General features: G+C 39.4%; 1 protein-coding gene across 1 annotated transcript; it reads left to right on the top strand.

The window, feature by feature from the left end:
- Window positions 1-32,108: 32,108 nt before the first annotated feature.
- On the top strand, window positions 32,109-98,532 carry cdh8 (cadherin 8; the record flags this gene model as incomplete). The annotated part of the gene is made up of 11 exons (XM_083665120.1): window positions 32,109-32,363; window positions 60,118-60,412; window positions 77,199-77,318; window positions 79,400-79,567; window positions 80,407-80,594; window positions 84,889-85,136; window positions 91,571-91,707; window positions 94,460-94,581; window positions 95,232-95,349; window positions 97,604-97,855; window positions 98,039-98,532. The coding sequence occupies 11 exons, from the start codon at window positions 32,109-32,111 to the stop codon at window positions 98,530-98,532; spliced, it is 2,397 nt and encodes a 798-aa protein (XP_083521246.1).
- Between the last annotated feature and the right edge of the window lie 45,647 nt (window positions 98,533-144,179).

Genomic DNA, 144,179 nt, shown 5'->3' with positions numbered 1-144,179 from the left:
ATAAGTATTCCTGGTTTTTGATCTCCAAGTGTGTTTTTGACTTTGCCTTTTTGCCTACCCCTTTTCGGATTATATGCCTGCCTTTTTGAACTGCCTACCTGTGTACCAAACCCTGCTTTGCCTACCCCCTTCCCTTTACCAGATGTTAACGTATGGTTAAAACTTATAGTCATATGTTGCTTTGAAACTGTTAAATTCATTAATGTGTTGATACTCTATTTTCATTCTTAAAGGTTCTGTTAAAACAGCACAACGTAATCGTGACCAGGTTATCACAGAGTTTAACATTAATGTCTAATGTTCACATGCATGGTTTGCAACACGTAGACTTGAGTCATCACATCAGGTATTTTACCATGTGTAAACTCCTCACGATTTCTTTCTTTCTTAAACTTATAAGCTTGGTCATAGCATATTGGGTATTCTTAATAGAATCTAGGATCCGATATGATCGATTGTCTGTCACACAGGGATGAGCAATGCATTGTCAATCGTTATTAACCATGAAATATCCTTTGGAGTCAGATATAACGTAATGTTAACTTGTGTTAGTTGGTCATGTGTTGAGTTCGCTTCATCATGTCCATAACTGTTAGAAGTAATTATTGGGAATAAATGTATGTCTTATGTTTGACCTGTCATCTATTCTTCAGTGTTTTATTTTCATATTCTTCACAAGTTTAATTTTCTATGTAACTACTTTACTTAACTAACCTAATTCTATCAACCTTCATGAACAACTAATTTGCAGGTTGATGGTACCTGTATAGCTTACAGTGATGCAACAGGTTGTACATTCACTTTGTAGTATTCATGTCAGGATAGCATGGGGTTGTATCCTACAGTACATTTTTTTACACCATCTTTTCCTACTCTTGATTAAGTTTAGGTTCAAGGTTACGTAGTTATAGGTTAACTACAGAGTTAGGTATAGGCTAACTATTGGTTTAAGTTAGAATTAAGGTTAAGGATAGCATCTAACTGGACAAGCAGCCTATAACAATTCCGATACACATGTTACCTATAGCCACTGCCTTTTCATTTATCATAGCTATATACTATCTACTATATACAGACCTTAATGTGGTTCTGGTGCCTGTGGAACTTTTCAAATCCATATTGTATGAGTATATTGACTTTAACCACCCTCCCTAGAATTACTAATATAGGCTTATGCTGTATTACAGATTCCATGGATGTACAGTAGCCCCACTGGTAATACCAATGATTGAAAATGAATAAATAAAAAGATTAAGAAGGATGCATTTCATCTGATTTTGACCCCATGATTCAGACTGAACTGCGTTGAAGTAAGGAGGCTAAGTAGCACTCAGGCGTTATGATAGTAATAATCTCTATCATCATGGGTATGCTAATGTGCCCAAATCTGCTGTGTTAGGGCAGGGCTACTACACACCCTCCGCAGGACAGGAGGCATTAATTATTGACACCCAAATGCTTACTGTAAGCCCAGGTGTGTTGCAGGAAATAAACCACTGACCCAATTACCATACACATCCAGCTTTCTTGGTTAATTTTTGTAAAAGCCGTAATTGCTCTTAGGTTTATAATTCATGAACACTAGGGTGTAGGCTCTGGCTCTGCACCAGCATCTATTACTCAATCACCATCTTCTTGTACCCTCTCTCACAAGCGCACACACACACCCACTCACACACAAAACAAAATAAGATTCCTATATGTTGTACAGTATATGGAACTTGTAAGCAGGGATGGAAATGTAGTTAGCACGTTAGTCTGGCTAGCAAGATTTTGCCAGGCCAGTGAGATTTGGCATCATGGCATCGCAAAAATAATGGTTAAATCACTTTCACAAAGTTATGTCAGTGTACATTTATGGGAGATAATAATTATATAGATCAGATATGATGATTCCAACATTCTTTATGTTTCACACACCATATATACACACATACTGTGCTGTACACATAACAAAATACAAACTGTTTTTACATTTCCACCCCTGCTTACAAGTTATATATACAACATATAGGAACCTTATTGCAATTTCACAAAAATATATGTTGCATAAGTTTTTTATACAAAAGGGGATACATTTTCTGCATGTCTACAAATTGCTTGATGCATATACAGTGCCCTGCATAAGTAATGGGACAGTGAATAATTGTTTTTATTGACAGATAGAAAACGCAAGGATGAACAGTTCCTGGTATTGAAATCATAGTTATAAACATATGTCCAAACTATACGTTTACAAAACAATGAGGTGACACAACCTCATATTTTGGGTTCTGATAAGACGAGACAGCTGTACCACACATTTTATGCATTTATTGAAACAATCATCAAAATATCTTTTTAAGCTGGTATAGACTTGGGTGAGGCCAGTCACTTATAGGATACATATGTGCACATGAGGGCATAGGTCTCACATTCATAGACCGAGCTATGGATGCAATGAATGACCATTCATGAGATCAGCATTATAGTTTTAACCATGTTTTGAAGCCATACAGTGTTTGTTTACAATTACATGGGGGTGCTGCCTAAAATATTGTGACCCAGAGAAAATGTTGCATATCACCTGTTAAACAAGATATTATGTTGACTTTTGATGGGAGAATAACGTAGTGGTTAGTGCGAGTGAAAAGCATGAAATGATCGGGTCTCAGGTTAATGACACTAGGCCTGCAGTTGATTTACCCAAGTGTACCCGTCCGGACCTGATAAACAGCTCTGATCATGAGAGCGTTGCATATATTTGTCAGTATATCAACTCTAACTCATAATCCAACAGCAGTCACACAAGTCACACAAAGCCTAGATGACGCACACAGACTTCCACATACTGTCACACACACGATCACAAGAACATGAGATCTATATAAATGTAAAAAATGTAGCGCAATCACAAAGCAAAGAGTGTTTAACACTTTAACACTTAACACTAACATTTAACATTAACACTCACTCCCACTCTGCTCAAATCCATTTCAATAGAATTATTGTAACGTAGCAAGTATATTTCGCGAGAAGATAAACAAATCTCACTTTTGACACGTCTCTATTCAGACTTCAGTCTGAATCTTTTCCATTACAATGAATGTGAGAACAGGAGGAGAATGCAAGAGTGTGCAGGATGTCATTGAATGTGTCACTGTCACCTTGATTACTTCAATGTTACTCTCCTCCTGTGCACTTGCATTATAAACTAAAAAAAATATTGGCTAGGTTGTAGCAACCTCAAGATGGGTATAGGGTCGGTAAATTTGAGTATCATGATTAAAGTGCCTTTGCCTTTCTACTGCATTCCCTCATCTCGTCTCTTCTCTGCGCCTGGGTTCTACACCACACACCCTTACAGCAAGCTACCACACCAAAACATGGACCCAGCGCAGGTCGACCAGAGGAGGGGACCCGAGTCACTAATCACAAACGCCACATCGACGCCATCCCAGACTTCGATTTCCCAATCATCCCCAAGATTCCCGAGCCTAAGCCTGAGGAACCCATGCAGCTGGGCCGTGCCCACCTGAACCCCAGAGAAGGAGATGGGCGAAGGTTGCTGCCACTACTGCAGAGACCTCTGGCATTTCCGTTCTACCTGTCCGGAGCTGACAGGAAATGCAGAAGCTTGCCAGGACATGGGGAGGCCTTGACAAGCTGCGCACTGACTCCCTGACCACCTGGGCACCATCTACTACTACCCGTGAACTCTGAGCACCAACACCAACTCTGAGCTTTCGTGGACTCTGGGGCCGCTGACAACTTCATCGACCAGGACCTCGCCAAGGAGCTACAGATCCCCTACATGAACGGGGCAGTTCATCTATAAAATACTAGCCCTCAACAGAACCACTACCTCTGCAAAGCCTTCAGTGAGAGGCGACTCCCCATACGACTGTGCCATAGACCTCCTGCCTGGTTTCCCACATCCCCGGGGCCACCTGTATTCTCTCTCGGGCCCAGAAGCAGTGGCCATGGAGGACTATATCTGAGAGTCTCTGGAGGCAGGCTTCATTCGCCCCTCAACCTCCCCCATTGGCATGGGTTTCTTCTTACTGGGAAAAAAGGATAGGGCCTGGATTGATTACCATGGACTGAATAAATTCAGTCAAGAACCGCTACCCTCTGCCTCTGATGTCCTCTGCCTTGGAGTTAGCTCAGAGGGCCCAGTTCTTCACCAAACTGGATCTCCGCAACGCAATAATTTTAATCTTTCTATACCTCCCCTCTCTCATCTATCCATCCTCTCTTTCATCTATCCATGCATCCATCCAATCAACCAACCTAACCAACCTATCTCACCTTCTTTCAACTTTCCCAGTCAATCTTATCAACCCTGATAAAAGCTTTCTGATACCTGTTGATCTGTTTGTAACGTCAAAAACTCTCATCCGGTTACCCAACCAACTCTCTACCCATTCCACTGAACTACCCCCAGCTCATCCAATCTATCTTCTAACATACTATGTATCTAACGTTTGATCTTTCCAACCTTATATCTGACCTTTCAACTACCTAGCCATCATCCTTTTCATCGTCTATCATCCAAACCATCTTTAAACTTTTTCTACTACCAAAATAAGACTTTGCAAGCTCACAAAGTTTCTCCCGGAACTTATTTTTCTAGTTTATATTACAATCTTGCACTGAACGCGCTCATTCCATGGTTTTTAATTGTTGCTCGGATCAGTCCGCGTTGAGTGGTTTTGCTCTGAGATTGCCCATACTTTGATGACTGGACGCCAGGATGGCCCGTGCTGAAATGTATTTTGTGGTTATGGGGTGGAACCCCGCTGGTGTCCAAAACACTGTGATAGTGTTTCTTGCACAGTTGGACTGGGCTTCATATCAACTTGGAGAGGTATGATGACTGTTGACATGCCTAATTACCCCAGGTTAAGGAGAACAGAGGCTGATCATCTATCAAGCTCTCCTTCTCAGCCTCATTTGGTATCCTACTTTAGGGGATTCCTACCCCCTAGTAGTTGTGAAAATGGGGGGGGGGGGCGGAGGAGGAGAAAAAAAATGTATAAGAAAGTTGAAGACTAATTTGTCTGGCCTTGTTAATGAGAGGAAGCGGAACAAAGACCCAGGCTAATATTCCGAGGGGCCTAATTAAAATTAGGTGTGATCCAAACGGAGGAAGGAGCCACAGAGGTGATTTTAGTCACAGCCCAAAAGAGAGGACCTAATTAAGGAGAGTGATGGCCTTTACATGGAATCCACCAGAGACATGTGGGGGCACACATTGGCACACATTGTTCTGGTCCCACTGGCCTGGCATAGGGATTAACACCCGTCCGTTCAAGCAGGCTTGCGAAAACAGGACATCGAAAAAGACAAAAGCCACCCCTTAGGGATCATCACAGAGGAATTTTTGGACACACAGAACGTTGATTTCTTAAACATGAGGAGAAGATGATTGGACCAATCCAAATAACTGATGCTGATACTAATTTGATGGCGCTGTTTTTGTTAGATCCATCTCTGTAATGTATACTGTGTCACAGTGATCAAGCTTGCAGTGGGTTGAGGGTTCTTTATCAATGCAATGCAATGTATGAGTTGTTTGGTTTGTTTGAGTTTCGAACAGACCGTACATGTTCTTACCTTTGACATTGAAGAAGCACCATCTTCTTGTTCTTTATGACACTGTGATAGCACTTGCCCTAATCTTAATTGATGGCTCTGTGACTCATCTGCTAAAAGCCGCCTATATTTATCCACCAGCACTCTATATGTGCACTAATAGCAATTGCTTTCTGCCTCCCGTCCTTGGGAGAATGCCGGGAATACTGTGAGAGGGCAGGAAGTATCATCTTAATACCTCAACGCCATACTATATCACTCTGGTCATAACAAACACACACAGCCATAGACCTAGACACATGCACGCATGCACGTGACCATGTAAGTACACCCGTACTACCACACACACACACACACACACACACCCCACACACACACTGTTATATGTATCCATGCATTGTAGGACGAGGGAGGATGGGGGCTTAAACAAACCCATGCACATTTTTACTAACACAAATAAAGAGACTTTGCAATTGCTTATACTTTTTTTTATTAATACTGATTACTTTTTCTCAGCTCAGAGACGTATGTATGTATTTAACCAGGAAGTCCCTTGAGAGGAAAGTTTTTTTTCCCAAAAAAACTTTCTTTACAAGAGCAAGTTCCTATTTCTACACATAGCTATATTGTTGACCGAGATAACTAATGTAACTAGTGTAAATTTACTTTAGTACTGGACAAGATCTATATTTCTTAGATTCATCAACATGAAGTTTATCCATCTCATCTTGGATTACCTGTTGTTCCTGTTGTTTCATGTATCAAGTTATTTAGATGATATGATTACCCTGTGCTTCTGTGTGTCTTTTTGCATCCACAAATCAAGAGAGTATGCACAGTTCTAAATGAGTAGAACGCCCCCAGAACACTCCCTTGAAGGAGGCAGCGCAGTTCCTCCCTTGAGGGGATACTTTGCTCTAATGTGGCCAATCCCATTTTATACAATGTGCATGGAAATACCAAATTAGGGTGCTGCTTAGAAGACATAATTGTGTCTTACATGTATTTGTTCCATATTGGAACCTTTCAGAAATTAGAATGGCTACTGAAGTCCAGTCGGTTGACAGCAGCAGTTATTGTTCTTAAGTTTGATTGATATCAGTAACGTTATGCTCTAAAGGCACTCATGTGTGACTTATTGTACTCAATGTCTATGATATGTCAACCTGCGAGGGGCTACAACATTTTACAAATACCTTGAATGAGAAATTGATCTGACAACCGTTCAAGGGTAAATAATTTCCACAAGTTAATTACATTGAGAAATTAACATGTATGAAACTCTGAGGCATCTGTGCAGTGTGGTTGGAGCCAGGTTTTAAAACATCAAAGAGGTTGGTGAGAGTGAGATTGTGTCTCTATGTTTGCTTCTGGTAGAGTATTCAGTCACGTCTCAAACAATCCTCTCTTGAGCACCAGAAGTAGAAGCTAATATGTGTATTATTGATGTCACCTCTTGACTGATAGAGAGCCAAACAAACATACAAAAATATGTTTTTCCCCCCAACTGCACTGTTTTCATAGAGAAGCAATTTACATGTCATATTTTATTGGGTTTGTGTGGGGTAATAAGATAAAGACTGAAATCTCCTGTAAATGGCTTTAATCTGGTCAGATTAGTCAATTTGTGCCACACTTGAGAATAATACAGCGAGGGATATGAGATTTTATGGATAGGTAGTCAATAACATCAGCATGTCTCCTTCTTCTTGGCTGGAATCCAACCTGTTAATGCCATTAAAACAATATTGGTAAAAGGCTCTGGGGTTGGCGGTGGAGAAAATCTATCAGCCAAGTGTGATCAGATTGGATCTCCCCCTGTATATGGGTACATGTGTTTCTACACTCCCTAGAGGAGCTGTCAGTTTTTTTTTTTTTCTTTTCATGATGGTTCTCCCATGACGTAGAGCACCCACGGCTGTTTACAAAAACATTTATTGTTTTTTGAGAGGAAGTAAGTTAGAAACCCTCCCATCTATCCTCCAACCCCCCATTAATCAGTGACAAAGCCTTATTTAAGTGCTTGTTGTTGTGACCTATTCATGACTGACATTGGCATTTAAGAAATACCAGCGATGTGCGCACAGTATCGGCAGGGTGGAGTGGAGAAGGACTGGCATCTAGCATTTTAGTCGGAGGAGTGCCATTAATATTTTCTCCCCGAACATGCTGTCACCTGCTTGCCAACCCCCTGTCAAGGTATCATCAGTGGTGGGTGAAATAGTTCATTCATGGTTGATGAGCACAATGGGTGATCACCTGGGCCAATGAGAGAGAGTGATAATGAGAGCCCAGGATCCTAGATGCACATTAGACTGGGTGATGAAATGGGAGACCAGAGGAGCAATGCAGTGGCTTAAGATCAGCTATTCACGAGTTGCTCTTATGACACCTATATTACTGCACATCAGTCAGTGTGGGACTATCATTAACACATCTCTGCCAGGCATTTATCAAGGGGTCAAGACCAATGGTTCCCCAGCAAACAAAAAAGCTCTTCATAACTCACCAGCAGAGGTGATTGACAGCAAAAGCATTGACTTAAACGGGGAGGGGGGGGAGAGAGAGAGAGAGAGAGAGAGAGAGATGGCTATACAAGATGTATTGACAGGACACTGCTTGCGAGTGAATAATGGAGTGGCAGGGTGGACAATGACAGAGGTGCTAGCTGCAATGCTCAGATATCAGGGTATGTGGTTCCATCACACTGATACCTTTATGACTTACCTATGAACTTCAATTCGAGTTCCACCAAGAATCAATAGGATTACTAAATCTTATCTTATTCCACTGCAGTATTTGTGTCTCAACAATGACTGTTTCAGAATAGATTCACAGACCCAAGTGACGTGCAGGTGTACAGCATACAGCAACCATATTAACATTAACTTTTGTGTATTTCTTCTGTAAAACTATGAATAGGAGCGTTAAAATAAACAGTTTAAGCGTTAAAACAAAAAATACTGTTATTTTTCCCTTATTCTTGAACCATTCAGATGGTATCATAGTAAATAATCCTTTCTTCTAAATAATGGTTGAAGAGTATTAGCCTACAGACAGTTTCAGGTCTGCTTATCCTACCGACATCCTATACTCCCCTCCTAAACCCCCTATTTTTGCCCTAAACCAATAATCCTGCCCTCTCCCGCTGGCTTCGCTTCCCGCACTTTCCCACGGATCACTACATCCCCACGTGTTGGTATTTAGAAACCCTTGTTGTCATCCAAGACCTATCCGAGCAAGACAAGTCAAGTCTTCCAGCGAGAAAATGAATATTAAAAAGACATACGCAGGGGAGTACGGGGGAAGAAGAAGAACAGTCGCTCTGCAATGAGAAAAGAAGACGGGGGGGGGGGGGGGGGGGGGGGGTTAGTGAGGGCTGGGAATCTGGATTCAAAGGGGATTTTCACATTATGATTCTGCAACAGTGTGTTGCATACTTCAAAGACCTTATTACAACGGAATATTAACATTCATGTGCCATTGAAAATGTAAGTCCGGCACCTGCATGGGTAACAGGACAGAATTGGCAAAGAGGATCAAAATGCAAAGGCAGACAACTTTGGAAAATGATCCCCTCAGAGGATAAAATTTGGATTAATTGCAACCACTGTCTAAGCTTTCAATTCCTATTTACTGTCAGTTAAGGTTATGGTTCAAATACTTCAATCCATTTTGGGGTTGGTTAACTGATCCTAAACAGTGACACTTTACCTGTTCCTATGTGAGCATCTCTAACTGGAGCCCTTTTCATGGCTTCTTTTCTGCTTAATGTACGTAGCTTTTGCTATTGCTACTCTTTGACTCATATTCCTAGCAAAGGATTTGTCTATTTTCCATCACCCTCAGGATACAGTTTGTTCACTTAAGCATGCGGCATCGTCCGATGGAGGGCTTTGATGCAACTGTGTTTGCCTGGTACGCCCCACAAGCTGTTTGTGGTGCTTCATTAGTTTTCTGTTGAGTTCACTGTTAACAGTTGATATTGTTGCAGGCTGTGTATTCCTCCTATCTCCATGTGCTGCCGATGGCTGAGCACTGTGAAAGGGGAAGCAGCGTTTGCTATTGCGACAAGGCAAACTCTTTGTTCTCAAGAATTTGCATAATGTAGAGCACAGAGGTTGGAGGGCACCACTCAATTCTGTGGATTGTAATACCAGCAGGTCTGAGACATTTGTGTAACACAAGCCTCCCCTGTGTGTGTGTGTGTGTGTGTGTGTGTGTGTGTGAGAGAGAGAGAGAATCAACTTTTACAGTATCAATAGTATCAGTCAACAATTACAGTATCATATGATCAATATACAGTAAATTAGGCTGACAGCCTATCTTTGGAAATAATGATACATGCCTACTTGCGCTACATGCCAAATACAAAATACATTAAAAAAGCTACCCTTTGGGTGTGTAGCCACAGTCCTAGATTTCCATATCCAACTAGAGCCATCCACCAGTAACAGATATGTAGCCTGGCACCAGAGACAAACAGGGGGAGGTTGCTGACACTTGGCTGGATCAATAAGGCGGATAGGAATAAGAAGTAGTGGGTCTAGTACAGATTGCATTCCTAAACGGATGTGAGCACCTGCTCAAATCCCATTCAGTGATAGTCAGGTTGGGGCAAGAATCTCATTATCTCTTTCATATTGAATCCCACCACTAACTCCGTGGGGGCAAATCATATGTATGTAATACAGAGAAAATTGGACTGTTTAGCAACAGTTTACTGTATTAATTAACACACTCGTCGAGAGGATGGCCTTTCATCGGGCTCACTAATTGTTTAACTAATTGTATTACCCTGTAGTATCAACAATCACATTGTATAAGTCTTGTATTTACAGATGTTTATGTTTATACACTTACTGTCTTTGCTTGAGCAATATCATAAATGTCTCTCTAAGTGAATACATACTATTGGCATACTACTTGCATGCTATTAATTTATTGTAATATGTAGCAATTGTCTTATGTGTGACATCATCATTAAACGGGAGTCGTGTCTTCATGGAGCTTTAGGTTCTTAAAGCTTTAACCACCATGGGAGGTTGAACAAGAGTCCTTGTTGTTGAACATGATCAGAGAATATGAGAGGACTCGATACGGAGAGAGAGAAAAGCAAAATAAACAACCATCAAAGTGAGAAGAAGGAAAACAACCTGAAAGTTAACGCAGGATGTATTGCAAATGTTTTAATGAGTGTACTCTTAATTAGTGCCAGAGGAAATCGATGGTTACCCCAAATGGTTGTCATTAACAAATGAGCAGATAGACAGCCCGTGGGACCTGTGCTGAATAACTGTTTTCTGCAGCCTAAGTAAGAGACCACTGAGATGTGTGTGTGCGTGTGTGCGTGCATGTGTGTGTTTGACTCTAGTGCCTATTGAACACAGCATTCAACCATCATGTCTGGGGGAAGAAAGAGAAAATTGCTCATGCATTGGAGATGTAACACCTCGACATGGAAAAGAGCTGTGATGAAGAGTGCTAGACCATCCAGCAAAAGCATACCTTTAAGCTATTTACATGACTCATTTGAATGAATGTCTCAAAATTAGAAACTTACCATACGGGGCAGGGGGGGGCGTACTCTGATATTTTTACAGTGAAACAGATTAATCTATACTACACCTTGCATGTAAGATTTGCTGTTTTATACTGTGTCATGCATCAAGGTTTTGAATTGGGAATGGACGAGTGAGAAACCAGCAAGCGTTTAAAGCCTTTAAACTCACTGTAACAATTTCATGTTCTTATTTTTGGTATAGTGGTAAATCGGACATCAAATTCCATTTCATTAGAACAGACTTTCAATCACAGAAGAAAGTGCACATGCTCCAGTGGAGATATACTGTGCGCATATATATATATATATATATATATATATTGAACAGAGACCTTATTTTAGCCTGCAAGGATCTGTCCTTAGCTACTGTAGAGGGGACGTCTCTTTGGGTGATCATTTTGGCCGGTGGTTGATGCAACATGAGAGTTTCAGAGAGGACAAGCCCTCTGACTTTGATGGACTTATGGGTAATATTACCCAGAGAGCATGTATACTTGTAAGCTGTGGTGGAACTGATCGAGGTTGACCAAATAATCTGCCAATTTCCTCCACAGAAGTGCAGAGCTGACAAAAAAAACTAAGTCTCCCAACCTCTCATCCCCAAGAGTTGGATCAGCAGTTGTGCAAAATAAACTCCATGAGAGAGGCAGATGAGAACTTTAAAGGGAGTCTAGTGAGGAGTGACTGGCCTGGACTGGTACCATGCTTCTCTAAATTTGTGTTCAATCAACCATATACAAATTATATCCAGTGTTCTCTTTGATATGATTAGCTGTAACTCGTTTATTGGATATTAGGTTACTGTAGTAAACTGAACCAACCAAAAAAAACAAAAAACACATTGGAGTTGCTATATGTTTCCAGTACAGCTCTATCAATGGGTTGCTCTTCTACTATCAGAGCTGTCACAATAACAAATGTGGTTTGTCTCTTAGGAAACGACATAACGACATATAGTCAAACATAAATGAGCTGCCTAGGTCACCGATGTGCAGGACTTGAAAACGAAAACTTGTAACCAACACATTTGGCCTCTATTTCACACAAGCCCAGCACATGCTGGCGACTTGAAACATTTAGGAGGATAGGAGACTCGATAGATAGGCACGGCCCGAACATAAGAGACTATTCTCATTTCCTTGCGCACCACCTTATGCGCACGGATCCGTCCTTTACGTGCCAAATGCTCTAACGCGTAAAGTCAGCCCAGTACACCATTTTACATAACTATTATTATTACATAATAATAATAATAATAATGATAATACAAATTTCACTGAAATCAATGTGATTTATTCAAATGATAGAGAAGACACAAACATGTTGTACTGCTTTGAAGACCCCCTTCTCCCCACAGGAGAAGTTTCACATGATAAACTTGGTGCATTATTCTCCACAAATCCAAAGCAGTTGGGCTATGGCAAATAACAGGCTATTTAGTTGTTATTTAAAGCCTAATGATAATGATGAGATTCCAATTTGTACAGTATATACAAGTAAGGGCTGCCTTCAAAATAAAGTTTTTATAGCCATAGGACAGGAATTCCTCAGACAAATCTATCTTGAATTGTCTTGGTCACCAGAGGGGTGTGATTTTCCAAGTGCGTAAACCCTAAACACCTATTTAGCAGGATACATGCATACCTTTCAAAATGCAAAATGCAAACCAAATCTTGAATGTGTGGAGCCAAAGGGCGTAAAAGACGCTGAGCGCAAGGAAATCAGCATAGACCCCATCGACAGCAAAGCTTGTTCATTTGGGACCACTGTTAACACTACTTCTATTTTAACCAGTTTTTTTGTGCAGCAGAATCAAGCAGATTTACTTCCTGCTTTTACACCCAAACACCATGATTAGCACAAGCTTTTTCTCTTCTCCCATCTGGCAGCAATAGGACCCCAGTCACAGCCAGTGTGGTATTCTGGACACTAACAGCACATGGAAGAACATGAGCAACCTGAGACTAGGATTCAGATTTTTCTTTTAATTTTGTATTTATCTTTTATTTTATTTTTCTCTCTCGGCTTTGCTCGTTCCTACAACTCCAGTGAGACATCACCCATCTGACTTCATTTGAATAAAAGGTGGGGTGCTCAGGCTGATCTCTCAACAAGACGGAGCGTTGGTGAGCGAGGTGTGTGTGTGTGTGTGTGTGTGTTCATGTGCATACAAGCATGCACAATTCCTTTATTCCCCCTATTCTAACCCTCCCCTAATCATGCTGCCAATTTGACTGGGACACCAAGTGCAGGCAGGGAAGCATTCCAGGAACCTCTCTAAAGCAGCTGAATATTCATCTTCATTAGGGCGTCATCACCTCTGCACACTCCAGTGCCGAATCCTTTTAACAAGAAGCAAGTGCTGGAAATTTAGGGGGTCAAGCTCAGAGAGGACAGAGAGGTGAGGACACTGGCTTAAAGAGGGCATCATGGAACTAAGGAGTGAGGGAGTATACAGTATTTACATTGATAAGAATAGTGTCTACCATATTCTACTTTGATCAAAAACAACAACGACCATAACAACCTGATCTAGTCATTGAAAGGGAATTAAGGCTAGAGGGTTGAGATAACTTAGGCAGGGGAGGTGAGGCTTTGAGGTCAATGTGAACATAAATGTTGTCTCAGAATCATTATCAACCTGGTTTTCTCCTGTTTAATACAATGCACTACAGTATATAATGATATGAATATCAATATTTGGGTATTCAGTACAGAGTATATGGATATTGTGTATGCTTCCTAATATAGTAATGAAGATATCTACGGGACTTTAACGAGGTCCAGCCAACCTTTTGATAAAGTATACAATGATGAGTCTTAAAACTATCACCTGTGATAAAGCAAAGGGTGCTATGGTAGATGCCATCCAAAGGTTTAAGAGTAGTGACTGCTGTACTTCAGTAGATGACATCACCATAATCAAGCACTGGCATGAAGGGTGATTGCGCAATCCGCTGTCTGCTGTTCAGGGAAAGGCAAGATCTATTCATATAAAAGAAGCCCACCTTAAATCTTAGCTTTTTAACAAGCACCTTCATATGTTTTTGTCAAACCAAATACCCAGGTATTTCTAAGCGGGGAAACGCTCAATGGGGGCACCACCTAAAGTACATATGCACAAATCAGATAAATGTTTCTGTTATATGGTAAATAACATATATTTTGTTTAAGCAACAGCTTCAGCCCAATAAATGCTCTCTGCAGGACAGCAAATGCAGACTGTATCTCAGAAAGAGCCTGGTCAATCGTGGGGCCAATAGCATATACAGCAGTGTCATCAGCATATACAGTAGTAGGTTACAATCATTTACAGATAATCCAATATTGTTGATGTATACAGTAAAAAGAACCGTATCAAGAATCCATCCTTGCGGAACACCCTTGTTCAGAAAACCTGATTTAATACCATCAGTTAAGACACACTGTGTTCTGCCCATTATATTATTTTCAAACCATCTCTATGAAGCCTGATCCAGGCCTATTTCAGACAACCTCTGAATGAGTAGGTAATGGTCAACCATATTGAATGCTATAAATAAAGCAGCACAATGTTTTTTTTCTGATCTAGGCAATTTAACACATCATCTAAGACAAGTGTAGCAGCTGAGACTGTGCAATGCCCAGATTGGTGCTCATTCAGAATAAAATGGGAAGATAAAAAGGTTCTTAGCTGGTAGTTCACCAGTGACAGATACTTTGGAAAGGCAAGATAGCTTGGATACTGGGCGGCAGCTATCTAGGTAGGAGGGTTCACTACCTTTATGGAGAGGGAGCACATGGACTGCCTTCCAAACCTTGGGGATAGCACCTGACATAAATCAGATTAAAAATATGTGTCAATGACATGGCAATCAGCTGCAATAGGCCTGGATCAAGCAGATCAGCCCCACTGAATTTGAGCTTTGATAACACTTTATGATAACGTTAATTTATATATCTCTATAATTTATAAGCCCTTTATAAACCATTAATACAAAATGAACTCAGTATTAACAGATTATTATTCCAACATGTTTAAACATGATTCAATTATTAGTAAGAATATTCAGAAATATTTACTAAGTATTTGTTTGTTTGACAAATCCAAACACATTGCAACAACTCACTCTTTACAAACATTTATAAGGGTTTGTAAGCCATTTGTAGACCTTGATACATACATTGTGCTCTTCACTGAATGTTGTTCATTATGTGATCTAATTTCTTGATCGCTACCAATTAATCATGGCCATTCAGCATTATTTTAAAGGTCAAATCTACATACTGGACATTTAAGATTGTGTATGTGGGTATACAAAGTTTCAAATCCCGACCTGAAATTGGAACAGTGACAATTTATTTTTAGGAATATCACGTGGAATTGTGCAACATTTTCACTTAGTGCACTTAGAAGAATGATGGATTATACATGATTATGGATTTCAATTGATAGTCCCACTCTTCCTCCTGAAGCATTGTCTCCTCACGTAGTTCTCTCTATTGCCTTCTTAAAAAAGAAAGAAGAATGATATAAATTTCCTGTGACAACCGCCACTCAAACTGAGCATGCTATAAACTCAGACAAAGAGAAGAGCCAAATTCAGGCTTAAAACTATTTATAAATCTCAGAAATGCCAAGGTTTGCAGTAAAGTGTGAAGGAATAAGAGAGAGTGGATTTTCCCCCCAAAGCCTCTTATGACCTTAGTGTCCATCCAGTCTAAACATAGCCTGACTTTAAAAACAACAAAATCCTACATATCCTAAACAAGCATGTCTTCCAACCATTGTCACATCAAAAGCACATGAAACATCTTGATGGTAGTGTTCTCAAATTATATCAAATTATTTAATCATTAACTGTATATGAGGAATCCAATTAAATGCCAAGATCGCAAAGCCCATGTCACCCCTCTATCTTTGGACAAGAATGATATGAAAAGCAAATATTTTGCTTATCTGATACAGCATCTTTCAGAGGGAGGAGCTGGTGGAGCTGTTAAGAAATCAAACTATGCTTACAGTACTTATGTAACAATCCCTTATTGTCTCATGGAGTTGAGCTGTGCTAAAACAAAGTCTGTATCCTATTCATATTCTATTTGACAAATCACTCAACTCCATTACTACAAAATGACATACTGTAGCAATTACAATTACATAACAATATTATTACTTCAGTAATTATAGCATTACTCAGGTATAAGGGCATACCGTACATTCACTTGCCAAATTACTACATTAGATACAGGGGAGGGGGAAGTTGCCACACTAGCTAAAGTTGACAGCTACAGACTTTTGTGTATCTGACATTTCTTTCTTACTCACCTTGTACGGGCAGCTCATTTAGAGCTGAGTCCTGACAGCCCTAAAACATTGCACAATCCAAACTTTGAAGATATTGGTTTACTCCTGAATATCTCCTTATCCAAGCCGGAAAATAAAAACTGTTTGGAAAAATATATGTATTTTGTATTAAACCTGACAGCAGCTATGAATCGAGGCAATGACTTCCTAAACATTAGCCGCCTAGCCTACAGACGGAATAATGCATTTTATAAATGTTATTTCTGATAATTTTCTGGTAGGTACTAGGAGACATACAGGAGTACACCAACACCTTCAAAGTCTGGATGAGCAACATTTTATGGCTGTCGGACTCTAGTTTCTAGAAGAGCTGCCTGGGTGAGTGGCGTACTTCAATGCCTACAGAGAAAACATTTTCAGATACACAAAAGCCTGTAGCCGTCAACTTGGGTGATTGACACACAAGCTTTCAGAGGATACTAGCTGGTAAGGCAGTGAAGCAGTGTTTTTACAGTTTCATAAATTTGGGCCAAAAAACAATTTTTAACATTTTATTAGTAGCTTACATTATGATTTCCAGATAAAAAGGGGAATAGGATGGAAAATGTTCTAGTGGGAATAATTTAAATTCCAAAACAGCCTTGCACTATACAGTATATTGTTAGAGTAAACTCATAGTCATTAAATGTATGGCACCATATTACTGTTTATGTTAACAAATGTGATCTATTACCTCTCATCCATTATCATATTGGACCAATATACCTGGGTTGTTCCTAGATACAAAAGTGTATATATGTATCTAGAAAGATAGAAAAAAAAAGTACTAATGAAGGATAATGTATGGCTGTTAGATATGTTATGCTCAATCAGTGAGAGGCCTCCAGAGCATGTCCCCTCAGCATCACACTCCCCCTGACAACCTGCCACTACCTCAATTACTTTATGCGGTTACAATAAAAGATTAATGGATGAAGTAGATTTTGGTTCACATGGATTAATTGTGTCTCATTTTACTGCACTCCCCAACAGATAAGATATTCACAACTGTAAACCTGGTGGCGATTTTTGTCAACAAAAGCGAAGGGAAATTAATAGACTTTCAACAAGCCACTGTATCAAGAGAAAGGATGTCTAGAGGATGTCACACAGAGGAAGTAGATGGTCAGAATCAGGGCTATTTTAGCTCTGAGATATTCATTGTTTTTTCTTTCCCATGTTGGTGACAGTGTGTCAGTGTGCATACATAGATGCTAGTTGTCTGACACTGCCCTAAAGCAATACATGCCCTCTGATGCCTAAGGCATAGTTTACTGTTTATGAAGGAGTTTGCAACAGCTTCCCTAGATGATTAGCCATAGATTGAATGCAAATTCATGCTGTATATTGTGGTTACAATTCAAAAATGACAAATGGATACAAACGCGGCCATGTAAATCTGTAAATTGTATCATTTTGGGAAGATGAGTCTCTCATTTGTATACAACAGTTTTGTGATAAAATGGTTTAGTATCAAATGCTCACACTGCAAGGTTGAATGTCCAATGACATTGTCCTTGGCATAACTCAATCTTACTACTCAGAAGTATACCATATTGTGCTGGTTATAGCCCATGGGTGTACATTTGTCTCTGCCAGTAGCTTAGACAATCTTGCTTACACCTCTTTACATGGCCAGTACTTGCTCTGTAGTGTGGTGGAATGTCAAGGGCCATTCGGAGCATTTTGAATTTCCAGTGATGGATATTGGCAAACAGCTTGCCTCTCTGTGAGTAAGGATAACCTTCTATCTGATCAATCTTGCACCCGTCACTAAGACTATACCCCCCCAATAAATCAATACGGTATTTGTCCTAGCGCTTTCTATTCTTCTGAAGCTCTCTCGACGTGTTCACATTATAAACTACCCTCTATCTCCCTCCTATTTCTATCTCTTTGTGGATAATCTTTGGTCGCTATATCAGTTTGGATATCATGTTGTAAAGACAGGTATGTTTTGTCCCCCTTTCTCCCCCTTTTGTTTACTAAAGATAATTTCACCAAAATTGTTCTATTATGTCATCAACATGTCTATGTGGCTCCTCAATAAAATGAGTTGTGTCTATGAGGGGTACTTTTTGAATCAGATGGTTTCTCACCTAGTTTCTTGAGGACCTTGACTTTTCAGGTGACCACTGTCTCCTGGCTCACACAAGGCAACACATGCAAGATAAGACACAGAACCTGGCAGATATAGCAGCAAAGACAGGTCTCAAAATGAACTCAGACAAGACCAAAGAAATGTGGATAAACATATAAAAGTGAAGAACATATTTTGTGTGCACATATTATCTAGCTTTACTAGCATCGACCACATGTGGTGGTGTATGATCCCTCAAAAACTGAAGATACATTGTGTGAGAATTATGTGAATTACAAGATACGTTACTGAGAGTTACATCAATTATGACTTGCATGGCAGCGTTAGGCATGAACTTTGAGTGGTTAAGCCTTTAGACCCCAATAGAATTCTAGAACATACTGTACCTGCAACTTACTGGGTGCTTAAAATGATTATATTTCTCTAATGTCTAATAATGTCTGTAAAGGGATAAATGTCAATTATAAGTTAATTTGTTTTTAAAAATAAACTTTATAATATTAGATTATCTTTCACAATTTGTCATAAATCCTAACCACACTATCAGATTGTATGGCTATTAATCCTCTAGACCCTATAGCGGCCATCGACGGCTGTTCTATATTTTACTTGAGAGCCTGCGGACGGCCTCACTTTCACTCATACAAAAAAGTAATTTAAAATCACTTCAACAAAAACATATGGCTCTCTATTTTAACATTTGAGAGGAAAAACATAGGTTGTCATAGGAAAAATTTATATAGCTACAGTATGGCTCTCTCACCTAAATTACCTCCCTACATCTCTGGATTATGCACCACACCTATGCTAGGACCATGAGCCATTGGTAGTCACAATACTAGGAGAAGGAAGAATTACTTCTTTTTTTTTTACAGTAGAGATACTGTACAGGGGGGTATTGGGAATGAAGAGGTCTTTAGGAAGGACAGTCAAGATGTAGCCTGAAGAGATGGGTCTTCAGTCTACGGCGGAAGATAGGTAGTGATAGGTTATTAAAGGCAAAAATTTGCATTACCAACAACGATTAGCAAAAAAGTCCCAAGTGCGAATCAAACCAGTGACGTTCGCGTTGCAATGTTATTACGACTTGTGTGATGGTTAAGCAGTATTAGGCATGAAATTCAAGTGGTTAACGTAAGGTTAAGTTGTCAGGGAAAGGCATTAGCCAGCATTAGCATTAAAGTACCAACAAAAATACACTATAACCAGGCAGGCACAATACACTATAACCCAAGGAAGGTTGGCTGCTAAAATAAGACATGGAGAAGGACAAACAAGGAGATGAAGAAGGCAGGAACAACCTGGAACTGCCCAGAACAGAGTTCGCTGGATGCACTGTTGAGGCCCTTTGCTCAACTAGGACCTTAAAGAAATATGTTAAGTCAGTAAAGGGGTACTATTTTTTTTTTTTTTTTTACAGGTCTACCACATAGAGAACAGTTGAGAAGGAGGCATTGAAGGATGTAATTTCAAAAGTGAATGCTGGGAGAACAGAAAAGTGAAGCACTGAGGGTATTTGAGGGAATGTCAGGACTAGTGGCATTTTATCATCAAACAATAGATATAAGGCTCAAAAGTAAAGCAGGACTTGGAGCTTAACTATAATATTGTTCCATTAACATTATCTCAGTCCCAAGAAAAGCGTTTTTCCTTTTAATTTCATGTAAGAACAGAGTCATTATATTGTAATACTCAAAGGAACAAGTTTGTAGATGGTGCAATTAAATTTCCAGAACAAAACACTTTTGTGCAGCATTGCAATCCCACTGGACCCTTGGGCTCCTTCATAGTTCCTCTAGATGAGATGGAGGGGGGTATTTTGTAATGAGTTTTCAAATAATCTTATGGGGTGTCAGCCACATACACCAATTATTAATTAGAGGCATGAAATTCCATTGACATTACTTATTGGTAAAAATGTAAGATATGGAATCCTCTAGTTAACGTGCAAACGATGATTTAAACCCATCTTCAAATGCAGGATTTGGTTAATGTACCAGTATGAGCAGCATGATCACTTTGGTTGCTGCATTCTTTGACGTCTGTCCTAGTTGACCTTATACATACTGTACAATTTTGACTTCAGCAGAACATATTAAATAATGACTTCGGCTGACCTTACACATCAAATTATGACTTCAGCAGAAAACATCCAATTATGACTTGGGTAACACATTATAATAACATTCAGTAATAAAGAATATTAACTGTTTGCAAATCATTTACTCACCATTTAATAATTATTGTCCATACATTAGTAAATGTCAGTTAGCAATCTACAAATTGTGATTTATGCATTTATAAACACAATTTTAAATGATTGATTAATGATATAAAGGTATTATTATGACCCATGAGACAATTGATAAGGCATGTGTTAATAATGTGCTCCCCATGTATCTATATCTTTATGAATGTATTTATATATATCATGAATTTATATAAATGTTAGTACATGCACTTACTAATACCATTTACTAATTATTTATTACTTAATGCTAGTTTGCCACATCAACTTGTGCGTGGTGAATAGCAAACGACAACATTTTTTATTGGCACTCATGGTACTGTAAAGAAAAACTCCATGCCACACTGTTTATTTGCAAATCACTGCGTGTAATAATCATTGACGTTTTGGTCAAGAGACCTTCTTCAAAGTGTAAATGGTCATAGTGTGTACACACATACAGTATAATAAACATATAAAGTATGTATAAAATACTGTACCATTAGTATTCATGGAACCTCATACATTTCAACCTTTTGTCCACAAAGATGTGGAAACACTCCATTTTGCCTTAAAAACAGTCTTCTCTCACATCCCTCACAACCAAGTGACTATCTCTCTTAATGAGTACTATTCAAGGGACCTCAAGCCATTATTACCACATTTATTCTATTTATGACAATCATCAATGTCTACTTTTAGAGCAGGCCTCAACACTCAGCTCCAGATGAAACCCATTTACATCGATTAATGTCCAATTACTTCCTTTGAAAATCTCACTTCTGCTACCGTATCCTGCACTCATCAAGCATCATAATCAGGCTAAAGTTCAATCATAACAAATCTAAAACTTTACATCACACTACAAGTCGAACTTAGTAGTACTTACTGTAACTACAAAAATTCTAGTTAAAACAAGACAATTCAACTATGGCCCCAGTTCAATCAATTGCCGATAACAGATTTCCAGGATAATGCAAAAAATGGGTTGCAGAAAAGAATGAATAGTGTGTAGATTTGTGTCATCATCAAAACACTGTTTACAGTGTGAAACCTTTATTATTTATTTTTTAAGGTATGAACCAAAATAAAACTAGACAGCGTGTTTACACATATTGTACATATGAGAACAGTATGTTATATGAAGTTGAACAAACGTTAAAACTGCAGAAGATATACAAGTTATACTGTATATATATATATATATATATATATATATTACCCTTAAGGTATAATAAACTATTTATTAATGAATTAATTCATTAGAATTCATTTGTGGGCAATTATACCAGAATGTATTTTATTCAAAGCTACATTTGTTAGTAAATATCCTGACCATGGGTGCTCACAATTTCATGTCATTGCCATATTAGTGCTCACTTGCAAATGAGACAGAGCCTTTTACTCCTATTAGTGTGGACTGAACTGCATAATTGGGAAATAAGTGAATAGATATGTGAATATGGGTAAATAAGGAACATGTAATTAATGAGGACCAAAGATGAAGCCCAATGATAATTAAATCTGCTATGTTTTCAATTTGCATGATTAAGATGTTAGTTATGTAGTTCATTTACGTTACAGGTTGTTCATTCTCAAAATGTCAACATATCAAAATTCTCAACACTGCAGTTAATTATCTTTGGGGCTTTAAAACCATCAACACAAAAGCATATTAACTTTAATTTGCTACCAATTAAAATGTGACTTTTGAGAATGTTAATAGCTAAACATTATGCTATACCTATGACTATGCAGCTTTTTTAAACACATATATCAGCTACAGCTCCTCAGTGTACTGTATGTATGTGTGTAGGAGGGGGGCACTTAAACTTGCATAAATATGACTCTTGTCCTGTGTTACCTTGCCACATAATGCTGGGATTGCATCTATTTTGGGTTAGATGTTAGATGAGGAGGAAAGTATTATGTCAGTGGTTTATATGTTTTTTGATGTTTTGACATTGCCACAAAGAGAAGTTCAAAAGCAGTTTCAATTGTGATTCTTAATATGTTAAAGGCCGGGACTACAGGTATGGACACGTATCTGCTCATCTGCTTGTCCTTAAAGAGAGTGAGGCACCTATTTCTCAATGTCTGAAAAACATATAATAGTAACACCCAAAGAAAACATTCCCAAATAACAATCTCTTCAACACATTTTTATAATGTTGTAATGTTCTAAAAGTTGGGTTTGAGGTTTTCTCCAGCCTTAACTTCAGAAAGAATCCCAGAGCAGCAGAGTACATCCCTGAGAAGTTCCATGGCTATCAACAATGAAGGGCTTCAGCAAGAAGTTGGTCCTCAAAGTGAATGCTGTCCCTACCATCAATGTGGCTTATAAAGCCTCTTAAGCAGCCAGCAGCACCAGCAGAGGCTGAGCATTATCAAGGGTGACAGTGAGCATAGAAGTTAAGTGAAAGAGCTATCTTACCTATATGCTAATGTTAGCTATCTATAGCTAACACATTTAGCTTCCTTACCTCTATGCTACCGTTAGCTGTCTATAGCTACCACATTTAGCTTATGTCTTCCATCTAAATATCTATATGGACAGTCTGCAAGCAAAACAGCTATACCATCAGCTAGCTAGACCATGTTTTGTGTCTTGTCAGCCCCTCTATATGACAGCAAATTAGCCAGAACTGTAATCTAGTGTTTTGCTAGAAATGGTCACTGTTGGTGACCGACCAAGTACTGTTGATATGATTTTATTATACAGTTTGTTGATGACTTCACAAACTTTAACCAATTAGAAATGACGGTAACACTTTACATTAAGGTCACATTTTGTACTTTATGTAAAGATGTGTTGAATTGGTTTGGTGCCAGCCGAATCATCCCCACAGTTCAGGAAATAACTTTACCAACTGTGCAACCACTGCAAATAATTGCATGATTTCACATAAGGGTTATGTTTTAAAGCATTTATAAAGCATTAAGAACTGGCTCCTGATTGCAAGCTCCCTATTTGGCAAGCACCAAGTGGATATTGAACAATCTAAAGATAAAACCAATGAGGTAAATCTGTTTGTAAATGGTTTATAATTGTATAATAAACTGGTTATAAGTGATTTATTAACTAATTATAAACCCTTTACAAATGTGACCTTAATGTAAAGTGTTACCGAAATGATGTAAACATTTTAAATATCTACATGATCCAAAGAAGATTGCCACAAACAAGTTGTGTCACTTTTCCCTCTCATTAGACCCTGCACCTGCAAATCTTCACACCATCCAGCCTGCACATCTACATAAGCAAATCGCCAGCAACTGCAAGTTGCACCACTGACATCTGCATACCAAGTCCATAGAATGGTTGTAACCAGTCAAAATAAGTTAGTATCCACACACACTTTGTGCCTATCTCTAATTTCAGATGTTCTATTATGCTAAGCTTTCATTTGCAATGTGTTTCTAGTGGAGGCATAGCACAATAAAACTTCTGACATTTGCATTGATCCTAACTGTGAGGAGACTTCATTATTTGGTTTTACCTCCCTGCACCTTAGTTTTTGTTTCTGTTTTTTTGTTTCAAGATGCAACCAATGCTGCTCAATGCACATTAGTGCAAATTATTTTAATTGTATTATTATCTCTCTCACCCTGACTGCCAGAATCACTTTGGACCACTGGTTCTACCAGAGACCAATGTCTTCCTTCACTCATTAAACCACAGTGCCAGATGTATAAATCATTTTCCAAGACCTTTCTTACATCTCATGTCCATGAGCCATCAGAATATTTTTGCTTTATTTTCATTGTGTCTTGGATACATTGTGTTTGTGATCTATAGATAGACAAGTACAACGTTGATGTCAAATGCAATAGGCAAATATAGTTAGAGGTGCTGTTCTATACATCCAAGCACTTATGGCACTTTTCCTCTGTCACTTTTGGCACCAGTGCTTGGCTCAAAACCTCAGACTTTTGTGTTTCCATCTCAGGGACATGGCCCCAAGTTCCTATCCTGACTTGGGACATAGGGGCGATTTTGGGGACTTTGGAGGTAGGCGTGCGATGTGTACTGTGCGCCATTGTTGCATAGTTTGGCTAGGCTAGTCTATGGGACTGCTACTTGTTATGTTACAACAGCATGAAAATGCAAATATAAACCTTTTAGTTACTTTGGTTTGGAGTCACATTTAGAAGCATTTATATGCACTATTAAGTTTGCACAGATGCGGGTTAAGTATCCATTTAATTTCATAGGAAATCTCGCTGGCTAACTGAACAATCTATGCTAGTTTTCGTGTACATTTCCTAACTAAATAAATGTCTGATATTCAACCACACAACTCATTTGCTAGTTTCATGTCATGAAGTCATGTTACTAAGAAATTTGCTGGGGAAAATTTTACAGATGTATTCTTTCAGTTTGCTCCTCCATGCTCTCCGCAAGTAGTCAGAATTAGCCTGTGTGGGGGAAACACAAAACAGCAACAAAAAAAAAACAGTGCTTGGGCCCCAAAAAAGTCTGAAGTGGTACCTGGTCTCTAGTGGAACGGCACCATAAATGTTTCATGTAGACTAGACCCAAGCACACCTGATGAACACATGGAACAACTAGTATATACTCAACATCCATGTACCATGTGAATTGCAAATAATTAAGACTTCTTAGAAACACTAGACATTAATTTATTTATGTATTTAAATGCAACAATTTTTGTAAATATCCCCTTGTTACTCTGAGCTACATGTCAGCAAGCAGCATAATTATGTGCTATAAAAATGATTTGTTATAAAAAAGAAACTTGCTAACAAGCTAGAATTGATCACGAAATGGATATCATTTTCAACTGTTTTAATGTTTTAACAATTTTTGGTACCAGTGCTGATAGTATAATACATAAGCCTATGAGTAGGCTACCTAAGCCCTGAACAGGATAGCACAGGACTCGGATAGCACCAGCTAAATAAAGCCCTGACCCTGTACACCTGTAGAAGTTTGTTAACAAGCTACAGTATATAAAGCTGATAATTACATAGTTCCACATGATTTATTTTGATTAATCCCTGGTATATTCGACATACTTTAGCTATAAGTGTGCTTGTTTTTTATTTCACAATTAATTTCATAACATTTTGATTTTAGGACCACTGTGGTCACAGCCGTTTTCCGTACTGAAAGTGAAGTGCTACTCGGAGCGCACAAGCTTACCATGTAAAGTAAGTACAGTAGCTGGCAATATTTCTTCACTGTGTGAAATGACGATCTTGCATTCAGACCTTTCCCGCAGTCTTCGTGGTTTTTATATGCAGGGAGCATAAATCACAAACTAACCAAGCAAAATGTAAATTGGAAACCATGTATATTACTTTATATACAGCACCAACTACATAGGTATTGGATAGAGTCCATTATCTGCTACCTGGGCTTTAATTCTAACCTTAACTCTATTCTTTAAAGGTCTGATATGTAACATTCAAGCTTTAAAACCTAGCTAATCATTGTAATGACTATGTTTAACCGGTAGTGATCAGGGAATGAGATCCCTTGAAGGAAATCTTTCATTTACCCACACTGTTTTGGTCCTGAAAAGCACTTTGTAAAATAGAGTGTTTAGGGGCGACACTCAGTTTGTATACAAACATGGCGTTACTGGCCAGGATTGTTCTAGGGGAGTATTCTCACTGATTTTCGCCTTTCTGTCTCTGGTGGCTGCATCTTCGAATTGTGCATACATGAAAATCCATTTGGGGTGGTTATATTATTATTTGGGAGGATGTGTAAACAAACAAAAGGTACACATGGTACGTAAAGGCCAGTGCTCGACATCAACAACACATTTTAGAAAGCACACTCTCCATTGAACGTTCTTCATCATGTAATCTCATTCCTTAATTAGAGTGTGCTGTCTGTTGCACCACTGGAGACCACACCAGCTCTGAAAATGAGTTGGTAATTGCAATGGTAATTCGTAGAATAAGGAAGTAGCAATACAGTAACTGCTGGAAGAAAAGTGAACCATATCAGAATATGCGTCCATATCTGTGGCCACTATATATTTGAAAACATTTCTCTCAAACATTTCTCTCAAACATTTTATGCTTTGACATGGCCAACTGTTGAGCTACAGAAAATGTATTTACTTATGATGCTAACATACAGTTTATGGTTTAGCAACAAAGTGCAAGCAACAGGTTGGGGCAGCAAATTACTCTATTTCAACCAGATGAATAATCAAATGACTGTTTGTCATCTATCAGCCTATGGATACTCCCAATTAGGCCAAGTGGTGACATGTTTAAGTCTGAGGCAAGGATGCCAGTAGTACACACTGCAATGGCTCTGTGATTAATTTCACTGACAAAGCAGTAACTAATGATCGATTGAGGATGCCTGGGCTCTAAAGACCATTTCCCCTTCACTTACTCTGCCTTTTTCAAAGCCATCTGATATTTTGACCACCGACAAGGGCCATGTCATTGGAATTAATCACAGATTGAAAGCTAAGCAGCCTGTCCTCATTTAGACAACATTGTGCAATAGTACAGTATATGGTATTTTACGTTGTTTTTCTGTTTAGGAAGATTTTCATCTCTCATTATATTTCATGTGATCTTTAAAAAAGGCGAAAAATAGGCTGATTCTAGTCTTCTTTAATGCCACCATCATGACCTTTACTCGACCCAATTATACAGTATTGGTTGAACGTTTTATATAAGGGGTTTGCATGCAGCTTCTAATTATCGTAATTGTATATACTGTAAATAGGAGAGTACAGTATTATTTTAGTGTTTTTGGTGATACTTTGGGATTATAGATAAACAGTCTGACAAACGATATGAACTAATGGAATTGTGTCAAGGCAGTAGACCTCTGTTGCTCATAAGAGAGGCAGACTCTTTTGATAACTCACTGAGGTATTTCTAATAAGAATGCTTTAAAAGCTTGAGTTTAAGTACAGTATGTCAACTCTTCTCATTGTATCCAATAAATATCAGTCACTTTATCAGTTTATTAAAGCTGTGACACAGAGGCAATACTTTTAAGAAATAACGATATAATCATAGATACATTTAACCCATGATATTCAATGTAGAAATGTAGTGTCAGCAAATGCACATTTTGAATAAGAACAAGAACATTCACAGATTCACATCAAAGAGTGAGTGGGTGGAAAATTAAATGCTTCTGAAAAAATAATGGTAGAGTTGATATCTTTGTTAACTGGGATCTCTGGCATCTTGGTCAAAGGACTTAAGTAACAAGTATACAGAAACACAAATGCACTTTTCAATAGATATGGGGAAAATGTTGGATATATCGAGAACAAATGTCGGATTAACCTCTTGTACAACTACTGCTACTATTACTACTGTACCTATTATAAAACAAATAATATAGATACATTATCTTAAATTATCCTTAAAAAAATAGTCTTAATGTGTCACAAGTCATGACACTAATATCAGAAGAACAGAAGGCCTGTGCAGCATTATTGCACTATATGGGCAGTACTGATTTTTCATAAGGAGGTCTCACAACTGAAAAACACCCATGTGTGCCTGAGAGTTTATTGAACCTGACCACGCTCTCTGACTAATAAAGTCCATTCCCTGAAGGCCTGTCTGGTCAGTGTGTGAGTGTCTTTGTGAAGTGCTGCAGCCAAATAGGTTGCTGAACACTAGAGGGCTCTCACCCTACTGCTGCAGTCACTAGCCCTGTTTCACTGATACACCACACTGCAGACACAGAACCTATTATTGTATACACACACCTACTATACATCTCAAATACCTAAAATCCATGATTGTCATAATCAGCAGTAACACTACAGTGCATGGTTATCGTGGAAGTTGTGATTGAGTTAGTAGTAGAAGCAGAAGTTATATTTTATGTGTTGATGTTTTATACATGGAATTTAGTTAAGACAAAGCAATTGTAATATTCCCTGTTTATTGCAATATGTGAGTACAGAGCACCTACTCTATATTGCTCTACATTACAAACAAGGCATTTCTCTTTTCATTACATGTCAAGCAAATATTGACAGCTACTATTGTGACACCCTGATTTCATGTATTACCTTCTTGTGTTAAATTAAGGTTAGGCGTGTTTAAAGTGCTTAAAGTGTGTTTAAAGAGGAGGAAGGTTGTTTTTTGTTTTCTTAAAATACATAATCATTCTTTATTTTATTTTCATGAATATGACTTTGAACGGTTCTTGTTCCCTATCAATCATTTGATATGTGGCTACAATGAGTAGCCTACCTTTGTCCAGCAATATTCTTTAACGAGGGCAAATTATGCTTATCTTACAATTTAAGAGGTGAATAGGCCATACTTGTGTATTTTCACTGCAGTGCGGATTCGATTGAATTAATTCTGCAGTATGTCCATTCAACCGTCTGGGTATCAAATGACAGTGTTAACGAGTAGCCAGTTTTATTGTTACTTCATTCCACTAATGATATGGACGCGTGGAGGAAAAACCCACAGCGATGTGGCACTGATTTCATTAGAGTAGACGAATTAATTAAAGTCAACTTGTTTCTAATTCCTCTATTCAACTAAGATTTGATATAGCCTATGCTGCAGATATATTTGAGACAATTGTTCGCCCATTAAAGTTGTGTAGTCTTCTCAGTGCGCACAATAATTTCCGAGGCTGTTGACCTGCCTCTTCATCAGCCCAATGAGCGCAGCAAAGGGGAGGCTCTTCCCACCGCACATTTCTCCTCCATCTCCTCACTTTTCTAGTAAGCAAGCAAGACTGTCGGAGCTCCTATAAGCAGTGCCACTTCGAGGTTGCTAAGCTGTAAGGATTTCTATTTTATCACGTGTTTACACGTTTTGTTCTTTTGTCTATTTGAAAGAATCTGTCCTCGAATGAAATGCAATGCAATATTTCCAAAGCGTAAAATGGTGCAAGCACTAGGATGCAATATATTGTAGTAAGTACCACGGAATTGTATTAACAGGTGCATGCGGATGTTTTAGAAAGAATGGGACTATTGTTTGATCCCATTTGCATGGTTACATTTTTTACTGCATATCCAAACGATTCAGATGATGTTGTGTAAGGCAATTGAACAATAATCTAAAGAAAGCTTGCCAACTGCAGCGTCTAGTTCTGTAGAAACTGTTAGAAAGTGTCGTTCAAATCGTCGTTCGGTATATTTCGTCTCGTTTGAATGGGTTGAAGGGTAAACTAGATAGACGAATTGCATTATACTATGAAGTTGAATATTTGTATTCAACTTCGGAGCGAGGAATGCAATCGAGGCGATTCGCTGTCCCTTTTAGGGAAGCCATAGTTCAAGCTACGTGATCCAACTTAGCAAGTAGATTTTTGGTTAGTAATCTAAAGAAATTGATATCTAAAAAACCTAAATAGTCTTTAGACGGCATTGCTTCTGCTATGTTGGCCATCAATTTTACATTGCTCATATCCTTCTTGAATACAATGTAGTGTAGGCTACTCCTTGCAGGGAGCTATCCACTACGAGTGGTACTGAAACCAGCCGGCGAGTCACGCGCTGTGTTGAGTTGACACGGCACCTGTCTTCCAGCAATGCAGTTTTTAGTCATCGTTGTGTAAAATGATAATGCATGGGCAGCTGGCTATCTACTTGACGCTGATTAGTTATTCCAGTCATAGATGTTTTCGGGTGAATATTTCAAATATGTTTACATTTTCTCAACGATGTCAACTTCGTTTAAGCAGCTTAAAGCCTGTATGCTACAGTATAGACTATTCGATTGTAATAACACGGTAACATTGGCTTGTTTTTGATAGTCAGTATGTTTTAATGTCTTAATTGGCTACAGATTTACATATATATGAAATATGTCCATCAAGTTCATAGAGCGATTCTGTCTTTTGTCTTTGCTTAAAGTCGCAAAAGCGGCATTTTGCATACATTCAAAGCTGCTATATTCAATAATATACATTTTGTAAATACTGTATGACAGCACCTATTGGCTGCGGTGTTCTACGATGACAGTGCTGCCTCAATACTATACTTACTTACTTAAATACAGAGACCATTTAAGCGATACGCATTTGCGCGTTTTATCCTAGTTATGTATTAGTTGGTTAAATTATGAAAACATGCTCTTCGATGAGGGGGAATGATATTGTTGAATTCTAATTGTGCTGCAAGAATGTAGGCCTACATGTATGGTACAATATTGTAGCTCGAATATTCTCTTGTTGGATTGGAGTGGTTGGTATTCATAATCAAAAAGTATGTATTCCACATAACTGCTGCATGACTCCCAGCGTCTGACGCTCATTTTTACATTCCGCAAACTATCACAATAGTGATATTATGTTGTCAGACAAGAGGTAAAACAAATGTTTCTAGTGTTAATTTTACACTCCAAGTAACTGACTTTCTTTCATACTTCATTTGTTCAGTCAAGAATAGACTAGTCATTATGACTCTGACTCAATGACTGTACAATAAGCCTACATTTTGGAACAATTATGACATTTCAAACTTTCAGCTTCAATCATGATCACATCAGTCATAGAGCAATACTTGTAGCGTTGTTGAAAGTGTATAGGCTACCCAATCTGAGATATTTGCTGAAAAGCATATCAGTAAATACATGATTTATATATATATATATATATATATATATATATATATATATATATAAACAAATATGAAAACAACAATCATTACCAACATGTAATTACTCCAAATCTTTCTAGGATAATCTCCAGAACATCAGATTAAAGATAGGCAATCTCATGTTGCAGACTGGCTTGTACTGTATTAGACCAGAGGCATACTCATTTACTGCACAGTTGTAACAGCCCGATATGAACACAGGATCAAAGTAAGGTTATGCTCATTGCTGTTCTGTATCACTTGTAATAAAAAGGACTGACAGTATTTGTGTAGTCAAAATCCGTCCATGACCATGCATCTTTTTTTATTGATTGATAAAGGGTTGAGATCATCATTATCACTCATCATCTATCTGATTGTTTATGCTCATGAGTTGTCTTCTATGATATCCTCTGAAGTGAAGTTAACTACTGATTTGACATCTTGACCTTGGCTTGTTTTTTTCATGTCTCTCTAGTTTTCTCATGATTGACATGATTAAGACTAGATAACATCTGTTTGCTTCATTTTAGATCTCTCATGCACACGGAACATCAAATGGATGGTGTATTGAGTAGCACCCCCCCACAAAATCCACTATGGAGGCAAACCAAGCCATGTGAGTGACCTTTTATTGCACAATGAATGTAAGCTCTGACACTCAAAGAAGGAAGAAGTAACCTTTGTTCGTTATCTAAAGAGAAAGCTGTTGTTCTTGGGGAAAACAAAGTGTCATAATAATGCCAAAACGGTCTGAGGAGATGCTGACAGATTTTTGGACTTCCTTGTTGCTCGTGTGGATTACGTGTGTTCCTTATACATCTATGACTCCCATCATCAGCCAGTCTAAAAGTTTACAAACTGGCTCCACTGCGATCGTACGTGGTCTCGCCGAAGGACAAAGAATACTGAGTCGAGCCAAGAGAGGATGGGTTTGGAATCAAATGTTTGTGTTGGAGGAATTCTCTGGACCAGATCCAATTCTAGTTGGCAGGGTGAGTACTGTAATTATCAACTGTATATTAAGCTTGCTTATCATGTGGAAACATTAATTTAGCTATTTGAATGCTCTTTCATTCTTACATTTTTGGGGGGATGGAGAGAGAGAGAGAGACAGAGAGAGAGAGTGAGAGAGAGACTGGTGTGATAACAGTGTTTTGGAAAATAAATCCACAGTTAGCAAGTCTACTGTGGGAATTTAATAGTTGTGTCCCTCAAATATGAAATATCAAACTGCAAAAGAATAACTAGTGGGATACACTGCAATTGAATGACCTACAGTATGACGATTGATTCACAATAGAAATGTGCATGCATAGTTTTATTGTACCATTTTATCTTATTCTATGCATCATCTTACTTTGGGGATACAGGGTTGTGGTTTGCCTTTGAAGTATTTGTCACTGTCAATGGAACACATGGAGTAAAGAAGGTATTTTTTTCATGGTTGAATTGTTTGAAAGAGGTCTATTTTGGATTGTATAATCCAAAGGATGAAGGGCCACCTGGTACCTGGTCTGTGTGGACGTAGCAGGGCCCAGGGAGGATAATTGGCGGAGCTGGCCAAAGCAGCTTGTTCACAGCTCGTTGCTAGGACGCACCTGGGGAGTCTCAACCTGCCAGCTACACCACCTCTGACCATTACCAAACCACTCTAGCACATGCCAGATAATACACCGTCAAGAATAATATTTGACCCCTCAGAAATGTGATTCACAAACATTGTACAGTGGTTGCCTATAGACTCATTGATGAAATTATTATTTTCTGTGTATGTTGTAGCTCAATGTACTCCACATATTTACTGCAAACCATTGTCAGACAAGATAATGTGACAAAGTCACTACAGTATTCTCTATTTTGAACGATTGTTGCCACCTACAACGATCTACTGCAATTGACCTTATCTAACAATCTACCGACTGTACAACTCATCCCATCTTTGCAATGCAACATTACATTTGTATTTATTATCAAACTTAAAACCAATAGATAAAATCGATAATTTTATCACAACGCAAGGGTGTCATTGTGTGATACAGTAGAACTCGATATTCATGAGGTGGAAAACCCTGCTCTAGAACAAACATGGCAGTATATCACTTAACTAAGCACTCCAACTTGATTTCTCCTGTTTTGTTATGCACCCCATCCCTGTCATATGGGCAGATCAATTAAACATGTGCTCTCAGGCGGCATTTACACCTGTGTTTTCTTAATGCCATACCAACACAAAAATGCAGTTAAGTGTAGCATTAATATTTCAAGAGTCTCAATTAAACAGCCTCTGTTGGATCGCCACAATGGCTCTTCATCAGAGAAAAGAAACAAACAAACACATCGACTGGATCCCTGTGATGATCTCGAAGGTACAGCTTTGAATTAGAGTGATGCAGCTCTTGGCTTGCATATACTTTATAGTGTGCTACATCGGTCTCACTGTGGGAAGGAGATTGCCAGAAAACCTCAGCAAACAAGAACCGCACTCAAATGTGTCTCTCTTTATTCAATAACAAAGAAATATGTGCATAAAGCCTAAGTTCTAGTTGGGAATTGTTTTGAAGCATGTTTTAACGTTTGTTAGTGAAAAAAACAGAAAGGACATGGGAAGGATTGTGAGAGCGAGTTATAAGTTTGAAGATGAACGTTGCTCGCCTTTGAGAGACATAACCATGCTGATGAGTTGCATTTTCTCCAAGGTTAAGTACCTGTGAGTATGCCTTGCAGAGCAAAGATAAGTTCTATGTTAAAGTGAGATATGATGGTACGGTATAGGTTGAGGACCATCTCTCTCTCTCTCTCTCTCTCTCTCTCTCTCTCTCTCTCTCTCTCTCTCTCTCTCTCTCTCTCTCTCTCTCTCTCTCTCTATCTTTCTCACGCTTAATTAAAAAATGAATCAAATGAGAGTGGGAGGTGTGATTCAAATGGGTCATACAGTCATACAGATCTCAGTCAGTTTTTTTTTTCCCCTTTTTTTTTCGGGGAGGCTGTGTGCTGGTGGGTTGATTATCGAGGAACCTCAGGCCAAGATTAGACTCATTCCATCCTTAACATTTTATTGCTCGGCACTCTGATGTTTAATTATACATAGATCTCCTGTCTTGTCAGCGACTGAGTTCCCCTTGAGTTTCTCCTGGCACTGGAAGGAGACCATTAGCATAAGATGGAAAAAAAAGTGAGCGTGGCGGTGTGGGAGTGGGAGGTGGTCACAATGCCTGACAGCATTCTCCTTGCTGTTCTTTACAGGGCCGCCATTCTGACATTGTGATTCACTGAGCTGAATCTGCGGTGCCCCTGTATCACTCCCATTTGAAGGGCACTCAGCACCTGTAAAACTGGAGCTGACGAGACAGCTACAAAACCTTGTTGCATGGATGTATATGTAGTATGAGTAGTGTGTGTGTGTGAGTGTGAGAGAGAGAGAGAGAGAGAGAGTGTTTAGGATAACCTATGAGCTATAGTAAAAAAATAACAAATCTAATTTTGTACAGAATTTGTGCAGGTGTGGGGTTGGATTTAATAATAATAATAATAATAATGCATTTTATTTGGAGGCGCCTTTCAGGTCACCCAAGGTCACCTTACAGAAGAGAAGTAAAAGCAAAAGCATGACATCAATCATTAAAAACAAAACAAACAACACATTAAGATAAAAACAAGGGAAGTGCAGAGTGTCCAATTTATAGATAGTATGCCAATTTAGACTTCTTATTCATTTTACTGTAACATCTTATTCATTTGGACAAACATCCTCTTTGGCAAGAAGTTTTTAATGAGTTTGCCATCTTTTTCAAAATTAGATTTTCTTCTAAATTATTGAAATATTCATAAAGTCTGTAGTTTTACTATTGATATGTCACTTACTGTAACTAATCAAATATTGTCTGTTATGTATGTCTCATTAAACCAGCGATTCTGAGTTGTTGAGTTCAAGTGCTTCATTCATTGTAAAACCTATTATTAGTCAGGGTAATCAAGCGTTGCTTTTCATGATTCGTTTTTATACTTTCTACCACCTTTTAACTCTGTTATTTTAATAATTCAATGTTACAAAGTACCTTCTTGTTTGAAAAGCAAAGACAAACATAGAACAAATCACTGTTCTCCTAGCAAAGGGAAATTACAGTCTGTTTACTTTGTAGTGTCAGATTGATTATAGTCTGTTTCACAGTGTACAGTATCTCACATGCTCTAATGTAACTTTTGTTTCATTCTCCTTTGGATATCATTTGCTGTTATATGTTTGAGAATGGCTAATGATGGACTCCATTACTTTCATTGTAGTGCAGATGTACACAAATGAAACAAGAAAAGACTGATCCCTTTTCTTATCGTCCACGCTTTTATCCGGCATGCAATTGTATGTGTTTTGCACAAAGAGAATTGATAATAAGCTATTAATATTCAACAATTCACACTGAACTGCAAGATTGTGAGGACTGTCAGTAATACACAGAGAAAATGGCTTTGATTATTAATTCAGCTAAGAAAATTGATGTGTCTAGAGGAATATCTTTATTTTTTTGTGGGAAGACAACAGTTTCCTTGCTGTTCCAAACAAGCTACAGTATCTGGCAGCATGAGATGGATAGTGTGGCAAGGATTGAAATAGCGTGGGCCAGGTTATAGATTTCCTTCCCCTTATATCAGAGCTACCTTTTCCTTCGATAAGGACAGCTGATAAGGCACATATTTCATCTATGTTGATGCTACAGTACAGTAAATGTATTATCAACTCATTCTCAGCATGACTATCATTTAAAGCTCTAGACCAGTTCTAGCCTTGGTGTTTGTTTATTCCATAGAAGCACCAGGAGCCTGGCTAAAGTGTGTCTTAACCTGAATTTTCAACCTTTTTGGAAAGTATGGAAGAGGTTGACTAAAACCTTTTCTGATGCTGTATTAGAGGTGGATTTCCCAAAATTGTAAGTTACGCGATTGCGGTGGATTTTTGTCGTGTTTGGACTGGCAGTACAAGATGTGAGCCGCTAGTCCACCACTACTAACCATAGTTACTCCCAGCTGGTGGACAGGGTCTCTCTCCTCTCTATTATGGTTTGATTAAAGTAAGTGGGACTCTTGAGTCTGGTAAGCTTGCCCTCAGGGCGGTGGGAGTGAGTGCGGGGTGACGGTGGTAAAGTTTTGCTGTATCCGTGTTTGACTTGGGTAATGTGTGGTGGCGAGACAGACAGCTTCATCCTTGGAGCCTCCTGAGGAGGGGAGTCTTAGCAGATCAAAGGTGCTCCCACTGATCCCACCACGATTTAGCCCTGCCAATGTGCACTCTGATCTGGGAAGATCTTGCGTTAATCTGCATTTGCTTAGGTTAGGACCACATCAGTGTGCAGGTTCTACTGGATATCGAGCCTCTCTCGGTTGATTGACAGTTCGGGAGTGGGAGTTAACTAGAGTATTAGTAGACTTATCGCTAATGATTGATAGTGATGATGAGACAGAAATTATATACAGTAATCATTGTTTAGGACTACGTCAGTGTGCAGGTTCCAGTGGATATTGAGCCTCTCTTGGTTGATTGATGGATCAGGAGTGGGAGTTAACTAGAGTATTAGTAGACTTATCGCTAATGATTGATAGCGATGATGAGACAGAAATGATACAAGCATTGGCTGTGAAGTCCGTCTTGAAATAACCCACTTTTCGAATCTAGGATATAATGATGTACTGTGAGATGTAATGTTCTTCAGTTCAAGTGTCAAAACTTATGAAACTTTCATGAAGTCTTATAAACATTATAATGACTGTAGACCAAGGCAGAGGACTCAATCGCATGACTCGGGACAACAGTTTAATCCAACAGAATAACCTTTTAATTCAAGAAAAAGTGTTCAGTACACAGGTAGACAATTCGTAGAGAGGCAGATCTCCAAAAAGGGGTAGGCAAGGCAGGGTCTGGTACATGGGTAGTCAGACAAACAGGAGGCGGATAATCCAACAGGGAAAAGGCAACGGGCAAACTCGGAAAAACTAAGAAAGATCAAAAAACCAGGAAGACAAGAAATCACTATGAAAATCGCTGGGACGTTTTGACACTAAGGCACAAAGACGAACTGGCAACGAGACAGGGGAAACACACAGACTAAATACACAGGGAATGATGATGAGGAACAGGTGAATCCAATTAGGGCGGGATAGACGATCACACAGACGGGAAACACACAAGGGCAGGTAGTGAAGTGTCTGGAACGAGAGATAAGGTGAGAGACACAAAAATAAACAGGGAACAATAAATGAATAACATGAAACACAGACAAACAAACTAACGAAGATGAGACGTAACAAACATGCTTCACAAAATGATTCTTCATTTATAAGATAATGCCATACTATATAAAGTGTAATATACTGTATGGGGCTTTGCCGAATATGACACAACTCTACACTCACCGGCCACTTTATTAGGTACACCTGTTCAACTGCTTGTTAACACAAATATCTAATGGTGTGGGGGATATTTTCTTGGCACACTTTGGGCCCCTTAGTACCAATTGAGCATTGTTTAAACGCCACAGCCTACCTGAGTATTGTTGCTGACCATGTCCATCCCTTTATGACCACAGTGTACCCATCTTCTGATGACTACTTCCAGCAGGATAACACGACATGTCACAAAGCTCAAATCATCTCAAACTGGTTTCTTGAACATGACAATGAGTTCACTGTACTCCAATGGCCTCCAGTCACCAGATCTCAATCCAATAGAGCACCTTTGGGATGTGGTGCAACGGGAGATTTGCATCATGGATGTGCAGCCGACAAATCTGCAGCAACTGCGTGATGCTATCATGTCAATATGGATCAAAATCTCTGAGGAATGTTTCCAGCACCTTGTTGAATCTATGCCACAAAAAATTAAGGCAGTTCTGAAGGCAAAAGGGGGTCCAACCCAGTACTAGCAAGGTGTACCTAATAAAGTGGCTGGTGAGTGTATAGTGATACATATTCATAATGCCCTTAGAAGTTATACTTAGTATGGCCAAGTCTTTTCCTTCCTCACCCCCTCTCCTTGGCTCTCCCCCTTCTTTTTTACCTCTATCTCTTCTTTACCTCTATCTCTTCTATTACCTTCCTCTGGTAGTGTATATCACCAAGGCCCTTATATCATTGGACCACGGACCCAGTCCCCCTCTCCCTCTCTCTACAGTGACTGTAATAAAACACTAGGCCCCAGCAGTGAGTCTGATTGAGCTGTGGGATCACATTAGTGCTTCCCTGGAAGAGCCTGACAGGTTGTCTATTGCTTCATGTTGTTGTCTTGTGCCCCATTAACAAGGTGTATCTGTATGGTGTGATGTGGTGTGGTTCGGAGGGGCACAGGGACAAAGACAAAAATGAGTAGGAAGCAGATCTAGCAATTCAACACCAAGGTCATGATATACAGTAAGTGTTCTGTAAAGTAAAATTACAGAATCCTCCGGCAAATGCTTTTCACCAGGTGTTGTACTGTATCATTAAAAATGTATGCAAGCCAGCATTTAAATAAATAAATGTGGGCTTTTCATTTCCCTTTGTGATCCCTCATTGTTCTCTCTCTCTCTCTCTCTCTCCCACACATACATATAGCACCAATACACACACGCATCCACAAACAACCTTCCTATGTCTGTATACCATGCATGCAAAAACATTGCATCAGTTTGACCAGCAAATCTGCATCCAATTCTGTCTACAAATTGTTACCTTTTGGACAACTGTGGGGCTGCCCAATGAAAGGTTTTTAAATGTTATCATGCAACACATAGGGGGCACTAGATGGCAGAGACCATGAGATGCTTCTGATAAACCCTTTAAGACCATAGGTCACATAGAATTAAGCAAATATTTGCTATGCATCCATAAAGCCGACAGTACTCAGATTAAAATACCTTTGTACCACGTCGGCATAGAGACTTTATGTAGCAAGACTCGTGTTGCCACAAAAACCCCAAGCAAATTGCTAGGTTGCCATTGTTCACATCAAGGTGTTCGGTTAGTGAGTGCTTGATCGGATTCACGCAGTTCCTCCTGGGATGCTTTGCTTTGCTTGTGCAATGCTTTGGCTTTTGGTTGGGGGTGGGGGGGTAACAAAGCCATCCACTTAATCTTAACAGGCTTAATGTTTTCAGTCTCACAGTCTTTTATTGACCTTTCAGGCATTGATTAGCTTCCATATTTGCCAGTATTCAACCCCATTTATACTGGTAATATTATACATGTGCCTTATTTGTACCACAATAGACGGCTCATTATGGAAACATTTCAGGACATGAATAGCCCCCTCTATGGGTGAATGTCGATGAATGCAGGCCATGCACTAAACACTGGGCAGACAGGATCCCATTACCGTAATGGAGGTTACAATTATTCAAATCAGATTATTCGAATCTAAGATTATAATTATCTAAACCTACTAATTGGCCTCTCTAGCAGTTTTTCGTGGGCAGCTAAGATACCCGTGGAGCCAGTTGCTGTAGATGTTTGGCTCAGCTCTGAATCTCTCTCCTATGGATGGCATCCATTGCATGAGTAGCTGCAGGCAGCTGCAGAGCTTATCCCTGTGCCTCTGCTCCCTGGTACACATCCCAGGAGCCAAACTGGGACTACAAAGTAATCTTGTTAAGAATGGATGTTGTTATTGTGCGACTTGATGTGCATTTGGCTTCACGGGTAAGCGAGGAGCACACGTGGGCTGGCGGAAGAAGACAATGGAGAAAGGGGTGGGAGGAAAAGCCTATTTCTGGAATTTAAAAAGATGACAGTCCTTAGCCCCCCCCCCCCTCCCCCCCCCCCCCCCCCCCCCCCCACACACACACACACACACACACACACACACACACAACCTCCGCCTTCTCCAACCACACCCCCCCGCCCTCATACACCAAAATAACAACAAAGGGAGAGAAATCAATAATGGCGTTGACATTTGAAGAGCCATGTCTATACCCTTCATCACTATTAAAGGTGATGATAATCATAGTGAGAGGAAAAAGGGGTGCTAACCTTTATCTCTGTTATGCAGCTATTACGGTAAGTTGGGCAGGGAAAAGAGAGAGAAAGTGTCCATGAAGAATCAATGGCCAAGGCTGTTTCTCTCTCTCTCTCTCTCTCTCTCTCTCTTTCTCAGTGACACTGCCTCAGTAAAAATCTGGGAGCCAACCGACTGTGGTGCCGCTGACCTTTCTCACAAATGAATTATTTCTGTTTAATGATCCTTTCTGCAAAAATAAGGAAAGAAATTGCTGAAATAATAGCTGGAAAGAATAAAAGAACCTGAAAGAGTACCAGTGCACGCACAAACTCATATTCTGTGAAAATGTGTTTCTGCTGTATTTGCCTCTCTGTTGTTCTCCATGATGCATACATTCAACAGCAAAGCACTCAGAAATGAAGATTAACTTGAACAAATAGAAAGGATGTAACTGGCAGGTATACTGGGAGAAACACAAGGCCCTTTGTGTGATAGATACAGTATGTGCAGATATTTTTTTATTTGTTTTGGCTCTGTTTTAGACGCATATACATTCCCGTTTACAGCGTCTCCCCACTAGAATGTACCCTTGACTGATACTAAATGAATGGGATGAGGAGAATAAGAATACGCAGAAACGTGTGAAAAAGCTTTCAGGGAAAATATGATGCTCTCAGGGCATGTGTCTAATTCCATGTCATCATGTTTGTTATGCCGCTGAAGTAGACATGTACTGTATGATGGTGTTCATAGATTTTATTTTATTTATTTTAATCTAAAAAAGATTGTATCTTTCTTGTCCTGCCGACTATGATTTTTTTTATATTATGAAGTTGAATGAAATTGAGAATAGCCAATGAATCAGTATGATCAAAGGCTGGAATTATATGAGTTTTCAGGAATATGTTATTACATTCAGTTCTGTATCTTGTGAAGTCATGTTTAGAGAATAAGGCCCCATATGCCTGACCTCATTTGGCTACATTTCAACTGAGTACAACCATCAAGAAGTTCACCTGATTCACTCGTGATTATATGGCTTATTACAGTCAAATAATTTGTCCATGTCAGTAACATTGTTGCAGTGTAAGAAACATTTCCCTAACCATACAGTACATAGGTGAATCATATGTGTTTGTCATAAGGTGAGGATAGCTATATTTGCAGTGGCCATACTAGTAGTGTTATGACTCAATCTTCATAGATCATAGAATGCGCTACACTTACTCATAGGGGACGACCTACCAAACCACAAAGCCCATTGTAACGCCTGGATCGAGCCCCATACTTCTATTTTTATATTATGTGGTGATGTTTGCAAAATCCCAGTAATATGTTGTATCTTCAGTGCTAATGTGGCATGTTTATCAATGTTTTCCTGCACAAAAAAAAGATAATGTCATGTTTTCTTATCTTCCATTCATGGAGATACAACAGCGTGCGCTTCGAAAATGCTAATGTCAGAGTCGTATCCGTCTTGATGACCTTTTCCTTTTGTTGATGCACAGTGTTTTCATAAATACCGTACTGATATCCCAGGCTGCATAATTACTGCACTACAGCACATGGAAGCTCTTTATTAGTTTTCTGACAAAGGCCTAGCCTCGTCACAGCATTGCCGGGGGGGAGGAAACTCACTCCTGTTGTCTTGTGTATACAAAGCTCATTCTTGTTTACCGTCCTCGCACTCATATCCATGCGTTTTGATAAAGTAATTACTTAAAAGATGTGTATATTCAGTGAAACCAGCTCAAATACCTTATTGCATTTGATTTGAGTTTTTCCTTTAGCCAGATTGCTGCATTTTCTCATCAGGTTATTCATCAACGGTGGAACACAATAGAACACGTGGGCAATGTAATAACAAGGCTCAGTGACAACGTCTGATTTGATATCAGGTAGGAGGGAGAGCAGAGGCAATTAACACAGAGGTTATGACTCTCACATTGCCCGCTATATTATTCATGATGATTACTGTTCTTTTGACTTAATGTTGGCAATGATGTTCAGTCATTTCAGTGTGAGACTATGGACTAGATCTCAAATTTTCTAAACATACTTGGGAACACATATCTAAATACACCTAAATGTATACTCATAATTGGATTATATTCAACTCAACACATTGATAATAATAGATCTGAAAATGATTTTATTGAGAACATTGCTACAAGTGTATTATTTATATTTATGTCGCTGCTGATATAGTAAGACATGGCATGAGTCGTTTTTGGAGTTGGATTATCATACGATGTGCTAACATTTACAATGCAAGAGGAGAGGGATTCCATCCTTTGTTGCATCACTGGCAGCGAGGATGCTGCATGCCAAAAAGGTCTGTGCATACATAATTGAATCCCCACTCTCTCTCTGCACTAGCTTTGCACTTGTCGATAAGGATCACGCTCTGCAGGTTGGGCTCCTGGGATTAGGGCAGAGGCGTTTGATCTGAGAGAGGAAAGGAGAGGGAAATGCTTTGCATAAAATCACAACTCCACTGAATCCAATTGAAAAGGGCTGTGTCAGCTGATTGGGGATATTGTCATATGCCTTCTGTGTCGTCAGGATGCCTTTGTTTTTCAAAATCAGCATGCAAAAATTGTGATACCGTAACACCTCTTGATTTCTGTTCTTTATGCAATCCAATACACACACGTATCCCAACACACACACACACAAAACAGTGAACATGTGGCTCAAATAACTTTGTCCACAATGTACAAAGCAGTGCAGCTCTTCACACAGGAAAGTTAACTTGTCTTTTATCGTAACAAAAGCCGTGGTTGGCCCGATAGCCAGATAACAGCGTGCCCAAAAGTGAAGTGCATCAGAGCAGCTATCTGGTCTTGGTCCCCTGTGCATGAGCTGGGATCTATGCGCCCAGTGAACACAGTAAAGGGGCTGGATGTGCCAGTTACGGAACATAATTACTACTAATGACCATTAGGAGTTCAGATTTCACCCTCCAGGAGTTGGAGAAAGGGCTTTCGCCTTATCAGTTGATTAGAGCAAATAGAGGGGCCGGATCCTGCATGTTAAGTAAATGGGGGGCTAAAATGTGTTGCATTATCAGGGGAGGACTAATGGAGCTGCTAGGACTAGGAGTCCATCTCCCCACTAATGTTCACCACACACTGTATGGAACGGCTTCCAAGAGTCATTCAATCTGGACAAATTTGTTTCTGCTGAAATTACTCCACCAAAAAACGTCCGCTTCATGCCTTCAGGCATTTCTCCAAATCACAATGTTGTCCTTTGTTCCTCCTCTGTTGCAGTAACTTATATTTCTAGCACTCTCATCCAAATGTCGATGGCACTGATGTTGGTTTTTACTCTCGCTAGATTCATTTGCATATGTAAATGAACAATTGATATGGATCTTCCCTTCTCCGATAAACATTTTGCACAGCAAATTGCCAAGCACGTAATTACTTATTGACAGAATAATGTTATGGGGAAATTATTATATGATGTGGAAACTGTACCATGGTTGAAAACTTCTGCTGAATCAATAAGTGGACATGACTTTTAGAAAGAGCACCATTATTCACGTCACACAATACGCACCATCATCTAACGTTTTCAGGAAGTATTTATAAGCTTGTCATAAGGATATCTATGATGCTTTTAAGCACAAAATAATTATATTTTGGGACCTTACTTATAGTTGACTGATGAGAAATATACTTGAGAATTATTTTTTTTGTAAAGTACTCTAATGTGCACTCTCAGATTCACTTCGTCGACTCGGCACTGTTACAATACATCATCCTGAAACCAAATATTTTGGTCAATGCAAATGTTATTATTAATTCTACATGTTACTTAATTACAAACATCATTCTGATATATAGAATTTTAGTCCCCTCTTTATACACATATGATCTTTAAGTATAGTCAATAATAACTGAATAATTGATGCTACTCTTACAAGCTGACACACGTTTGTATTGTCAACAACAAAGCAATATCACTGTCATTCACCTGTGCACTGTGACATGAGAATTCTATTTGTGAGTCCCACGTACAGTATCCAGAATAGAAATGGCTGGACTCCAAGGAAACCCTATAACCGACCAAATGTACCCTGCCCTCAAACACTGTGGCCCTTGTAACCTTGAAAACTACAAGTCACGAAAGTCAATAAGCAATTAATATCACTCGTTCACTTTGCTGTGTGACTGTGAACATTCAGCCCTTTGTAATTATCTCATTCATAATCCTCTATCACACTTAATAGTTCCCTTTTTCTTTTTCTGCCTTAATTGCTAAATGTTTTCAATGTGTACACGTCAGCTCTATTCCCCCTTTAATATCCCCAGAGGGTGGCAGAGAGAGAAAGAGAGAGAGAGAGAGGGGCAAAAAAGAGGAGGAAAACCTGTGCAGCTGCATTTTTCTACCCAGTAATCGAATCCCTCAAAAGGGGTTTCATTTTTCTTCATCTCACTGGGACTACAGGACCTTTAAACAGACCTCGACACCAAAAGAAGGAACCATAGAACACAATTATAATTCCAATATAGTCTTGTAGAGAAAATGTAAACAGATAGCTGGCTACAAAGCTGCCCTCCCTATTTTCCCAAAAGACTGGTAATAAAGTAGAATAGATGTAATAGTCGAAGGAGCTTTTTAGCCCCCTGTCCTTTCCTCGCTCCAGAAATTGAAAACTGTGGGGCCAGTTAGATGCTGGGAGAAGAAGGGATATGGCTAGATTTATAGGAGTGGGGATTTTGTCCTGGGTGTTAATGTGTTTTGTAAATAGAATATAATGTAGGAGTATTGATAAGTTTAAATGGTGTGGTACAAAGCTGACAAGCCTCCTTTCCCATACAATAAATCTCAGTGTTTTGTCACAAGCTTAATTTCAGAGCGCTTAACTGCCAGACTCGGAGGGGCCAGATATATCTGAACAAGTGAAAATTGGTGGCAAACTTTGATTTGTATGAGCGCGTGTTGTATATCGGCAAATTATGAATTCTCCAGGCAGATTTTTATCCCCCCCACTGCCACACCGATTGGTTTTCCTGTACTCCAATCCTTATAATGCACACGCACACACACACACACACACACACACACACACACACACATGCATCTGTCGTATAATGATTGGTAGTGGTAGTTAGACACACAATTATAGCCCAAGGGCATGTGTACTGTAGATTGGCACATGTTAATTTTTTGGTTTGTTTAATGATCAGAAATTGATAGTTGCATGTCAGCAAGTACTATTGATTACAGTGTTTATGTGAAGTCTCACTGTGCCTGCCCTTTGTCATGATGTCAGAGCAAACACAAGCTTATGGTTGTTTTATGGATGTCTTTGTCACTCCCGAAAACATACAGTACAATCTTCTTGAGTGGCTCAGTTGGTAGAGCATGATGTGAGTAACACTGAGATTGTGGGTTCTATTTCGGCTGGGATCATATGCAGTATGCTAGAAATCAATGCACTCATTGCGTTGTGTATCTAGTCAGACAGTATTGTGTTCTGAGCCATAAAATCTCACAAACAAAAATGTTGCTTAAAAAGTATGTAACACCAATTAGCAAAAACAAGCACCACCACCACCAAACACATGAATAAATAAAAAGTTTTATTGATTTATTCATGTATTTAGTCATATATTTTCATATGTAGTTTTATGCTAAAAATTAAGCAGTTGTGTTGGGAAAGTATATCTCAATGGAGTTTAATTTACCCTCTTACTGCATAACGATGCCTTGGAATTAATATCCTGCTCAGACCATATGAGCTACTATTTCGACCTTTAGCATATGAATCCAATCTCGTGGAGTTAGTCACTTAGCCTGGAAGGAGGCTTTTGCATGCCGTTAAAGTGATGATCCCAACTGGCCCAGCTCTCCACTGTATGTAAATCAGAGAGCTGCATGGCTCGGGCCAGCCACTGGGGCCAGGCACTCTGGGAAGCAGCTCAAGGAATGCCAGGCAGTCTGACTACCCTACTTGTCTGAGAGGACTAGGAAGCGACTGAAGAACAACTCATCCGTCTGCTTTGACACTGACGCTGTAAAAGGTGTCCTCAGGCAAGGACTCTCTCTGCACAGCATTGTGGAGTAAGTGTTAGTGGGGAGGTGTCATGCTCTCTGTCTGTCTGTCTGTCTGTCTCTCGTGCAAGCAAATGCGTGTGCGTGCACATACACACACACACACATTCCATAAGTAGTGAATGGATTTGTTGTCCTGTCAGAAGAATGTATTCCTGGATTTCTGCACTTCAGATAAATATCTGTGTAGTAGGCTTCAATATTCCTTGAAGAGTAAAGGTAACATCAATCTCTTTTAACCAAATTATCCTTGTGTTTTTTAATTTATTTTCTCAGCTTGTACCTCTGAAAGTAGAAGTTGTTATTTTGTGTTCCCTCCAATAACAACTTGTTTTGAGGTCTCGCTGGTGACCCAGTTGGGGGAGGTGGATGAAGTTCCTATAAGTTTTAATGGGGCCTGCCTGGTAACTGTGGTCACAAACAGGCTGTGTTAGACAAGGGCTAATCAAAAGCGCCACAGTGTGAGTGACAGTATCAAAGTGGATCTGCATACTGGGGGAATTCTCCCGACTTTCTGATTCTCTGCAATTAAGTCTGTGTGGCAAGAAATGCACGCTGTGATGATTTCTTTCAACAGGCGCAAACAACACGAGTACTTCTCAATTCTGCTGTTGTGTTTGTGTACATTATTCTGAACCCCATGGGAGCCCTAGAAGTAGAGAGAATTAAAAAGGAAGAGAGGGAACTGAAGGGTGGAGCGGAGAGGGAGATATAGTTTCACACCGTTATTGTTGTGGCAGAGACTTTTACAGCAGTAACAATGTCTGGCAAATGAAGTACCATATAAGCAAACACTTTTTTATGAATTATGAACATATGATACTCCAAACAAAAGCTAGTTAATGACTGACACTTAATGACACTTTCTACAAACATAAACTTTTGTTGCTGACTATAAAACATCTATGGAAAGATATCTGTGACATTAATTCATCTGCTCTACATTTTATACAATTAATTGAATAAAATATGACTCCTGCTATCATTACCCCTGTACACAAGCCCATATTTCATTTTCTATCTCAGGTCAATAGATTTTGCCACCCTGTTTCTGTTTACGTAAGCATTTTTTGGAACCATCTGGAGTGACTAAATGGATATTGGAACATGTTCTTGGAGCCAGAGGTAGCGTTGGCCAATGGTGAGATTGATGAGTGTTTGGGTGCTTTCCTCGTGACCCCTTTGCATCTGGCAGGAACAAAGTCAGGCAGGTGTGACAGCCAGCATCCATCTCCCAGTCAGGGGTAATAGGGAGGGGGCACTAATACAGGGACAGCCCCCAACCCCTCACCCTCCCTCCTCCCCCCCTGTGTGCTACAGCTAGCCACCATTCCGGGAAGAACTGTATTTACTTGAGTGTCTCCCAGTCCAGTGTTGGTCTGCTCTCTCTTCTCTGATTAAGAAGACTGGCACACGTTTTTAGACACATGTTTACACAATCCATGGCTTGCAGAGTAGCAGTGCTGCATTGATATAGTTTCACTAGTATGAACACACCTTTTTCCGATAAACATATAGGCCTATGGGTAATGTTGTGTAATTTTCTGAAATGTCCACAGGCTCTGTTTCATGGTTAATTTCTCAGTATATCATACCGAAGTTATTTATAAGTACCTAGCATGATGGCATCTAAGGGAGAGAGACCAAATGCAGTCATGCAGAGTCTTCCATAGTAGTTGAGGCAGCTCTTTGCAGTGTGGCCGAGCATGCATTGTTTGAGTGCGTTACTGTGTGGTCGGAGCCCTGTAGTGCAGTCCTGTCACTGGCATGGAAAATCCCCTATAGTGCCTCAGCTCTGATGTAAATCACAGGTAGGGGAAAATGTGAGTCTGGCTGATGCACCTGCACTGTGCCGTGAAATCTCTGTTGACATTACCAACGGGCAATTCCATAAAAAGATAGAAAGACCACAAAAGAAATGAGGGACAAGACATGAACAATTCAAAAAGTCATTTTTGACTTCTGTCTCCTCTCCTACATGGCTGACTACAATCAGAGAGTTCTACTGTTTTTTAATGTTTTTTTCTCCCTCTTTCATCCCCAAATTTCCCGCACAGTGGAGTACCTGGTTTTGCACGGTTAAAAAAAGAACTCCTAATTCACCTGCTCGTTCTTACATTTACAATACCCCAAAGGCCTAACCTGTTTTCTTACTTTTTCTTAGGTAACCTTTTAACAGACTAAGATTTTTTTCTGCTTCAGATTTGATGGGGAGAAGTGCAATGCAAGTAACTTAAAATGAAGTAAGGTAACAAGGGAGATGGGTTATTTGAAGCAATTTCCATGTTGCTACGCACTGTAGGGGAGAATAAATGACTTTCATTAGCATATGACAATATTTAGTTGAACTTATCTAGAGTGTAGCAAAATCGAAGCAGTTTGTAGTTATCTATAGTGGTACAGTCTGATGTAAAAGTTCATCCGTTCTGCCATGGGATAATATTATGTAATACAAATACTAATTTGTCTCATACAGCAGAGCACTATGAACTGTTTCTAAGAGCTATGATGATAACACACATAGATGGCTGTGCATGTGAAGGGGAAGAAAGAAAAGCACATCACTGCTGTCTGGGTAAGACTGTGGTGATGACTCTTTCTCCCTCCTTGGTTCTCTGTTCCCAGCCATGTGAGTGTGAAACACATACACAGGCGTGACTCACAGAGGCAGTGCTTCTGCTTGTAGCTGCCGTCCACTCTGAGGTGATGTGACATCTTAAAACACAGCTTTGTGTAATTCCACATTGGACTCGACATCTGCATTGACGTCTCTGCCTAAGTGAGGGACCTTTTCTGTCCCCTAACCATTTGAAGGGAGCTGCCAAGTGACACTGTGAAGAACCATGCTTAATTGTTTCTGCTACAGCATGTCTTTTTTTCCTAGGAACATAAGACAGAGTTGTTATTTGCATGTCTAATTAACAGAAAATGTAAAGAAAGATCAACATTACTGTATATCTGATTATGTCTGCAGCCACATTTCCCTAGCATTCTAACACATACCAAACACTTTGTTGTTAAATTTTACCTCAGATTTTTGTTAGATTTGAAATTTTATGGATGAACAGCATAATACTATATGTATATAACAGGAATCAAATTTCTTACATCATTAAATCTTTATTTTCACGGTACCAAGTCTTTTAATGTTACTAAAGAGTACCAAACATACCAGTTTAAGTTTTCTCCTCATTTGAAATTTCACAGTAGTTGATCATGGGTACAAATTATTCAGTGGACACTAGCTTACTAGTTTACAGATATTTGTTGAACTAGCTAACTAGTCCACTTTGGCCATGTTCCTCTAGGAGAACTGAAATGCCTGGTCACCCAGTTAAACGTACAGTAACCCAAAATGTGATTCTTATCAGTAGTTTGTAGTTTAGTTGTTTTTACTTATTTTTCAATTTGATAAGACTAGTTTTGAGCTTTAAAATAGTACTACATGTGGTAACACTTTAAATTGAGGTCACATTTGGAAAGGGTTTATAAATGGTTTATAATTTGTTAATAAATCACTTATAACCAGTTTATTATTCAATTATAAACCATGTTTGCTAACAGTTATAACTCATTATGTTCGATATTCACTTGGTGCATGCCAAATAGGGAGATTGCAATCAGCAGCCAGTTATTAATTATTTATAAATGCACTTATAAATGCTTAAAGATTAACCATGTGAAATCATGCAAAATTATTTGTAATGGTTGCACAGTTGGTAAAGTTATTTCCTGAATTGTTGGGATGATTCGGCTGGCACCAAACCGATTCAACACATATTTACATACAGTACAATGTGAAGATCTCCCAAAGTACAGTACAGCTGTCACCATGTTTTTTTAACCATGGCCCTCAAAATCCTTGTCAACACGTTCCTCATTTAAACATGTCCACCATGCAGCTTCACAGATTTTATTTGTTGATATATCTATCCACTACTTACCCCTTCTCTGTGTTCACCGATGAGTGGTTAGTGCTCTGATTTCCAATCTCCATTCACTAATGAGTTACCAACATTAATTAATGAGTTAACAATATTTGGAACCGAAAAAATGTCACCTTAATGTAAAGTGTAACATTTATTAATGGGTTACCAATATTTATAACTGATGAAATGTGACCTTAATGTAAAGTGTAACACCATTTACCATCTATGAATGAGTTACTAACATTAATTATTGAGTTACAAACATTTGTAAGTAAGCATAATGAATGAATGACAGTATAACATCTAAAATAAGGCACTCAAAGTGAAGTAGCTTTCATAAGCAATTATGAACAGTAATTAATGTTTATAGGGGACATCAAGTACAATGATCCAACACTGCATGATTCGTAATAAGTAGTCATAAACAAATAATTCACATAAATTGGTCATACTATTAATGCTTGTCTATACTATAGTAATGACAGAGATGGCATTCACTTTTAACAAAACATAACCCAATAACAAACTGTAGCTAGGCTACCGCGCTTGTACACGGAAAACGATCCATAAATGCAGGGCTTAAGCAGGGGGTCTTCGATTGCAGAGAGATCTCCACTGCAATCGAAGATCTTTGTGGATTTTCTTTTCAGGAAACACGTCTCATAGTTTCAGCATCAGTCCCTAGACAATCTTTAACATACAGTCTATAATAGTCAACTTATTTTGATTTTTTTTTTTGTAGGACATGCCAGCTATGCATTTAATTTAAATAAGAGTAGGTACCCAACTTCACGTTGAAAGAATAAACCCTCAGAACTAAATAAAGTTGAAACTCATCTGCTATTGGGAAATCAGCACAGCCTAACTTTGTTCCTGTGTAGACTCAGTGAAACAAATGATTTGAATGAACTAACATATACCATACATAGTTTATGAAACACAACACCACGAGGATAACAACAAAACAAGGAATGATGTCATCAAACAGCGTTATGTGATTGGCTGGAGAGAAAAAAAGTCCGCAAATATCTTCGATTGGAGTGGAGATGGCTAACTCATTAAGACCCCACTTAAGCCCTGCATTTGTGCATCGTTTACCGTGTACAAGTGGAAAGTTAGTGCCAAAATTTTGGAAACAAATGTAAACAGAGCCACAGACGTAATGTCATCCGCAAATGCAGATTCGACACTTCTAACTAATTTTTTTTTTTTAAATAACTTTGAAAAGATGTTTGTCACTGCTGTCACTGTCATTATTCACACATCATGATGTTTGTTTACACATTTTACAGCATTTAGTCACACATCATTTTGTATTCATTCAAATATTTTTAACAAATACAAATCAAGAGGTGTTTGTTTGTGAATAGTGAATTACAAGTACAAATCAAGAGGTGTTTGTTTGTGGATAGTGAATTCTATTTGTGCTTTGTGTTTTTTGTTCACAGATAATGGTACACATCTGTGAATTATACTCAATTTATTTATGATAATATTGACAGTAATCTATCCCCATAGAAAGCTCCCTATTTGGCAAGCACCAAGTGATTATCGATCAATCTAAACAAATGACTTATAACTGTTTGGAAATGGTTTGTAATGAATAATAAACTGGTTCTAAGTGATTTATTAACTAATTACAAACCCTTTACAAATGTGATCTTAATGTAAAATGTTACCCTAAATAAAAAATAGACCAGATCACAGTCATGTTTTGACTCGATAGTCAAACAGGAAGAACAGCAGCTCCACTGTCGCAATGTGTTGCTTGTAATGGTGTCATTCACAAGATCACAATAGATGTTTTACTGGAGAGTGTGTGTGATACTTATCTCCTATGCCGCTCATTCAATCGGTTGTTCCATGATTAAAAAAAGAAAAGAATGTTGAAATATGAATTACAAACCCAAGCTGCGCCATCTGGACAAAGATAACACTCCATCATAACGAAATTCAGCATCAAATTAGACGTGCTACAGGTTCCATCTGGACCTCGTGAAATCAATCTCATTCTGATTTGATTAGGTCAGCCCCTAAAAAATAAAATATTGTGCTCCTTGATTAAGGTTGTTTTATTTTGACTTATCCCTGCAGCATGCCCTGTTTATAATTAGACTCGCAGGTAGGCTAATCGTACTGTGGAGGTTAAAGCAAAAAAGCTACCCTGTTTAGCACATTGCATTGTCTTCATCTCCAAACTCATTTTCAATGTTTATGGTTTCTTTTGTCTCTGGGTTTTTACATAATGCAATTCTTAGCTTTAACTTAGTGCTGGCTACGCAGTTCCTCTGAGAATACATATAGAATGGCCTCAAGATGGATAGAGATAATTATGGTTATAAGAGGCTTGGTGTTACTTTAAAGAAAATGTAATTCCTTTTTTTATGGCACAATTGTGCAGACATCAATAGCAGATTGATTGTCTCATGTTGAGTAATAATAACTATAAATGTAATGAAAAGACTTAAGTGATCAAGGAAGTGGGGCGCTTGCATACAAAAGGTTACTCTTAAGCGTATAGCCTGTAAGGCCTACCACACCTGCAATGTGAAATCCTTTTCAAGCTCCTCTTTGAAGACATGTAGACTGAAATGCACACACATACACTCACTCTCACAAACAAAAGCTTTTCATGGATGACTACATCTAATTGCATGGGCCTCTTAGAATAAAGGTAGTTATGTTCTCTGGGTTCCCTTTTGCCTTTGAATTAATCATTGTGAAGCATTAGTTTGGCTCAACAATAAACACAATGGCCACTGTTTCCCTCTCCCTCTTCTCCTCCTCCATGCAGTTTTACATTGAGATGGTGCACCTTTCAAGGCAGTAGCACTGAGTATGATTACTGTACCTGTAGATGGTGGAATGTGGTTCTCACTGAGGGAACAGTGAGGTTTTTTGGGGATTTGATAAAATGGTGCTTTCACAAGATGGACTGGAGGGAAAATTGTTCCTAAGAATAGCTAAGTAAATCATATATCATGCATCGGCCATCTGTTCCTTATATTCACAATGTTATTGCAATATTTAGAATTACAGATTATTCATGTAGGTGTAATTAACACATGAAATCACCCAAATGAAAGTGGCTGTATAGAGTACATTTCTAGACTCTAGAATTTCACTCAGAATATGTCTAAGACTAGCCTAAAGGTAAAGTGGGATGTACTACATCATGTCATGCATTAGATCCCGTTTACCAGAACTTGGATCAAATAGTATAAGAAGCTAGAAAATAATGCTTCAGTAGACACTTTGTGTGCTTGCTTAGCTGACTAAAAGTATTCTTAGTAGTTAGGTGGGGGAAGTTAGGTGACATAGTTCTATCTTTGAGATATCATCAATTAAGGTAAATAAGCTTTTGGTGACCATTGAAACTCATGTTGAGTTTTACAATATGAACAGTACCAAATTGATTTATTCAGCTTTCCTAATGAAGACTTTAGTGAACATTAAGTAGTTACCTGTAAGTAACTACTAAGTAACCTTAAGTTATACCTAACTAACCCAACAGTAAATATAACTGATATACTTAAGTTCTTGAAGAAAGAGACAGTGAAAAGGCATGATGCATTTTGCCACAGGTGTGCCTCTGGGGGATAGAGGCGCAAAGGCATGTGACAATATGGGGGACACCGACAGCAGTGGCCACTTCTGACCACTATGGGTGAAAGGGGGGTGCTGTTTTTCCTTTTGCAGCTGCTGCACAAGATGTGTTAACACAGTGGGAAACCTTTGAGATATCTTCAAGTAAGATCAATGAAAAGTAAGAAACATTTTGAGCCAGACTACACTGCTTTGTTGAATTGGACTGTTGAATTGGTGTGCCCAGAGTGTTCTGGGTGTGCCCATCTTAAAAGATAAAAGAGGAGTAGTGTATCAATCTAGGCCTACTATAAGTAAGGATTACCTACTCTCAGTACATGAAGTTTACTAACCCAACAGTAAACCTAATGTCTGTACTTAAGTTGTTCAAAAAAGGGATAGTGAGAGATAACCGTAAAAATATGTAAATGATTTTGCCACAGGCAGGACTTGAACTCTATACTGTTAGGCCGGAAGGCATTGTCATAACCATTAAGCCACTGAGAGTTATTGTAAGTCAGCTGCTGAAATTGGCAGATTTAGACAGCATCGGCCGAAATGGCATGTTTTTTGTGTCCCACAGCAAAAACGTAGCTGGTATTCCTCTTGCTAGTTACAAAGCTAGATACATTTCTAGATTAGATTGAATGGTGAAAGCTAGCCAACTAGAGACATAAGAAACTTACTTGAAACAAGCTCACTAATAAGAAGGAAATTAAGTATGAGAAATAACAGCAGTGTGTTGCTTTGGAAACACACTAATAATTACAGAAACTTAACTGTGCTTGATTGAGTTTGCCGGGCATAATGGAACCAATAGAAAAGTCAAAATCCTGCCTCCCTGGGATTCCAAGCAGACTCAAAGGGTTTGAACATTTCTAATACTATTTTGACCCAAGTCTTCCATTTACCCCTGGTGTTAAAGTACTTCCTGTGATCTGATCTGTTCTGAGGCCATATCCAGAAAAATCCTGTCACGGTGACCAGGTGTGGACGCTTTGGGACAGATTGTGATCAGATCTGTCCAAATTACCTTCTGTGAAGGACAAGGATGAAATCATGGCTGTTACTTGGCCAAGCTCATCTCAATCACAAGGTGTACATGCATGACAGATATTGCACACATTTCACTGCCAGGTACAGTACATGAGGCAAGGTTCCCTGATCTGATTACATGCAATAGGATAGTAATGTTTATACTTCAAACCACATGTTAACAGGGTTTCAGCCTTATCACACTGGACCATGTGCTACATTACATATCAATTGTCCAGATGCAAACACAGAGATGCTGCATCACCAGGATCAGGATGTAAAAAAACTAGTCTAATATAGGAGGATATGGTGATATGTCAGCCAAGGAATCTCCATCACATACACAACTGCATTTAGAAAAATTCTGAGGCCTAATAAGGGCTTTGACAGAGATTCCAGGGGCGAACCCAGGAAAATAGAATAATTTGACTCCAGCCATGGCTAATTGAGCCTTGAGATGGGATTCAGATGAGGAACAACTCTGACACGCCAGACACCAACTGACACCCAACTTCACTGGGTGACAGGGCATCTCGTTCCCTCTCTTGCACGCACGCACGCACTTACTCACTCACTCACTCACTCTCTGCCCTACCCATAGCTTGCCCTGACAAGGAGCGAAATCATTAATTCTCCATGTAGGGCTTAACGCTACACTTAAGTGTGGAGCCTACGGCCGTGGGGGGATAGAACGCTCCTCATTAAGACACACTGATTGTTCCAGCGATTGCCGTAAAAGCCCATCTTGAGCAGGGAGTGACATATTTTCTCCAGAGCTGACAGTAAAAGCAAGTGATTGGGGGTACAGTGGCAGAAGTATGGGTGTAGAAACTCCTGGGTGTGCATTGAGATTCATGAACCAGTGAACTGTAATACAGACCAAGATGTCTGAGTTCTTACATGTGGAAAGTTTCTAATAAACAGAGATCAAAAGACAGATTCAAGGTGGGATGAGTCCCGGTATGACAACCAGACTTGGATCAAATGCATACTGGTGTGCTTAATTTGGCTTTGGGAATGTTCCATTGGTTCTATTGTGCCATGCAAACTAAATCAAGTGCAATCATGTACCTTTATTTTCGGCCAGGTACAAGGCGACAGTATTGTCAAATGCAAGCTTGTTGACAATATCAGCATGTAAAAGCTGGCGCTGCAGTATTTTCAAATTATAACGCCAACACCAGTCTCATATCAGCTCATTATTTGAGGTATGTCCTTAAACACATGCCACAAGTGTCAGTTTCAAGCAGCGCAAACTGAGACATTTAAGACCCACCAAAGCCATCTCTTATCACAAATGCAATCAGTTATGACAGCAAGCAGTGGCACATCATATTTTGTTGTCCATTTGGAAAGTAAGCCTACAGTCTATTAATATATCTACTTCACTCATTAATTTCCTCTAAGTAAACCACATTCAGTTGAGAGTAAATTAAAAAAATTTAACATAACGGCTCAAACTTGCAAAGCCATATGTTAATTATTGCAAATGCAAGTCTATTGCTATGAGATATGTGGCCTGATATCGGGTTTAGGGAAAGTTGTCCTATGTCATGTTCATTGCAATTATGTGGATATGTATTTGATAAACTATCCAACAATTCACTCATATTGTCTGAAAGATCATCCATGTCCATTCACTGCTAAACTGAGTTGAGGAAAACACACAAATCATCAGTTGAGCTCCTCATATATTTGGCTATGGAACGCGTTTTGATCAATGATTTGGTCAGTGTAGGGTCAAGCCCTCGACACTCTAATTAATGTATTCATCTAAACCTGGCATTTTTTATGCTACCACTGGTATATGCTGAAATGCCCCCTGAACGATAGCACCACACCATAGTGCTTAGATCAACAATTGCGGTTGGGTTGTTGAAATAGAGCCCTGGTTGTATGTTTAACTTTACACTGATTGTTGGTGCAGTGTTGTTGCCCTGGCAACTTGGATAATGATAAAGCTGGGTGGCAGCCTCTTTCCTCACCAGAATTGTACTCTCAGATGATCACTTGTGCATTGTGGTGTAAAGATCACCCAACAAGAGGTAAATGGGACCATTTACAGCAAACAGTATCAGAGATATATCTTACAAAATACTGGTGAGAGAGAATTTGTCAAAGCTAAGTCTTATATGATTAATACATTTTGCCTGGGTGTAACAGAAAACAAAAATAATATGTGTTATTGTTGCCTGATAAGATTTCTATTTGTAACCTAAGATACAGAACAATAAAAAATATTCACAAATTACCCATTATAATACTTACTTTGAACCACACACGCACACACACACGCTCACGCACACACACACACACACACACACACACACGCACACACACACACACAGCGCACACACACACAGCGCACACAGCACAGTCTCGAAATAAAATGACAGACCGTCATTAATTTGGGCTCATTTAAGGGTTTCGCTGTGTGCAGAATGTTGTGAGGCTGTTTTTGTTAATGAGCTACATCTTTCATGTGAAATGATGGCACAATTAGAAAAACAAAAGTGCAAGGTGTGACAATTTAAGTGAATGTGCTTTGTCAGTGTCTGCGAACAGCACCTTTGAGACAGTATATGCATAACACAGGCTTATAAAACAATCGCAGAGGCTTCAGAGGTCTGGATTTTTGTACACACATTTTACCTTGTTACTCTGTCCCAAACACGGCCCGACGGGAATTCCTCTGAAAAATTCCAGGGCAGGAAATTAAATTGGAGTTGCTGAATAGGGATGTTCTGGTGCAAAAGATCTTAACAAAAAATACAAATTAGAAAGAATAGTGCTTCCGGCCATGTTACAGAACAATGCTGAACATTGTCAAATTTGCAAATGTTCTACTTTATGCTCCTCTCATCCTGCAATCCCCCAGTCACTTACCTTAGGGATCAAGTACCTAATTTAAGGATAGAGAGAAAATTCATTTGGAGAAAAAGCTCCCTGTTCCTTTTACCTTGGAACTATATCTCTCTTATCATTGTATTCTCTCTCAATCTCTCTAGTCATGAAACATGGAAAAGGTAGTTTAAACTTTGTATACACAAAAGTGTGTGTGTGTGTGGGGGGGGGGTTAAGACTGCACTGTCACGAAGGCAGGGCATGTGACACTCACACCCAACTGTACCATCATACTATAAATGTAAGTCGGTGATTAAACCAAAATCTATTAATTTTGACGAACAAGGTGATTTTCAAAGAAACTTAAAAGCTGACTGCTCATTTTCCTGCGCCCACACTGTGCCTATGTATTGAGAAGCTATTTTCAAAGACCTTACAATACTGTGCTTGTGTGCGGAGGTGAGCACAAAAAGAGGCGGACACGCCTCATTTAAGATGAACCTTGACCATCTACTGAGAGCACCGGTGATGATTCCAAATCATTGCTCCTGTGTTCCATTGCCAACTGTCTCAAAACCAAAAGCTAAATCAAATTGTGCCTATTCAAACTTTTTCGCAATGTTATATTACATATTGTCGTTGAATTGCGGAAATCATGAATATTGCTTAAGTCCAACAAAATCGAATATAACATTGTGGAAAAAGTTTGGATAGCCACAATTGCATGTGTACAACATCCTAAGACCTGCAACACTATACTGGGAGCTTTGCAGTCTCAAAAAGGGTGTATTTGGGCAATTTGTTGGTATTTTTTCATGACTGCACAATTGCTCCCCGCATTTGCATTATAGCCTGATGAGGGGTTCCAGTGGTGCCGGTGACCAAGCAAATTCACAAAATAACTATCTGTACCCTTCTACCCTGCCATATACATCAAAAATAGAGATTTGGTTAAAAAATCCAAACCTCTCCTTTAAGGTGGGTTGGACCCTCAGTACATACTGTATATTATGCATCCTTATATATGCAAGCATAACGTTTTGGTCCATGATAAAAGAATAGAAATGACCTATATTCTACAGTGTAGCAGTTGTCTATACTGTACATTGCTTGGTTCTCAGCGGGACTCATTTATCAAAGTGTGCATAGAAAATTGGGTGTTACAGCCCTGCTATGCTAGTCACAGTTAGGTGACAGTGGCCAGATAAACAGAACCACTGTACGTGTCCATAGACTCGTTCCAGGATAAGGAAATATGTGATTTTGTAATGTATGTGAACTCTAAGGTAAGCAGCAAACTCCCAAGCTTGCTGGCCAGTGACAAACATACCCATAACTTGATGCAGCTACCACTATTCTTCACACGAGAGATGGTGCGGAAACTGCATTGCATGTGCTGGATTTGCACAAAACTTAATGCTTTGTAGTAAAACCAAACAAACACATTTCCAGCCACTTCCTTTGCTGTATCACTTGAATTCATTGTTGCAAACACAATTATGGATATGAGATTTTCCATTAAGGGATTCTTTTTGGCCACTTGGTTATAGATCAATTTTGTAGAGTGACTGAGATGATGTTGTCCCATCGATTGTGCTTTTTTCTCTCCACCATTCAACTTTATAGATTTTTGTATGTCTCCCCAGGCCTCAGGGTCACATTCCAGAGCAGTTTTATTCCTCTCCATTTGCTCAGTTTGTCATGACAGCCTGATCCACACTGTGTATTTGATTCCTATGCAAATCAGAGACCCTATAAAAATCAAAGATATTCATTCCAAAATTACATGAACTATTATCCTTGCATTAAGATGGACTCAATTCAACTTATAGAGTGATTTGTTGATGACATTTTTGCATTTTAGCTCATTTTAAGAGTGCCATAGAAAAGGGTCTGAATACTTATGTACGTGAGGTATTTCTGTATTTCAATTTTAATACATGTACTGAAATTGAAAAAAAATTGTTTTCGCTTTGTCATTCTGGGGTATTGTATGTGGATTGATGGCAAAATATAAATTGGTTCTATAACACAACAAAATGTGGAAAAACTGAAGGGGTCTGAATACTTTCCGAGGGCACTGTATATCAATATTACCTCGAACATTGCCTGTCATATCATTTGCTGCTTTTCCTTTGGGAAACTCAGCTGTCACTAAAAAGGAGTAGCTCATACTCTGGAGCAGTCACACTAAAGTGAATCGAGCTCCATGACTGTATATGGTGGACTACACACTCTCCAACCTCTGATCTATAAGATTTTGTAGATGATTATTAAGCAAAAATTAACTCTGATATTATCTTCTCATTTCCATTTTTTCAGCTACACACAGATTTGGATGTGGGCAGCAAAAACATCAAGTATGTCCTGGCAGGTGAGGGAGCTGGTACCATCTTTGCCATCAATGAGATGACAGGAGATATTCACGCTATGAAGAGACTGGACCGAGAGGAGAAGGCAGAGTACACACTCACAGCACAAGTTGTTAACGCGGACAATGACGAACCCCTGGAGCCGCCCTCTGAGTTCATCATTAAAGTGCAGGATATCAACGACAATCCACCACAGTTCATTGAGGGCCCGTACCGGGCCTCCGTCCCTGAGATGTCTCAAGTGGGTGAGTCAAATTAAGGCCCTCTCTTTCTCCTTGTATCTCTCTTCAATAGAACATAATTTGATTTGATTAGTAGTATTATATATAAATATATAGAGATAGATAGATAGATAGATAGATAGATAGATAGATAGATAGATAGATAGATATCTTTATTGATATATCCATGATAGGGTTTTTGGGTAACGATGGTGATATCTTGTTTCCTAATGTGTTTGTATTGTATTGATAATAGAGGTTAGCATTGTAATACAATACATAGACACTGTGTTTCTATTCTGACTGTGCAATTAATGGTATGTGCTACCTTTGTGAGTCCTATGTTGTCTTATTCAATTTGGCATTGAGCGTTGAGCAACAATAATTGTTGAAGCCATGCTGTACATACCATGCATATTTACAAAACTTTTAAGAAAATGATTTCCCCCTTACACTATTGTATACAGGCACTACAAACATTTTACATTTAATAGTATGTTAATATATTCATGTATTCACATAGCTACAGTATTTTAACCATGCATTCAAATTAGCAGTGTATGATCACATTTTTCGAATGGCGCTCACACAGAGTTTGCGGAACCTGCAAATGAATCAGCTTATAGTTTTCAAGGGTCTCAGCGCTAACCTTGGAACAGTGAGAGTTGTAGAAGATATTCTCATATCATGGGAGACCACAATGTGCCTTTTCACTGCTTTAACGCTCTGCCTTCAGCCAGAGAGAGTGTGTCTTGTGTGCAGTGAGGTTATTTGCAGGCCAAGGTTAAACGTGTCAAAAAGTTTGAAATACTTGATTAAGTTTCCCCGGTACAAGGTAACTCAAGGGAATAGACTCCAAAATGCAAACTCCAAGCACACCGCAAATACATCCAAGTATTTGACTGACGTAAGTATTTGACCCAGGTCATCTTATTTCTTCGGGTTTTAGTTGTTCCCTGTCATGAAGCTGACATAACACGGCAATATGCTCTAACTGTAAACACCTATTACAACATGGAGTACATCTACTGTTGTAAACTATGTCGTCTGCTGTAGCTTTCCTGAATTCTCAATTTTTTTCCTTTGTGTTTTGCTCTCAATTTAAATGCATATTCCGCTACTCCAAGGGCTTTGGCAGAATAGTGAAGAGAATAGTTGGCAGTAGGGTGAAGAGCAAAGTGGTAGTTGACGGTGTATTGGGATTTGCCAATGGGAATTCGGGCATATAAATGGAAGTCGGCAGCTCTTTGTGATTGTTGTTTCCTTTTTGTCACTGCTGATTAATTAAACATTCACAAATGTTTTGTTGTTTGCTTGAAAGCCTTTTTCAACAACTTGTTTACGTCTTGTTAAGTTTTTATGTGTTGGTATGGAAGGAATCAAAGCTGTGGACAAACAAACACTCAGTATTTTTTGTTGTATCCCTCGTCTCATATCCATAAATCACTGATGTTTTACACTGGAGTTTAATTTCTATCACAGTGCAATGAGATTTGATGTAGCGCTCACCGATGGTCTATTTTCAATGTGTCGTGCTTTGAAATTCCAATAAAGTCTGCTGAGAAAACAGAGGGAAATAAACTCTTATTAACATAAAGACTGTAAGATATTAACTATTCTTGACAAGAACATGTAACTCAAAAGTATTAAAAAAGTGTTTGTGGAAAACTTTGAAATTAAACAAAGAAGTTAAGGTCATATTTTAACATGTTTGGGCACATACCTTACAACATATAAACTTAAGAAGTAGACGACATTGGGTAGCATTTGTATTGTGAAGTATTATAGTTTCCTTTTACATGCTTTCAAAGATGCATAGACACATACTGTAGATATACATATAGACTAATATGCAGTATACAACTGTGTAACAGCCCTACTCTATCATGGTCATCATTGGATATTTACATGATGTTAAGAGACAGCTACAGCGCCATTAAAGAGTTACATGTTAGGATTAAGAAAATTATTTGCATACAAACCTCTCTTCATTCTATACTACTGTATTCATAACAATTACACAGTAATCTACAAGTGTATTCGAAAATGTTTGATATTTTTCAAGCTGCAGAGATATTAGGTATCATTTAACAATGTGTACTGTACCAACACTGTAACTACACAGTACCTGCTAATGCAATCAAGCACATTATTTAAACACACCAAATATTATAAAGTGACATAACCAAATCAAAGGTAACATAACACTATGAGTCCTGATGTCATTTTCCAATAACAACACATATCATAACACCTTTCAAGATACAGTCTGGAGGTTTTTCCACCACAGGTGCCTGCAAGTAAAATACAGTCATCCAGAAAAGATAATCATATGGACATGCCACCATAGTCTACATGTGTTTTACTTACTGTAGGAACTACAGTATATAATATGCCATACCCTAATACACACAGGCTATGCCATACAGGTCCTAGTGTTTCACCAACCACTGCCCTGGAAGACAGTTACCACAGCAGAGAAAGATATGTGACATGTGCTGGACAGGTCTTCCTGTTTGAAGTGTGTAGGGGAGCACAAAGGTTCATGGGAAATGGAAGACAACACCTAGTTTTTTTCTGGAGGTGAGTGGGATGGGAAACATGGCTTTGTTGGCTGGATAGAAATTATTTATTAAGCGATAACAATGATAACCATCTACTTAATTGCTATGTTTTGCACCATCTAAACAACGTATAGTATACCAAAGTCTGTGGAATTCATGTGATTGCATTTGATGTACTTCTTGGGTGATATGTATCCAATATTTAGACCTACAGTTTAAAGCATTATACATTCATATTTAATTATAATATGTAACTGATATCCAGAAAGTCCATATCGATATCAGTTGAATTATTCTGATGCATTATCAATATATTGGTTGGAAAAGCTTTAATGAAGGAGAGCTATAAACAGCACCACCTGCAAGCATCAGAATAAAGAAGAAAATAGCCTGTATCCTACAACTGCATGAATCACTTCTCTGTTGACTCACTAAAAACATAATCAAATTAGTAAAGCAATCAACTTAATTGTTAGATACGTATATGCAATAAGCTTAACTTACCGGCAGATAAATATGAAAGCGTGCTCGCATACAAACGCGCACTTGCTTTGCGACAACAATGCTGATCAGTGCTGATCAGCGCCTTTCCATACCTGTTGCATGATGGGGATAAAATGTGTCTGACTTGCTCCAAAAATGTGACTACTTGAGAGTTCTGAGAGTTGCGAGATCGAGACTCACACAGTTTTCAGAGCGAGGAGCTGTGCAGCCCCGCAGTCACTTCTCACAGACTGCATGGAGCAGCAAGCATTCATTGTGGGAGGCACTTTTCATGACTAATCATGAACGTTTTCTTGACACATGTACCTGATGATATGCCGTAATGTATAGACAGTGGTAGGATATAAATCATTTGAGTATTTATGATATCTATTGATTGCACATACAGTATATGTTCAGTTAAATGTTGTGTTATGTGGTGATTATTCAAAGAGAATTCATAGGACGTTTTGTTGAGGATTTCAGTCATGTTGTCACTGCCATTTTTTCAAGATGTACAGTCAGAATTGCACTTCATTGTACAGTCAGAATTGCACTTCACTGCCATTTTTTCAAGATGTACAGTCAGAATTGCACTTCAATTGCACTTCATTGTCATTCATTGAGACAGCACAGATATGCTGCCCTGTCTGTTCTCACTTAGCCTCACCTGAATTGTAGTTGGGTTCCATTTTGTCAAGTCGAGCTGGGGCTCCCTTCTTTGCAACATGATTTAGGACATAATGTGTGGAGAAGAATGTGTCTGAGTCCAGGCATACAACTGATTGCAGTAGAGCTGATAGATAAAGCTGATTTTGTCTTACTGTTCTGGTTTGCTTTGTGGTAGATGCTGTGCTGTGTACAATCCCTAGGCTAGTGTGAATAACATGGGGCAGTCATTTTTTTATTTTAACCACCATGGAGAACAACTTTGATCAAACAGTTGGTTCTGTAGCTCTGTTAATGGCTGTGTTTCAGACTGCAGAGTTTGCAAGGACACTCAAGTCACACAATCCATGCCTTCGCATACAGGATAGTGTAAAAGGAAGTGATATAGCAATATTCCACACTCTTATCGATATCAACTGATATCAATATCATGTTGATTTATCAATATTGCCCACCACTATATTTAATAGACTGTACTGATGTATTAATTTCGATTCTGGATGTCTCTGAGAACTCCAGATATATTAATGAGATTATTCTATTTCAATTTCACTTTTTGAATTTATTGATTATTTGCGTAGGTCCATCCTTGAGGGGAATTATGAATAATTTTCAAGGATGGAACGAATCTTGGGATCTGTTTTCTTGTTAATGGGGTCTTTAACTTTAAGAGACCAAGACAAGCAAGCACATTTCCTCTACTAGGTCCTCCAACCATAAGCTGGAATTATAGAGCTCCCTGCCTTCCGGTGCTAACAAGGAGATTGTGAATGTGATGTAGTTTAAATTACAGAGTCTGTTTGAAGAGATGATTCAGGTTATTAGAATCAGGTCGTCCGACCCTCCTCCCCCACCAAAGAAAGGGGTGTGAATGACAATAATTGCTACACAGAGAAATAAACTTGGAAAGTTGTTTTGCCATCTAAACTCCATCGAGGGGACTCTAGAGCCCTTCCCTGTGCCTGGTTCATTATCAAGGCGATTAATAAACTGGTGGAAAGACAGATGGCATGCCTCTCATCACGGCCGCTCTCAGCCCCCCTGCAAAATGAATCTGTGTACAGAAGAAACTGGCCCCGCGAACGTGTCAGGATCTGCTAAATTGGAGCGCAGACATAAAATTGAAGTGACGTTAATAGATTACCTGGAGTTCATTTGCATTTTGAGAGTTATGATGAACATGGTAACGGGACTAACAGGCACAGGGCTCTGTAGCCCCTAATGATATTTCTGATTATGCATTCATCACCGACGGCAGCTTGGAAAATAAGTAAAGATTTGTCATCATGAATTTTGATGATGAATGAGTTGACTTGATCAAGGGAAGATGAATGGAGATGAGGTCTACAGACCTATATTGGGTGGATCGTCACACACATCAGACGTCTCTTTTTTTATCACAAATGATTTCATATGAACACTTCATAATTGAAACATACACAAGGTGAACAATAACAACTTGTCTTTATCAAAGCATGTGAGGCAAACCCCATCACATCAGTCACAAGTAAAAAAGACAAAATGTCACATAGATGAAAATACAGATACTGTATGTGTCACATGAGTCAACTGTGAGACTGTGACTGTGACTTCCACCATTACTCATCACATTACAACCAATCAGATCAATATCATGACAGCTGCACTATTTAGAGAACATGTCATGCTCCATTTAGGCCAGATGTGCAATAAAATTCAATTCTTTGATATTCAAAAAAAATATATGATTGGCTTTTAGTAATATAGTGATGATTTTGCAGTCAACTAAACCCCACTTTTGGAGAAGTGGAAATGACACAGTTTAAAAATGAATTAGAAAATTAAATCGTAGTCTAATTGTAGGGTCATAGTCCTAAAATCTGAGTACACAGTTTTAGACCCTTACAGTAGCATCACCTGGATGAACCCTAAAGGGCCAATGTAAGCCCTTCTATCTGTTGTAACCTCTCCTCTCCTCTCACTTCTCTTCGATCCCGGTTTCTGGGTTGTGGCAGATGGAAAGAGAGGCAGGGGGTTTCTGGGCCTTTAACATGGTGTGCAGCTGGGCCATAGCCAGGCCACATCTGCCAGGCTGGCCAGGCCAGGCTAGGCCAGGCATCCAGGGCTGTAGTGGGCCCATGGCCTCAGCTGGGGCAAGGGGGGGTCAGGCCAGTGAACCTGCAGTGACTCTACTCAGGCCAGCCAGCCCATTCTGTGCTGCTAAATGGGGATGGGAGAGGACGACCAAGCCAAGGCTGAGGGGATTTCACACACAAGCTGGGCCTCTTCTGTAAATAACCTGCTCCTCCTTCTCCAGTGGAAGTGTGTGTGCGTGTGTGTGTGTGTGTGTGTGTGTGTGTGTGTGTGTGTGTGTGTGTGTGTGTGTGTGTGTGTGTGTGTGTGTGTGTGTGTGTGTGAGTGTGCGTGTGTGTGTGTGCATGTGTGTGTGTGTGTGAGTGTGCGTGTGTGCGTGTGTGCCTGAGTGTGTACATATCAATAAGTATGTGAATATGACATTATCCATATGCTTCTTTGGATACAGCCTTTTGATGTAGCATGTTATGTAATGGAAACAACATACAGTATAATTTTGTTTTCCTTACATAGGAAACTGGCTGTTTTGTCTCACTGCAGACATGAATATGCAGAGACAATGGGGACAAGTCTGACTCTGCCATTGTTCAATTCTATCAGTCACATCTGTCAGCACCAAAATATAAAAATATAATATAACACACACAGACACACACGCACACGCACACGCACACACACAGACACACATACACTCACACACTCACACATTACTTATTCATCAAATGTTATTTATTATCCAATGTACATCTGAATTATGCATGTAATATGATCAGTCTCTGGTCTACAGACGCCAATGTAAGCCCTTCAAAACCTCCCGAGGCATTTGTTCTTTTGTAGCATATGTAGCCTCTCAGCGCAGCACGCACCCCGTGGCACACATCACACATCTCATGCATTAAAGCCACGTATACGTATACTGTAGACTAAGCTGGCTTTACCTTTGCATTAACACAACTGTACTCTACACTACCTTGCAGTTGTAAAGATGCTGTTGTTTGGGTGTAATTTGTCCTGCTCCCCATTGTGGCTGAGCCTTATTTTCCCCCTTTACTCTCTCTCTCTCTCTCTCTCTCTCTCTCTCTCTCTCTCTCTCTCTCTCTTTCTCTCTCTCTCTTTTTCCCCCTAATACCTCAGCCTGGTCTTCCCTGGAGGGAAAACAAAAACTACAGGCTCCCAGGTAATGAAGCCCTTCAATGTGTTCTGCATAAGATTGCCTGCCGTAGATAAATGGTAAAGAGCTCAATGAAACGAAGGACAAACCCCCCTCCCCATCTTCCACCCCTCCACCCTCCGCCCACTTCTCAAAAGTCACCCTTTTCACGGCAGCGGCAGCCATTGAAGAAAATGACGGAGAGAGGAAAAATGGAAAATGAGACAACAGGTGATGAAAAGGAGGCAAATTAATAAGCTGAAGTGTGTTTTTGTCTGCACAGGCTCTCGTGGTGCATGAGGAAAGCTGCATAAATACCCAGGGCTGGCTGCTAATGGGCTCGGGGCATCATTGTGTCGGCTGGAGTGATGCGACTGATCCCTTGTGACAGGGTAATCAACGCTCCACACCGGACTCTGACATTATCCCTCATTGTCGTGATGGAGAGGCGTTAGTAGGGAAGGGAGCTATAAAATGAAACACACGTGGGCTCCAATTTGCTTCCACTAAAGAGTGCTACGCACCACGAAAACCAGGTTTTGGTAATTTGGTGTCACCACAAAGTGCATCTGCCACAACCAACACAAAATTTGCACCAATTTAGGCGGAAAAGTAAATGGGAGTGTTCAGAGGGTTGGCAAGGGGAGTGGGACAATTATTATCATGTTCAATAATTACCGCAAAAATAGACACTTATTTGATCATAACGGGCACAGCAGTTGTCGATGATAATCCCTCATACCACCAGTACATCTTCTACAAAATACATGGAAGTAGGCCTAGTGTATATTCTCACATTATGAAATTCTGTGTGCTATATTCCCTAAAACATCAAATGACCAATAGTTGCATACATTGAAGACATGGCAGCCGTGCATGTTTTTGATAGGGTATCAAATCAAAGAGGAAAATATCTGAAACATTGCATACTGTACAGATTACAGGAAAATGTGCATACCTAATTCATAGAAAAGTGGCAGTTGATAATGGTTGTGACTGGAGGTCGCGAGCGATAATGGAGGATGCAAATGATTTCAGCTGATGCAAATGAGAAAGGATGTGAAAGGATTGGAGATTGAATTTGGCGCCCAATCTATGCTTGCTGTGTGGTTACAATAGGCCAAAATTTAGAATTTGGCCGCCGGTGTGACGATGTCGCAGGAGTACTGCGACGGCACTCGTGTGTTTTATTTCAGGTCATTCGCCTCGGCAAAACAACCACTAGGAGGCATCGTTGAGCATGATGGATGTGCTTAAAGTGTGTTGTAGTGTGTTTACGAACATTGGCGCTTGATGAATTATGTGAAGAGTAGCTTATGATTTGTTGTTTCAATTTGGAAAAGGACAAATTATTGTCTGGTCAGAGAAATTCGAAATTATGTCCTTGGATGAAACTTAATTTAGAACAAATCATGTCTTCATGGACATTTCATAAAATTATGTCAGACATGGAATATGTGTGACCGCGATTGCATATTATGATCTCATAGCGATATAATGTTTTTCAGTTGATTCCGTGCATTTCAGCAGTAGGCTATATGGACACACAAAGCAAAGAGCGCAGTTCATGTCAATAATTTTCCGCTCTATCACTGCGAGTTCACATTGAACGTATGTCAATCTCAACTCATCCAACCCTGCACCCCCCACATGAGATCTGTATCAATAAAATGAATAAAAAGACACCCGCTGACAGGGGGTGCAGCTGCACCGCCCTTTCTATGTGCATACTACTGTCTGTATTTGACCGAATTCCGTTCATAGAAAATTGACACGCAAACATTGATTTCAGCTTTCTTGTGATTAAGCATGGCGCTTTATGGTATATAGCTTAGCTGTTTCTTCATCAGGAGCTGAAAAAAACAAAAATATGTTTTGGTATTGTTCTCTCTGAGGCTCATATATTGTTCTTTCTTCCTTTTCTTCTTTTTCCCAACCAATGCAGTCATCTAGTGTGTTTTGTATTTCTGTATGTTAAATAATACCAATATGAGACAAATCGAGATTAATCAGCAGAGTTCTCCAGAGTAGTGGCCATATCATAGTATGCTCCTAATAAATCAGGTTATTAAGGCATTTGCATTTTGTACATTTCGGTGCAAGATGACTATATGGGAGAAGACCGTTTCTTTTTTATGAATTAATAAAAGGTGAAAAGAGAAGTGTAACAAGTGGGAGGTCTTCTGCGGATCATCACAGAGCGAGGCAGGGAGTGTTCTGCGAAGGCTGAAGTGTTCTAATTCACACTCCGGCATTGGCAAAGCTTATTCATATCTGATAGGATGCCAGGATGCTTTCTCACAGACATTCTTCAGTTCAGAGTCTTGCTTCATCTATTAATTATGCAGGAGGGGAGCTGTGGATAGTTAATGTTGTCTTGGGGCCCTATCTCTCTGTCTCTGCCTCTCTATTTCTTTCTCTCTCTCTCCATTGCTCTCTGCATCCCTCCCTTTTTTTGCTCCCCGCCTCTCACTATGGTTTTTGTCTCTCTCTTTCTCACTTTCTTTATCCCTTTTAAACACAAACTCTTTTGTGTGTGTGTGTGTGTGTGTGTGTATGTGTGTGTGTGTGTGTGTGTGTGTGTGTGTGTGTGTGTGTGTTGTGTATGCCCATGCTCATCTAGCTCCTGGTGGTTGTACAGTATGCAGCAGAGTGCAAGCTCCTACGCCCTCCCATCCCTCTGTGTCTACATTATTAATTGTCTGAGGTACGAACTAGTCACCCTCAGGCACTCAACAGCGCTCTCCCAAATAAAAGCACTGATTACAAACATTCTATTCTCTTTATAGTCATTTAAAATGTCTTAATTCTTATATTCAAAGTCTTTATTTTTATAAAAGGCAGTACCACAAAAGTAAACACTCACAAGAGAAGCGACGGCCCACAAATCTCTAATCTCTCCAGTTGATAACATGCAATGCTTTGCGAGTATCACTTGAGTAAACACATAGTGATGTTTTTTGTTTTTTTATACTGCACTGTGAACACATCCTGCAGGGGCCAAAAAGGGAAGATTCATGTGGCATGGCTGGTGGCGGAGGATTGCACTCAGAAACATAAATGGGAGGGAAACACATTCATCAAGGTGGCACAGACCTGAGCTGAGAGAGGCCCATCCAATCATAGCCGAGAATAAAAGGGGAAGGCATAAAAGTCAGTGCAGCAAGGTCATTTGAAAAAGAAACAGATAAGACGCTGAGATCAAGTGCTAAATCTCTCCTGTATGTGAAGCCCCCACCTCGTCATCCTTCTCACAGATACCTTTCCTGTCCCGCATTAACAAAAGGCCCCTGCTTGGTTATAGCACCACCGCCGTCACATTGACGATTGAAGCACTACTTTATTTGCCATATACTGTACCAGTGTGCAGAAAAACCTTTAAACATATACTTAGCCTTCTGTTTTGTTGTGTGGATGATGACCTGTCTCTCGCAATGCCCTGACCTGTACATAGAAGTTGTGTTTCTGTTTTTTTCCTCCTCCCTGGCTGTTATGGTAGCCCTGCAGTCTGGTTTTGTTGCAGCACAGTGTCTTATTCTGTTCTCACGGTTAGTGAAATATTGACAGCTGCATTGCTCTGAACGCTGTAGTATGGATTGAACCAGTTTGTGGTTTCTCCCCAGTCATAGACTAGTGTCCACGGATAGTCAATGCCAGCACCAGGCAGTAGTGGGCAGGTTGAGTATGTCACATCAGGGCTCCTTGATAATTGGATGAATCTGCTCTACAACACGGCAGAGAGATGGCCATCTAAAATTTCACCTCACTTCAGGGAGTGTAAACAAAGCTGGAGATGACTTGGAGTTTAAAGTCACTCTCCACTGTACTGTATTTGCTTCTTCTTCGTCTTTCTTTAAGTGATCTGTTTGTTGTTTTTTGTTGGTGTGTGTGTGTGTGTGAGTGCGTGTGGGTGTATGCGTGCGTGCGTGCGTGCGTGCGTGCGTGCGTGCGTGCGTGCATGCATGTGTGCGTGCATGCAAGTGCATGTTGGAGAGATAGTGTATGTGCTCAGGCCTCTGTGTGTTCCCAGTGATGGATTGCTTGTCAGGAGGCACTAGGAGTGTTCTGTGTGCCTGACTGATACATTAAGTCACAAGTCACGTAGAGTGCGTTTGGTCTTACCTTTTAGATTCCTCCAGGAAATGTTTTAACCCTTTTGACTCCAGGCTCTCTGTCTGTCTAATGGCAGTGTAGCTGGGTTGTCACCCCATATTGCTTCTGAGCACAGGGCACATGTGTTAATACAGCTTTCTAGTGTGTGTAAGTTTCCACACACACACACACACACACATACTAAGTTTAATTGTGTAAAAGCATTATGTTTTGTATTTTTGTGCCCTTTGTAGCTAATATAGTCATTTATGTTTTTGAGTTTCTAGTTGTGACAATGGTTAGTGAATGTAAATGCAAGAAACCTTCACCACAACATCATTTTCCCAAGCAATTCTACAACACACTGAAAAGTTCTTATTGGAAACATAATTTCTGCTTAACATTTCTACCATGGTTGAGAGAGTTGTGAAAAAGCAATGGCCATTTGCTCAGGATAAAGATATTCATTAGAATATACTATGAGTTATTCTTTGTTATTACCAAGCCATTATAACTGTCTTGGGAGCAATTAAACATGTGAGGTGCCCCATTTTTGTCCTCAACTTCCGTCCCTGAACTATCTGCATGTTGCACACATTTCCTGAGAACTAATTAAAGTGAATCAATGACACAACACTTTAAAATGGTGGCATATGTCACAGCCATCAGTGATGAACAAAGGACACTCTTAATTGTTTTGTTCCTGTGGTTCCTGTAAACGGCTTGTCAAGGCCCACACTCTGCAGCCTGCTTGTTATGTAAGGCTTCATTGAAAATGCCCCCCCCCTCAAACGCCACACACACACACACACATGCCACACACACTTTACACATATACACAAGCCACACACACACTCATGTACTGTATACACTCACGCGTGCGCACACACACACACACACACACACACACACACACACACACACACACACACACACACCCCAATTTCTCACTGAAGGCTCCCTCCCTTGTCTTATACAAGACCATTAATTGTACTGCAACAACAACAATGTAAGTACTTATGTGTGACAGTCCCTTACATTTCACAAGCCTGATGTCCCTTATCCATCACTGACTCAGGGGAGCGATTTTTTTTATGCTGACAACCATGTCTAAGAGATGTTTTTTCCCCTGTGTAGTTTCTTATCTGGCCCTTTACAGTATGTTTCTGATATTAAAATGTCTGTCATGTAAACACATGAATTCTGATCCTGTCAGTTTCCTGACTATATTCCTCATCTGCATTTAGTACACCCACTGTACTTGCACACACTGTTAACCATGAGTATGCTTTACCAGGGTTATGAAGAGTGATCTGTTGAGGGAGAGGACGTTTTACAGGGCCATTATTATTTATCGTCTTTCCTTTAAGACTTTAACGTCATCCCTTTAACGTGCCTTAAAAAAAAAACATTGAAGGGGACACCGTTTTCAATTATAGTTCTAGTTGTAAGTCATATTGGGTTGAATATTGGGTGGGAAATTGGGCTTTTGTAAATGACAGATGACAAAGTTCACACATTCATGTCATTTGCATACTGATTTGTTTTAGCATTCCCATAACATCCATCTGGATCATAACCATAACAGTCTCTCGATATCCTGTATGTAACATGTTTGACGGCTATGAAAATATATTATCAGCATTCCAAGTCATCTTTAACCTGCTATTTTCAATTGACAACAGTCCTGACAGTGCCTAATGTTTTTTTTTCCCTGTCTCTGCATTTCAATCAACTGGGTCACACAGCAATAGTGCTTGTGACAGCAAACTGTGCTACTTGTGACAGCAAACTGAGCTACCATCCTATCTATGTACAGCCAAGAAAGATAACAACACCCATGTCTAAGTGATGATAATCAATACATTAGAATTCTCTTGTCACCAGAGTAGTACACTGATAGGACATTCATCGCCTGGTCAGCCATTTAAGGACAGGTCCTCTTTGTATGTGACCGAGAAAACCATTGGAGATGATTGGCCGGGGAGCATTCACTCATACAGTATAAACATTTAATGACACTGAAAACACATGAGTGTCATTATGTGTTCTCCATTAGTATCTAATGTGTATGTGAAGAAAGATGAAAACAGGAGTGGGTAGGTGGGTGGGTAGGTAGATGCACAGACACAGTGAGATGTAAACACCATTGTTTTACCCAAGGTTGTAGAGCATGGCGCTACTTTCCCTATGCCTCAATGACTGCATAAATATAAATAAATACGGCCACATACAGTGCTATACTGTACAACTCCCCCTTTCCCTGTCAGGAGCGAGCCAGCCACGATAGCTGGTTCAGCCCCACACAGGCATGCTGGCACCGATGGAGATTTATCAGCTGGAGGCAAACATGGTACAGAGAAACAAGTCATGGCACTAACCAAGAGCTCCCACTCCCACTGCCAAATGTGCCACAGCCGACACACAGTGGATTTATCCCCTCTTCAGTTTTCTAGGAATTCCTATTGATTTTCTATCACAGCTGCAGTGTACACTGTAAATGGGAAGTGCACTGGCCTATTATTTTTTCATCTGATGAAACAGAAGGCTATACCCCCAATGTCTTTATCGTTTTTACTCCTGAAAACACTGGCCTTCATGACATTAAGACAATGATTATATGATTCCTAAGTGTCTAATGTTTTTAGATTTTTAAATCATTTGTTTAGCAATTAGGCCTTCAAGGACATATTAATGAGCTTTTTTGAGAAACCACTCAAAAGCATTTGTGGGTCAGAATGTGTGTCAATTCAAACTATTAGCCAAACCAAACCAAAAAGGGATCCAGAAAAATCTTTTATATGTGGCTTGATGTTTGGGCACCAGTAAGAGGCAAGAATACAAAGGGAATAACATGGATTCATGCCCCCATCTCAAAGGCAGTTCAGAGACTTCCACATAAGTGACGTTTGTGTCAATTAATGTCAGCAGTGCAACTGTACACATCAGTCGGTTTCAGCTTCAAACATCTTGTTGAGGGTTTGTCACCGACCCAAATCAGTTCTGGCTTTAATGGTTTTTTTTATAGCAATGGCACTTTTATCTCCTATAGCTTATACGTAGGTGTCAGACCTTTGTAAATGCACCGGTTCTACAGGCGTCAAATAAAGCCAGAGACAATATTCCCACAATTGAGTTTCCTCAACCATCCTAGGGCCCAGAGGTGTGGTCACCTCTTCCGCCAAGAGTGTCCCTAGAATTCTCTGTACAATATTGAGAAAGGACAAACTAATCTGTACTGATTTGAAACAGTGCCAAACAGAGGCTCTTCTAATCCCTCTTTTTTTATCTGAGGAAGAGAGGATAATTTACCCTTGTGTGAGAAAAAGGAAGAGGGAGCTATTTCATGGCCCACTGACTCTTTTTTAAATAGTTTTTTGCTCTTCAATGTGTATGTATTGTAAGCATTTTTTGCTCACTATTTGCAAAAAAACACATTTGAAGCAAACAGAAATATAAAGGTGCTTTTGAAAAATGAGTAGCATGTTTTTGGCTGTCATTGTGGTTTTAGCAATTTAACTCTTAGGCAGATAAGACTTGGATTGTTGCAGTGTTGGATGAAGCTCATTTTAATGATTACACACAACAATTGCACACAATACATACAATCATGTGTCCCTACATTTGGTATGATCATTTGTTTTGCTTTTCCATTTAAGTAAAATTAGGGATTTACTACAGAGCTGTGCAAAACATTGTGTTGGATGTTAGCCGTTTAGTTAGTCTGTGTTTTAACATGTGAATCAGTGAAAATATCTCTTGAACTGAAGAGAAGATAATTCACAACCAATCCCCATATATTGTAACTTGCTTAGTCCTTCCTTTTGCCAAGTTGTTTTGCCCCCACCCCCATTAATACAGCTATGAAATTTGAACTTTAATTAATGTTGCATGCCATTTTAAAACAGACATCCTGTAGGCTACATGTTAGTCCAAAATAATTTAGTGAGTTTGCTTCACGGAAATACTCTATTCATGATTTTGTATAAGCAGGGGATTTTCATAACATTACGTGATGTTGGCCAACCATGTTTTGTGAAAATGTATGATTTTCTCAGCTCGTAGATGGATTGATAGTGGTCCATCCAATGGACCATCCAATGTCAGAGTTGTGGCTTTAGTTCCCACATTGACCATAGTATACTAAATATACAGTAGACTAAGTTGCTTTAAATAGAAGTGTTTGCTGAAAGACCATACATATGATTCATATCCATGGCTGCAACTAGGCATTTTTCTGGGACAGAGAGCACCCATGCCCTCAGAATAGACTTTTGAATAGGCTTTTTTGTCCTTTTTTACTGAGTGGCAGTAGTTTTGATAAACACATGCTCCACACCCTTCAATCTATCGGTGCCTGTCACTCTGGGCTGTTTGTCAGTTCTGTTGATTAATCTTAATCCATGTTTTGTGATCTAAGGCTTCTATGTGAAATAAAGAAAAATAAATTGGCAAAAGTATGTTCCTAACAGAGTATGACAAATTGACTCAATGTTATGAAAACATTATAAGATACCTCATATACAATATAACAACCAGAATGAAATTTAAAGGGTAAGTCCTGGCAACAGTAAGGGTCATCACAAGCATATGAATTGCTAACAAACCCATGTCTCACAGGGCCTTTTGAGGCTGTCTTCTCAGTGTGTAATAATTAGGTTGCAAGCAGGTTTTTGAGTCAAAGTGCAATGTATGTCTGTATGCTTAGTTTTGTTGTTGTAAGAGGGACGACAAGGTGGCAACTATTAATCATTGCTTGACATATGCTATGGCTGTATAAGTAGGGAGGATAGGCTTGATAAGTGTTCCGTAAACTGTATGTCCAAGATTTAAAGGGATAGTTCACCCAAAAATCATAATTTCCTAATCTATCACATACCTAAGACGTTGTCAGTACTTGTACACAGTAGGTCTTCTCTCCTCTTTTGTGCCGCCTATCACTTCATATCAGAATGTTTCCCCCAAGCATCCAACTCATTATCTTTCAATGTTCTTCTCAGAACCAACACAGTGGACAGGAAATCTAAAAGATCAGCAACAATTGTTAATGTCCTCATATCACAGTAGGCTACGTCTGAAAGGCTAGAAAACACTATCCTGAATAGACCTGGCATTCCTATTTGGCGCCATGAGGCACAGAGGTGGCTAACTTATATTGTCCCCCACCATGACCCATTCTGTCTCCTGTTGTCAACAGGCCTAGATACCTGTGGCTTGGCCTGATGCCTTCTGGAGCCATGAACATTTACCCATGTTGTCAGAACACCTAAGAACATATTTTACAAAAACAATTACCCTACCATCTGTACTGCCAACTTGCTGTTCAGCATAATATCCCCCCTTTATTCTCCACCCACCTGAGCCACAGACTAATGAAGAGCTGGGTCACAATGAATCACATCTGAAGGGTTTGCTTGTCCTGATCCATTTATATCGTTTAAAGCTGTCATGGTGAAATGTTTTTGAATGTTGAAGAGTTATAGCTTCAGTTGGGTTCGGGCAGATCATTCAAGTTTCAACAATGTTAACATTGACTTTGGCCGTGAGTAGCTCTGGCAATGGATAGACTTTTCTAAAAAGTTCCACAAGTTTGATTAGCAAATTTACGTTGCTGGCTTTACCTTTTCCTTAGTGCTAGCTGACTAGCTAGCGAATATGGAACAATAATAAAAGGGTAAAAAGATCTAATTTTATCCAAATTGTTTCTCTTTTAACAGTCTGTAGTAGTCGATAGGTCCAATCTCCTTTAATTCATACACTTCTGTTATGTCATAAACAGGTACCTCAGTTACAAGGGTGACGGCTACAGACGCTGATGACCCTGTCTATGGAAACAGTGCTAAACTAGTTTACAGCATACTGGAAGGACAGCCCTATTTCTCCATTGACCCGAACACTGGTAAGTGGGATGCATGGTGAAATACCTAGAAATAACAAACATAATTGACCATGAAACTTATATTGTTTTGTTCAAGATTGACTGTATATTCCAGGTAAATTCAGATTAATAATTCATCTCAATCATAGATAGACAATAAGTAATCATACAGAGATTACGTTTGAGTTTTTACTCAAGGAGTGTCAGGTTTATATGACAGTGCTATCTTTAAATTCCATCTGCCGTCTGCCTCTTGTTCAACCTTGACTGTTTTTTTTTTCTTAATTGCATTTTCAGCCGACTTGTTAACAGTGTGTCTGTAAGCAACATGATTAAATAATGGTGAAATTACATTAATAAGCAATGAGATGGAAATCAACTGCTCACAATTTGGAAAACAACACACAATAAACAAGCTTCAAGAGAGTCAAAATATATATATATGTATATATGAACACTTATGTCTACATACAGACTTCGGTTTTGTCCTCAACATTATACATTTCAATCACTCATGCCTGAAACACTAACATACTGTACAGTAGAGGTGGTATAGCGGATATATGAAAGGACAATTTATGGATTAGTATTTATGCTTTGCATGATTACTGAGCACATGCAGATGGCTCATTCAAGTGAGCCAGATGTTTTAATAAATGTTAATGAAAAATAAAAGGTAAGGGGAAAACAACCATTAGAATCCATTAGACACTTCAAATACCATGTAGGAAATGGAATTCATCTGATAAATAAATAAACATCATGCCCCAATTCATCACTTGGTTAATGGACGGTAAAAAATACCCTAGCAAATATCTATGGAAATGAGTGTTTGTCTTTCCTCCCCTTTCAATGATTAGGAATTCATTTGAATAGCTAACGATGATCAACAGAGATGAGAGTGAAGTGACTAACAGAGGATGACTGAAGGGTGTGTGTGTGTGTGTTTGTGTGTGTGTGTGTGTGTGTGTGTGTGCGCTTGTTTGTTTGTTATGGACAGAGCTGTTACCTGTTTTATCATGAGTCAGGCAAATAAGATTTCTCAAGATGAAAATATAATATAAATTACAACTCTGATAAGTCTAAAGTCTCATACTCCTCCTATTTCAAAATACTTTGCCATTTAAGATGAGCACTTTTGCTGAATTGTTATTTCCGCTCCTTGCCCATAACCTATCCCCCATCACACCAATCAAAGTATTGTGAAATATTTCCAGAAAGAGATGTAGTAGTACTGTATGTGTCTTTACAACACAACATCTTTAAAACAAAAAAATATGGCTATACAACTTGCCTCAGCAAGTTGACAGTAACTTTATTTTGAAAAGCAATATAACCATTAAAAACCAAATGTTTACACATAAACATATAGACGACAAGTCTATTATGCAATAATTAAACTTTAGTGACCAAACAAGTCCAAACAACATTTTATCCTCTGCTTCATTTTCAGTCACCAAGCCTAGATTCATTGTCTGTGCCAATGCCAAAGCTTGTCTTTATGAAGGTTTTATATTCATTTGATGATCCTACAGGCCGATGTTTTCTAAGTGGATTATCCATGGCTTGTGCTGATCTTTTTATATTCTGCACCATGGCACAGTCAACCAGGGTCCACTCTGCAAACAATATTTAAGATTATACAAGACAGAGCAAAATTAGTACTCAATCAGAATATAGATGACTGGAGAGAACGATAAAACACAATAGCAAACAAACATTCTGATTTTCAATGCCAGCTCAAAGGTGTTTATTTTACAGCCTGGCAGGTTTTATACTTAGAAGGTACTGGGTAAAACCATTATCCCTGATCATTGCATTTTGATTATATTTGCAGATTATTTTAGATTAATTGACACAAGTACCAGGACAGTATGTACCATTTAGTATCAGGTAGTTACCAACTGTGCTGAATTTGTTGAGGTAAGGACCAGAAAGTATCTCTTAATACCTCATAGTTACTACAGTTTCTTAAGTACTAGCTTAAAAATAAGCCATCACCATATCACCATATCACAATCTGTGTAATGCATGTTTATTTCTGAGTAATCATAATACATTTTATTAATGAATTGTGAACTGTGCTATTTATTTTCTTTCAGCTATTATTAAAATTGCTTTGAATGGGATGGATCGAGAGATGAGGGAGGAGTACCTGGTCGTCATTCAAGCAAAAGACATGGGCGGTCATATGGGAGGGCTGTCAGGAACAACAACAGTCACCGTCACACTAACGGATGTAAACGATAACCCACCAAAGTTTTCAAAAAGTAAGAAGACTTTCCTCCTATACTATAGGTTATCCCTGATAAAAGAGTTATAAAAGAGTAACTTATGGCCCATGACAATGGGCCAATGTGATATCCAATGCAGTCTGTATACTGTAGAGAGCTAGAGCCCATGATAAGAGAACAAGAGTTTGTTGATGTTAATTTTGTGCTAGCCTAACATTTCATCACCTTATATTGCCATAGATTTCAGTAATAATCCCATTTCACTTGTATTCACACATACACTCACTGAACACTTTATTAGGAACACCTATACACCTTCTCCTGGTGTGGGGAATGTTTGCTTGGCACACTTTGGGCCCATTAATACCAATCAATCATCGCTTGAATGCCACAGCCTATTTGAGTATTGTTGCTGACCATGTGCATCCCTTCATGGCCACAATTTACCCATCTTCTAATGGCTACTTCCAGCATGATAATGCACCATGTCACAAAGCAAATGTCATCTCAAACTGGTACCATTAACATGACAATGAGTTCAGTATTCTTCAGTGGCCTTCCCAGTCACCAGATCTGAATCCAATAGAAAATCTTTGGGATGTGGTAGAACGGGAGATTCACAGCTTGAAAGTGCACCTGAGAAATCTGCAGGAATTGTGTGATGCAATCAGGTCATCATGGACCACAATCTCAAAGGAATGTTTCCAACATCTTGTGGAATCAATGCCATGAAGAATTGAGGCTGTTTTGAGAGCAAAGGGAGGTCCTACTCAGTATTAGTATAGTGTTCCTAATAAAGTGTTTGGTGCATGTATATACAGTATATTGGTGAGAAATACTTTTGAATGAACAAACATAATATCTCTATTTCTCAGGTCTGTATGACTTTGTGATTCCTGAAGACCTTGCCATTGGAAAACCCGGTGGTAAGGTGAAGGCAAACGACAGGGACATTGGAGAGAATGCCAAGTCAACGTATAACATCATTGACGGTGATGAGAGGGATGTTTTCGAAATCACTACAGATCCCCAGACTAAAGAGGGGATCCTAAGGCTAAAGAAGGTGAGGTCTTCATGCAAACCTCTCTGACACAGCGTTCCAGCAACCTCTTTTTATGCTTAGCATCTTAAAAGATAATGGAAAGGTGCAAATAAGTTACAGAACATGCGCATGGCGAAAATTAACATTGTTGGTTTGGCAGATAATTAAACAGTATGGCAGGAAAATAATTAATATCCATTGCCTTTGGAAAGCAAACTAATTATTCTAGCTTGCCATCTCAACAAAACATTTTACCTCACATTCTAATGATATGCATTTTTACGAATTACCAATATTTTCCCCATAACATTGATCTGCAATGCTAAACAATAAAGTATTTCAGTCCTGACAATGTTATTGCCTCTGGACATGAATGTCATTTTGTACAATTATATGTATGTATTCCATAGTTCTTTAGAATCTGTGAAGATTCCATTAAAAAAGGAACTATGTTGCATATTAACGTCATTGACCTGCGGGCAACTTAAGACACGTTTGTATCTCATGGACATCTATGTGGAATACATTGAGATTTCATGGCAGAGTTTCAACCATACAGTATGCATTAGTTATGTATGTATTCATTGTATGTCTTACTGTATTTGCTTAGTATAAGATAGTTGCATATATTCAAGTGTATACATGATTGATGGATGTGTTATTACATCTTGAGTCATGGTTAGTTCAATGTCTGAAACAGTAGCTATAGATCACTCAAACGTTGTACGTCATTGCATTTGGATGTAAAATGACATTATCCAAGGACAGCCACTGTGACTTTCTCAAACTTGAACACAAACTCGGATGAAATCTAATACATCTTCCCTGGTGATCTGCCTGGATTAGATTCAAGCCTACTAAACAAAACTAAATAGATTGTTTGAGAACAAACTAGGTACAATCAATGAAATCCTAAACTGTTGACAGAGAAAAATGTCAAATATCTGAGCTTTGAGTCACCCCCTCCACCAGCCCTATCTGCCCACCCCCACCCTCCATGGCATTGCACTGTCAAATCATAGCTGTGGCTCTGCCTCTTCACTTTATCCTGCTGTAGTTGGCCATGCTCTGTTGCCTTGCCTGAATTGCTAATAGCATGATGAATGAGATTGTGTGAGAAAAACAGGAAATCAACAGCCTACTCTCTTCTCACCTCTCCATCTCCAGACGGTGATTAAGCTCATATGAGTTGAGCAGAACTGTTATGTCTCACTCCCTTATATTTGCACTCCAACCCTGACTTGTTCTCGGTTTCAAAGTCCTCTTTGCACAGTTTATGAAGGCTCTGTCTCGCCGATGTGAAAGAACAAAGGTTTAAATGGAACCTTTTCACCAGAACACCCCTGCTGCCTCCCCCCTCCCAACCTCCCCCACTCAATGTGGCTCTATAAATGGCTGTCAAATATCAAGTGCAAATTATTAAAAGATCCTTTGAGGTTACAAAATATTGATCTAAACACCACAGCAACAGCACTAACTGCAAAAGGGGGTTTGTTGTTTTTCGGGTTTAAGTTTTTTATCTTCCAACCCTCAGGCCTACCAGGGGGAGGTTAGTGGGATGCTCGGCTTCCTCCCGCCAGCCAGTACTGAATTTGCTGTCTCTAAATGGCCCTGTGTATACATACAGATTCTATGTGCTGAGACTCATGGGAATTTGAAGTGTGCTATATAGCAACATAAGCACTGAGCATATTGTATGGCACCAATACGAAAACCAAACTGCTGCTCTCTAGATTACAAGGAGTCAAGTGCAGGACGGATTTAACTCCCCCCTTAAACATTGAGTAAGAGCAGAGTGGCACTTTTCAAATATGGCTGACTCAGTAGAGAGGTCAGATGTCAGGGATGGTTATTTGAGAGACACAATAAATTAATATAGCCAACTGCTTTGTTATATTATTATACACAAAGTAAGTCATTTAGGCAATTTTAAAAGTGAGACAAAGTAACTTACCTGGAATGACCAGTCTATACAACATTTAAGTCTTGAAACACCAGGTACATGATCAATTAGCCAAATGGATTTTGTGTGTACAATGCACAGATACTATTAATATGAATAGATACCATTACCTTTTTCATTGTAATCATGTTAATTAATTACCCTTAACCACATCTAACCGGAATCCTTTGAAACCAATGTTGGCCCTGGGTCTAGCTGTTCACTCCTCTCAGTATAGAGGAGAAGGAGGAGGAGAAGGAGGGGGAGAAGTAGGGGAGAGGAGGGCGGTTAATAATGAAAGTGCTCCAAATAGCTTCTCAGACCGTGGCAGACTGGGCTGGAGGGGCTCTCTCCATACGGGTGCCCTGACGCCAGACGTGTGGACTTCAAAGCCCCCTGTCGGTTCCCGGTCCCCAGCTGCTATCCTCTCACAGCTGGGCCTGCTCCCGGCGCTGCCCCAGCGCTGGCCCGACCCAGCCTAGGGGACCACTGGTTTCTCTCTTTTTTAGCAAATCACTGGAATACATCTTTTTTTCTCATCCTCCTCCTAACCCCTCTCATTCCCAAAGCCAAGTCTCATCCCCCTCGAGCGGCAAGGCCCAGTTTTGATTTCCCTATAAATCCTGGTTATGGAGCGTGGAAGTGACTTGATCCCATTATTCTAGTCTTATAAGAGCGGCCAGAGGTGATTCGGAATAAAATGGTGACAGTCTGGGTTGGCCACAGAGACGCCATGGAGTAAAATTGTGACATTTTTACAAGTTGCAAATATTGACGATGAGCTGCGCATAAAAGTGGTGAACATAGTTGCAGTATTTCACAAGAATTTCACAATTGGTGTGCTACCGCGCAACCACCCTGCCTAACATTTTATTGTCATCTTACACATTTTAAACAAATGTTGGCAAGTATGCTTACCAAGTGGGCCTAGTCTAAAATAAAAAGAAGACTTAATAGCACAGGTGAGGTATGTATTAATAGCTCTAATCAAGTGCTCTTTGCATATGGAAAAGAAAAGCTGTGGGCAGTGATCACAGTGGGTAGGGAAGTAAGACAGTGGTCCTACCTAAATTGTAGTGCCCGTCAGCTGTAGTGCACAACCTATTGAGCCATCAACCTTTTTTGGTCATGAATAATGTCCTTGTAGTCAATTTTCCTTGCAACTGTGTTCAATTGAAAGGGTGGCCTGTCTTGACTCATGGTGGAGCAGAGATCATCTTTTACTAACTTTAACTTGCTGAAAAGTGAACACTGAACGATCATAGGAAACACTTTTTGTGATACAATAGGAACAGGATGCATGATGAAGAACGTTATAAAGTCCAGTTTGACTTCTACCCAGATACAAACATAGAACTTTATTATTATTACAAATGAAGAAAATATTCCTCATCAAATTAACACGCAAGGTTGGAGAGGACTGGAAGGATCACAAGGGAGTGCATTTTGAGGGAGAGAGTGTGCATTAGAGGGAGGAGGAGATAGACAAACAGAAGGTAGCAAAATGATTCATTTACACTCCTTGTTGTTGAGACATGACATTGACCTCATGAACTATACCTTTGACTGGAATTAGCTTTGACTGGAATTTCATTGTTCCGAACAGGCTAGTGGTAGGATTCACCACAGTTTTTCTTTTTAGCTACATACTGAGTGGTACTTATGTTTGTTCTGCAATTAAGGAGGCATTCAAATACCGTAGTTATAGTATACCCTCGACCCAAGACTGAGCATTATCCATGGACCCCCCCTGGACCTGTACAAGTGTACCATTTTACCCCCCCTAATGTAGCAGCGCCCTTGATGAAAGGGGCATGTTTTGTCTCAGTAAAATATGTGTATTTCTCCTTTAGGAGACATTTTGTTAAAAGTCTTGAAGAGTGCTACAAATTATATGTGGATTGTGATAGCGATGATAATGCTTCAATAATTTCCTATCCTTCACATTAATGCCAGCGAGTGTTGTGTAACAGCGTTATTGTCATGGCAATACAGGGACACAGAAATTTTTTCAGGTTGCATAAACATACAAATCAAATTTTTCATGATTGCTTAACAGATCTAAATAACATCTGTGTGATACCATTAGATTAACCTTATTTGCAGCCATATCTGAATCCAGAGCAGATGCCATGTCGGTACACAAATTGCTAATTCGCTGATTGCTTGAGGTGAGATGGTTATTGCTAATATAAAAATTTCTTCTTGGTTTCTGTGATTTCATTCTCATTCCGCACATTTTTAGAGAGGATCGAAGAGGGCACTTCTGCATTTCAAGTCCAACCTCCAAACTTTCATCTATCACATTAGGTTAATTTGTTCTGGCTCCGATGGTTATTAGTGAAAGGCATTTGTCTCCGTCACTCTCCACAGCCCCTGGACTTCGAGACGAAAAAATCATACACACTAAAGGTGGAGGCGGCCAACACTCGATTTGAACCGAAGAGCAGCGGCCCCTTCAAGGATACAGCCACTGTAAAAATTGTGGTGGAAGATTCAGATGAACCTCCTGTCTTCTCAAAGCCCACTTACATACTGCAGGTGAATGAGAATTCCCCCATCAACACTGTCATAGGAATAGTGACTGCCCGCGATCCAGATGTCACAGGCAGCCTAGTCAGGTAAGAAGCCAGACCTTATCTACGACCCCCATTTCACCTCTTTACCCTTGTATATCCTTCCATTTACTGTGGATGTGTCATAAATATAATCAAAACACCATTTCTAAATGCCTGTAAATGTACTTGAACCATTTTTAGAACTTGTATTGAAACGTGATGCAGCTTATCATGCCTCACATAAGAGGGTCTGCAGTGATAAATGATTTCTTCAAGATCTTAATCTTACCGCTGACTCACCTGTCTGGGCATCCGCTCAGATGCCTGTTTCTTTGCAAATTAATCTTTATTTAAAGTGCATTTTCACAGTGTCTCATAGAACAATGTCTCATCGCAGTGAAATGTGAGCTGACTGGTGCTCTCGTTTCCACAGGACTAATATATACTAAAAATCAAAGCGTGGCACAGTGAGACTTCTCTTAGTGGTGACTTTGCCTGCTGCATTTCACTTGTGTGACTTATTCCTGGAAATATCACAAGGGCACCTTGGGTATAGGTTATACAGGCAATTTCTCTCCATCCACCTCGGCATTTCATTAATTCTCTAGTGACTTGCTGCCGTGCTCCCGGGACAACACTCAACAGGTTGTGTAATTGCATCGTGAACACAATGCGAGCTGGGAATCATAGATTGGGTATTGCAAAGAGTGGGAGAGTTCATCCTGTTGCATCTTCACGTTTAGAAATGAGAATTCAGTACCCAGAGAATTTACCCTTTTTCTCGTGGTTGTGTGTCGTTTTTAAAAGATGCTTGAATTTCATGTGTCTTTTCTCTTTTAATTCTCTGATCCTACAGTATACATGTATGACACACTTGCCATGGTTAGTTTTTTGTTTTATTTGATTGTGTTTTACACATACTGTACCAATGTATGATGTATATATATATATACAGTGCCCTGCATAATTAATGGGACAGTGAAACATTTTGTCTTCTTTTGGCTCTATACTCCAATGTTTGGATTCAAAATCAAACAATTACTTTGAGGTTAAAGTATAGATTATTCGTTTTTATTTGCTGGTATTTGTGTACATATTGGTTACATCATTTAGAAATGACAACATTTTTATACATATTGGTGTCTGTCAACATGAGGACCAAAGAGGTGTCAATGAAAGTCACTTAAAGTGTTTAACCCTAACCGTAACCCTAGCTGTCTGAAGTTACGTAAATGTAACCCAGAAAAAGGATGTTCCGGTTACAGTTTGCTAAAAAGTACCTAAAAAGCCTGCGGAGGTCTGAAAAAAGGTCTTGTGGACACATAAGATGAATATGATCATGTACCAGAGTGATTGCAAGAGAAAAAAGAATCATCCCAAGATATACAGCATACCACCTCATCTGTGAAACATGGTGCAGGGGGTGAAAACTGTAACCTGTCTATCCATCCTTTTTGAGGATAACTAGTGGTTTGCACCTTGTAGTGAAGCCTCTGAAATTCGGCTGGTGACGTATTCTGCGGACAGTATTTACATTCAGGCCTACCTGTGTTTACTGATCAGTAGAACATTTATTTTGGGGGGTTTCTTAATTATGGTGAGCATTCTTTGGTCATCCATTGTAGAAGTCTTCTTTGGCCTACCAGCCCATTTGCGATTGCTCAGCTCACCAGGTTTTTTTTATTTTTTTAAACTAATAATAGCTTCCTTGACTTTCATTGACACCTCTTTGGTCCTCATGTTGACAGACACCAATAGCAGACTCCAAAGGCAAATACAAAGGCTAGAATCAATACTAGACATTGACAGCCTGCACAAATGCCAAATGATGTGCCGGAACACACATGATTTACACCTGTCGAGCCAATTGTCCCATTACTTTTGTTCCCCTGAAATAGTGGGACTATGTATAAAAAGTGTTGTCACTTCTAAATGTTGAAACCAATATGTACTGTACACAAATACCCTCAAATAAAAGCTGAGAATCTATACTTTAATCTCATAGTAATAATTGATTTAAATACATTTTTTTGAGTATAGACAACATAATAATAATAACAATAAACTAATAATATAAGACAAAAAAAATGCTTCAGTCCCATTACTTACACAGGGCACTGTGCATATTCTGGTGCTGAACTGCCATATTTCATTATTATGTGAAGATGACTACATTGACACTCTAGAATGTCAATTCAAGGCATTATGGGTTTTTCTTTTTAATATATAGTTTGACTTTCTGCACTGTTCATTGTATTCGTTTTTTCATTTTTTTTTTTATTCTGCCATTCTTGTTTTCTGATGTGAACACATTTACTGTTTGTTATATCCATGTTTTCTGTTTTGAAATCAAGGGGCACTTTATGTGTTTGAATTTTTTGTGGACAAGATGAGTAATTTTCATAAGTAAATTGAAGCTCTAGGACATTATGCCAGTGTCTGTTAGGCTAGCTGAAAGCTTTCAAGCAATCAGAGTTTGGGTAAAGCTTTGGAGAATCTATTAAGACACAGCCAGATATTTTAAGCAGCTCCTTTTCAGAATGTCAATGCAGGAGTGTTTTTCTGCTCAAAAGTGGTTAATGTCACATTACGTTCCATGTATGCCAACTCACATTCTCTTGTCATCTTGTGTTGGAGAGCTTGTGTCTCCCAACGCTGATAAATTCTACAACAAGATGGGATTTTCTTTGTCAAAACATACATTTTCTCCAACTCTTTTTAAGATTCTGGAGATCTGTAAAACATGCCATTTTTCACTGGGAGTAGGATGAAATGCAATATTTACCACAGAGATTTTACTTCAATCCATTGGTCTTAGGTCATCATTTCTATATTGTCTTCTGTTTTATAACTATACAGAAGTTGTTTTACAGGTTTTACATTTCTTCATGTTAGCATACTCTGCATGTGGGTTGATAGGTTTACCAGATTTTCAGATAGTATGGGAAATGGGAAACTAGAGAGGAAAAAGACGTGATGGGACCAGGTAGGCCGCTGAGGTCAATTTACATATCCGTGAAGGTTGCAGTGGCCAAACCTGCTCAGCCAAACTGTGACACTAATTATCATGTTAATACCTGTGTTACTGTAGGTGCAAAAAGGCAGTGGATGCCCAGGCAAATGTGTATCAATGATATAGCATCCATTAGGAGAAAGTGCATCCATATGGCATGCTAAAAGGATCTTTTGGAGCCAGTACAGCTGTAATAGCCTGAACATTGTCTTGACCTCCTCAGTCTCGGCAGTCTTGAGTAAACTCACTCTGACTGAAATGACTCACTGTCTCTAACTTAGAAAAAAATTGCTCAAGGGCTGAGGTCTAGGTTCTCACTTAGACAACAACCCTTCAGCTATACTTAATGCATCCAACCAAACAAGATTTCAGGTGGACTCCATAAAATGCAACACAATTCATTCAGCATCATCCAATGCTCTCTGAATGTTATATTATTTGGACAGTATATAGCATATTAGCCGACTCTGGAGGCTAGAATGCTGATATCTCCTGATATGGATGGAACTCAAACATACTGTAATGAGGATTGTAACAAAGTTTGTTATTTCCAATGAGACTACATACAGTATATGTACTGTAGAAAAAAACTAAGAGAAAATTGGTGGTCAGATAAAGATAGATAAACTTGTGCATTTTCCAAGTATGAACACTTTTCTACTTTAAAACGTGGTCTGAAGGTTTTGAAATGCAACTATTGGGAAATATCTTGAATACTAACGATGCACCTTGTGAGGATTGAAATGATGATCATAGCACCTTGAAGGTTATGGGAAGTGAGTCCTTGGTCTTATGGATAACTGTGTAAGCTGTGTCTGCCATTTTTCATGGTTCGCTACACCATTTACTTCACTTGACAGCTGACATGTTGCATATGTTATTACAAGGAGTCATATAAAAGAGACTGTTTAAGATGGATGTAAAGTAGATGTTCTCTTCCAGGGTAACTTATTGCTTTCAACGTTTGTAAAGATTTTCTATGAATAACATGTGGATATGGGTAGTTGGAACCAGACTGAATTTGGCTTTCTTTTATGGTCCTGAATATTTGCCTTGACCTGTTCCTATAGGGAGGCACATGGACCAGCTAGAAAACTACTGGTCCAATCTGTATTAGCGTCCTTTCAGTAACTATGAGGGGGTTTAGAAACATTTGTAGGTGATTCAATTGCTGACATCATCGTGCCCCTTGTTAATGATGTAGGCACCCACAGTATCAATGGTCCTCTGTTGCTCAGTTGGTAGCGCAACAATGTCAGTTGGTGGCGCTAACAATGCTTAAGTTGTGGGTTTCGATTCCTGCTGGGACCATATACACTGAAAAAAAAGTATGCACTCACTGCAATATGAGTTGCTTTGGATAAAAGTGTCAGCTAAATGCATATATATAATGCAGTCAAGTCCAGACTGATATTCATTGGAGTGAAACAAAGCTAAATTCAGCCTGGTTCCAGGCTAATGTATGGGGACAACATGAATAAATGTAGCCATATAACTAACTGGTCAGCATGCAGAGGACAGCAAAATTAGTTCTACATCTGTGATCCTCCCAATAGAATAACTGACCTACATTAATAACAAGCAGAAATGTCATGGATGTATTTGTTCTCTGAAGAAAAGCATGTTCCCCCTCCCAACCCCCCTGTCCCCCTTCTTTCTCTTTCTCTCTCTCTCTCTCTATCAAACAAGCATGCACGCACGCGCACGCACACACTCATAGTCAACTTTCTCCTACAGAAGGTTATTAACTTAATGCCATCTTAGTGTTGCATATTAAGTGTACAGTACATCTAATAATACAACTATTGCAAAAAATCATGTGTTCTATACCACTGTCACCAAGGTTATTAGTTGAGTTCCAACAATTTAGGTTGAGTGTTTAGATGAGGTCAGCCAACTGTCCTTTGAGTGGTCTACCTATAATGGTCTATATGTATTCTAAGAAAAGAAAACTAAACTGTGTAAAGCTAAATAAATCTAAATTGCTGCTAATAATGATATATATATATATATATATATATATATATATATTTATTTTTAAATGCTCTTTCCTTTTTATCTATTTTATGTAAAGCACTTTGAATTGCCTCTGTGTATGACATGTGCTACATAAATAAACGTGCCTTGCCTTGCCTATTAAGAGGGGGAAGTAGCACGAGCTAATTGATTTACACCATCCATTATCTTCACTGCATATATACTGACACATCCCTCGGTCCGACAATAAACACATACCCACCACATTATATGACAGCTATACACATATCTTGCATGGAACTTTTAATCTTATTTTTTTTTTTTTTTTGCTTTAATTCTTTTCGCATCACATTGTCAGTTTGATTGACATGTGGCAGAACATTTCAGGGTCTGTCTCCCTCCTCCACTTGAAGCTGTCAAAGTTGGACTGGAATCCACTCAGTCTCCTGGAGACTGCTCCCAGGTGGCTTTGTGCCTGTCTGCCTGTCTTGAAAGTTCTCTGCGCCTGTAGAGGAGTCCTTCCGGACCTCCTTCCCGTCATCTGAGGATTCACACCATTTCATCTCAAAAATGGAAATGTCACGACTCAATATGTCTTCTCCCACAATTGGACATATCGGGCAATGGCCTATGTATGTAATTTTATTTGAGATCTTTGTTGTAATTATTATTATTTTGTCCTATTTTTAAAAAAAAATGTTTTGGATCATGGATTTGCAGTCGACAAATCTGTTCTCTCTCGCTATTACAAGGGTCTGTCAACAGGTATGTGCTCATAGGGATGAGTGGTTCTGCAGTGGGATAGGATGAAACCCCAAGGTCAGGAGCTAAGGGAGATGAGGTTGGGAGGGTTGGTGGTGGTGGTGGGGGATGGGGTGGGGGGGATGGGGATGGGGTGGCAAGGAATTGGATTAACAACAGTAAGGCATTCTTAAAGGGAACATTTCTGACTAGCGGTGGATGTTGCTTTGAGAGACAGTGCGTCCTTGTCAAGAAGGAGGGGTATTTGGTATGAAGGGGTTGTACACTCTCTGAGGTAGTGTGTGAGGTATTTGGTGCATTCAGATACCTTAAATGTGTGTGGGACTGTTGCCTTTTTGGGGACCCACATGTTATTGACTAGCAACCAATAGGAGAAATTCCAATTTCAGACAAAGGAAACACAACCCATCCATTCTCATCCCCTTTTGCCAAGGATGCATGTGTGAAAGTGTTAAGAGAATTTGCACCACACAACCAGACACTGTTAGGAGACAGGGCCTCTTTTCACAGGGCCTCTTACACCTCATTGTGCTTCAATGTCCTGTCCTACTAATCTGAAGGCTGTACTTAATCCTTCGATGATAATTATTGAGTTCCTACTGATTTTAACATATATTAATCCACATCCTTGATGGATATTGCCGCCTCTCATAGCCGACACACCAAGGGATTGTTTAGAATGGGTTAGTTCTGTACCACATACACAATTCTGTGGTGTTTCTGATGATTTTCTTGATTTCTGTAGGTACTTCATCGATCGGCACACAGATCTGGAGAGGCAATTCAATATCAACGATACTGATGGGAAGATAACGTTGGCCAAACCACTGGACCGAGAGACAGATATGTGGCACAACATCACAGTAACAGCCACTGAAGTCAGTAAGTAGCATTTACAATGGAAATCATTACTCTGTTTAGGTTCTACTACATCATTAAAGGAATGTATTTTTTGGGGGGGCGAGGAGTAAGAAAACCGGTGTTGCACATTCAGGTGTGTTTACTAACACTCTTTGAGGAACTTCATTGCTCCCACCTGCAAAGAAGTGACTGGTCTTCTTTTTATGTAATCCTCCATAACATCGTCTTACACTGGTAAACTGTCTCTTTTAATGGCTGCAGGGTACACCACAAACAATTAACGTTTGCATCCACAGGGACAGAAAATGTATTAATCTGCTGAATTTTGATTGAATTAAATAGCTAAGCAGTCAATTTGTGGATGTGCAAGTCCATTAAGACGTATCAAATAAACAGTTTCAAACACTAACACTAGAGTTGTTTGCACCAATGCCAGCATCCATTAAAGATAAAGGAACATCTGTGATCCAGGAAACTGACTGACTATACCAACTCTTCCAGGCAAACTACAGAACAAACAGCTAGAACCATATGTAAAGAGTTATTTGCATACATATTGTTTCAGGGGACTGTATGTTGTGATAAAAAATGATGTACCCCTTTAAGCTATTGAAAGGGAAATGTACAATACTTGTATCTATGTACTATGTACAATTAATTTCTCTCTCTTTTCCTAATCAAAGGAGAACACACTAATTGTCAATCACAATGAAATAAACAATAATCACACAATTTTTAATATCAAAGCTGCACTGTACAACAGACACATTTATAGCACACTGTTAGAAATGCAATGTGTCTCAATTGATATCCTGTTTGTCTTGTCAGATCTTCCACTATACATTTAACTGTGTTTCATGCCTTTTGGCAAAGTGACTGTGACTCACGATAGCAGCACCACTGAGCACAACTAATAGAAAATTTGCCAAAATAAATATGGCTGTTTGCTATTCGTCACGGACTGGAATCGAGCTGGTGTCCTCTCTGGCGTGAAGAGGAAGAATTGTGTTGCCAGTCCTATTCCATTGCCATTTCCCACCCAAACGGTGGCGCGTTCTGCTGCTTGCACCAGTTGACATCTGACTAATCAGACTGTATTTCCCCGGCTGCAGTGCAGTGAAAGTCACTTTACTAGGGCAGAGGGAAGTCTTCTCTCTTTCCCCCACTCTGTCCATCCTTCACTGTCCATCAAACTGTCTTTTAGTTTCCCTCCATTTCTTTTTTTTTTTCTCCCCTCCCATGCACACCACTGGGCTTTTTGTCCTGAGGCTCTCTTAAGTCTATATCCTCCTCTGCATGTTGCAGTGACATGAGTCTGAGCTTAGGTTCGCTTCTCAGATCATATCAGCTTTTTTCCCCAACCTGTTTATAAATATTGTTTTCATTTGCTCACTTATGACTTTTTCATTTATTCAAAGGGTCAATAATGTCTTAAAGTGTGTTCATGGCCAGAGGTGGAAAGAGTACTGAAATATCCTACCCAAGTATAAGTACTGTTACTTCAGTGAAAATGTACTCGAGTAAAAGTTCATGTTTAGGAAGCAACTCAAGTATGAGTAAAAAAGTATCTTATTCAAAAGTACTCAAGTAAATGTAATTTTCATTAATTTCAATGTGCCTTTATTATTGCATTTCATTATCATTGAAATGAAATGTTATGACCAATCATTGTTTAGATTTTGTGCACATTTGATTGGCCCGTTAAGGCACAGTGCTCGCTATTGAATATGATTGGGCACTCTGTGAGCAGTTTTTGCTCTAAAAACCTGCCCTTAACAGGGGCCAGCAAATACAATTGAATATTATTGTACTCTGTAATGGGTGATTAAAACAAAGTAGAGAAGTAGAATACTTTATTTAAAACATCCTCAAGTAAAAGTACAATTACAGACATAAAGAAATACTCATAAGTACAAATCCTTGAAAAATACACTCAATTACAGTAATGAGAGCAGTTGTAATTTGTTACTTTCCACCTCCATTCATGGCTCTATTCATTTAAAAGCAAAAAATAGCTGATAACATTATCTTACATGTTTTTTAAAAAAACCTAACAAGATCCTTATAAGCAGATGTCTCCAATGGAGTAAGCCACTATGTCTCATTCATCTTAAAACCATTGCATCTTTAGTTTTAACTTTGACCTCTTTGTTACATTCTGTAATGGTCAACTACTTTCAGTTTTGTATATGACACAAGTTGCCATAAAGTTTGTTGTTGTATATTGTCTGTGGACTGAAACTGTATGTTCTCAAGAAAACATGAACACGGCACTGGTATCAACAGCAGAGGTAACATGATGGTAAAATGAATAGATAATCGCTTTTAAAGTTAGTGGTTGCAACACTTATTAAATACAATCATTTATGGGGCTCTCAAAAGGGACTGTCAATTACGGGCAATGAATAATTCCAATAAAAATCTAATCTAATTAAATTGCCCTTTATTGTCTTTTTAGACTTCAGCTGCCATTGAGTCATTAATATGCATGTTTTAACCTCATGTATAAAACATGAGCATGTACAGGGGATATCAAAAGCACTTTGAATGTGATTATGTTTTTTACAGAATCCTGTTTTGCATTCTTGATAGCAGTCAAAACTCAGATTGATGTGGCTCCTCATCTGTCTGTCTCTCAGCCCAGTGAACAAAGAAAAATAACAGAGAGAAAAAAAAAATCTAATCTGGGTCATGGAATTTACCTGCGATTGCCGCTATATCCAATTGTTTTATTCATTCTCTGTTTTGTTTTTGTTTTTTTAATCTTCATCAGGAAACAACAGCCAGATATCGCGGGCCATCGTGGCTATCAGAGTGCTGGACATCAATGATAACGCCCCAGAGTTTGCCACGGAATACGAGGCCTTCCTGTGTGAAAATGGTAAACCTGGCCAGGTAAGGGGACATTCATCAAGCCTGTCGGTAGCCCCTCCCCCGCAACCCCCCCTCACATCTCCTCAGTAATGATCAGCCATGGTGAATTATAGCCTATTTATTTCACTGGGAAAGTACAGGGGTAGGAGTGTGGCCTTTTTTTCTGAAACACTCCCTCCCTTGACACAATGTGGGGAGACCGAGGGGAAATGAGAGCAGTCAGAATTGATCAGAGTGGATAATAATTCAGAGTGGTCTTTCATGTCCACCTCCAGATGGCACAATGCAATCTCTAGCCAAAATCCTGGACGAGTGCTTTGCATTCTCCTGCCCATCAATCGCGTTCATTCAGAGGGCTTACATACAATGGGAGTTTGAGAAAAAAGGACTGAGAAGTCTGAATTCTAATTTCCAATCAATCACAAAGACACACAGCTTGATAAGAACTATGATGACAGATAAATAGATGAACCTTGGAACCGAAAGTGTGCCCAATGAGACAGGACCCCATTGATAATGATCTCAAATTCCTGGAATGACCGGAGCATATTTTTCACTTTATGTGAGCCATCGTAATAGTCCAGGTCTTTTGTGATGAAAAAACTAAAGTAATGGATGACTTGTCCCCTGTAATGGCTTTGGGCCTTTCCTCTCTGTCTGTGTTTTCAAAGGTGATCCAGACCGTCAGTGCAGTCGACAAGGACGATCCCATACAGGGACATTACTTTGAATACCGCCTCATCCCAGAGATGCTGAACAACCCAAATTTCACAATCAAAAACAATGGCGGTAAGAACAGAACAATTGTGTGACGGACTAACTAAAACGCTTGCATGTCTTTGGTTCCAATCACTATCCTGAGGCAAGTAAGCCCGATTGACCAAGAAATCTGGAGGATTAGCGTACCCCATCATTAGCAGATGTGCAGTTGTCTGGACATCAGCTACTCTTTACTCCCTAGTGCATTTTGAAAGAAAGCAAATGAGTGGGATCCAAGCCGTTTCTGGGGTAGTCTTGCAACTCAATGTAGGGTGACTTCCTGGGAGCTGTTGCCACATGGCAGATGGCACTACATTTGTTTGCTAAATACTTTGATTGGTTTAGCAGACTATCTAGACTGTTTTTTCTGCTCTTCTCCATTACTCTCTCTGAAGAGCCTGCTCTCATCCTGATGTTGCATAATGTTTTCAAAGAGCTTGGGGCGAAGAATCTTCATCTGGTTCTGTCCGTCTGTTTTGATGTGACGGCTGCAGGCAAGAGGAACTGCTGTGTCTAGTTGTTAGCAGAAGGAAAATATAAAATCAGGACATCAAATGGCCCAGCATTTTTATCTTAATGGAAACCTGCCAGCATGGAAACAGGTGAATTAAGAAGCAAATAGGATAAAAATAAATATATGAGAAATATTGAGGGGGAAAAAGGAAAAACATGTAACTTTCTAACCCTAACCCTAACAGATAGATATTATTTTATTAAGACCAGAGCAAATATAAGAACAGATATTATCCAAAAGATCGAAAGACCAACTTTTTGTAGAGCAGGTTTATTTATAACATTTTCTCAGTTTAGTATATTCATAATAACAAGGTCTTTATGAAAAATCATCTATTATTTGAACCGTAGTTAAGTTTAAGTTCATCGTAAATAAGATTGGCAGGCTTCTCTTTCTAGGCAACAAGAGCAGGGTATTGAATATTAAATTCTCTATTTGAAAAATATGAACATCAGATGAAATTAGGAGGTAGAGGTACCACTGTCCACTGTGATGGCCAACTGCAAACAAAACAAACTAACTTGCTTGACATTGAGGCAACGAAGTCCAGTGTTTGTTGGAATAAAAATACCATCAGGATCTTCCTCATGTACTCCTACTTTTGTAACTGGCAGGTATAAACTGAGCAACATACAAACAAATTTCACTTGAGAAGAGCAAAGTAAATATAACTGAAAACACTTCTGTGAAGCACTGTTGTGCAGTATTTAAACTATGCAATTACATGAGTACATCTAGCTATTGTGTGATGTCAGTACATGAGAAGTAAAGCCCTACTGTAGCACTTATGTGACTGTATCTATCTGCTCACAGCAGGCAGACCCACTCCAGTGAAGAGTGTCAGACCCTTTGAACTTGTGTGTGCCGGTTTGTTTGTGATGATGAGTCTAATTGCAGTGACTGTGCTGTGAAGAGGATAGGGTTCACCAGGACCAGGGAACAGGGGTCAGGCAGTATGCATGGAGGACTCTGACCAGCTGCAACGTCCTTTTTATGTTGCCTCAGATGAACTTGTAGGGTTCTATTCTGACAAACCAAACGCTATGGTAGATCATAATACTACAGAGTAACGCAATAGTTTCAGCAATGTTGGCAGTATTGGTAAAGACTAAAGACGCTGGTTTTAAAGGACTGAATAATGTATATGTGGCAAAACAATCAGGTCAGAAATGAATCATAATGCATTGTGTCTTTATAACAAAACATTTTCTCAGGTTGTTTAAACTGCTATATCAAAGGTAGCAACCGCATTATGCTGCCACAACTCCCACCCTGCTTTTTCCTTAACGTATTGCCTTACATCACTCTGTCCCTCTTCAAACCATGCTGAAACACGGAGAGAGAGAGAGATAGAGACTGTCAGAGATGTATTTTCCATAGCGTCAATCTGAGTAGATTATTCAGGCAATGCAAGTGTTATTTCAGTGGGTATGGTGGGCTGACTAATGAACACAGAGCTTCAGAGCTTCAAGTGGCATCAAAGAGCCCCTGGCACCTCTCTTGGTCGGCTTGCACCATCTTCTAACTCAGTGTCACACTCACGTCCTTAAATGCTCACATCTTCCAAAGACGAACTAGGGTTCCCTTCTAGAATTCATAAATTGGAATATTGTGAGTCAGAATGTGAGAATACAAATAACTACAGTATATGAGGATACTCAATGTAAATTCAGTTTACACGCAGTGTAATACATTGGATGGATTTGCCCGACTCCAGAGCTAGTTTTGGCCACTTCATGCTTTATTTACATCTATTTTCTTCCCCTACAGACAATTCCATTAGTGTTTTAGCCAAGCATGACACCTTCCGGCGCCAGAAACAGGAGAAGTACTTCCTGCCTATAATTGTGACTGACAATGGGAATCCTCCAATGAGCAGCACCAATACACTGACCATTCGGGTCTGTGGATGCAGCAAGGAGGGAATTGTCCAATCATGCAATGTGGAGGCCTATGTCCTGCCTATCGGTCTCAGCATGGGAGCTTTGATCGCAATTCTGGCCTGTATTATACTGCTTTTAGGTATGTCACATCATAGAAATGTATATATAATTTTGTTGCATGCAATATCATTCTAAGTATTTAGGTTTAATTTACATTCAAATGATACTGAAACATGCAAACACAAACACAACATTTCATACAATAAAAAACAGTCCCTAATAATGTCGAAACATTACTTTTTCTTGTCTACTTGCTTGGCAGTAATTGTGGTGCTGTTCGTGACACTGAGAAGACACAAGAATGAGCCGCTGATCATCAAAGATGACGAGGACGTGAGGGAGAACATTATCCGCTACGATGACGAGGGAGGTGGGGAGGAGGATACGGAGGCCTTTGATATCGCCACGCTCCAGAACCCCGATGGCATCAACAGCTACCTTCCCCGTAAGGACATAAAGCCTGACCTGCAGTTCATGCCCAGGCAGGGCCAGCACTCTGGTCCCAACGGCGTGGACGTAGACGAGTTCATCAATGTGCGGCTCCATGAGGCAGACAACGACCCCACAGCACCGCCCTACGACTCCATTCAGATCTACGGCTATGAGGGCCGGGGCTCCATTGCCGGGTCCCTCAGCTCCCTGGAGACCGCCTCCTCGGACTCGGACCAGAACTATGACTACCTCAGAGAGTGGGGTCCACGATTCAGAAGACTTGGGGAACTCTATTCAGTAGGCGAAAGTGACAAAGAGACTTGACCTTGAATCAACAGAGACCCTTTGATTTTCTCCACACATACTTGTGTACACATACGTGTATTACGCTAGGGTTTGCCAGCTTTTAGAGAAGCAGCTGTTTAAAAAAAGGGGGCCACCTTTTTGTATTCTTAGAGTGAAGTATAGCGTCCCATCATCTGTCACATCAAGCGCATTGTATTGTTGAGCCAACCTTGACAATGTCTATATTAGGAGGTCTATGATTCTTGTGGCGTGTAACTTAGATTCCGTTGTGGATTGACTAGCAGTATTTTGGGTATATGTCATTCGCTGTGACTGCCAGGAGCATTTAGATCAGGATTCCTGGTAGTCGCCTGGTGAAACAAGAGAGGGGGCATTGTGGGATGTTCTACAGCCTGCTTGGACAACATGGAGGTTGGACTGCAGTGGCCACAGAACAATGTTACTGCTGAGTGACACTTCTCAGTCTTAAGTCTCAACCCGCCACCCAGCTAATCTGAGATAAAATAGGAAACAAAAACGAAAAAAGCAATATATGGTCTACATTACAATGTTGAATGTATGTATGATTTCAAAAAGCTAAAAGACAACCACTACGATATTGGCTTTAAGATGAATTTATTTCAATATCATTTGATACCAGGTGGCCACATTTATAAACTATCTGAGCCAGATGGCTTGCTTTATACAAGTATTTGTATTTACACGCTCCAGGTGTGGGTGGCAAATATTATTAGCCTATAAAAGACTGAAGCGAAGACAAAAAAGAGAAATGTAGAAACTTTGAGGCCTTCTTTTTACAGAAGCAAGCATTAAATACAATTGTACTCCAATGTTTTTTGAAAATGAACGTGTTGATTTTTCATTACTGTTGTATGATTTGTTTTTTATATATCTGTTCTTAGTTAATTTTTTCTGTACTACAGCTATTCAGTAAGTGTGAGCTAAGATTTTTCCCCTTTTCCCATTCAACTGTTGATATGCCGCTGAAGCTATTTCATCACAGTTAAACGTTTAGATATTGCAGTTAATATAGTTATAGAGAACAGAAATTGCTGTATATTAAGCTGTGGAGATACAGATAGTATAATTTAGGGATTGGAGTGGAGGAAAGTTTTACACATACTTACACACTGTATATCATTATTCTGTATACAGAGTTACCAGTGACCATTTAAGCACAATACTGTAGCTGGAATAATTTAATTGATGTGAATATTTGACCCCTCAACTTTCAATTTAATTTATGAACCTCTGGTTACATTAACCCATAAAAATACAAATACAGACACTTGCGTATTGTGCTAACACTGTATGATATTAGACAAAAAAGACATGTACATAGAGTTACTGCTAACGTCCTTAGCTTTCATTGAGGTGGTAGGTTTTGTCTATGCACGTTAGCTCTTGCACAGGAGAATCTAAAATGGCACTACAGCTGCGTGCGTACTCAATTTGTACTGATACAGTATATGGCAGTTCTCAGTAGACTTAATATATATGAAATAGTCCGATCATATTTTCTACTGTGCTTTAATGCTTATAAACGTGTATGTTTAATTATTTACTCTTTACTGTATTGTAATCTAAGATACCCTGTATTGTTTCCTACTTTGTGAAATATATTTTTATAAATATTGCTGAATGGGTGTGGTTTTCTTCATTAGGCAAATGAGACAAAACTCAGACAAGAACTTTGCACTGTTCACAGCTGTTGTTTCTATCTACAGCTAGGTATATTTGTTGGTGTTTGATAAGCATTTATACTGTAATTAGTTAGAAAAAGGAAAGGAATAGGTGGCTTCCTCTAATCTGTTAAAGCACTACATCTATTTTACATTGCACACATAATTAAAGCAAGCCACTTTTTGGCACCCCAAGGACTGTGAAAAGCCAATGATGAGAACTCATATTTTAATAACTAAATTACAACTATATAGTTTACATAGCAATAGCCCCATTATGTTTATAGGCATTATTTGACAGCTACTACTTAGATACTACAGTCTCTGAATGCCATCACGTGACAAGAAAAAGAACCTCAACAAATATTTGGAATGTTGAATTTATTTAAACTCGCAAGCATTTCTTTGGCTATTGATGCACTGAATACTGTACTTCAAAAAAAGCACAACCTCAATGCTATTCAGTCATACCGCTAATGTTATATCGCAAACATTTACATATAGAGTCAGTTATGTCGAAAGTTTGTTATTATCAAGATTAATGCCTGCAAACTCAAATGTTAGACAGCAGGGTGGAAAACAACAACAACAACAAATGTCAACTGCTTATCATTCTTTCCTTCCAGCAGCTTTTCTTCTCTTGAACTTCTCATGATAAAGATAGAAGGCCTAACTTTATACACATACAGTGTGATGCTCTGATTGATTTAAGACTGTACTGTCCTAAAGAAATGCCTTATCAGTCTGGCATTATGGATTGGAACATTTCAGCTTGGTCACGTATGCTTATGGACTGAATGTGATGTATTTCAATGGGGATTTGATGCTTTGTCTTTTCAGCCAAACATCTACATTGTGATTGAAAAGTCTACATTGAAAGTCAGTTTGTGGTGATTAAGCCTTGTGCTTAAGAGTATCATAAAAGGAATTCAATAGCCATTGTTTTCCCCTCAACACTGTTTTAAGACATAGTCTGTAATGACTTGTCACTGAATTGGCAGATGAACTGCTTGATGTTACATCGCTGGAAGAGCATGCTTGTGTTTTACCTTGAACTCAGTTGCAATGTACTCCAGAAAACAAGTCACTGGTCATGCAAATTGCGAATGATTAGCGTATCATGAAGAAGAGTGCAGTAAATGGTAGAAACATCAACTCTGTTCCCCAGACAGTTTTTGTGTGAATCAACTAAATGCATGATTGATTTGACATAGCAATCAAGAATTACTCACTCACAGCTGCAACATAAACCGGTCAATTGACCGTTTTTGGGGAACATGTTCTGAAGCTGTCTAATGCACAGGTATGCTAGGTGACACTGCAATAGCCCTGGAAGGTGCTACTGCTTTGACTATTTACATTCATACATTTACATACTATCAATATTCTATTCTCATCCAAGGCAGACAACTGCAGCATGCTTACTCTAGGATGTTTTCAACATGTTTTCCACTATCTCCAGAGATTACATACTCAGGAGAATTTTTTTTTTTTCATGAGCGAGGCCTTGATCATATCAATTAAACTGAAATCCATTGTATGGCTGTGTGTTATATAGTAATAATCATCTTTCCCTCATTGTGTTGCCAAACAAAGGAGAGGCTTAGAAGCATTGCAATTTCCTTTTTATTTTACTTTATTAGGTTTTTTTTACTATTTAAAAAGAGTTTTAGTTATTTTGAACCCCAGCCACTCTCTTTGTTAATCCCCCTGGAAGATTAGAATTCACTTCAATCTTATCTGATATTAGAGCCTTCTCATGAATAACAAAAGCTCTTGATCTTGTCAATTACTGACTGCGCTTGAGTGGCTTAATATATTGTTTTTCAGACATGCACACGTATGTGCACGTACACACACACACACACACACACACACAGTATTATGTTGATTTTTGTTTAGTTGTATCCCAGTGATATCTTTTAGGGCCAGAGTTACACTATAATAGTCTACTGGATATCGCAAGTGAGTACAAAATGATAGTCATGAAATGTTCCCATAGCATCCTCTATAAAAGCCTGGTTGCCAGGACTCACAGGGTTCGATAAAACAAATTGGCTTTCCAATTATCAGGTAATAACTGTCACATGTATAAGAGAAATAAGTATTGTCTCCACACAAAATAATGGTTCCAATGTAACAGCCATGTCTCTTTTTAAAATTCACACATCACCACAGCCAACACCATCATATCAATTTTAACTAATCCCACCTACTGTAACAATTGCAATATGTATTATACGTCCTACCTTAACTATTACTATGGTATACAATTATCAATACACTATTACCAAGAGTGCATATTTTAGACGGTTTTGTTGTCTTTATGACACTTTTGTGTAGATACTCTTAAAAAAAAGTGAATTCAGCCTGTATGACCCCAGCAGGTCAGCTGACTCATTTACAGTCACAATTCATACCATGGTTGTATGTGTCTGCCGGTCGGGTGGAGGCTGCTTAACTAAACAGTAAATCTAATTTTCTTGCCACTTTTGTCACGTAATTGAAGTGTCCCTCCGGTGACAACCTTGCACATGTTCTCTACTGGATCTCCCAGAGTTTAAATGCATCCTGGTGCCTCCTGATGGTGTGAGGAAACAATAATTACTGTTGCCCAAAGTGCTGCCCTCCATTACAAAAACATCAACACATGCACATTTGGAAATCTGTTTCAAACTGATAAAAATATGTCTTTAAAATATACCCATCCACATGTCTGTCAGTGACCGCCCCCCCCCCCTCATCAACTGGTATGAAAAGTTATCTACAAGGAGTGGGTGTTTTATACCCTTCTGGCTGAGAATACATACAAGATTTGTGCCCTCTGGAAATAAGAACTGTGCAGTGGAACGAAACCTACAAATTATCCATTCTACTCCTCTCACTATTGATCACTGAACCAGTAAAATGAAATGAACACCATATGGTCATTTGTGTTGCACAAATCAATATTCTTGGTTATTTCCAAACTTTTGATGAGGTCATTGATAGCCAACATGATGGTTGTAAAACTATCATACTTATTTTGATGTTTATGTAAATCAGAAGTCACAGTACAACACAACAGAGTGGCTAGTGCTGATAATACGGTTATGAATACAAATTGGAGCAGTTCCAGTCTGTACGTGCATTATACATGCTGAAGTCCAGGGAGTACAAGTTGTTGGTGTTATTTATCCACAGATCTTCTGATGATTCTAAAACCCTCCTCCCTTACTTTAAGTGGTGGCTACTCACTATGCACATATAATTACAGTTTCATTTTAAATTGCCAAGATCAAGTTAAATTGGGCAAAATATAATCCAGCTGCTCGTTATATGATTAACAGAGCAATTTAACTTTGGTTATAGTCTCATTTAATATATTATTTAATTTCAATGTTTTTAATTGTATCTATTTTTAGAGAGTGTGGGGGTTGTTGTGATTGGTAATTCACTAACACAGTGGTGCTGATCATGCACTGTGGAGTGCATAATTGACCCACTCCTGTAATTAGCATTAATTAGCACCTCTGTTGGCGGATACTAGCATGGCTGCCCTGGATGTCCTGCAGTTTGGACCATGCACCGCTGTCACCACTGCAGTGAGCTGTTGGAAATCTTTCTGGCTATTCTCTATGCAGTGGCTTTTCTCTGCAAGAGCTTGTATCAATGACCGAAAGAATGATGGGATCTGGAAAGCATCCAACACTGACCAGTGTGTTAGTCTTAAAGGAAAGTTTATGATATTTTGGTTTGCGTTGTTTATTTTAAGCTCCTTAGACGTTTGCACTCTTTGTTGTACAAGTATGGTTTACTAGTTTGATACTGAATTGTTTTTAGATTTATGTTGTCGATCGATCCAGATGGTAAAACAAATATAGAAATTCCAAAGCTACTAGCGTAGCTACTGAATGACTCATGAGGCTGTGCATTATATTGACAGACTTGCTAATTTTTTTGCCAATGTTATGAAGATTCTGACATGGTGCTATGATTAAGGGTAAGGAAGTTTGTGGAACGGTACAACTTTTGTATGCTTAGAAAATCTTTACAACTTTGGAAGCTGACCAATGTAATAATTACACCAGTAACATCATGATAGCTGGCAATACATTGATAATATCAGCATAATATAGGGAAATAATTTCAGCAGGCCTTAACATTTTACCTACAGTACTGTAAGTACTTTCTTCACATGGTTTCTTCTACCACACCTACGCAGATGACACTCAACTTTTTCTCTCTTTCCCCCCTTCTGACTCACAGGTGGCAACACGTGTCTCGGCATGTCTTTGCAGACATTTCTGCTTGGATGTCAGCCCACCACCTCAAGCTCAACCTTGACAAGACTGAGCTGCTCTTCCTCCCAGGGAAAGCCTGCCCTCTCCAAGACTTCTCCATCACAGTAGAGAACTCTACTGTGACCTCCTCCCATACAGCCAAGAACCTTGGGGTGATCCTTGACAACCACTTATCCTGTGTGGCGAACATCACAGCGACAGCACGCTCCTGTAGATTCTTCCTCTACAACATCAGATGGATACGTCCATTCCTCACCAGAGAAGCAGCACAACTTTTGGTCCAAACACTTGTAATCTCTCGCCTTGACTACTGCAATGCACTCTTGGCCGGACTCCCCGCCTCCACCATCAGGCCTCTGCAGCTCATCCAGAACGCTGCCGCTCGTCTGGTGTTCAATCTCTCCAAATTCTCCCATGTCACGCCCTTCCTCCGCACCCTCCACTGGCTCCCGGTAGCAGCTTGCATCAGATTCAAGACCCTGGTGCTCGCCTACCGGGCGGCAAAGGGAACAGCCCCTCCCTACTTGCAAGCAATGGTTAGCCCCCAAACCCCTGCACGATCGCTCCGCTCTTCCACCTCGGCTGCCCGCCTGGCACCGCTGCCTCTACATGGATGCAGCAGCCACGCCACTCGGTCACAGCTTTTCACTGTCCTGGCGCCCCGCTGGTGGAATGAGCTTCCCACCACTGTCAGGACTGCAGAGACACAATCGATCTTCCGCCGTAGATTGAAAACCCATCTCTTCAGGCTACATCTTAACAGTCCCCCCTAAAGACCTCTTCACCCCCACTACCCCCCCTGTACTAACCCTAACCCCAACCCTTGCAACCTCTTCACCCCCACTTCCTCCCTGTAGAAGTTCTCTCCTGTTAATATTAATAAACATTTAAAAAAAAAAGATAATTGGCTTCTGGCATTACGGCTGCCAATGGCCCCTGGTGTGAGCATTGATTACTTTGTCTTATGATGACTGCTGGATAGATGATTCACTTACTTAAACAAATGTATGTTGTAAGTCGCTTTGGATAAAGGCGTCTGCTAAATGCCATGAATGTAAATGTAAATGCATTGTTTGTTCTTTTGGCTCTATACTCCAAAGGTTTGGATTTGAAATCAAACAATTGATATGAGGTTAAACTACAATTTGTCAGCTTTTATTTTATTTTATTTGTATAAATATTGGCTTCACCATTTTGAAACAAGAACAGAGTCTCCTCTTCAGAAATGCATGTTTAATTTGATTTTCATCTGGACAGATTTGGCCAGTCATGAACTTTCCCCTTTTTGGCCCTGAAAAACACCTTACTGTAGTTGCTATGGCAGTATGTTTGGGGTCATGTTTTCTATATGATGAAGCACCGTCCAATGAGTTTGGAGGTATTTGCTTGTACTTGAGCAGACAAGATATTTGCAGACAAGGTGCTTTTTAGCAAACTGTTACTTGGCCATCCTGTTTTTGAGGCTAACTCATAGTTATTTTTTTTCTTTTCTTAATTATGGTGAGCATTCTTCGGTCATCTACTGTAGAGGTCTTCCTTGGCCTACCAGGAGGTTTTCAATTGGTGAGCTGCTTTCTTTCTTTTTAATGATGTACCAAACTGCTGATTTTGTTAAGCCTAAGGTTTGGGCTATGTCTCTGATAGATTTCTTTAGATTTTTCAGCCTAATAATGGCTTCCTTGACTTTCATCAACACCTCTTTGGTCCTTGTGTTGACAGACACAAATAGAGTACAAAAGGCAAATGTAAAGCCTAGAATCAGAACTAGACATTGACAGCCCTCTCATGCCTGCAAAAATAATGCAAACACCTGAATAATCAGAAACACCCATCATGCAAATCGTCCAAATACTTTTGGTGCCCTGAAATAGGGGGACTATGTATAAAACGTGTTTCTAAATGGTGAAACCAATATTTTTACAAATACCCTAAAATAAAAGCTGACAATGTACTTTAACCTCATATTAATTGTTTGATTTAAAATCCAAATTTTTGGAGTATGGAGTCAAAAGAAGAATAAATGCTTCACTGTCTGAATACTTATAGAGGGCCCTGTGTATACTATAGTTCAAGCACTTTACTAGCATACTGCTTTCGTAATCAATAGTGTCTGGTCAGAGCCCTCCCACCACCGCACTTACCCCAGTTCAAGTCAGTAAATGACAAAGGATGTCACGTGGCCAAAACCGCAAAACATTTCAGTTCTTTGCATTTAGAGAAGGTCATCCTGGTGTCAATAGATTACATACTCTGAAAGGTGCCTGACACCATACGTGATCAAATTAAGTCATTGATCCAATTCTGTGAATTGAATACTACTCTAATGCTAACTTTTCCGTGAATGTATGTGTCTCCAGAGAGATCATACAAAACCATATGTATATACTTTGGTACAGTAATCACTACACACCACAGTGGAGTAATATGTGTTATGTACTACAAGACAAATAACACGCCATTAAAACGTTGATTTTGACACAAGGACTCTCCATCCCAAGAATAGTAAACATTGTTACAGTAGCACCGCGCAGTGACATCGCTCACCTGAGACCTGAAGTACTGTCGTCCTTGCCCATCCGATGCCTGGGTTTGAGGGTATTGGGTTAGGGTAATGGCTTGTATGCTTGCTTTGAAGAGTGCATTCTGATGGTGTGACATGGTATCACATATTAGTGTTACTAATATGATAATCACATACTTTAGACAATCATATACTTTAGTGGTTGTGCCTTGTGTGTAAACCTTGTTGACATTTGGAACAGTTCAATCGATAATCATATACTTTAACAGTTCATTATGATAATCATATACTTTTGGTATAATCTATAGTAGAGCATGGTGAGTCTTTTTTATTATTTAATAAGTTGCATCAACTTCAGGTTGAGAGATCTTGTTGAGATGCCGCCTCACTCGCCCCCTTGCCTTTGATAGTGCCATGCATATTTCATGATCAATGTAATGTCAATGAGTCCTGTACTAATCCACCTGAGAGCTAGAGCGAGTAGACCCAATGATCAGGGTGAGTGAACTCAAACAGACTGAGATAAATATTGTATTTTGAGAAACGGATAGAGAAGATGGATAGAAAGAAAGAAAGAAAGTGGAGTAGAGGGTTGGTAGAGAGATGTAGAGCCTTTCTCCCCTTTTTTATACCAAGCTGTTTATCAAGAAAAAGATTAGAACATGAGTATTACTATTGTGGACTTTGCATGCTGAGACCGACAATGTCCGTGTACAACGTTGGTCATTTGCCTGCTAATCAGGAAGTAGAACATTGTGCAATAAACTATATTTTCAGAAAATTGAATATTGTTATTGAGGTATGTCTAGACTAGGGTCATATACCACACCTTTAAGACACTACCCTGGACAAGCCAATCAGCTGTCGTATGCCAAAACACGATTCATGAAATGATTGATGTATTATGTAATCTTGGCCGAGTATGTAAACACACTGAGTCAATTGTAGTGTCAACTGGCATACCTGCATTTTAGACAGCTTCAGAACGTGCTCCCCAAAAACAGTCAATTGAGTGGTTTACACTGCAGCAATTAAATTGTGATTGCTGTGTCGAATTATTCATGGTTTTAACTGACCATCAGCAGAACTATTTGGAGAATGGCCAGTTGAGTCTAACCAATCTGGTTGGTTCATTTTATTGTCTGAGTTCTTCCATGCATGTGATAGCGCCGGCTACAGGCCGGAGTACACAGAGCACATAAATGGATGGCATTTATCCACATACTTTTCTGGCATTAGAAGCGCCATGATGGGCAAGTTTATTGTAATTTTAAGAGTTCTGACATCAGGGGTGTGAGGTATATTACCATTATTATTACATTTTCGGGATCGATAGTTATGCTTCCTATTTCATCTTTCTAGGTGTGTTTAACTACCAATTTTAAAACATGAAGACGGAAAACGTCAACAGCCTAGTGTGCGCAAAAAAGGCTGCAATTTGTGAGAGTAGAAGTGTAGTCTGGTATTACACGGAATATGGCAAAACATTGTATTTACAAAAGAAAATGTTGACATTTATATCATGATGGTGACATCATTGGGAGTTTTAAAATAGGAATGTGTACTGAACATGGTTTATATTCCTAAATAAATTAGCTCTCTCTTCTTAAATCAACTCCTGCCATGGTTTAAGCAAGAATGCAACTCATTCACAATTTGTATGACTTTGAGTGGAAGTTAAGTGATTTCTGGAGTACTTTGCAACTGAGTTCAAAGTAAAATATAATCATGCTCTAAACCACAGGTGCCCAGGATACAGCAATCACATTTACGCAGCTATAAGTCGAAGTACCTGTATGCGCGTCTCAGTTGGGCTAAGACTGCAAAACGCTCAGATATCTGACAGACCAATATCCCTCTAAACTGTATTCATATGTTTGTCGTTGAGGCTTCAGGCCCTTTAAGTCTGCAGGTATGGGTTGGGTTTTCGGTCTGACCCCAGGTGTCACTTTGTATTAGGCCTACACCCAATTTTTTGAGAAGTTAGCTCGCTTTGTTTGAGTCATCAGGCCTCTTCTGCACTATTGGTTCTCCCTTATGTAGAGTAATTCAGAGCCTTGCACTCTTCAATTTATTTGGGATTACTTGGAACTTGTTCTTTCACTTTGGGGTTACTTTGGATACGATTGTGGCTTTGAATTTGATTACTGCTGTATGCTCAGTTGATTTTTTGATTTTTGATTTCCAGTGAGGACCCAAGTCAGAAGAGTCAGGTAAAACTACACAATCCTTAATATAAATATAACACACGTTGGCAAAATAATCTTATGCTCATGTGCATAGGGAGGTGCCCTTTTGTGTCCGATGACATAATTTCTGGCCATGATTATTAAGGGGACCATTTTGGCTCAATAGCATGCCTAAAGCAAATTATGTAACTTTAAAACATTTTTTAATTTAGGCATTCAATTGATTTGACAGTTGCATATGCATCACGAATGGCAGTTGATTTCCTCAAATAATGTGAATGAATGACGTGTAAGGACAGTGATTAAAACTTTTTTTGTTGTGCAGATGGGGAATGGGAGGGGGGGGGTCAGTTGAGCAGTCTAATGGCCTGCGGGTAGAAGCTCTCCCGGAACCTGTTGGTCCAGGTCCAGATACTCTATATGATCTTCCTAGCCTTCCTCTTGCATCCCCGCTGGAGTAAATGTCCTGCACAGCTTGGAGCTCACAGCCCGTGATGAACTGGGCCGTTTTCACCACCCTCTGCAGAGCCTTGCATCAAGGGCAGTGCAGCTGCCGTATTAAGTAGTGATACAGCCGGACAGGATACTCTCTATGGTGCACCTATAGAAGTTTGTGAGGATCTGGGGGGCCATGCCGAATTCCTCAGCCGCCTGAGGAAAAACAGCCATTGACGTGCTTTCCTGATCACTGTGTGGGTGTGGTGTGATCATGTTAAGTCCTCAGTGATGTGGATACTGAGGGACTTGAAGCTGCTGACTCTCCCCCCCCCCTCCCGCTTCTTCCTGAAGTCCATGATAAGCTCCTTAGTTTTGCTGGTGTTGAGGGTTAGTGATCAGGCCAACCACAGTGGTGTCATCAGTAAACTTGATGATGGATTTGGAGTTGTGCGTGGCCACACAGTCATGAGTGAACAGGGAGAACAACAGGGGACTGAGCACGCAGCCCTGGGGGGCCCCCCGTGTTGCGAGTCACAGTGGAGGAGGTGACATGCCTACCCTCACCACCTGGGGTCTGCCCATCAGGAAGTCCAGGATCCAGTTACACAGGGAGGTGTTAAGACCCAGGTCTTAGGTGACGAGCTTGGTGACGAGCTTGGAGGGGACTATGGTGTTGAATGCTGAACTGTAGTCAATGAACAGCATTCTCACATAGGTATCTCTCTTGTCCAGGTGGGATAGGGCAGTGTGCAGGGTGAGGGCAATGGCGTCATCTGTGGACCTGTTGGGGCGGTATGCAAATTGAAGTGGGTCCAGTGTGGCAGGTAGTGTGGAGTTGATGTGGGTCTTAACCAGCCTTTCAAAGCACTTCATGATGACAGACCTGAGTGCAACAGGGCGATAGTCATTAAGGCATGCTACCTTGGTCTTTGGGCACTGGAACGATTGTGGTCACCTTAAAATAGGTGGGGATTACAGATTCCTTATCAGGAAATGTCCCTACAACACACACACACACACACACGCACACAAACAAAACTGAACAAAAGCTCTGACAAGAAGCATTCCTCGGTCACACAGAAAGTGACATACCCTGGAAAATGTGCAGTACATGAGTCACAGAAACATCTAAATTGTCCATACTCAGATCACCTATGTTCCCACATTCCCTTTAGGAGCTCTATGACACAGGACAAATGATTATTGAGACTGAGCTATCCATGTTCCCCTGCAGCGAGGGGAGGTAACGTGGTAATACAGGAAGAAAGGTTGTATTTTACATCTGATGATTAGCCTTTTCATACCTAATTATGTCCCAGGGGATCCCCAGGATTCTCCTCAGTTCCTCTCTTTCTCTCTCTCTCTCTCTCTCTCTCTCTCTCTCTCAGAGAAGTCAACTCAGGCTACACATTGTAGCAAGCTGATACTCACAGACCTGATCCTTCCAATGCCAACACTGCCTCCAAACCTACATGATGAATAGATATAGTCTTGTAATTAGGCAGTTACTGTAACTATCCTTTGAACTTACAGTGGGATGGTGAGCAATTATGTATTTCATTCACTAGTTATCTGTGTGTCTCTCTCGCTCTTTCCTCGTGAATGCGCATCAACTCCTTGCTATCTCTGAGGTGCAGATGGGAGTGAAAGCAGCTCAGTTTCACAGTACTTTGGAATTTGAATAAGATGGAGTCCATGTTATATATTCCATTGTTGCAATGTACAGGGCCCTCTCAGTTTTTGTATTTGGCGAGCACTTCTGAGACTGATTTGATGTGTCCTGGGGAATGATCATTGAACTGATTATGAGCAAATTAGAAAGAGGAGATGGATGATTGTTCCGGTCAATTCAATAGTATGTTCCCTAAAAATGTGGCCTACATGGTTGTAATGCTTTAGTAGGTTTTGGTAGGTTTGACTTTCTTGAATAAAATGTTTGTACTAATATGAAATTCCTTTAAATACAAAATGAGTTGAATCCCACTGGAAAGCAAAATAATCAAAGAAAAACAATGGACTGGAGAAAGTTCAGCAGAACCAGATAACGAAAGACCTTGTGTCCACCTGTTGAGTAACCAAAACACCACCGTTTGCAGCCCTATAGCATGCTAATATACAGTGCCTTCGGGAAGTATTCAGACCCGTTCACTTTTTCCACATTTTGTTGTGTTATACTCAAAGAATTGCCATCAATCCACACACAATACCCCAGAATGACAAAGCGAAAACAAGTTTTTAGAAATGTTAGTAAATTTATTAAAATTGAAATACAGAAATACCTAATGTACATAAGTATTCACACACTTTGCTATGACACTCTTAAAATTAGCTAAAATGCAAAAAGATCATCAACAAATCACTCGATAAGTTAAATTGTGTCCATCATAATGCAAGGATAATAGTTCATGTAATTTTGGAATGAATATCTTTGTTTTTGTAGGGTCTCTGATTTGCATAAAAATCAAATACACACTGTGTAGATTAGGATGTTACTACCAACTCAGCAAATTTCATAATTTTCTCTTGATCCTGACAAACTCCTCAGTCCCTGCTAGTGACAAACGTACCTATAACTTGATGCAGCTAACACTATTCTTCACACGAGAGATGGTGCGGACACTGCATTGCATGTGCTGGATTTGCACCAAATTTAATGCTTAGTAGTAAAACCAAATAAACACATTTCTAGCCACTTTCTTTACTGTATCAGTTGAATTCATTGTTGCAAACACAATTATGGATATGAGACAGATTATTTTCCATTAAGGGATTCTTTTTGGCCACTTGGTTATAGACCAATTTTGTAGAGTGACTGAGAGGATGTTGTCCCATCGACTGTTCTTTTTCCTCTCCACCATTCAACTTTGTAGGTTTTTGTAAGTCTCCACAGGCCTCAGGTTTGCATTCCTGAGCAGTTTTGTTCCTCTCCATTTGCTCAGTTTGTAATGACAACCTGATCCACACAGTGTGTAATTGATTCTTGTGCAAATCAGAAACCCTATACAAACAAAGATATTAATTTCAAAATGATATTAACTATTATCCTTGCATTAAGATGGACTCAATTCAACTTATTGAGTGATTTATTGATGACATTTTTGCATTTTAGCTCATTTTAAGAGTGTCATAGCAAAGGGTCTGAATACCTATGTACATGATGTATTTGTATTTCAATTTTAATAAACTTACTGAAATTTTGAAACACCTGTTTTCACTTTGTCATTCTGGGGTATTGTGTGTGGATTGATGGCAAATTATTTTAATTTAAATCATTTTAAATTGAGTCTATAACACAACAAAATATGGAAAAAGTGAAGAGGTCTGAATACTTTCCGAAGGCACTGTAAATACTCTCTAACGTTTATAACTCAATAACAGTAAGTAATAAAGTATATGTTAACTGTTTGTAAATTATTTACTCACCATGTATTAATCGTTATCACTACATTAGTAAATGTCAGTAAGCAATCTATAAATTGTGATTGATGCATTTCTAAACACAATTTTAAATGATTGATTAATGATTTATAAAGGTGTTATCACTTATGAGATAACTGAACTAGTTCATACTTATAGGCCATTTGTTGATGATGTATCTATATCTGTATCTATCTATCTATCTATCTATCTATCTATCTATCTATCTATATTCATAAAGATATAGATACATATAATGAATTTGATATTTAGTCATTGTTTTAAGTACATTTATAAATGTTACTACATGCACTTACTAATACCATTGACTAATTATTACAAAGCTATTTTGTAGTACTTGATCTAAAGCGAGCACTATCTGCACTTAATAAACGTTTATAAAATACCTGTTACTCCCCAAAAGCTGGCCACATAGGTAGACATTCCAGCCATGCCCACCAAGGGCTCAAAATGACCTGAATGCAACACATGTCAATGGTCAAAGAATAGGAACACAACACAGGACATTTAAGAAGTATAATAAACATTTTATTAATATTAATTTCAGAAGGCATTAAGTTAGCTACTCTTAGTCAGCCAACACTGATATACAGCAAGCCAAGCCAGTCAACATCAGCTAGCTACATACTTAGCTAGTTAGCCTGAGTCTTCAGTGCCAGCTAGTATAAATAACAACAGCTAACATCATTTGAGGCATAGGGTGAGATGGCAATGCGTTCTGATCTGGGTACTTCAACATATATCCCAGCACTTGAGTCAAGATTGAGACATTTCCATAGCAATCTGGTCAAAGTAGCCTGAAGTCACACATTAGTGACACATGTATATAAAACACTTTTTTGAATTGTAACAGGAATTGTGTGAATTTTGTGCTTGATATATGTATGTGTGATCTTCGCCAATCAACTGCATCACACTTAAAAGTTACTTCAACATTAATCAGCGGATGCTAGCTGGCTAGTAGTACTACCAGTCTATAGTAATATCTATTAGCATGTTAGGTCATATTATCTGCATCTGTGGAGTCATATGGCCGACGGTGTTGTGGTAGAAAATCCCAGAATGAGGTGACAGAAAGTTCAGTGGGACAGAGAGACTAGAAATTATGGAAGCATTGCTACCAGACGGAATTCACAAATTTTCTAAGCTGATCTACCCCCCCAAAAAACAGGGACATCATGTCTTAGCCCACTCCTTCTTACAGGACCTGCTTGAACAGGGCAAGGCCTTGTCCACCATGAAAGGCTACCTGGCCTTTTCGGCATGCAATGTCAGTCTGGGTGAGACGACTATAGGGGCACACCCCCTTGTGCATCGTTTTATGCATCCATCCAGTTTTCAGGCCACCAGTCCCGTCTTGGGATGTGTCTCGGTCCCCTTGGTGGATAGTGAAGGCTATTACAGAAGCTTACAGTTTTAAAGACCTGCAGCCCCCTTTCGGGGTCCGGGCGCATTCCACTAGAGGAATTGCTACGTTGCTAGGGGCTCTCTTCAAGGGTGTCTCTGTTTCTCAACGCGGGCAGTACCGCCCCCCAGGGGACGTTTTGAGGTTGCAGGGGGTCGTTGTATAGCCAGGAGGGGGCAGCAGTCTGTCTGAGGGGGCTTTTCATAAATCCCAATGCAATAGTTAACATTTGTATTCTGATGTTAATCAAAAGATTGACATGCTGTAAATGTTTTTCAGCATGTCTCCGCTTAACAGCTAGCTAGCAAGAAAAAACGCCTAAAGGAGCACATCAACAAGATCCACCCAGATAAGGCAGGGAGGGAGGGTTCGTTTTTTCCCAGGCCGAAAGGTGAGGTTTAACAAATGCCACACAATATGCGATCGCTTTGGCAAAAAGTCCACCCAAAATGCGATGAGTGGCCTGATCACGTGAACATTTCCCTGCTAATAGCGAAATGTGAACAGCCATTAACCTCTGGGGAAAAACTTGTCCTGCCAGCAATAAAAGAGGTGATATCCACCGTGATGGAGAGCATTCAAGTTGTTCACATTCAAGTTGTATGACCTACTCCAGGGATTTTTCAGTTATGGCAGTTGCTCCGCGAGAATTTGCTTTTCTATATTCTCTGTTTCACGCACACACCTACACACAATTTTATTTGGCTGTTGCTATGTAGCGTTATCAAACTTTATTGGCTGTTGTGATGTAGTTCATGATGTTGGAATTCTTATTATTCTTATTGTTTTGATGTGTAACATACAATGTGATGCACCTGCTAGAGTTATAGTAAATTATTATGACTACATTTCTGGAACAATTTAGTCATGAGACAGGATGGCAACAAACATCAGCAAATCACAACATTGTATGAACATTTGTTAAGGAAAAAAAATTGTGTGTGTGTGGAGGGGGGTGGCAGGGAACTTGATAATTGGTTATGGGGGCATTGGTCTAAAAAAGGTTAAGAACCTCTGATGTACACGATAGTACGCATTCCCAATTGCGTGTCCTGATTCATGCATAAAATATTTTTTTGGCACACAAATATTGCCCATAGTATGATTCAAACCAGTGACCTGTGGATTGCAAGGCCCACTGTTACTGCGTCTGCCACCCCACCAGCCTCCTTAAATGACGTTCCATATTCTGTATTCACCTGCCAGTATAGCTACATAATACGTACTGTATATGCGTGAATCAGGACACGCAATTGAGAATGCATACTATCGTCTATAGGTACATGCTTTAATTAGGAGACTAGTCTGCATTTAACAATGTCTTTCGAGTTCCATTCTGTGTTTCCACATTTTATGCAGAGGGGGAACTCCCAATTAATGTCAAGCTTCCTTTGTTAGTACTGACATACTGTAGTAAAACTGTCAGAGGTGAAGAAAGTCTCAGTGAACCTGCTTGGTCTAATGAGGGTATGGCGTCTATCTTAATGACAAGCAATGATTCTGAGGTAGAAAGGAAAAAGGTGTTTCTGTGACTCAGTTTTTCAAGATTCAATAGCAAATGAGAATACTGTTGACATCTTTTTCACATGTTCACACCAATTGGTACATTGATCCCAGAAGGGGATACAAAGCCTGACAGCTACTGTATATTCAGACAACACTGCAAAAAAAAACTCACTGTCAGTATATCCCCACAACATATAGGCTTGTCTGTTCAAAGAAACAATGCCATTATTGCATTTTGTTTTTGTCATTCACGTTATGCATACGTGGAACCAGGGGCACGTTCATTCTAAGCGGGAATCTGTAACGACCCTGTGTAAAGCCAGTTAGCAGCTCCGCCAAGGGAGTTAATTCTCTTGGTGTTGGAGCTAGCGTGGCCGGTTTGTAAACGGAAGATTGTGAGTTCGATACCCCCCCTGAGAGCAAGCTGCTCTACCCTGCCGTTCGCTACAACATAATTACTACCATTCATCAAGAGGTCGTTCAAAAAAAAGTACTGTTTCCTAAAATTACCCTAAATTATATGGCATGTTTGCTTTAAGCTCCTGATAGAGGCACTTTTAACATGAACAATGTTTCATATTACAGGATATGGCGTAGACAGGCCAGAGAGGATGACTTTATTATGGTAAGTCGAAAAAGAGGCATACAAGCATGAGTTATATAGAATGTAAATATTGTAGCTGCCTTGGTGCAAGAAAAAGTTCTTTAATTGTATTCCTTGTGACGTCAAAGTATTGACTATAGAAGTGTTTTTCCCTGTGCAGCTACGGCAATACAAGTACTGATTACTTAGAGGGGTTTGGAATGTGCTATAAATTGACATTGCAGCAGTAGAGCAGAACTGAAGTGCATGTCTTTTGATTAGACAAGTATGCAAAGTATGTGTATTTCTGTGGCATGTGCTGCGTTATAGCACCCTCTCAGAGTGGGACCACTTGCAAGGGAATAAAAATAACCTGAGCGTCTGCAATTGTATTTAGAGGTGGGCAACTTTCTCTGAGATTCTCTGCATGCTTTAAGTCTCATTAATGAACAACAACCTCACTATTAAAACCATGAGGACTATTTTAACAACCCAAACGCATTGTTGATCTAAGCGCTATCGCTTAAGGGGGGCATTTCATTAATAATTTTGCAAGTTTCGTGGTGATCTGTCTGCGCATATGCCGACGGTACCGTAAAAAGGTTCGCTTTAGATGAATAACTAAATGAGGTGTCTCGAGGGCTCGACCACTAACTAAACACACTCCATAGCCAAATATATGATATGAACTCAACAGTGTATTTACGGTGTTGAGTAGTTTTTGTTTTTTTCTCAACTCGAATTAACAGCGGGAGGACACTAATGGTTTCCCAGACCATAGCCTATTGAATTGTTGTCAGGGTAAGGCAAGTGCAAATATAAGCATTAGCAACAATAATTAGCAGACAAATATTGTCCATAGCACAATTCAAACCAGCAACCTGCGGATCCGTTAATCCGAGTTGTATTTGCGATAAGAGGTGGTTTTGGTGGGTCTTAAATATCCCCTCTTGCGCTGCCTGAAACGGGCACTTTAGCCCATTTGATGCCAATCTTGGCGCTATGATTTGAAAATACTACAGAGCAACATTTTACAAGACAATACAATTTATTTGCGCCATGCTGAAAATACAGCCTTTAGTATACAGTGCATTCAGAAAGTATTCAGAACCCCTTCACTTTTTCCACATTTTGTTATGTTACAGCCTCATTTTAAAATGGATTCAATTATTTTTCCCCCCAAAATCAATCTACACACAATACCCCATAATGACAAAGCCAAAACAGGTTTAGAAATGTTTGCTAATTTATTAAAAAATAAAAAACTGAAATCACATTTACATAAGTATTCAGACCCTTTACTCAGTATGTTGTTGAAGCACCTTTGGCAGTAATTACAGCCTCAAGTCTTCTTGGGTATGATGCTACAAGCTTGGCACACCTGTATTTGGGGAGTTTCTCCCATTCTTCTCTGCAGATCCTCTCAAGCTCCGTCAGGTTGAATGGGGAGCGTCGGTGCACAGCTATTTTCAGGTCTCTCCAGAGATGTTTGATCGGGTTCAAGTCCAGGCTCTGGCTGGGCCACTCAAGGACATTCAGAGACTTGTCCCGAAGCCACTCCTGCGTTGTCTTGGCTGTGTGTTTAGGGTCATTGTCCTGTTGGAAGGTGAACCATCACCCCAGTCTGAGGTCCTGAGCGCTCTGGAGCAGGTTATCACCATGTACTTTGCTCCATTCATCTTTCCCTCGATCCTGACTAGTCTCCCAGTCCCTGCCGCTGAAAAACATCCCCACAGCATGATGCTGCCACCACCATGCTTCACCATTGGGATGGTATTGGCAAGGTGACGAGTGGTGCCTGGTTTCTTCCAGATGTGACGCTTGGCTTCAGGCCAAAGAGTTCAATATTGGTTTCATCAAACCAGAGAATCTTGTTTCTCATGATCTGAGAGTCCTTTAGGTGCCTTTTGGCAAACTCCAAGTGGGCTGTCATGTGCTTTTTACAGAGGAGTGGCTTCCGTCTGGCCACTCTACCATAAAGGCCTGATTGGTGGAATGTTGCAGAGATGGTTGTCTTTCTGGAAGGTTCTCCCATCTCCACAGAGGAACTCTGGAGCTCTGTCAGAGTGACCATTGGGTTCTTGGTCACCTCCGTGACGATGGCCCTTCTCCCCCTATTGTTCAGTTTGTCTGGGCAGCCAGCTCTATGAAGAGTCTTGGTGGTTCTAAACTTCTTCCATTTAAGAATGATGGAGGCTACTGTGTTCTTGGGGACATTCAATACTGCAGATTTTTTTTGTACCCTTCCCCAGATCTGTGCCTCGACACAATCCTGTCTCGGAGGCCTACAGACAATTCCTTCGACCTCATGGCCTGTTTTTGCTCTGACATGCACTGCCAACTGTGGGACCTTATATAGACAGATGTGTGCCATTCCAAATCATTCAATCCAATCAATTGAATTTACCACAGGTGGACTCCAATCAAGTCGTAGAAACATCTCAAGGATGATCAATGGAAACAGGATGCACCTGAGCTCAATTTTGAGTGTCATAGCAAAGGGTCTAAATACTGTAAATGTGATATTTCAGTTTTATATTTTTAATAAATTAGCAAACATTTCTGTTTTGGCTTTGTCATTATGGGGTATTGTGTGTAGATTGATGAGGGAAAAAAAATAGTTTTAATCGATTTTAGAATAAGGCTGTAACATAACAAAATGTGGAATAAGTTAAGGGGTCTGAATACTTCCCGAATGCACTGTATGTACTACCAAGTATATCTGCTTGTCAAATGCATGGTACTGGCTACAGTAGCTGTACACATGGATGAGGAGAAAGAAACTGTTTCTTACCATCAAGAATCCACAGGCTTTCACATAATATGCATTTTGATTGGAACTCTTTTGAACATGGAGCCAGCAGTAGATTCATGCATATGTTGTGGACCTACATAGAGGACTAGCCCAGAATGACAAACAATGCCACCCACTCTCATCTCAACATCCATAGTTTTGCATATATATTCTGGTTTTTCCTCAGAGCACAGTATATGTGACTAAACAGACATGGATTGTAAACATGTATAAGTCCTGAGATGAAACAGAGGACAAAGCTTAAAAGACCATTCATGGTCAGGGCTGCAAAGCAAGAATTCCAATTACATGTCAAATAAGATATGTTTTTCTTTATCCATTAATGTATTAATCAATGTATTAACTGTATAACAACAGTAATCACCATGAAAGTGTTGGCCCTCAGTGTAAGGATTCTACCATGTGTTGAGATATTATCCATTCAATGGTATTGTGTGTGACCATAAGCTTGCATGTTTGTCACTGCATAAATGATAGTGTCATTACAGAGATAAAGCTGGCTATTTTGTTTTACTCTTCATCGCCCCATGAAAAAATGGCTGATTATGACTTTTCCATCCATGAGCCCACTCTATGTCTGTTTTACGCTCTCAAAGTCTGCCCTCTCTAATTAAATGAGGTGAAACGGCCTTGTGTTGCACTTTTATGTTTCAATTTTGTCAGCAAATTTCCCCAACCCAGCCATCTGAATTTCAAATGATAAATGTAAATATAAATCCTAGTCCTAGAGAAGCAATTACGTTAAAGCTTACATTATGGGAATAAAGACAAAAACCTACAATGTGTAATTTAATTTTCTGCATTTAGTTCCTCATAGGGATGGGAAGAAAATAATGTTTATTCAATTTGCTAATATTTAAGTGCTTAGTCTTCACTGAAAAACACATTACTCCTCACAAAATGAAATATTTGCACTGAACCACTCTACTGATGCATGAATGAGGTATTTTAAATGTAGCATAAACCGTTGACTTCACTTACAGGTCAATGCTGTCTTTTTCATACAAATATATACCAAAAGTACAACAAATACAAGAAACAAAAGATGAAGAAGTTCAATGTCAGTCAACTTTACACCAAAGTTGTACTGAAACAATTGAGTGTTTCCTGTGTTTTCTTATAGTTTGAAGCCCATTGTTCCCTCTCCTTATCCATGTTTAAACAGCACACAATCATAATTGATGACCTTTTATAGGCACCAGAAAAAAGGGTAATGGCTGATCACATGTTCTGTCACAAAAACCTTTCAGTTTAATGAGGCCTATCTAAGATCACATGACCCAAACCTAAGCTATGGGCCAAATTATTTATTTGCGCTTCACGCCTTTTAAGCAGTTCTGACTGCACACTTTCCAAGATTAGGTATTCCCGTTTTGTATTTCGCCATGTAGGCCTTATCAGAATGGCAGCTATCAAGTGAAGGTTTGCCAAGGAAATGTGGCTATATTTTGTTAATAGCAAAGCATCTTAATATTATAATCTGACTCCAAGTAATTTAGTTAACACTATATGCAAAGAATTGTTGAGTGCAAGAATGGTCAAATAGAATGAATCAAATTAGGCTTTAATAATACTGTATACTTATACAATTATTTCAAGGCAAATACTTCACAGAAATATGTTATATTCGACCCTCAATGATAAATGATAGATAAAGAGAAAGACAGAGATATAGAGATGACCACTGGTCACTCTTACAATACTACTCACAGCTTATGATGAGAACCACACACCAGAACAAAGAGAGAGAATCTGACTCTAAACATTTTGCTTTATACCCTGACTTCCAACTATAGTATTTAAATTAGGAGCTGTTTGCAAGGGAACCAATCAGAATTCATCCTATCAATTCTATACTGATGACACCACAGCTCTTACACCTTCCAGATAACATCCCAGAGAGCAAACAGCCATTTGTTCCATTGTGGGAAGGGATCTCAAGAAAGGGGGGCAAAATTTCTCCCCCTTCAGCCAAATAGGCGTTCCAAACTACACATTCAAGACTTTAGGCATCGTCTGCTTCAAAATCACACCGTTTTGGGTGGCCAACATAAAGGATCTCTGAGTTCCAATCTAGATAGATTTTTCTATGGAATTCGTATGCCCTTGAAACCGATATTTAGGGTTTTATTTACCAATAAAACATACTACCCAGAAATTATTTTCTGATTGCAACATATACAACTTTAATCCACCATTTAAGACAAATACCTACTCGACAATATATATCCACGCGCACTCCTTGCAGCTCAGTTCCCAAACATCCTGCACCTGTGTACCTTCCAGGTACCTCTAATTCCAGAATTTTTTTTCTGGGTAGTATGGAAGTAGAGGGCTGTAGGTTCACAATGACTTTATCCTGAAGGAGTGAATCCCCTCGTCAGCCAACATGGGGGAGCCTCAGACCCCACATACACACTGTGAGGTCCACTCTGGCAATTCGCTAACTAGCCTAGTAGAATTGCTAACAATTTTACAAAGCTAGTGCCAAAGTATCTCACCAAAAATGTCATAGCATCGAACTGCAAACATAAATTCAGCATAATTCCACATAAGAGACACGGTAGGCTGCTAAAGAATTGGTTAGTATTGAACTTAGGAAGGAACGCTTATACCAATGAAAGAATGACTCACGAGACAAACTGTCAATAAAATATACACCATCGTGCCCACGCTAGTATTTCAATGACAGGCGGAGGCAAGGGGAAAATAATTATATAAAATATTTAGTGACAACTTTTATAAAAAAAAATGAGTATTTTTAGATACCCAGGGATGTTTGGAAATTCAATTTAAGACAATTACGTGGCCCTTTAATACAACCTCTCCAGCGTGCACGGAACATGGAGATTTTTCACATTAAATATCAGAAGAGAATGTGCGTATCTTTGATTTTCATGAGAAACACCCCTCAAATGTGAGTTTCTCTGTCTAAAGCGGGCAGTTGGCACAATCAGAATCAGAATTCTTTTACTTGGCCAAGTATATTTACAATGATGCATACTGGGCTGATATTAGAATCCACACTGGAGATCCGCACTTCACATTTGGCTTGTGAATTTGCTTGTCTTAGGTGGTGCACAAGGAAACATTAGAATAGACCCCTATGTCTCCAGTGACTCACTAAAACATATCTGGACAGTTCGATAAAGCTTGGGAAAAATTAAACTACTAGCATTACCACGACCAAAACTCTTGAAGAACAAACAGCCTGCATGTTGCTGAGACATTAATGTAACCCAGAGTGAATAATCTGTAAATCATACTCTGAGCCATTCCTAGAGGTTATTTTTCCATGCAATGGCTCCAACAGTGCTGGTATTAGCAGATATATGGATCCCAGCCTGCAGGAATGCTTCAGTCTCACTGCAGGATCATTATTCCGATGGACAGAGCTGGTGTTACAAATAGGCCCATAGTTCTTGGGCAGCACTCTCTCATTGTTTTCAGACTGTCCCTATTTGCTTTATTGATCTGAATATGTGTGGCCAAAGCACTTATAAAAGGAGAGGCAAAAGATATCTTATCTTTTGTCCACTCTGGCTTGCAGTGTTATTTTAAAGGTCCAGTACTGTATGTAACATTCAAGCTTTCTAAAAGCTTCCTAATGGTTGTAATGACTATGTTTAATCAGTAACAATTAGGGAATTAGATCCCTTGAAAGAAATAGTTCATTTACGAGCGCTGTTTTGGCACGGAAAAAGCACTAAAATGGAATGTCCTACCCGACACCTGGTTTGCATATAAACATGTTGTTACTGCCAGGGGTGTTCTAGGGGAGTTGACTCACCGATTTTTGCTTTTGTCACTGGTGGCTGCCTCTTCAATTGTGAGCGTATGCAGAAACACAACAGCTAATGTCTGACACTGCAAGTTCACAAATTCAATTAAATGGACAAGATTCCAGTCAAATGGCCATTTGTTCTGTCTATTGCTTTTAGTTATACTGCGTAAATCGCATGAATAATGAATATTCCCCCCCAAAAAAACACAAAATGTTGGTTATGAGAACATCAACATGCAAATCTATTTGCTTTACTTTCATGCATTTGCAAATGTTTATTTATGAAAGACACACCTGGTTCTACAGTTCAACTGTTTGAGTGGGTTAATTTCTGCAGTGTTAGATGGCCTCTGAGACGTCTGAAATCACATATGTGCTCTACAGGGCTCTGTGCTGTTACACCAGCGTCAGCATCTTTCCCAACTAGCCAGCATATGTGGGGTTTCAGCCTGGAGTGCATTCATGAGGAAGAGCATAGGAGGGTTTGCTGACCCCAGTCAAAATAAGAAAGAGGGAGAGGGACCCATTTGAAATTCAAACATTGCTGCAACGTTAAACACAAACACCATCACTTTTTCAGTTCACTTAAAGTATGTTACATGTCGCCATGTAATCCATACAATGTCTTGATGGTCCAAAAGAGAAGACGGTTGCAAATTACATCATTGAAGTATTGTTTGGGGAATTTGTACTGATGTTAAAACCTCATGTAATGGTGCCATGCATTGTATAGTAGATATTGATATGAACACCAAGTACTAGCTACAATAGTATCTACTGTTCAGCCTTAGCCAAAGGAATTCTGTGTCACTCTGTATCTTCTATGTTTGGTGGGGGTGGGACTTCCACTTCCCTGAATGCAACATCTCCTGGGCATTCTTCTTCTGCATCATCTTCAGCCTGACTTGTGATGACACAGTGTATTCCTATAGTGGTACACTACTATACTATAGTCATTCAGGATGCTCTCATCTTTCCAGCCAGTGATGCAAGTCTGCCCCAACAGAGGAACATTTCACCATAGGCAACAGTTGACTGAAACATCACCTACCAAAAAGTGATTGTCCCTTTCCGTCATTAACAACTGGCATAATTTCCCCCGTCTGTCTCAGAAAGTGGGTGCCTTATTTAATGATATGTTGGTAACTCATGGGTTAATCAACAGTGTATCAAGGCACATAAAGTATTACAGAAAATATACAAGGACTATTGATATTTCGTAACTTCACCCTTGACACAAGTGCATCCACACCAAAGTTGCACTGAAAAGTCTTCATTAGCGGCATAATGAAGCTATGTTTCATACTAAATTATCTGTCAGATCCACTGTAAACTGGATTGACATATCGATTTTTATAATTAAAAAGTATTTTTATATTTTGTACCAGCTTCTCTACATAGGGTAGATTGTTTTAACCCCTAGATGCAAAATCTGGGGGCCCATGACTTATCAAACCCCCCATAGTCAGGCAACATACAGTACAGAGCAACCGAGCGGGTGGAGGTTGTAGGCGGCAGTACACTCATGTTACACTGTTGATGCTATGAAAGAGTGTAAAACTTGGCTGCTTTGAACATGTGATGTGTTTTTGCATACATGTGAACCAGCTGTTCGGTCACCTGATGGACAGCTGTGCCGTTCGACTTAGGGTGCCCCACCTGAACTAACACTAGCTTAATTTGACGGGTTACGCAAATATAACACAGTCTCCTAGTCAAAAGAGTAGGAAACGATAATACACGGTCACCATAATGTGCATATCTGCATGTTACTATAGCATAAAATCTGCACACTTCCACAAAGCACTAGATAAAAAATAAAACAAGCACTATGTTAGCAACACAACTACGTAGTACTTTGACTTATGTAGCGGTTAAGCAGTATTAGGTGTTAACTTTAAGTGGTTAAGGTAAGGGGAAGTCATCAGGGGAAGACAGCAAACTAAAACCACTTTTGTCAAAAGTGCCCCAAAGCCGGCTCAAACCTGTGAGTCTTGGTTTTACGCCCTCCCCCACTCCCAACCTACTTCCAAGTAAAGCATTCTTCCTTTTGTAGCTTTCTGCCAGTTGCTATTGACTGATGTGTTATTGCATACAGGTTTAGTTGGTAACTACAGTACTATCATGTGCAGACATCCTACACTGTAGGTGACCAGCCTGCACAAAAAGCAGATGACTGATTTCCATTGCTAACAAACAATGTTGTTACAAATGTGTGCACATCTACTGTACATGCTGTGCATAAAACTGAAATAAATCTATAGAAGCAATAGAGCAAAATACTAATGCTAATTGGCATGTTTTAATCTGACTGATTGAGTTCTACACATTGTCACAAAATGATTTGAATAGACGAACCCAAAACTAAAAGATTATGCAGAAACATGTTACGTAATAAGCCTTAGTTGTCAGGTCCCAAGGGAAGTGTTTCCAAGTGCTTTAACCTTGCTTGAATTTAGTGACAAACAATTGTTGCTCTAGATACATGGGTGGTGGGTGTAGGACTGGCTGACCTTTTGGAAAGCCTCCCTCACTGAAGCTGTCCTGCAGCTTTGGCTCTGGTGGTATTTACATTAACATTTCAATGCTCAAACCCTGGTCTGAGATAAAATATTCATTTGACCTTTAAGGCAAAAAGACTTAGTTAAATGCTGTCATATAATTTAACCTTAAATGTACAGTGCAAGACCCAGCTGCAGTAGTATCCCTCATTACTGCCACATCCCAGACAAAGAGAGGTTCTTCTACTGACAGCTTTTTTTGTGGCAAAGTGACTGCTCTATTGTTTCATCTGAGAGCCATTTATCCTGTAATTTCCCATTGTAACATTCGGTTGGCACTTTTGACAAAAAACAAGGTGTGTCTTATTACACACACACACACACACACACACACACACACACACACACACACACACACACACAAACATCTGCCTGCGAAACAAACAAAATGGATGTGTGCCCTTTGGGAGCCCCGGCAAATGAATACTGTTGACAGAACAATTAGCATTTTAAAGACAGAATAACCTTTACTCAATACATCATTTTTATTACTGTGGACTTTTATTCCTACCAGTCGCAGGCAGCACCTCCAAGCATGGTGTGAATGGCTGCATGCAATGGCCTATGGCTCCAAGCCTCAGGAAAGTGATACCTGTTTAATGTGCTGAAACAGGTCCAGTCAGACAGAAAGGGCATTCTAGGCGGAGCTGTATTTGTCATCCCCTGACCCTCCCAGCACAGTCGTGCCAGTGTTGGGTGCCAAGGTGCACAAATTTGACTTTCACATCCACATCTTTAGATAGGTCTTCATTTGTCCCTGTTAGGGCACCCATTGAAGAACCCTTTTGGGTTCCATTTAGAACCCTCTATGGAAAGGGTTCAACATGGAACCCAAAAGGGTTCAACATGGAACCCAAGAGGGTTCAACATGGAACCCAAAAGGGTTATTTAAAGGGTGCTCTTACAGGGACAAATTGAGAACCCTATTTTGGTACTAACTAACTACAAAAAAAGCTACGGTGGAAATAGGGTTTGGAAGAGCAAGTGATTCAGTGGTTGCATGGGAGGATCACAGTCAATTATATAAAGTATATACACTCACCGGCCATTTTATTAGGTACACCTTGCTAGTACCATGTTGGACCCCCTTTTCAGAACTGGCTTAATTATTTGTGGCATAGATTCAACAAGGTGCTGGAAACATTGCTCAGAGATTTTGGTCCATATTGACATGATAGCATCACACAGTTGCTGCAGATTTGTCAGCTGCACATCCATGATGCGAATCTCCCGTTCCACCACATCCCAAAGGTGCTCTATTGGATTGAGATCTGGTGACTGTGGAGGCCATTGGAGTACAGTGAACTCATTGTCATGTTCAAGAAACCAGTTTGAGATGATGTGAGCTTCGTGACATTGCGCGTTATCCTGCTGGAAGTAGCCATCAGAAGATGGGTACACTGTGGTCATAAAGGGATGGACATGGTCAGCAACAATACTCAGGTAGGCTGTGGCGTTTAAACAATGCTTAGTTGGTACTAAGGGGCCCAAAGTGTGCCAAGAAAATATCCCCCACACCATTACACCACCACCACCACCAGCCTGAACCGTTGATACAAGGCAGGATGGATTCATGCTTTCATGTTGTTTACGCCAAATTCTGACCCTACCATCTGAATGTCGCAGCAGAAATCGAGACTCATCAGACCAGGCAATGTTTTTCCAATCTTCTATTGTCCAATTTTGGTGAGCCTGTGCAAATTGTAGCCTCAGTTTCCTGTTCTTAGCTGACAGGAGTGGCACCCGGTGTGGTCTTCTGCTGCTCTAGCCCATCTGCTTCAAGGTTTGACGTGTTGTGCGTTCAGAGATGGTCTTCTGCATACCTTGATTGTAACGAGTGGTTATTTGAGTTACTGTTGCCTTTCTATCATCTCGAATCAGTCTGGCCATTCTCCACTGACCTCTGGCATCAACAAGGCATTTTCGCCCAGAGAACTGCCGCTCACTGGATATTTTCTCTTTTTCTGACCATTCTCTGTAAACCCTAGAGATGATTGTGCATAAAAATCCCAGTAGATCAGCAGTTTCTGAAATACTCAGACCATCCTGTCTGGCACCAACAACCATGCCTCGTTCAAAGTCACTTAAATCACCTTTCTTCCCCATTCTGATGCTCGGTTTGAACTTCAGCAGGTTGTCTCGACCACGTCTACATGCCTAAATGCATTGAGTTGCTGCCAAGTGATCGCTGATTAGATATTTGTGTTAAAGAGCAGTTGAACAGGTGTACCTAATAAAGTGGCCGATGAGTGTATATAAAGACTTAGATTTCTGGGCAGCAAGACATAACCCCAGAATAACTCAAACATATGAGATTGTAGCTTTATTATAAGGGGAGACAATTTTGTCAAGAATGATTCTTGAATACATTGTAGCTGATTGGCATGCTTATGTCTATGTACATATAAAATGCTTAAATGGTGCAATCTATAATTTAAACAACTACTAAGTGGGCTCACACCCATTCTTTTTGGTAAACAGCTGAGAGATGGGGCTGGAGAAATGTCACCACTCTCAATTGCATAGACAAAGCTATGGATGTAAGGACTGACCATCCATGAGATCAAAATAATATAATTATAATTATAGTATTAACAATGTTTTGAAGCTATACAATGTTTGTTTACAATTGCATTGTTTACAAACAATAGAGTAAAACAAGCTTATATTTTGGGTTCTGATGGGGTAAGACAGTGGAACTAAGCTCATGAGGCATTTATAAGTTATATTCTTCATGAATTAATGGCTATATATCATTCATTTAAAAGTCCAAACATTGATGTACCAATTACAGATTGTACCTTTAAAAATGTGTGTGCGTGTGTGCGTGCATGCGTGTGCGCATGCGTGCGTGCATGCGTATGCGCATGCGTGCGTGCATGTGTGTGTCTGTGCATGTGTTTGTCCTTGTTTTTACCTGTCTGTTCTAAGTGTCTCTTTCTGAAATCGCACTGTCATGTCAAGCTTTCAGTAGGGTAAAGAATTTCACTTAAAAGCTCACTCTCGACCTTTAGACACCATTTTAAAGAAGGAGCAGAGGGGCTCATAATATGAAGGCTCTTCAGAATGTATTGATTTTATCCACCATTCCATGTAATTGTTTGACTTACTTTTTTTGGAAGGGATTGTGGGGAATGACAGCATGCACTACTGAACTTTTGTGTGTGGTCATCATCACCAAGTGGATTCAGAATTCAGCATATATTTCGCAAGTAGAGACAAAGATGGTGATTTTTAAAGAAACAAAGAGGGCACACCCTGTTGCATCACAGGAAGAGTGCAGAGTGTGGTTGTTTTACCTGTCTGATCTTTCAGGTGTCTCTTTCTGAAATTGCACTGTCAAGTGAAGTCAAGATGACACATGAACGAAATAGGCAATAATGGCATGTAACATTCTCATGCTGCTTCTGCTTACAATGTTTTGAAATTCACACTTGATGTCTTAAAAACGACTTGAGGGACAAGTGAATACATCAATGGTCATAAGAGAGTTGTTGCTGTTCGCACAATATATTTTATTACAGTTTTACTCTTCTCCAGTATACTCAAACTTAGCTGACTTGTAGATGGATAGTCAGCAAGACCAATTGGCCTTCCCCAGACCAGAATTTGAGTCTGTTGATCCAACATGTTATCCTCTGAACTTTCCACATGAATAACACAGCATTTTAGTGGGATATAGAGGGCATTTATATTATTTAGATAATCATTCTATATTCAACTGATAAAGGACTATATCACTGCCAAAAATGTACAACACTATATACAGTATCTCCTAATATTGCTGCTTCGACAGATGAAATATGTGATCGCCCAGACATTAAATGTCATAAACCTATTTTCTCACTCTTTAACTGAACATGCAATAAAGTACTAAGTAAAAATGGTCACAATAAATCCTGGCACTGTAGAGCTGTCCTTTTTTGTGTATTTAATTTCACACATATTTGCACAGGAAAATTACATTTTACTTATCTTATGTAGTCAAGGATCTTGGGTAAATACCACGCTTCTGGAATATAATTTTTTGGGATATCCCACAGTGAACATGATCACCTACATTAATGGGCGAGTGTTCATAAGGAATTAAACTACCAAGTGATAAATAAATGAAATCATTGTAGAATATTAGCTTTTGTGGTCAAAATGCTCACGATCATTTCAGTAAGTGAATTGTCATGTTCAAGAATGACAGGCCCATACTGTAATGGCCTCAGATGGAACCAATCCATATTGATGACTAACACGGTTGGTGTTCAAATAATACATTTATATTATTATATGAGTGGTCTTATGTCAATATCCAATGATGATGTCCACAGGATGTGAATCTTTGAGGATGCCGTAGGAAGTTAGCCTGGTAGAACCAACCGGATGGCACAATAGTTCCCATTTTGTTTAACATCACATATCCGTCTGTCATTCAGCAAATATACAAGCTCTTGGAAAACATAAAATACAGCCGGAGCAGCCATAAAATACATAATCTCTGATTGTTTGAAGGTTGATTCAGTTGCTAAAATTGTGTTTTGCGCCATGTCCTAGGCTAAAATGTTTCCAATGAGGAGGAAGGTCAGACTGATATGTGAAGTGAAACAATATGTGAACTTAGCAATCAGGCTGGTTCCACCAGGCTAGTAGGAAGTAGCTTGAGAGGTGAGTTGGCCATTAATACTAGTCGTCCCAAATGGAGGTCCATGGCCACGTGACACTTTAGAATACAATAACTGCCTTTGAGAAGCCCATGTCCTCCTCCTTCCCTGACTTTTCCTACATTCCTGTTTTTAACATAATAACGTTGTCATTTCAAAATCATAGATAGAAAATAATCTGGAAGCATTTTCATGACTACCACAGCTTTTTTTGATAGCCAACATCTCCAAGTCACATCCTGAGGTACGATTAACACCTGCTCTCAAAAGGCGCAAACTGTCCATTTGCTCTCCTCACCGTACCTTTTACCCTCATCATGGTGAATCTAAACTGACCTTATAGTTATGAATGGCTTACCCATCTCAACCGTTTTGGCGATATCAGCAACATAGACAGACAGACAGACAGTAGCATTTGTTTTGCATTATCAAAGCATTATCAAATGTTAGATCTTGTTTTCAATGAGCATCCTATGATATCTCCTCCCATGTGTGTAAGTACAGTATGTGTGTCTGTGTAAAGGCCAGTGATGTTGATAACAATACTGAAAGTAGGCAGTCAATGTGTAATGATGTGGATAATGGATGAGACAAACAAAAACCTGTGTGTCTGTGGGTGTGTGTGTCTGGCAGGTTTATGAAATTGACCTTACAGTTATTAATGGCTTACCCCATTTCAACCGTAATGACGTCATCAGCAATATAGACAGACAGACAATAATACTTATTTGTATGATCAAAGTGATTACATGTTAATAGAAGCCCGGCAGCACGCACCCAGCCTGTGAAGTCATTATTGACTTCATATCAATGTCATTATTGCTTCAGATTTGTGTTCTGTTTTACTTGTTATCAAGCATTTGTGTATCACATTTGACCGTGTTTCTTTTTTTACAATAGGCTACGCACAGTTACACCAATGATATCCATCAATATGTTATATTTAATATGTAAGATCTTTAAAAGTACAAAATGTGATATTCTAATGATTCCAATAATATTCTAATGATTCCTAATTAAACAACCAGTTCATATTTTTTTGCATGGCATTGATCTAATTCAATAATTACACTATTACACTAACGTCAGCAAATGGAGGTCTCCAGACGTCACTCGGGGTACTTTGGTTAGTAATGAGGGCCCAGGGATTCTAGTTTTAAGCAGTTGACGAAGTTATGCAAATCTAATTGTTTGTAGAGCTATTGTGGCCATGCGTACACTGTGATTGCACTGTATCTGACAATCACAAGCATTTGACAAAGTTATAAAAATCGAATTGTTTGTAGAGCTACTGTGGCCATACGTACACTGTGATTGCACTGTATCTGACAATGTAACAACATTGCAGCTCTCACAACATATGAAGTGTGACCCTTGTTTCAAACTACAATGCCTTGAAATGAGACTGAGCAGAGTCCTTTGGAATGTGACAAACTAATCACCCATATTTACGGATGTCAAAGCCTCAATTCCTTTTGCTTATTACTCCTATGCAAAGGTAGAAAAAAAAGGTTGCCTAACCAAGGTGCACGTGTCACATGTTAGAACAGGGTGTTTCACTTACTGATCTCTGTGATGGGGAGAAATTGAAACAGAGGAGAATGTGAAGAAGCCACAGGAGATCCCTAGCTCCCCTGTCGAGAATGTTATGAACTTGTCGAAGAGACTGAGATGGAGGTCTCAGGGCTAATACAATATTTATCATTCACATTGTTCCAGCACCGACAAACAATGTATAATGGATCAAATATCTTTACTAAACAGTGTTCTCATAACCTTTACCTTAAGGCGCAGTTTTCCCCCATTCTTACAAGCATGCCCTAATTGCATGTGTGTTGCAAAAAGCAAGTCACGGATCAAAACGGTCACAGGTCTTAATAAGTACCTTGTTCGTATGAGTGTCTAGATATCTCCATTTCCAAGCCCACTTCTTGCCTGGAGTGAGTAAGCATCTTCAAAGGAATGGAGAACTTGTTTTGAACTTTGTTTTGCATTCTCCCATCCTTTGTTATACTAATCATCCCATGGGCATACACCGTAGATAACAAAGGATGGAACAACAAGCCGCTATCTTGCAAGAAAACAGGAAAATAGATATCCCCATTGTACATAATTTAGCCCTGCTCCCATTTCTTTTCACAAATACAGACAACAAATGAGGCTGTAGTTTGTGTCTGTGTACATTTCATTTCTACCATAAATGGGACACTAATAGACGTCTGTAGTGTAACAATATGCTCCAATAGGTTTTCAAGATTACTAAGGCTGATCACAATACAGCATTGACACACTGTAGAAGTCTATTGAACATAGTAGATACATACAGGGCCCTGTGTAAGTAATTGGACAATTAAGCATTTTTTTTTATTTCTTTTGGCTCTACACTATGAAGGTAAAGTAGAGATTCTTAGCTTTTATTTGAAAGTATTTATGTATATATTGCTTTCACCATTCAGAAATTCCAACACTTTTTATGCATAAAAATAATGTTGCATCACTGATGTTTGTGACCCATTGACCCCACCAGACGCTGGGTATCTTCTCTAGTGATGCTTTACCAGGCGTGTACTGCAGCCATCTTCAGTTGTTGTTTGTTTTGAGGATGTTTCGCCTCAAGTCTCCCCTTCAGCAAATAATAGGATTTAAATCTGGAGATGGCCAGTCAACAACGTTAAACTTTTTGGGCCTGAAAACCTCTGTAGTTGCTATGGCAGTAAGTTTTGGGTCATTGGTGTGCTGTATGATGAAGCGCTGTCCAATGAGTTTGGAGGCATTTGCTTGTACTTGGGCTGACAAGATGTTTCTGTACACTTCACTTCATTCATCCTGCTGCTGCTATCAGCAGTTCCAGTGGAAGCCATAAATGCCCAAGCCATAACACCCCCTCACCATATTTTAAAGATGAGTTGGTATGCTGTGGATATTGGCAGTTCCTTTTTTTCCCCACACTTTACTCTTGTGTTTAATATTTGTCTCATCAGACCTTTTTCCAGGACGCTGCAGGCTCTTTTAGTTACTTTTTAGTGAACCGTAACCTACAAGTGGCGAGTGTCAGTGTATTGGGTTGAATAAATTCATTGTATATCCAATATAGGCAAATGTGAAGATACATTTAAGCTATACAAGCTAGACCAACCTTTTTAGCCTACCAAGGCTATGACTTCCAAAACGCAACGCACAGGGCAGTATGGTGCAACAATCAAATTCTAGAGCGTCAGCTGTGCATTCTGATATCACATGCATAAAGAACCTACGCTGGGGGGGGGGGCGTTGGAAATGTCCAGAACATACGCACAAAAGGGATTTTGGTAGGTTTAAGGTTTTGGCTATGTTTCTGATTCAAATATTAAAATCCAAAGAGCCAAAATATTTTTTTTTTTTTAAATGCTTCAATGTCCCATTACATCATTACATCCCATGATGTATCCAATTTGTACTTTTGAGTTCAGATATTGATTTAAGAGATTCATATATGACAAATCATGCTTACAAACATACATTGTGGAGACTTATTCATACTTAAGTACTGAAATTATAGTAATACAGACTGTAGAAGGGAGTCAACCCTCAACTATGAATTTCCTGCACAGGTCATAGATCACTATGAGGCATGAGTTTAGAAAAACTACTTAATTACAGTATACAAACAGAATTTAATTGTATTTGAAGTACACTATTATAAAATACTCATATCTAATGAGCCACCAGGCGATAATATACTCGAGGGGCGCTAATCAATAAATCACACAGTCAATGCACAATCCTACAACAATGAAATACAAGTTTACTATGAGTATTCTACTATGCTAAATATGCCCTATAGGAAACAGTGGTTGATATACACTCTGTATGGGAGAGAACAATGCATTAGCACTTGTATAATTATGAGATAATTTATGAATTAATAAGTTATAGAATTCACTGAACAAATGGGTTCCCTACTTTCCCTGCTTCGCTGTAACCACGTCCAGACTGGCTCGTTTTCTCATCTGTCCTATGGGAAGTCTGTGGACACATGGCATAAGTACTACAAATCAATACATACAGTACATCAGGTATGTGGGTGGAAAACAAGATAAAACAATTACCAGGCACACAAAGAATTACTGCCAAAGCTGGGTCCGGCTACATTCTGGACCAGAGGGTTCCCTGGCATGGCCTGGAGACAACATTCTATTAAAGCATGATTTCTAACTTTGTGGCAATACAAATTGGGAGGATGGATATTCACCTTGATTCAACAGATCGTACCACACACACACAACAACAATAATAGCAGCAGCATGAATTGAATGCTACCTCTTCCACACATAGAGGACAATTAAATATAGGGAAATCCTTGATGCCCATTCATGCACTCATTCACACATGTGAATAAGTCCTTGTTAGAATGTCAGGTATGTGTGCACTGCTATGTGGAGACTAGTGGCGTGCCATGCATCAGGTAAACACTGGATGTCAATATATCAGGTTACCACACAAGTCTCTCCTGTTTTATGTATTTGTTAACTAGCCTTAATTAGATACATTTGCGCTAGCTACTTGGAATACCCAAATAGAGAGCACAATAAAAGCTGCTGCCACTGTTGATAACTTTGCTGCTGTTTCACAGATTGTGCAACCTCAGAGAAGAGCCCACAACGTCTCGGGGAGCAGTAGGTTGGCCATCCCAGATGGCTTATGATAGGAACTAGTAAAACAATCTGTAAAATGACTGTAGTCAGGGTTGTGTGTCAGTGCCTTTAGAGAAGATTACCCTTGGGTGTGGCAGTTGGGCTGGCGGGGGAAACTTGGGTAAGCTACAGTATAGGCTAGTCAGTGTACTTACTCACTGCACATTGGTGTGAGTGAGGCTGTGTTGAGGCAGCCTGAGCTGACCCTGGTGAGGCAGAGGCAGGGTAATGCAACAGAGAAACCAGGCGAATGCTCCTCTGAGCGAGACACTAGCTGGCAGCTGCCTCTCTCTCTGCATGACCTGACCAGCCTTTGGAGCTCAGTCCATCCCCATAGAGCACAGACGCTAGAGACATCTCCCCATCAGACAGTTCATCAGCATTCCCACAGGACATCTGTAAAACCCTCTCTCTCTGACATTCATGTTAGACCACAAAACTAATAGATACTGTTTCATGTGACCTTGAAGATATATAGCCTACTCTCTGAGAAGTGCAGGCCAGTTGTGTATGAGATACTGCAGTTTCTCAAGTGCTCATTGACCCTTCCTTTGTTAGTCTCCCTTCCACGAATGAACTGATAAGGGAAGAAAAAACGACACATTCGGACAGCTAAGCTCTTAACCACTAATGCAAGGGAGATACTAACAAAACTTGCAACATTCCATTAATAATTATTTGAGTCATTTTGCTTATTCAGTGATGCACATTGAATCATTTCCTTTCTCATTGTCACTCTCATTGTGAATTTCTCCACAATTTGTATACATTTTCATTTGTGATGCAGTGAACAAGGTTGAAATTATGGGAAATGCCATTCCAATATTCAAAAGTTGACTTTATGATTATGGGTTACAGTAAAATGTACAAGAAGTGTCTGAAGACAATGTATACATTTAAATCCCAATATCTCACTTCCAAAATAACTCTCAATGTCAAGACCATGCTGTTTTCGGTTGTAAATGGTGACAGTGGTCTAATAAACACTCTGCCACGGTTCACTCTGTATTAATAACCGACTTTCATCTATTGTCAATCTTAATACCAAACTACAATTATCCAGTCTTTACTCGAGTGGAAAGAATTGGCTTTTCCATACGTGCTGGAGAACAAAAAAAAATCACTCCAGCACTGGGTGAAATCATTTCACTATACTATGTATTTGCTCCACTGTATTTGCTTCTGTAATAGCATTCACAGTTGGAAAGTATCAGGCTGAACCAAGACAACTAGTAAAAGCAAATAATATGAACAAAAAATGGACCTGACTCATCTTTAACTATTAGATGATGACATTTGTTGGTGTTATCAGTTTCATATTCTACTCAATCTACTCGGTTCTGTGTTTTCGTCCCTGTATTGTATAATGATGTTACACTATAGATGTCACTGCATGTGCTACATGAATCAACATAGATACAGTGCCATTTCACATTCCCAGTCCTTGACTTTATGTTGAGGGCTTATGAGCTACGCACACACATAGACTTGCAAAGGGTTTTCTAAGTAGTTCCAGTCACCCTCTTCAAGCTCTAGATATTGGGGAGGGAAACTGAAGTCACTGGTGTGTGGAAATGTTCAGTTTCAGTTTCTGAAAAGGTGAAACCAGTTGAAATAAGAAGGGCATGTTAGTGTAGTGTGCTCTCTTTAGGATATGAAGGTCATATAATAAGAAATGCACCAATTTTCTCACTCATGAATCCTTCGTTTTGATGAAGGTTATATTCATAAGTGATTCCCAACTGAATAATTTACATTAATGACAATTTATGAGCAGGTTGAGTTTATTAGGGCCATCTTATACAGTCTCTGACGAATCGTCCAATGCGCTAAATAATGCACTGGAGACTAATGGAATCTAATTCAGGTATTAGCATGCAATGTACTCGATTTATATGTACATTTGAATACAGCACAGTGGGAGACATATTTGAATGGGTTCTGATTGAATGTGGTCAGTACAAAAGAATGGATGAAGCAGAGAGACAGTGGGAGATTAGAATCTGTTTTTTTGTCTGAGGTCAACCAGCAGGCAACAAAAGGAACAATGAGCATGGGCCTCAGTGAGCTTCAATGCCACAGGAGGTTTGGTACGTACGTCAGGAATAAAAAGAAGATAAAGGAATTTCTCTATCCAAAAATATATTGTATATAAACATAACAGCACAATACCCTCAGATAGCCTCTGAGATGTGACGTTAGGGTGACCGGCAGAAATGGGTTGCACTTCCTGCTTATGGACAGCCTTCACAACAACTATAATACATTCCAGGTGACTGCCAACATGGAAGCAGCAAGAAGGGAAAAATAACCCCTATGTATTTTTCTTTCAAAGTGAAAAATGTTTTTTTTTTTTTTAGACCCCTTCGGTTTCTGCTGACGTGTGGTGTTGGATTCCCAGTGTAAAAAATCCCTCCAGCATCCATTGTAGGAGTGTGAGGCTCTGGGCTGTTTTCTGGCTGTCTGCCCCTGCCATTGCAGTGGCCCAGCTGCCACCTGAGATATTCCACATATGACATTTATCCAGGGGAGGGCATTGACAGATGCTTCAAAGCGGCTTTGTGCCACGGCCAAGAAAGGCCCCCTAGTCACATTAGATAAGGCAGGGGACTATCATATTAACCTGTGTGTGGCACTGCCATGTTTGAAACACACAAGGTCCCCCGCCTGCATTGCCTGCAGCATCCGCCTCACAGCACACAGGTCTGCAAAGAAGCAGCAGTAAAAAAAAAAAACATTTTGACAAAATGTAGCAGACCTTTGAGTGTTCATAGAACATGTCTGTGGGACTATGACCTTTGTTGTCTTGCTGTCATGCTATTTTGTTGATGCTTGTCTTCAATCGTGGTTTCATGAGTGTCATCTTTCAATTAATGTTTTGGCATTTGTTATCAACAACAGTTTGCTCTGTGTTGAAAACAACAGGCTGTGTTGCAGTAATGTATATCAAATGACATTCCCTCTCTTTTTTCTCAAATTAACCAGTGATAAAAGGAGCCAACAAAACAAATGTTCAGTTGTGATCCATCCACCTATCACTATACTGGTACATTAAGCTCCAAACAAAACCTACAACCAGAAAAGGAATTACCTATAAAGGCCAAATGTTTCAGCTCCTTAGTAAAAGAGCTTAATTTCATGACAGCATCCACTATTACAACACTGTAAATCAGCTGCAAACACACTGTCATGGTGAGAGGTCCAGTTGGCTGATCTTTGTGCTCGGGGAGAGCTACTTTCCCCTGGATGTCTGTCAAAGTCAAAGTAATCAATCCTGTCTTTATTTCCTGGCTTTGCCTCCATTTGGCCTAGGGCCGTTGCTCCCACCATGCGGCACCCTTAGCCACTAACCACCCCCTATCTACTTACCGATGTAGACTGTTTGATCAGAGGCTGTAAAGGGTTTTTTCTGTGTTTACCACCTGCCCTACACGCCCTCTACACCCGCCTGTCTTTATTGATCAGCAGTGTCTGCCCAGCTACATCGTAAACCCAGTTGTCCTCCCATGGCATCCAAGCACGGCAGTTCTAGTTGTTGTCTTTCCAGAGGAGTTCTGCTTGTGTCAATGCTGAGAGCTGAGGCAACTTCCATCAAAGGTCAAATGTTGCTGTGAATCACCAACATTTAAAAGATGATTTTTTTGCCCAGAGTTACATTGTGAGAGTTAAATGGAGAGAGTTAAATACAGAGTTAAATGTGTGCAAACCTTCAGTGTTATGAAAATCTGTCAATTATATTTTTCAAGTTGGTTTATCTTACTCTGTGAACACAGTTTCCAGTTCTGATTTAATAGTAAACCTACTACATAAGATTGTGAGGATGTAAACATTCATATAATATTATTTACAGATCCACTTTAGTTAGTCATCTCTGTATTTGGACAGGTGTTGCCTGAAGCCTTCAACAACAGTTTTCTATAATCATATATGTAACTTAAAGGGGTAGTTCTTTCTGTCATCTTTCTTATGCCGAACAAGTTCCAAACCAAGTGCTATTTTTCAAAACAGGAAGTATTCTCAGTTTGAATAATATACATGTATGCTTGTAATAGTGGAAATGTCTATATGTGTTTTGATATCGACATGCATGTATAGCTAACAAAGACATGAGATGGCTGTAGAATTTACTGTAGATATGTTTTCGTGTTTGGATGAGCCAACAGCACTCCAATTAAGTGGAATAAAAAGATTATATTGACATTCTCAGTTTGTACAATTACAGTAACAACTTCACACAAAGGTTTCACCCATTTAAGTAGACACTGTGTGAACCACTAATTAATCAATGGTGTGATTACAATACAAGTGTTTAAGTGTTAATTAGCAGCCTTGGTGAGCTCATAATGTCACTGTGGTAAATGTCTTAAGATAAAATAATTCATCAACATGCAAACATTACTCTCACATTGATAGTTGAATAGCATGATGACTGGAGATAACTCTCAATGGTAAATATCTTTTACATCTGTCAAAGCAGAGAAAAACGAGCAAATGTGATACTGTCTATGTTAACAGGTAAATGAACATCCCATTAATCATGGCTGTTAACTGGCCTTTGAAGAACTTAATGCATACAATAATAAACATTTCTCAGTTCAGTATCAGAAAAAATGATATACACAAAATGCTCTCTGAAGCTTTGCATTTATATTGCCTAAAACATACAATAAATTATTCTTGGATTTCTGTCTAAATTTGAAAATAGGACATCTTAAAGAAAAGATCACCCACATCTGAAAATGAGAGTCAAATCACATCCAATACATATTTATTACAGAGAAAACATGTTTTACACTCCTCTCTTTACTCTCAAAATACTTTCTTTCAGCCACACAGACATGAATTGCTATGCATAGCACATACACGACCTGCAGGCATTGCTCTGATTCTTATCGCCATGCTAACATCTGATGAGAAAACAGAGTCTGACAAAGGCAGGTACTCCTATATTCTGCTCATATCTGCTTTTTAACGATTCCATCAAAGCTGGATAAGCCGGATGGCAATAAAGACAAGATGGCAATATGTAGACAAATCTCGACAGCATCCTCTCACAAAAATGCCTGATATGGAACACTGTAGAAATCATCAAACAATTGATAAAACGATGAAGAAGGAAGATATTGGCCATCAAAAATAGGTCCACCTCTGAAAATGTCACCTTAACGTTTTATACAGCTTATAAATGAAGGCTCAGAAACATTTCTGACAAATTATTCTGTCTATCATGGTATATCTTTGTCACTAACTGATCCAATATTTTGTCCCAAAACAGTACTACTGTACCATCAAGTACTGACCATCGTCAGCTTGTGTTGCACATTGAAGCCCATTCAATCCGTAAAGCTATTTTAAACACACTCTAAACACTTGAATCAAGGATATGTTACACCAGTGTTGCTTCTGAGTAATTTGTCTGTTTTACTTTTTTGATACATTATTGATAAACCTACTTTGGAACCTAATTTAGGTTGGTTCCAATCGAAAAGGCAAGTTTTCCTTTGTCTTTGACAGCATTGTGCGCCCAAGGCAACCCAATAAACTGATTAGTGCGTAATATCTACTTGCACATTTGTCAGGAAATAAGTCTGATGTATTGAGTACATTTAAAACAGAACGGAACATTTTATTTGTAAAGTAAAACGGACACATTTTACAATTCATAGTTTGAGTGTTATGGAATTTTTTAAAATATAGATATCTCAACAGAAATGTATTTAAATTTAAATGGGGGATAAAGGTCACACATCATATTAATCATAAAACAATATAAATTAAGGAAAATGTATAATACCAAAGACCAACTCATAGAAAGATTTCCAAGCCTGCCTTAGACCTTTAATACACTGTGCATATGGCAGGATGTGTAATGCATTACAGGTTGTAATGTCCCATTGTTGCTCACCAGCAGTGTATTAAATTGCAGCTTTACACTGCGGTGCTGTGCACTGTCGGCGTTGGTGCTGTGCAGTCACGGCGTCTGCTTCTCCGTGGCATCACACGCAGACACATCCTGACTGACAGCACGCTCCCCACAGAACTGGGGGTAATTGGCATTCAGGATCATCTGGATGATAGGGGAGGGTGGTGAATTCCGGGGGACGTCGGCCCCATCTTTTATCCTGCGCCACAAAAGTTCCTTCACCCACACCCATTTTCAGAGGCTGCTTTGCATGCAGTGAGTTGGCAGTCGGGTCCCCAGGGGAGACATTGGCGGTGAGGGGGAAACGGCTCTCTATGCATGAGGAGAAAATCTCCTTCAGGTTTGTGTTCCCCCCCCTGCATGTCTGTAGGGATTTATGACCTGTCACCTCAGAACTTGCGGGGAGAGGGGGAGAGGGGGGTCAATCTGCAGAGGGTTTGCTCATTCATCCACGCCAGCTAAAACTCTGAAATTAACAAAGGACTGAGTGAGAGAAGGTTTAAGATTGCTCAAGATATGACTGAGCTTTCCTACATAATGCCCAAACATAGTATCAAGATATTTTTTAGTTTTTATGAGTAATGCTATTATGTATGTTTTCCTTCTTGACAGAGAAGGGGACATCAAACCAAATGAGGTTGTTTAGTGAACAGCGTGGCATGTGGATCCAAAGCACTGTATTCTGTATTACTCTGAGGACGTTTGATGGAGGGTTTTAACCTGCATTTCTGCCAACGTCAATGAATTACTCAGCTGTACCTGTGCCCTAAGGTAGATCATTAAAATGGTTGATAGCTTTAATAATCACCCCCAGTATACTGCACTTTTGTGACTCTACCATCATGACAAAAGAGCTTAGTCCAAACGAAGACCAAAAGGTATCTGTCAAATAGTTTCAGTAAATTAAACATTCATCACTTAATCAGTGTTGGAAACAATGTTGTCTACTCTAAGTGTTGTGTAGTGCACACATTGAAAATAGGAACGCTGAAAACCGATAAAATAGTTTCCGTTAAAAAACAAATCATTTATAGGAATCATTTGATATATTTCATGGTTAAAAGTAATACTTACGACCTTAGGGTATACACTTGATCTACGACTATGAACACAATGAAAGGTGCCGTAGTGAGGAAAATAAGCATAGATTTTGAAGGTGGTTTAAAGGAACATGATGTAGTTTTGTGCTTTGCTGCCCTCTGTGGCCACTGCAAAATTGAAAATGTCAAATGGCCAGCGCTCGACCTCAACACCATATTTTAAAATGCAATTTTAGAGACCAAAACATCCTGCTCATTTAAGTTATTATGGAGGAAGTTAATAGATTTGCATACAACTATTGGAATGAGTTCTGGATAATCTAAAGAGGTAAAGAAAGAATCTGGACTTCTTTGTGTTCTCTACTGTACAAATACAGTACCTATGCACAACATTAGAAGGTACTCTTTACTGTATGTATATTGTTTATATGTCTCAAGTGTATCAAGAAAGAGAGTAAGTGCTTTGAAGCAATTTACATCGCTATGCTGGAATTAACCAAACCAATGAGAATTGATTCCATGAAATATACTCCGGTGTGAGGGATATACTGTAATTAAGAATTCATTAGGAGAGAGTTTTAGTGCAGGCTTTGGTGCTTCCATGAGCCTATACCACATTGCTAAAATATACCACATTGCAGAGATACTGACGACTATATGAAATGTTTGTATAAAGTAGCTTTTAGAATACACTTTACTTGTCTGTGGTTATAGATGTTATCTACAGTATGTTACAAGTACTTGGATGTGATCATTACTTATTTCAGGATAGCATGGGATTGAACACATCAATCCTTTACACTTTCCAATCTGTCCTCTTTAGAATGGACACAGGTCTTATATGAGGCTGACTTGGGGAAAGTCCTTAGGAAAACTATTGATAACTGACTTTGCTTGACTGGGCTAAAGTCTCTCTGTGGTTGACCTCTACTGCCCTATATGGTAATCACTGTGTTTGTTCTGGGAAAGCAATGAATATCTTCACCTGCTTTGTGTAGAGTTGCATCGATGCAGAGGGAGCGTGATGGCATCTCATGCTTGAATGACCTGTGTCAACAGGATGATGGAAGCCACTCTGAGGAGTGATCTCCTTTCTCTGCCCTGAATGTTTGGCTGGCAGGCAGTCAATCTTTTTGGGACTTTGTAATATGCAATTGGATTTTCCCTGCATAACACCCTCTTTACAGATTAGACTATGGATGACCCGCCATGGAGACATATTTGACATATTGACTTGATGCATATGCAACAGCTGTCTGCTGTCTGCTGTCTTAATAGGCCTGCTTGAGCTTCAGTGGTGTCAATCGTGCAAGTTGCTGTAGGATCATTCATTGATGTAAAAGGCCAGCAGTTCTTTCCAGTTGAATACCTTTTATCTCCTTCCTTCAGATACGTTAGTTGCCTAGATATGAATGAACACCATACAACGGTGATCCTCACTTGTGGTCCTGAAGGGCCACAACACTGCTAGCTTTTGTCCCAGGTCAGCAGTCCTATATGGAAAATATGTCTAAACACTCTAAGATTCTTACAGGCTAACATTGTACATTTGTACATACCCAAATGGAACATTTTTATACAAACTCTATAAGGTTTGTATGGCTAACATTGTATATTTGTACATGTCCGACTTTATATGTGAATACTCAATTTGTATATGTGTCCCTTACATGACTTATACTTCATACATTCTGACAGACCTGAATGTGGCCGCTTTCATATTGTAATAATGTATGAAATATAAGGGATATGAATCATCTCTAAATATTGTAAGAAAGTGAAAGTGTATATTCCGACAAAGAGAACTACTACAAAACATACTTTCTGTATAGGCTTAATAGTATTTTTTCTATAAATATTGCAAGAAAAATGTTTTGACAAAGGGAACTACTTAACAAAACACACTTATCAAATGGATTTTATTGTATTTGTAAGTAATCTAACCCATATAGTGGTCCTCTGTGGCTCAGTTGGTAGAGCATGGCGCTAACAACGCTTAGGTAGTGGGTTTGATTCCTGCTGGGACCATATATACTGAAATGTATGCACTCACTGCAATGTAAGTCACTTTGGATAAAAGCGTCAGCTAAATGGCATATATATATCAAGCAAGCAGTGTTTCTCAATTAGAGAGCTCTACATACACTTACAATAATATATCTATCTATATAT

This window comes from Argentina silus (genome assembly GCF_951799395.1).
Source record: "Argentina silus genome assembly, chromosome: 2".
NCBI lineage: Eukaryota > Metazoa > Chordata > Actinopteri > Argentiniformes > Argentinidae > Argentina > Argentina silus.
This window is presented reverse-complemented; position numbering and strand designations above follow the sequence as displayed.